Here is a 144,179-nt window from a genome sequence, read left to right as displayed (position 1 = left end):
GGGAAGAGAAGCAGGCAAGAAAGAAGAGGCGCCCGGACGAACGAGTGGAGGTGCTGCTGCTGCTGCGGCGGCGAAGGGACAGACAGGCTTTCTCGAGAGAAAGAGCCCGGCGAATACCTCTCCACACGCCCCCACGCTTCTGCCTGCACAAGGACCTAAAGGGGAAAGAAAAGCGCTTTGGTTTTCCACAAGAGAAAACAAGCCACGTCCCGTCCCCGCCGTCCCCCGCGCCTCTCCAAACACCACATAACTCAAGCAGCAACTTCAGCGTCCTGTTGGTGGCTGGTGGCGTCGCCTTGCTGCCTGGCTTGACAAGTAAAAAGTAAGTCGCGCGGGTGGGGGGAAGGGGGAGGAGGAAAAAGGTGGCGGTGGAGACTCCAGGGAAAGCGACGTGTCTGGTGTGAGGAGTGGGCGGGCTGGGGGGGGGGGGAAGAAGAAGAAGAAGGTAACGGGGACAATTTAGGAATCGCGGCGGCGGGCAAGGGGCCGAGACACATGGGAGAGAAAGTGGCTCCTTTGGACATGGCGAGGGCCAGAGAAGAACTTGCTGAGTGCGTGTGACTCGCGTGGAGGGATTGCTGCACGCATTAACCCCGGGCAAAGTGGCTTTGCCACTTCAGCGAGAACGTTGTCACAGCTGCAAAAGTTGGCTGGGAGGTGGAATCCCTCTCCAGCACCCCGGGGTGGGTCGGTGGGTGGGCAGGGAGGGAGGGAGGGGCAAGGCTTGCTGCTTGGATTACCATATGCCAATTTCATGGCTGAACGGACGCTGCAGCTTTGCGTTCACACGTATCTGCGGGTCTGCAATTGACTTGAGGGTCGTTTGGTTGTTTGTGGGGCGGCATCCTTTGTGTTCCGGCTTTTTTTCTTCTTCTTCTTCTGAAATATGAGCCGTTCATCCTGTCATTTGGAGCTGTGGTGATACGGAATGAGAGGCGTCTAACAAAAGCGTAGGGTGCTACCTCTCTTTTGAGGAGCCTTTAAAAACAAACAAATAAACACCTGGACTACTGGATTTGACAGAATTTGCAGCGAACACCTTGGGATACTTTCAAATGGGAAAGAATATTGCTCCATGTGCGTTTGTGCTCCGTATATTGATTTCAGTCCACTGCATAGGATGTTTCCAGCAGCCTACATCATAACATCCTTGGAGAAGCCCTATTTAAATAATTAAGATGATAGTACAGCTGCTCTGTAGTATGTGGGGTGGAGGCAGGGGGTCCAGTTTTTCTCTACAGGGGGAAAGGAAAAACAGAGTACAAGCTGTGTAGTTTCTACACAAAGATGAGAAGAAGATGATTTGTGTAGCCTTGGGGGGTTGTACCTAGCGTATCCCTATTAAAGTAATACATCTCTTGATGATATTCGTGGTTTTAATTTTTTTCAGAACCATTAATTCTATTATTATTCACCAGTTTAGTTGCTGTTTGGGGAAAGAAGATAGCGTTAAAGAATAAAACTGAATATGAACATAAAGTCAGTTGCTTTGTTTCTCTTAGATTACACATTTGTCTTGAGATGGAGATGTCGTTTGTAGCATTTGTCTGGCCATGTTTTATCCTCATTGGCTAAAGTGTCTTAAACGGGGATCGATGTATTTCCATTTTTAGAAAACATACACTAAATATAAACACACTAAATGTATGACAAAGTCATCTGTATTAAATTGTGTTAGGGAAAAATGGTAGGATGTCTCTCACACATGACTATAAATGTAAATAATTGGAAAGAACATAAGCATTTGTCTGCCTTACTTTTCAAAGTTGCTTTCCTTGTGCTTAAAGACAGTTTAATAGTACTTGAATGTTTGTGAGATGGAGGTTTCATACTTAAATGCCATAGATGTGGAATATAACTATAGTTCTACCTGAGGAAATTGTACTAGAATCATCAAGACAACACACTTCCATTTAGATTAACGTTTAGCTTTCTCCTTAATGCAGAAATTTGTAGATTATAATGATTTATTATATTTCTATATCTCTCTGGGCAGTTTACAAAAGATTAAAACAACAGAAACGATATACAAAATGGGAAACCATAAAGACATACAACAGACAATATACGCAGACAACATGTAAAAACCACTTTGAACTATCAGCCAAACCTAAAAACAGATTCGGGATTGATTAAAATCACATCACATGCTGCGAAATGCCTGGGAGATGAGATGACATTACCTTGCCCCCTTTCATTTTTCTTCTGAGTTACTTGTACACATGCTGCTTAATGAACAGAACCTCTTGCACAGTTGTGTATGGCCTTTTGTAAATACTGGAAGTGCCATGGTTCACAAGGTACCATTTTTTCAGATACTGGGAAAATCTAAACCTTGCATTGATGCTTAGGCCTGGTTTAAATATTCACTATAACTTTTTTTTGCCTCATTAAGTGTTATATCATGGGACTCAAATCTAGATTAGATCAATGTTTTGAATGAGGGATAATGTACATCAACCTAACTTTGCTTTAAAACTTTTATTTTGTAGTACCAATATTTTCAGATTACCTTTTCTCTCTTTTCCCCCTCCCCTACTCATCCCATCACAGCACAGGAGTAGTTTCTTTTTATCCAAGAAAACTTCCAGGTTTAACTTTGACTAAGTATCATACTGGTAAACATAAGATATAAAATAATATTGAGAATAACTGTCAAATAACAATGATTATAAGAGCAGCTTGCTGTTCTGTCTTGTTCTTTGCAATCACCAAAGTAATCTGCCAAATTAAAGTTATCCACTAGTAAATAAGGAAGATGAGTTAGCCATCTCCAACCTGGTGTCACAGAGCTGTTGGGCTTCAACTCCCACCATCCATTGGCCATGCTATCTTGGGAATTATGGGAGTTATAGTCAAACATCTAGAGGGCACTAGATTAGGGAAAGCTAAATGAACCTTCACAGATGTTCAAAAAATATGGACCTATAGGGTGAAATCCTATGCACACGTTTACTTGGTGTAAGCTTCCATTGGTACTGGATTCTGAATAAACATATATAGAATTGCTTACTAAATGAATTTTGTATTTATATTTTGGAATGCTGAAAACGAAGTAAATAAGAGAACTTACACTTGAGTTAGTGGGTTCAGCATAACCTAAAGGCTTGAAGCTGACAAAGAGGTAACTCACTGAGACTAGATTAATATAAGTAAGACTGTACAGCGGCTTTTGAAGATTATTGATTTATAACTATATCAAAATTCCCATAATAAAATTTATACTGTTTGCTGTGATGCTAGCCAATGCAATGTAGCACATCCTTATATTCCTTTCATCCATTAAAGTAGAACTACTGTTACAGCGGACCCGTGTTATTGATTTAGTTCATAATATGTTTTAGTTAAAAATGTATACCATAAAAGCAGTGCAATAGATGGAAGACCATTTTATATCTGGTTTTATTTCTGTCTTTCTGGACAATATTGTAGTCTCTCTATGGGTTAGTTCAGATGTCACAATAAACCATGAGTCATTGGGAAGGGAATAAGCATTGGGAAGTCTTGGGCTTCAGTTGCACTGAGGACATAAAAAGGAGATAAAAACTTTTGCTTCTATTTTCAATTAACTACAGTTTCGTGTGGCATCCAAACCCTAAACTGTGGTTAATCTTAACTATGGTTTGTTTGAAACAAGCCAGATTCATAATGCATGGTTCAAAGTTGGCTTGTTTCAAGCAAACAATAGTTAAGATTAACTGCTGTTTGTCAGGTTTGGACAAAATAACAAGCTGTTATTAAAAACAAACACAGAAGCAAATGTTTCTGAATTCCTCTTCTTTATGGCCAATCTAGAGAACAAGAAGAGAGGTGGTATCATCTAAGCCCGAGGCTTGTTGTTGCTTGTTTGTATTCACAATAAATCATGGTTAATTATGACCCTAAATTTTTGTTTTCAATATACTATTTCTGCATGTAATGTATTATATTCATTAGACACTAAGCTGTAGAGACTTCTCATACTAAGGAGATCTTGTATGGATGGAGGATGCAAGCTAGAAAGTGCTATAAAATAAGGCTCTGATAATGATCTGTTATTTTTTTTCTTTTTGAAAGAATGTACTTATTGGGACCAAAAGTCTACTTTGTGTCTTGATAACAAAAGTTTGAGTTCGTTGTTCATAATTACAGAATATTTTAAAAAGAGGAATGTATAGGGAGTCCAGGGTTAATTATTCTGAGCTGTAATGTAAGAAAAAGAAATTGCATGTTGTGGTTATGTTGTCCAGTATAGATATTAGCCCAGTGTTTGGTAAGGGCAGATCTCCTATATAGGGACAGTAGTTTTTATTCACACCCATTGACCAAACACACCCGCTTTGTTTGTTTGTTTGTTTGTTGTTTTTAAAAACACCAGCTGCGCATGAATATAGAGGTCAGGGAGGGCCACCTAAATGTTTCTCTGTGCTTTCTTTCCAGCCTAGCCAGCAGAGCTGTTTCCTGTTCTTTGTTTCAAGGCTGGGGTTTGCGTCATACATTCCAAGTAGCATATGTGTGCTCTTTCCTGTTTCAGGCTGTTTCTGGTAGATCTGTAGCCCAAACCCGGCCCCTTGTCACTGCCCTACAACTCCCAATCCCCACCCAGTGAATTATCATGTCTCTACACACTCATGATTGCCTAAGCTGCCTGTGTTATGTCACCATAAAAAGCCTATGTTAACCTTTTAACTTGCACAACTCTGTGCTCTGGTATACTTGGGTGATTAAGGATTCTTATTCTGAATTTGTTTTTGGTTTTTTTGAAGAAAAGATAGCTTGGACTGTTCTTCAACAAACAAACATATTGCTTGGAACGGTATGAATTAGAAACAATTCCAGTGAAGTTTACATATCTAAAAGTGAGGGGGGAAATTCCACACTCACTAGTTTATGTTAAAGTATATTCAGCATTGGCTCTGAAGATTTTACAGGAATCACTTCCCAATGTAGTTTTGCTTAGATTTACCTGCCTGTGGAGGTGATGATGTTAATAATAATAGAGTATGTAAAGCATATTTCACTTTATAAAGCACTCCACATTAATTCTTCATCTCAATGGAACAAAACCTTTGTAACACTTACCCAAGGCAGAAATGTTTATACAAAATTGAGAATTAAATTTATTGGAATTGGTAGGTACTCCCCATTTCACTAAATTCAACTTCTGCCTTAAGGCAGTGAGCCAATTCACACATAACAACAATCCATGGGTCAGGGATGAGAGGAAGAGAGCGGGCATGCTGCCTGCAGAGCACCCACCACTTCCACTTTTAATCAACAACCTGTGATCGGCCCATTCGTAGGTTGTTGAGCATGATGTACGAACCTAGAATGCTGGGTTGTTAGGGGCTCAGCCCCCTAAACAAAAGTTGCAGGCCCATGGGAGGCAGCACTCCTGCTCATGTACGACTGCCCATGATTTGTTTAAACCATTGCCTGTTGTTACGTGCGAACCAGGTTAGTGTGTCACATTCCTAAGCCATGTCCATTCTTCTCATTTAAAATCTCTAATAAAGTACCGTCTCTGTACACTTTATCCATTGTGGAATTTTCATTTGGAATAGACAAATGCAATTTCTAAACACTGTGAGAAACATTAAATATTCCTTGTTGAAATAAAATAGCATATCAGATTGGGAAGCAACAACACATTCACAATGAGAGTAGTTAAGCAGACAGTGTTCAAGAGGGAGTTCAGGAAGAACTTGGAACGTCTGCATTATTCTTGGTTTTACTAGTAATTGACCTAAAGAAGCATTTTGCAGATACCAAGTATTGCTGTTGTGACTATGAATGAATGAGATTAAGGACTACATTATGGATTTGAGGCAAAGTCCACTGAAATCAGTTAAAATAATGCTATGAATTTCAACATTTGTTTTTAGATCAGATCCAGGATGAAACCAAATTATATGAAAATGGGATAGACATCCTCTTACATTTTATGCTTAATTATTGTTTGTGCTCCGAAAGTTTACATCTCTCACCTGATACCCCATAACTTTTGCGCTGAACAATGTTGTTAGATTTTTATATGATAGGTTAAAGATTATTACAAACAAATATCTTAAATGTATTTAACTATTCGCTATATTGTCTACATTGATAATTGTTATAGTATACTCTTCCAATCCAGACAAGGAGATTTGGGAATGGAAGCAGGTTTCTACATGACTAACACTTGCTGGAACAGGAGCCACAGCTGTAAATTAGATGCACATCTGGACAAAGATGTCATCTATCTGCACAATTGTACTTTGAGTTGGTTCTTCATTTAGATGTGTGTCTATGTACAATGTGGTGCAACCAGTCATGTGAAATGGCATGTAATAATAATATATTTATTTATTACCCACCTCTCCCTTTGGATGAAGGCGGGAAACAACATTAATACAACAATAAAATATAAATCAAATACATAAAACTAATTAAAAGAGCATATAAAACCAATAACATATCAGGGCATCTTAAAATGCTTAGGTTTAAAATCCATCTGGGTAGGCCTGCCGGAAGAGATTAGTCTTTATAGCTATCTTAAACTCCGAAAGAGTGTTAAGTTGATCAGTCTCCTCCGGCAGGCCATTCTACAGTCTGGGGGCGAAAGAAGAAAAGGTCCCCTGGGTAACAGTTGTCAGCCTAGTTTTGGCTGACTGAAGTAAATTCTCCCCAGAGGACCTGAGTGTGCAGGGCAGATTGTACGGGGGAAGATGATCCCATAGGTAACCTAGACCCAAACCATGTAGGGCTTTAAAGGTAATACTTTGCACTTCGCCCAGAAACTAATTGGCAGCCAGTAGAGTGATTTTAATATTGGTGTAATATGGTCAGTGACCAACCTGGCTGCCATATTTTGAACTAGCTGAAGTTTCCAAACTAGGTACAATGGTAGCCCTATGTAGAGCGTATTGCAGAAGTTGAGTTTAGAGATTACCAGAGCGTGCACTACCATCTTTAGGTCTTCCAACTCTAGGAAAGGGTGCAGCTGGCTTAATAGCTGAAGCTGATAGTAGGCACTCCTGGCTATCTCATCTATCTGGGCTGTCATTTGGAGAGATGGTTCCAGGAGCACCCCCAAGCTTTGAGCACAGTCTTTCAGGGGGAGTGTAAACCTAATCAGAACCAGTTGACACACCTCCAAACCCAGGTTAGGGCCCTTGACAGTAAGCACTGTCTTGTCTGGATTCAGCTTCGGTTTGTTTTTCCTCATCCAGTCCATTACCACCTCCAAGCATTCATTCAGAGGAGACACGCTATCCTTAGCTGACATTGTTATTGAAGGCATAGAGAAATATATTTGGGTGTCATCAGCTTACTGATAGCGCCCCACCCCATGCCTCTGGATGATCTCTCCCAGTGGTTTCATGTAGATGTTAAACAGCAATGAGGATAGAATGGTACGCCATACAACAGCTCCTTTTTTGAGGAGCAACTATCCCCAAGCATCACCATCTGGAACCTACCTTAGAGGTAGGACTGGAACTACTGGAACGCAGTGACCCCGATTCCCAGTCCCCTCAGGCATTCCACAAGGATACCACTTTCGATAATATCGAAAGCTGCTGAAAGGTCCAAATGTACCAGCAAGGACACATTCCCCTGTCAATAGTCACATGAAGATCATCCACTAAGGCGACCATAGCCGTCTCAACTCCATATCCTGCTCTGAAGCCAGTTTGAAATGAGTCTAGAAAATCTGTATCATCCAAGACTGCTTGGAGTTGGATGACAACTGCCTTCTCAATCACCTTCCTCAAAAATGAAAGATTTGCCCCAAAACGGAAGGTTTGTAATTATTAAGGTCTGGGGAGGGCTTTTTTCAGAATATTTATTTATTTTATTACATTTATATACCATCCCATAGCTGAAGCTCTCTGGGCAGTTTACAGAAGTTAAAAACAGTGAACATTAAAAACAGGTACACAAAATTCTAAATCATCAAGAACATAAAAACAACAATATCCGTACCACCACTTCTTTTAAACATGATGGAAAGCTCCCCTCCCTGAGAGATGCATTAATAATGTGTTGTAGTTGTAATCTAACTGCATCTCCTTCCTGGGTGACCAGTCAAGGACAGGAATCGAGAGGATAAGTTGTCTTCCTTACTCATCCAAGCAGCTTGTCCACATCCTCGGTACTCACCAACTGAAATTGATCCAGTGTAATCCTACTCATGGAGTTGCTGGACACCTCATTGTCAGTTTGTGTTATAACAATGGCATCTAAATTAGCTCTTATCTGAGAGATTTTATCTGTGAAATGATTGTTAAACACATCACAACGAGATTCTAAAATCATGATCAGAGGGGTGATGAGGAGTCTAATTCAGAAGCTGAATTAGACCCCTCACCACCCTGAACAGTTCTGCTGGACATGAATTCACAGAAGCAATGCATGCAGAGAAGAAAGCTTTCTTCACTGCACATATTGCAACCCCTTAGGAACGAAGATGTTCTCTATGTCATGTCTTGTTGGAAATAAGTCACGTTTGAGATCTTCTGTGTACCAAGGTGCCTGATTGGAAGCATGTCAGAGAGGATGTTTGGGAGCGATCGTGTCAATAGTCCTAGTTAGGATTCCATCTATTGACCTGGGCTTCAACAGGATCGTCGATGGTACCAACCATAGAACCCTCTAAGGCTGTCTGGAATCCAAAAGGATCCATCAGCCTTTGAGGGCGGACCATCTTAATAGGTCCGCCACCCCTGCAGGGGTGGATGATAGCCATGATACTAACCCTGACCAGAAAATGGTCTGTCCATGACAACGCAGAGGTATTTATCACCTCCGCCCACAGATCCAACTGTTTGGAACTGAAAACAGCATTGAGGGTGTGACATGCTGAATGTGCGGGTCTAGAGACCAGTTGGGATAGGCCCATATTTGTCTTGCCATGAACTCCCGAGCTGCACCTGACAAACTGGTCTCAAATGGGATATTGAAGTCGCCCAGGTGTGGAGCCACCAAAAGCCTGGGTGACTCCAACACCAACTCCGAGACCAGTTCCAGGAGCTCAGCCAGGGAGTCTGATAGGTAGTGGGGTTGCTGGTATGCTAACAAAATCCCCAGTCTATCGCTGGTCTTCAGACTCCGCTACACACACTCGATGTGATTCAGTTCCCAGACAGGAAGTTTGAGCAGGTTAAGATTGTCTTTGCAGACCACAGCTGCTCTGCCCCCCACCCCCTATTTTCCCTTGCCTGCTTGCTAACACAGTACCCATCTGGGAGGGGCTGGGCCCACATCAGACCAATGTCAACTCCCAGAACTGATAAGAACTGGATTGGGGCTTATAGGGCACAATCTAGCCAAAGTTAAACATTTATAAGTCTTACTGATTTCAACCAAGAGCTTACTGCACTCTTTCATTAAAATTGTGACTTAATAGTGTTTAACTTTGGGAAGATTGTTGTGTCTTTTCTGCTTAGAGATATGCTTACAGTGTTTTGCTTTTTTTTCCCTCAGAACAAACTTCAAGAAAATATTTGTGTTCAAAACAGAAGCTACTCTTTTTGGTAAGTTTTATTTTGCCAGCACTTTTACTTCTGTCTTTTGAAGAGTTTTAATTCTCTAAATAGTAGAATTGTGCACAATGTACATAAACATGGTCAAAATTATCAACTATCAATTATCAACCCTATATCATATAAAGCAGTAGTGTGGCTCCTGCCTTTTATATACTGCTTTCATACCACTTTCATAGTTGAATATCTGCTTGGTGTAAATGAGCCCTGAGACATGCAGTCAGCATGCAGCTTGAAAGGCTTGGCATGTTGGAGAATGCTTCTCTGGAGAAAAAACAAATCCAAGTTTATTTAATTATTTAGTCATCTTTATTACTTTTCTTCCCAATGTTTCTTTTTGATATCCACATCTTACTCAGATCCATGAGTACAGGATTCTTACCTTAACTCGCATGGATTTTTTCGCCCATTGTCAGTGCCAGCATCCTCTTAACTTCTATTAAGAGAATGCGAGTAGATCATGGAATTGTGTGCTCCCTCCTCCTCCTGACTTAATGGCAGTCACAGGTACCTATGGTAGCAACAGTTAAGTTAAACTGGAGTTCTGTTTAAATAGGATTTGAAGCTAACTTTAATTCCTGGTTTCAAATACTGGTTTATCTATAATAACAAAAAAGAATGTGCGTCTGTCAATGCCATAGTGCCAGGACCATGGGACCTAGACGCTTGAAATTTGGCATGCATACTAAGGGGATCCTAGGTGTGTGCACCTTGGGATTGTTTGGTTTGTAAAATGCAATAATTAATTTTAAAGGTGTCTGTGTGTTTGACGCTTGCAGTACCAACTTCAGTCACTAGGTCCCTAGCCAGTGTATAATTTTGCAGTCAATACAGTTTGAAGCCAGGGCAGGGGAGTAGTCTGAGGACAGAGTTACACAGTCCTTGTTGTCCCCCGCTGTGGGTCATTGTCCCCTGCAGTTCCCCCACCCAGGAGAATGGAGTGGACAGACCCCTCTCTCATGGGCCTATAAGGTTATGCCATGGCAGACACCATGCCTAGGGGCAACAGGGGTGTCTAGATTGTCAATGGGGAAAAGTTGTCTTCTTCCTAAAATGTCCTCCTGCCTTTCAAGCCTAAGTAGCAGTACAAGGCTCCTGTTCCAGGTTGATTGGAGCCTTAAGTAGATGCACTCTTGTTAGGGACTGGGATTTGTCCCATTGATTTTACTGCGACTGGATTGTGTACACTAAACCAGCTCTTTTCCTTCTTAGAAAGGAAAAATTGCCATACCATTCTGCATACTTCTCTTGTTTTCAGAAGTCTGCTCTTTCTTCTTGCTCAAATTTGTGTCTGTGTTTTACTGTGGAAGCAGTAGCTTGAGACAGGAAGCCAGATAACATTCTGTTCTGATAAGGGCGCACATTGTCTCATGGAGGTAGCTTGAGGTTCTCAGCAAGGTTTAGTAGATATAAAATTGGAAGGTGATAGGAGTTGCACACAGCATCACGTGGCAGCAAAGGACTTTTTTAAGTAGAAACTGTGAAATCAGATTAATGCTACCCATTTAATGTTAGTATCCAGTATATGTACCCATATGTATGGGGATAAACACTCTGTGTATGCCAAGGGGCTACCTAGACAGTCTGAAAGTCTTGTGGTGGGTGCGTGGTGGCGCTGCATCGATTATACAATACGGTAGCCACCTCGCAGCCATCGCAGGCTTTCCTGTGAAGCTGTGACTTTAAAAAGTCGGGGACTTACCCCAACGTTTTCCCCCAGAGCAAGGCGAGAACAGCACATCTGCCGCCTATCCTTCCTCTGGGGTCATGGCGGAAGCATTAATAGGCAGATGGCAACCCCTGATTGGTTGCCATTTTCCTGGGCAGAGGGCGGAGGAGCAGTGTGCCAATGCCTGCTGGGAAGAAGCATTCTATTCATAAGGTTGCTATCCTAGCTCAGGCAAAAAACTATACATCAAGCAGATGTTTGTGATGTGTAAATCAAGCCTTTTCTGTTGCCTAACAAAATCAGAGCAAAGCCCTCTGTCCTAAAACATAATAATAAATTTGTTTCCTGCTTTCCTCTGGTTTCTCATAGCTCTCCTCTAGGCCTGAAATTTATAATCAGTGGTTTAATAAATTAAAGTTTTAGTGATTAATCAGTGAAAGCAAAATTTTATCGGTGGGGACAAGATATTAGGACATACTTATATATTTTGTGATGCTACTCTGGTTCTAGTGAGGGGTGAGGTGAACCATTAATACCTTTTTCTGTTTTTGTTACTTTTGTTTGCTTGTTGTCAGTTGTCTTATGCTTTCTCAGTAGATTACAAAGTTTTATACTTTTAGATTCCGATAACATGCAAATGTTTCTAAATTTCTTCCATCTATTGACCAAAATCATTTAGCTAAAAATACATCTTTGACAACGCTTCTTTTCTTAAAACCACTCTTTGGAGATCCCATTGGCTTAGTTCAGACAGCATGTTTCTGAACAGTCGTTTTAGAATTCCATGGTGGAGTTTTTACACCACCGTAAAAAATGTGTTGTCTGATGGGAAAACTCCATACCACAGATGAGGTTTTTTTAAAAAAACACACCACGCAGAATATCCACTCTGTACAGAGGAGAGTTCCTGCACAACCGTCGTGTTGCGTGTTGTGTGTGGGGTCTGTGGGGTTTTCCGTTACGTTGACTTTTCTCACTGGCTACAGAGTTCCCTGGCAAGGAGTGAGTGCCTCTCTAGGAGAGCCAGCAGAATTGGTTTTTTGCAACAATGGCTGATGGGATACCATTGGGAGGACTGATGGAGGAGAGAGGGCAGAGGAACTGTCAATCAAACATTGCGATGGATTTTATTCAACTCCACAGTAGCCCACAGTCACACAACGGTGGAGTTAGAACCTATTGTGTGGGGAATACCCCCTAAAAACTCCCATCGTTGAATGGAGTGTTCACACTGCATTGACTAACGTGTTGCCTGAACTGCTCCATTTTTCTCTCCATCACCAATGTCACTGCTAGATCTTTTCCCCTTTACTTGTTCTAACTGGTTTTTTTAAACTATTTGGTACAAAAGTGGAGTCTCATTTGGTAAAGTACTCAAGGGGATAATTAAACCCTAGTGAAGACAGTAGAATCATAGATGTTAAAAAAAAGCAAACAAATGTTTTCTGTGTTTTCACTGTTTAACAAATTTCAAGATCCGCTGAAGAATTTTGACCCAAATCCTAAATGTATAGAATTCTTGAGTTACCATATTTAGTTCATAGAGCCTAACAATCTGAGCAGAATAAAATAGTCTGCTGAAGGAACTTGCAGATAGTTTTGTCTCCTGTGGGTGTACAGATTCCTCTTTAATGTTAGGGGACACATAGATTGGTCTTGCAGAGGTAGTAGATGTTCCAGATTTAGAGTTGCAATTTCTCAACTGACTCCATGGTCCTAATATTATTTACCCTATTTCTTAAATTCTAATACACACTTTTTTCCCCATATAAACATCTCTAAAACAGGGTGTGTCTTAGAATCGCTGGTGTGTCTTCGGGGTTTTTTTTTCTGTTGGTGGTACTGAAATTAGTGTGCCTCTTACAATCGATGGCATCTTACAATCAAAGAAATACGGTAATGTATTGATTTGATTTATATCCTCCCTTTCCACCAAATAAAGAAGGCGTTCAAAGTAGTTAATATTCTGAAGTCTTCTAAGACTAGGTGGAATTCATTAGGGTCGTCCCCTTGTCTTTTCTCTTCATCTTATATTCTGTGAAGGCAATCGCTGACTCCCAGTGGGATGGTGAGGAGTAAGTGGGTGCCACCTTTCAGCACAGGAGGACAAATGTAATTGTTTCTGAACACAAAAGACTTTCAGCCTAGTCTTAAAAATGCTTACTCAGCAAATAAGTTCCACTGACTTCAAACTCAACTGAGTTTGCCAAAGTTCACTGCAGAACTGTTACTCCTAGTTTACTCACTTTTAAAATCATTGTGTTTTCCTGCACTGCTCCTGTCCCTTTCGAAACTTCAGAATATCCGCAGGTCATCTTGGCACTACTCACATATCTCTCTTTTTTTGAAGTGGTGTGGTTTTGATATGTGTTGTGACACGTTAGGCAGTTGAGTCTTTTACCATGCTTCTAGACTTCAGCACATCAGTCAAAGTAATTTTAGTAGAGTGGTGTTGTTTTCTTCATCTTCTAATTTGTGTTAAACCATGCAAGCCTGGTTTTTTTTAAAAAAAATGAAATATTTCTGTAATAGAACTTAAATGAAAAAATGTTTTATCACAAATAAAAAATAATAGTTTTAAAGAACACTCTGCTTACGCATTCTGAATTGTGGAAAGTCATTTTTCGTTGCCCCATAAGCTATGTGTAAAATTGCAATGACTGGGGTAGCACTGAAAAACACTCTTAGCTCTTGACACATTTGCTTCATAGTGTAGCCTTAAAGACATAGGAACCTAGTTTATAAATGCCAACTGTATTCGAATAACAAAACATGTTCCTGTTGCTGAAAACTAGACAGAAGACTTATGGCTCATCTACACCAAACAGGATATTCCACTATGAAAGCAGTATGAAAGCAGTATATAAAAGGCAGGAGCCACACTACTGCTTTATAGCGGTATTGAAGTGCACTGACAAATGTTGGAGCCCATGACACATCTACACCAAACAGGATATAACACTATGAAAGTGGTATGAAAGCGGTATGTGTCAATGGGCCCCCAACAGTTGTCAGTGCACTTCAATACCACTATAAAGGTGTAGTGTGGCTCCTGCCTTTTATATAACACTTTCATACCGCTTTCATAGTGGAATATCCTGTTTGGTGTAGATGAGCCCTTAATTCGGACATTTATAAGTGCATAGTTCCTCCAAGAGTAGGTTCAGTAGAAAGTGGGTAGAGGTGGGGAAAATTTATTTTTACTGTAACTACATTGTTTTATATTCAGAGTTTTAGAACAACAAGTTCATTTCATCGCACCAAAGGAAGACATATCCTTCCTTCCTTCCTTCCTTCCTGCTCACAGACAGAAATGCTGATTTAAGAAGGTTTGTTTGGGGTAGGGCCAGTGTGTATTATCTAAGCCACAGTGGGTTGTGGTCCATGCTGGTGGCCATTTTGAATATTCACTGACTGGGTTCAAAGAACACGATAACACCTGATTGGATTTTTTAAATCCATGATGGGTTATATTGCTGAATTTAGTCACGCAATAACCAACCATGTGTAGAGTGCTTTATTTATTTTTCGCATTGTGTGGCGGGCAGCAGAATCCCTCTTTAACTTAGTAGGATGGATCAAATCCTAGACATATTAAAGAATGTATAAAATGTGCTTCACAGACCCTGAAATGTATAGATGCTGCATCTTTCTTCTCTATTCACCCTACAATGCTATTGTAAAAGAGATGTCTTCAGACAACAATGAAACACAGGCAACAGGAAAAACGGCCAAACCTTTAGGAAGAGAGTTTCATATATGGGGTGCTGCCTTAGAAAAAGCCCTCTCATATATTGCAATCAACTGTGCCTCAGAAGGCAGTAGAATATGCAAAAGGTCTTCATCATTAGATTTTAAATAGCTTGCAGATTGGCATGGGAGGAAATGTAGCTTGGTCTCAAGCTATTCTCTGTCATTAGAAACGAAAACCATCTTGATGAGGGAAAGTATCGATAACATCAAGTTCCACTGGATCAAGTCCCCAAATTTAAGCACTTTAAATTCTCCATTGAAACTAATAGAATTTAAATCACGTGTTAACTCTCACCCATTGAAATCAATTGGACCTGTGTGCTGAAAGTCAGAACATAATCCAACCAAAGTTCTTACTTTGGCTGGGTTGTGTTCTCTTTCAGTACAGAAATCTTTCTTTTCATCAAGAGCAGAAATTATATTTTCCTTTCTCCTGTGTCCCTTATGTGCATTCATTCTCATTCTCTCCCTCTCTCTCCCTCCCCATCAGATTACTGTTGCAGAAATGCCTTGGGACTTTGCTTGGACTTTACCTTTGCACCTGTCCTTATTTGCATACAAAAATCAATTGCTTCACTTGCCTTGCTGAAGTATAGGGTGTGAGCAGAATCTTATCAAAGCTGTGTCCTGTTTGGACAAGTTGCATTGCCTTGGCAAAAATCCACAGGGTGGAGTGGATGGGAGGAGGCAGGAAAATAAAACTGTGTGGTGCACACACACACACACACAGAGGGTGGAATGTTTGCTTACTGGATCATAGTTAATTATTTAATTATTTAGTTTCATATTACATATACCCTACATTCTTTTACTATATAAAACATTATCATGCAAAATAGCTTATCTTATTTGTTATAAACACATGGAAAGGTTTATCTCTTCTGAACTGATGGCGCAGATACTTGAATGGGTATTTTTATTTTGTTTTCCAACGAGTTTGTTTAATTAATAATAAAATGAAATGATGGCCAGTAAAATAAGGAATAAGTAAAATAAGGAATTTTCCTGTGTATAGAGGAGCGAATTGATTCACACATTTTAACAGACATACTCAGAATATCCTTACTATAATTTCATAACTTACTTCCTGTATCCCCCCCCCCAAATTCTTTGTTTTTTAAGAGGAGGTTGGGAGACCACACTGATTTATCAGATGACTATTCCTAAAGGGATTTTTCCCTACTTCTTGGTACAATTGTAGTTATTAATATTCTAACTACTGTTCAATTACTTAGATCCCAATCTAGAGGAAAGAACTCTGCAATACTGCACATTCAAGATTTCTTCTGTCATCTATTTCTTGACGCTTCCTAGCTCAACAGCTGCTTCATTTGTTTTTCAAATAAATGAAATTTTCCTTCTAGTAGCTCATTAGAAAATAGATAAGATTCTTCAGACTGTGGTTCAGCTAAATATGATTTTGGAAAGGGAATCAGGTGTGAGCTTCACTCCTTGTCTAGGACTTGGCAAAACTATTATGAGCGTTGATGACTGGCTTGAGATCACCAAAGATACATTTTAAATTATTTTACCATGCTATTCATAATTAGTTACCAGTTGAGTCAGAAGTCTTATTCTATGGTGTATGCAAGAAAATCTACTTAGCCAGAGCAACATTTACTTATCCAGAACAGCATTTCAACTTCCTACCAAAAGCACTTTACTGAGAAATCTGTTCAAACCAAAATATATTCCATGAAAGAATATATCATCTTGCTAATGGCCCTGAGGTATAGGAGGTCACATAGAGTAATGTATGAGCTGATGTTCACTGCTGTTTCCAGAGATGCTTTTTTGAGCTGCCGCAATTGTGGAAATGTCAAAGAGTGAGTATTCATGGAGCACAAGTTCAACCAATATGCTTTCTCAAATAAAGCCTGTACACAGGTAAAGCAAAAAGTAGTCGAAAGGCCCTTTGCTTTTACGAACCAACCCCAAGTCAATACAGTGTGCTGAATTACTAACATGGTAAACTGAAACTGAAGTAAAAGTCACAGTCCTACTCCCTGTATAGAGCAGGTGGTTAAATTTTTAAACAGAGGACGGAAGTGCAAAAGTTCAAGCCTCTCTTAGGGCTGAAAGGCAATTCATTAAAGAATCTCTTTTACCAATCCAAAACCTAAGCTACTGGCAGGCTCACTTTTTGATCAGTACTGGAGATTTGTAGAGCACTTTCACTGCACGTGAGCAAATAAACCTTGATATTTTTCTACATTACATTAATATAGCGGGATGGCTTAGTGCAGCCTTCCTCAACCTGGGGCGCTCCAGATGTGTTGGATTGCATCTCCCAGCTGGGGCATTCTGGGAGTTGTAGTCCAACACATCTGGAACGCCCCAGGTTGAGGAAGGCTGGCTTAGTGGCATAGTACGTGGTTTACATTAAAAGGTCCCAGGTTCAGTCCTTAGCATCTCTAGCTAAAGCATGTGGGGTCTCCAAATACCTCTGCATCAGGCCCTGAATAGCTGCTGTAGTCAGGGCACCCAGCACTAGACTAGATGGATCATTACGGCTTGACTCTGAGCAGTCTGAATATGTCACCAACAGTTGCATGTTGTCTAGGACAGGATTGGCTCTGCTAGGTGTGTACACATGAGGCTTCAAAAATATCATGAACAAGAGTACTGCAGATAGTTTACATACAGAGTTGCATGTAATGATCTCACTTGCATACAGTGTTCATGAGATATCATGTGCCCTTGCAACCTTAAGTAACTTGATCAAGCAAAGAATAAAGTGGTCATGAAAATTCTAACTTCATGTGTCTCCATCCTGACATCTATCTCTGCTATCTGTCATATGAGTGATCTCCCTCTCATTTCATATGAACATGGAAGACATCAAATTTTCTATTTTTTCCTCCAACAAATATGGCAAATGTACACCAGGTAGTTTCGCTGCTGCCCCTTCTCTATCAAATCTTGACAAAGGGTCTTTTGAAGAAGAACTTGGAATAATCCAAGTAAAATTATTGTGACTGGAATTTAAATTAATTCATGTTGTTCTTTTTAATCTTGAGATATTTTTCATTTTTATGACTATTCCATCTTGCTAAGTTTTTTTAAAAACAACAACCTCAAACCCAATCTATTACACATTTCACTTACTATGTTACAAGTGTTACATAATGTAGTATGATTTGTCATTGGAGCAACATTTAGAACTTTCTTTAGCAGTTTCAAAATATTCCCTTTGATTTGTTGGGTGAAATCCAGGAAGGAGTTTAAAAGTAATTTTACTTTACTGTTGAATTTTATGCTTCCTTACAAGTGAAATCTACCTACAGAATGAGATACTCTTTGATATATTTCTAGCGCCACCTATGGATACAAATTGTATCTCTGTCAACGGTTTCACATTGTCTGGGTCAGGATTGGCTTGGTACAGGTATGGGTGTATTATTCAGCACTTGTGGCATCAGCAAAAATACATCATGAGCCAGAATGATGCATGTAATTTTCATTAACAGAGGATGTAGATAGCTTCAGCTGCGTACGTTGCTTCTAGTCTGGGTTATATTCGTTCCAGAAGAACTTACTTTGAGTGTAAAAACCAAACAAACCCCAAACCTCTTGTTTTTGCCTTTCATAATTCAGGATGTGGGTTTCAAGATTATAAACTGTGGGTGTCTTTTAAATTGTTTCTTTACTTCTAAGCTTTTAGTGCTTATTATTGCCAACATGTAATGCAGATGGCTACATAGTCTCTAGATGTAAGAGAGTTTTGGTAATAAGTATTTCCATAACCAAAATAATATTTAAAAGAACGTTGTACTTCTATTAATTTTTGAACAGTGCTCACTAGGCTTCTTAAGGAACACTTTGAGTCTATTGAGTAATCCTTGCTCATAGCCCTGAACACTTGAATGTCTGAGGGCCAATGCCTTACTTTTTCACCAACCCATTGCCCCCAGAGGTCCCTGCTCTTATTCACTTTGCAAAGTCCTTATATTAATGAAGTACTCTATGGCAAGGACTTCTTTTCTCCCTGCCCTAGACATCCTTAGCCAGACATGACTTGGCAACGTCAGGATCAATAAAAATGTAGACCCTTGCAGAGCCTAAGTCCCATGACGTCTCCCCACACTCTCCTCTCTCTCTCTCTTTCTCTCTCTCTCTCTGTGTCTCTCTGTGTTGTTCATTGGTTGATTGGTTTTTCATTTTATACAAATAAGACATTGTCTGCCCCTCAATCTCTTTCCTTCCCACCATCATACCCTCAAGCATAGTCACTATAAAGTCTGTTATTAAAAGTTAATCGTAAACAATACAATCCAGATATAATAGTAATTGAGTTTCATCATAGAAGATGTTTTGGGCAAAATTGTGGTGCCCTTCAAACACCCCACCCTCTCCTGTTCCCCAGTGTTCAGTCGATGCCAGATTGCTAGTTGCTATTGTTACTGCCTGTGAAAACAGAAAATAACCATTGTGTCCAATGGTTACTTTATGGATGGGTGGGGGAAACACTTGTATGCCAGCAACGGTATTTGTCTTTGTGTATCTGAGCTCTTTGTGTACTCAAAGTTAGGACAAGCACACATTTCTGTGTTTGATTCTCATAATGCAGTGCTAGGATAATACCCTTTTACTTCCAAACATGTTTATCAAATGTTGAGAGGATCAAGCTGCCAAACACCTGAAGCAAAGCTGCCAATTTTCATGCTTTATAAGTTTCTTAATAGTCCTATCTGTTTAACAAGACACATGCATTGTGTATTAAAATGCTTATTAGACCCACTGACTGGTGCTTCTAATGTCTTTGTAAAGTAATGTGAATCTTGCAAAATAAATAGGCATATGCTCTATGCTGTTAGAATTTTCCCCTGCGCCTTTCCATAAAAATCACTTCATTCAGAACATCATTCTGTCGCCCCTATTGTTTTTTCCAGTTGACTTTTTCCAATTGGCTTTTCTACATGAGGCTTTTAATCTGTCAGTTTACTGAGACTTCTGCTTCCAGGTTCTTTGTGGTATTAAGAGTGACTCCTTTACACATATTTTTCCCCAGATATTCTTTTAGCTACCTTTCTATGATAACCCTTTCATAGGTTATTGTGTCCTCTGGTGGGAGCTTTTAAACCCATGACGGCTTATTTGGCCAAAGTAACCCACTTCTATAACCCATGGTGGGTTATTTAACCCATGGTGGGTTATTGTGTTGTGTGGCGGTCACAGTGGTTATTTTGGCTGGCTACAGCGCTGTATGGCAAGAGTGGTTAAAAACATCTGTCACTCTGCTCTTCACTGGCTTACTGCTTAGGAACACATTAAAGCGACCAAGTCAGCAATGTAGAGGAGGTAGGGGTATGAGGTTTAGTCCCTATCCTGCAAACACGCAAGGTGTTATAGGCATCTCCCACTTTTTTGGTGCACCTGGGATTTTTGCTGCTTTCAGAGTTAGGGCACTGGGTTTTCATAGTGCATTGAGTGCCTCCTTAGTAGAGGAGCCTGGCTATGGGATTTGTTCCCGATACTGCTCTGATTTTCACCCCTTGAGTTTGATGGTGGATCAGGTGCCTCCTGACTCAGAGGATGTTTGGTCTGATCCTGCAGATGTCCAGCGCTTCAGAGGTGAAACAGCGGCACTGCTCAGGCGAGAAAACTGCAGCAGGACAGGGGGAGGGAGGGAGTCAAATTACACACAGTAGCTTATAAGCTACTCACAGTAGTTTATTAGTCCACTACTGTGGTGGGGGTCTTGGGCTGTTTAAAAAATAAACTACTGTGCATAGCTTATTCACCCATCATGGGCTATTGTGATGGCTGAACACAACATGTTCCGCTCAATTCAGACATGTTTCTTAACGGTGGTTTTAGAACTCCATGGTGAAGTTCTTACACCACCATTGAGAAACATGTTGTCTGGCGGGAAAACTCCACGCCACAGTGGGGTTTTGGGGGGTCAACACTCCATGCAGAATATCCATGCTGCGCAGAGAAGAGTTCCTGCACAACCGCTGTGTTGTGTGGCAGGCTCTGTGGACCTTTACATTGCATTAAATTGACTTTTTCCACTGGCTACAGAGTTCCCTGGCAAGAGTGGTGAAAGGAGTGAGTGCCGCTCTATGAGAGCTGCCAGGATTTTTTTTTTTTGCAGCAATGGCTGATGGGATACTATCAGAAGGACTGGGGGAGAAAAAAGGGTGGAGGAACTGTCAATCAAATGTCGCAGTGTATTTTACTCAACTCCATGGTAGCCCACAGTCACCCAACGGTGGAGTTAGAACTTATTGTGTGGGGAGTACCCCCTAAAAATTCAACCGTTTTCACACTGCATTGGCTAATGTGTTGTCTGAACTGAGCCAGTCAGTTTCCATTTCACAATTGCTAGGTGGCGCGGTAGCATAGCAGAATTGTGCAAATATACCTGGGTTTCAGGCTAGAAAAAGAGCCACTTTAATAATTGCAAGCACAGGAAAGGCCCTGGAGGATGCCGACGTCATGTAAAGCACCCACAAACTACATGAGTGAGGAATTATGAGCGCACAATAAATGCCTTGAGTAGAAAGGCCCTTGGCAGGTGTGGCCACCATTCTGGCATATTTATGCTGCCCTGAGATCCTAGTGATATAGGGCGGGATACGAATGTTTTAAATAAATAAATTTAAGACAGAGACATTTATATTGCAAATAACTTAAACTGGGCAACTTATAGGAGTGGCTTCTTTTTCTTTGAACTAAATTGGACTGCTGAGAGCACAATCTTACAGTTGCTATGACCATAATTGTTGAGTTGTCCTACTTAACTAAACCTTTCTTTTGAGAAATAATTGCAACCTGACTTCTGAAGCCTGATTAGCTCTCTGTTTGCTGATCCTTTCCTAAATTGTTTTCCACCTTTTTAAATAAGAGAATTTCTTCCTTTCTAAGACTAGAAATAATTGTTGCTGGCCATAACTTTGCTTCTATCCTCTCCGGAATATGACTATTTTATTGCCTGTGATTTACATTTACTGTAAATGACACAGTACTTATAACATATATTTACCCAGAATATAAACGATAGGGACTTCTATACTGGAATTGTTTTTTAATGACTCGAAACAGTTCTTAGAAGTATTAATGGGGGTGGGGGCAGGAACAATACACATTTATTCTTACTTTGTACACTGCAATCATAAAGTTAGGCTGCATTCCTCAGACGTCTTTTGAAGTAGGGAGGTGGTCCCAAGGGAATCAAGTGAAACTGTCAAACATAGTATTGAGTGTAGTTTGTTTAGATTTTGTAGCCTGCTTCTCAGGCCAACCAAATTAATGATTCAAGCTTGAGCTCCTTTGAGTAATCTAAGTCTAAAATGCAGGGCAGTATTAATTTCATTCGTCTCACAAGCCTGCCTATGCTCATCTTATCTTTAATAAGTTTCTCCCAGTGAGTTCATGGGTTATCAGCCTTCCCCAATCTAGTGATCTCCAGATTTTTGGACTACAACTTCCAGCATTCTTGACCACTGACCACATTGACTGCAGCTGATGGGATTTGAAGTCTAAAACAGCTGGAGAGCTGGCTTAAGCAGACCTTAAAATTCAAGACCCAGTTCCCAAAAGAAGAGCTACCTAATGTATGGTTTTATCTGGCTCTTATATAATATCCTATATGAATTCATTTCAGACATTGCTGGCTATGGGAAAGGTTTTCCAGCCAATAATGTAGATAACTGGGATGCAGTGTTGCAAGACCATCTGTAGGCATTGAACACATTGGTGGCATGTATATAACATTAATTGGAGGGAAGAGAAGTAAGAGTGATTCTTGCTTCTCGTGCTAATTTATAACATCTAAATTAGCTCTAGATAAAAGCACTGGAGGAGTTTAAGGTCTTTTGGAGGGCAGATTCATTTATTTATTTATTGCATTTCTATACCGCCCAACAGCCGGAGCTCTCTGGGCAGTTTACAAATTTAAAACAATTCAAAACAATAGTATAAAACCATAATATAAAATAAAGTATAAAAGCACAACCAAGATCAAAACAGCAGCAGTGCAAAAATACAGCTTTGAAATACAAATTTAAAACAGCAAAGTCAAAATTAATTTATAGACTGTTAAAATACGGGGAGAATAAAAAGTTCTTCACTGGCATCTAAAAGAATATAATGTAGGTGCCAAGTGAACCTCCTTAAGGAGCTCATTCCACAGCCGGGGTGCCACAGCAGAGAACGCCCTCCTCTGGTAGCCACCTGCCTCACTTCCTTTGGCAGGGGCTCGCAAAGAAGGGCCCCTGAGGATGACCTTAGGCTCCGGGCAGGTACATATGGGAGGAGGCATTCCTTCAGATATAGGTAAATAGGATCTTAATTGTTTCTAACAGCTGATATTTCTTAAAGATTTCTGTATTTTAAGACTGGTAACCAATTTCCTTTTGCTATCGAGGGAGACTGGAGCAGGCAGGCACCATCGGAGCCTGCTTCAGTTGGAACCCCCCACCCCCACAAGGCTAACTGACATCTTCACCCTGTGGGGAAGGAGCTGTTGGTTTGCCCCTCCATTGGGAGATGAGAGGACGGAGCAGGGCCTTCCCACCAGCCTAAACAGTCTCCTTAATTTCTTTTTATTTTCTCCCTCTTCCCTCCCCATCCACTTTTCCTTGTGTGTCACATCTTTTTTTTAGAATGTAAGCCCGAGGGTAGGGACTGTCTTCTTTATTGATACATTGTAAGCCGCTCCGAGAGCCTTTTGGCTGAGGTGCGGGATAAAAATACTCTAAATAAAAAAATAAAAATAAAAAAATAAATATTTTAAAGGTATATATTTACCATTTTTAATTAAAAATAATTATGTTAACATCGCAAGCATAAAGGGGTTTCCTGAAACTATAAACTGATATCATACAAAATAATGTACAGTGTTATAGGCCTAGAGTGTTTGCGACCATAGTTTAAGCATAATATTCACTTACAATCAAGTGAATGCAATATTGTGGTGCACTTCTGAGAGCAGATGTAGTATGGTGTGAGCTGGGAAGTTTCCAATTCAAATTGAACAAGCCCCTTGGGGGGGTCTTAGGCATGTCATTCTTACCTCATCCTGGAGCCATCCCTCTTTTGTGCCCCCTCCCCTAGGAGATGAAATTCATGGCGATAACGTCAGTAAAATGTATAGGTTTGTTCTAAGGATTATTGAGACAATATATGTAGAGTACTTTGAACACTTGAAATATGCTTTGTTAGTACTATTAATAATGCCTTTTTATACTGTTATTTATTTATTTTAAAACTCTCCTTTTTCTCTTGATTTTAGAGTCCGGCATAACAGCACCACAAGTAGAGTTGGTGGAGAAGATGCTGATGTTTGATCCTGTCCCTATCAAACAAGAAGCAATGGAACCAGTTCCAGTGGTCAGTATTTATAAACATTGAATTGTCTATTTTCATGGATTATATTCTAGTCTGGTAAATGCCTAGTACCTATCAACACAACTCCCTAGATTTCATAAGGACCAAGGAGAAATTCCCAGCTCCTCTAAAAAGCACTGCTACTCATAGCTAGAAATATTAGTTAGAGTCACTGGCTAGTAAGGAAATGGCCATCTTTTTCCTGACTGCCTTTAAAGGCTGTCTGCCTTTAATTGCTATTTAATAGGCAGAAATTCAGCCAGTCCAATTTCCCAGCATGGAAAGGAAGGGATAGGAACATCTCTTTTGGATTTCTTCTTATGCTGTTGGCCACATGGAAATTTAATAAATAAACACATAAATAAAGTAAATTCTTCCTGCCGTGCAGCTGTTAAAGGCAGAGAATCGCCGTAAAGCAAAAAAAGAAAAAAGGCAGCCCTGTAATTTGGCACATACCATCTGAGACTGAATATTTCTTTTTCTATATTTGGTGCCATTAGCTTTACTGATTATCCATATTTTCATTTCATGTTGATGTTCGAGAATTTCCTCCAGACCTACTTTGAAGGTATAGGAACGAGCACCTTGGCACAGTTCAAGGAAATAAGCTTACACTAGGATGTTCTAGGGAGAGTCTGGTGCAGTAAGCCTGTTTGCTTTGTTTGCCTCTGTGTACTTGGAAAATAGTTGCAAACAGGAAAAATTGAACAGAGGATCGTATTTGAAGCTTTCTGGTAATGAGAAGCTTATACAATTAGATCATCTCTGTGTTTTTGGCTCTTGATATTCTGCCAGCTGTAGTTATACAAGATGTAAGAGTTACTTTGAAACAAAGTTGTCATGGATATTTGTAATATTTGTTAGAAAGTATCCAAATAGTGTTTGGAGACTTTAAAAAAATTGCCAAGAAATCAATAAGCTTTATCTGAATAGGCTTTATAAAAATTAATTGAATTCTTTTCTAAAGTCAACTTAAACCAAACAAGCACCTCCTTTACTTCACATTATTTTGATCAAGAAAACAAAAAACTGTCCTATGATTAATCAATACAATGTCTCCTTAAATGATCAGTGTGGTTCAAAGTACTACTTGGCTATTATGCCAAAAGGTAACTGCGTTGTTTACCTTGAGGTTGCTTCAGGACTACTTTTACAGAAAGACTAGAGATAATTTGCTAGAAGTAAGTGAGAATCTACCAACCGGTAATTGTTCCTACCTACTTCTACCATAACATGAGAACATAAAGCCTCTGAGGTAAGTTCTGCAGAAATGGAACGTGTGCACAAGTGGGTTTTTTCTAGCTCCTCGTCTGCCCATCTATAGTATTCTTAAATTGTGTTGCCAAATTTCAGTGCCACTTAGGACAGGACTGATGTAAGCTGCATTTCATGAAAGGTTGGAGATGAGCTTGTTTTCCAAATCTAATCTAGTGCTTCATAAATGTTGGGTCAAGAAAACTGAAAAGAGCAATGCTATGAGGAGACTTCCTTTGCAATACTCTACCCTATTGCCATTCCCCAGAATGAACCTGCTTTTCATTACTGAGCATTGCTGATAGCATCACTACCAGGGTGTACCCCTTGCATGTTGGGCTAATTGTGACTAGACAATATATGAATACATTTTGAGGGATAAGAGAGGAATAGAGAAGTAACTTTGTGGCTTCAGATGAAAACAATACTTCTGAAAAGGGATGCATCCTTTTTTGTTTTTAGATGATGTACATGTTTCACAGTAGGTACCATCTCAGAAGAGGTGTTCTCTCCTGTGTGAGGACAGCAAAACTACTTCTTCTAAGCAGCAGCTGCCATCGATGCATTTGCAAGTACTTACATTAAGGGCATCATCGGACCAGCGTTTTATCACGTGCTCGGTACTGCCCACTTACAGATGTTTGCGCGTCCTTTTGACGACAACGTCCACCTCTCGCGTGCCTCACACTCCTGTCGAGTGCTGGAAAAGTGACGTGATAAAAATGCCCCCTGAAAGGGCCACGTGGTCTTTGTTTACTTCCTCTTTCTTCTCCAGGTAGGAAGAGGAAGTATTGTGGGACAGGAGCGGGGGCAGAGAAGCGACAGTAGGGAATGTGATTTTCCCCCTGGCTAATGATGCTCTAAGTGCCCCTGACAGTCAGGCATCAAGGTTGTTGTTGTTGTTTTAAAAAAACACCTGTTAATTATTTTTTATTTGATTTGATATTAATTGATCTGTTGACTAAACATTGCAAATCTAATTCAAATACATTAAAGCCCCAGTTTCTTTTGTTAAAACCTCATATGCATTTGTATTTTTCAAAATGGACTAATCCATGTAGGCAAATTTAATACAATATACAGTACAAAATTCTGCCTTTGGGTGGGTGTGGTGGTAGTTGGATGAAAAGACCACCATTTAGCATGTAAAGTTCTAATCTAGAACATAGTATTTGCTGCAATGTTTGATAAATTGTCAAACATTTTCACCCTCTTAATAGTTGGGTATTACTACATTGTATACGTCATGTGCACATGAGCATCTGTGGGTGAGATGGACAGTGCCATTAGTGCTTAATAAGGTTTGGGGTTAGTTTAGCTATAGCAGCAGCCTCCCCCAACCTGGTGCTCTCCAGCCATTTATTTATTTATTACATTTATATACTGCCCCATAGCCAAAGCACTCTGGGCAGTTTACATGCTGGCTGGGGGTTATGGGAATTGTAGTCAAACACATTTGGAGGGCACCAGGTTGGTGAAAGCTGAGCTCCACCGTAGGGATATGGCTTTAAAGGATGTACCACCCTCACATAATAGGAGAACACACCCAGGGCATTTTCTCATCCCTCTGTCGGACTTGGCAGCTATGGGACTGTGTTACTACACACATGAGTGATAGCTATATAGCACATCTAATTAAAGTGTCACTTGAACTCCACCCTGTCGACTGTGCAATGGCAAACAGTAAATGTTGTACTCTTACATTGGGGTAAACAATTTTTCAATACCACAAAAGTTGCCAGAAAATCAGTTTGCTACCCAAATAGTAATGGCCTAGAGTGCCCACCTTAGAGACCTATCTGTGGTTGAAAGGCATGTTTTAAAACATAGACATATTATATATTAAATAAAAACACAAATCTGCCACAGGTAATTAAGGATTACCTTGATTGTACAGGGCCTACATGAATAGTTCTTATGAATGCAGGTTTGTTACATAGCTACTCCAAAATCCATTAGTTCTTAGTGATTATAAATCTCTTTCATCATCACTGCTGTGTTAATCCAACATAACTCGCTCTATATGTTTTTAAGATATAGAGCAAGTTAGATTGGATTAACACTGGTTCCATTTCTGGGTGGAGTTAAGTTTTGTCCTAGATGTGAGAAGGAGGGAAATGTAGCAACTCTTAATTTGATTCGACTATATTGCTTTCCAATTTACACATCTTTGAAAAGTAGCTTTGATCAGAATAGGCTTGGAAAAATCCATGGCATATGACTGATGCCTAAAAATCATATATTTAAGAGCCTCCATCAAGCACACACCATCTGTATTTCTGTACTATGTTGTTTTCACACACAGGTAGATGGAGCGCGAGAGACTGACTCATGACAAATATTTGCTGTTCCTGGGTTCAGGAAGTAATAATTTGAATTTCTTCCCTTGAAATACTGACCTTTCAGCTGGTCAGTACTTCTGTTGCTGTGTTTAAAATGATGATTTCTTCCCTTTTACAATTGAAAAGCTACACTGCTACCAGCTGAGAATTTAGTGCTACTGATAGCCATAATTGAACTGATGTTCCATGTTGCTCAGCCATTTTGATATCTAATACTACTCTTGCATTATTATTATATCATTAAACAGTTTTTTACCTTAAGCTGCCCCCTCTCACTGAGATAGTTGCAAAATAGAGACCTCGTTGAATTATAAAGCTTGCCAACAGTATAATGGCTAACCCTAACTGCTAGCTCCGTGCATCTCGCTGTACAGGAAAAAAAAGTGGACAAGGCAGTGTCAATGACATCACAAGAAGGGTGAATGGAGGATCCCCACCTGCTTACCATCATCTGGCCTGCTGGGCTTGATTGGGGGAGGGGGCAAGCTGGTTCCTGGACAAAAAACGGTTGTCTGTACCTCCACCCTAGTATAGCTGCATGTTTTCTTTGAATAACAGTTAATGTTTTTGCCATTCCCCCATGCGCTACAGTTAATTTGAAAACAAGTAAATTTGTTACTGAAAATTTAAGACTGTGTTAGAGAGGTGTTGTCTTAGATGTAGCAAAAGACAACAGTAGTGTTTTCTGGTATCTTGAAAGATGATCATGCAAGTTGTTACAATGCTCAGATAGGTACAGAGAAAACAAATGTGGAAACAATGGGGCCAAAACGTTATTGATGATGCCCACGGTAGTTTTATGCTATTTTAAGTTGTGAGATGTGCAGATGTCTCTTTCCTTTAGTTTTATTTTTTCAGTCATATGACTTTTTTTCTTTTTTGCACTTTCCTTTTTTACTTTTTATGGTGTTTGTGATTTTCTTCTAAAAATGTGCAGTTCAGTAGAAATATGAGAAAGAAATCCTGTCAAAATATGCAGCCTCTTCACGCTGGCACAAGAAAAGCTGACTTAGGCCAATTCTGTGCCAGCATAGCTACACACAATGAAAAACTTTTCTTTCAAGCTGTCTGAGAAACTGAAAAAGTTGAATCCCTTGCATATTTAAGAATTCTGTGTGCTTTCCCCTCCCTTAATATTTAGACATTTCCAAATCAGTACTGAGGTTCAGTTAAGGATTCCATAGTTGTCTTAGCATCTGAAATAAATAAGGTTCCTTATTTAGGGCTCCATCACACCTACACGTTTGCCCTCAAATTATCCGCCTTCATTTCCATAGCGTGTGAAAGCCTGATCACTTACACCTTTGCGCTTTTCCGTTTCATTCATCTTTATACCTCTCCTCTCCTGCCAATGAGCGTATCACTGTTGTTCTGTTGAGATGCACTCTCAGATCTCCTTTGTACCTCCCCCTACAGTTCAATGGTTGGTGGTAGTTGGACACCTCGCCTTGGAGAGGATTGCAGGGTTGTGTAAATCCCATTGATTTCAACTGCATTTACATCCAATTCATACTAAAATCCCATGCATGCTTACCTTTGAGTAAACCCCATTGAACAGAGACAGACTTACTAAAATGTAGTTTACATGCATGGGATTTTAGTATGAATTGGATGTAAATGCAGTTGAAATCAGTGGGATTTACTCTTGAGTAAGGGAACCAACAGATCTGTAGTTTATGAACTTGAAGATGCACAGCTTCAAAGAAATGGAAGATTGATCCTTCACTCTTGAGAACTACCAGGAAAGTGGGTTTAAGGGGGAAATTTAAAAATTCATTAAAAAGCAAGGGATAAACCAATATGATTCAAACTTGGCATGCTGAAAGCCCTCCTTAAGAGCTATCACTGTGCCAATCTTGATCTCTATATGTTTAAAAATGAGGGAGCTGCAGGCAAGGAGGGGGGCATCCACATTTCTTTTAAAGTGAGAATGTACCCCTGGTCATGCCTACTCAGGAGTAAGAATATAGAGTTAAATGGGACCTCTCTTCCTCCCACTTCACAGTTGAGTGGAGAACTCATATTTCCCTCCTCTTTTGTTAGCTAGATCGCTCTTAGACACACACACACCCAACAAAGAACGGGGTGATTGATAGAACACAACCACAGAAATACACAGGAGGGAGGATAGCATTTATTTTGCAGGGAGGAAAACTAATGCAGACTTTCTGCACTCCAAAATGAAATGAAACATGGAGGATAATAGCCGAAATGAGTGCAGGACATGGACGAAGTCATACCAAGCCGGGGGGTGGGGTAGTGTACGATAAATCGCTGGTGTGATGGAGCCCTTAGCCTGCAAATCTCATTTGACCTGCAACCTTTACAAAAATGTTATAGTGTGCTAAGTTACAGCTCAGAAATGTATCTGGCTGTAGTCCTGCACATTGTTTTGAACATATAAGACAATGGTTCTAAACATAGTTTCATGTAAGATACATTTTACTGAAATCTGTAGAACTTCTAAGCCAAATAAATCCAGTGGGAGCCAAGATTGCACAGCTCTATATACAGCCTGACCCTTAAGTGTGTTTAATTAGAAGTAACTGCACTGTTTTCAAGGAAATATGCTTAGGATCATAGCCCCAATTAAAATGGGGAAAGGGTCTAACTTTGTAAAAGATACTTTAATGAGGATAGTTTTTCTGCTTGCTCATAATCTGTTTGCTTATAAATCTGCGATGATCTTCGTAGAAGGCATTCTTCAAGTATAATTTTAAACTTTAAATTGGTGGGAAATATCATGGGTGAGATACAGCATCATCACTCTGTTTATGGAAGGAAGGTTGTGCTTACTGGACCTCATCTGTGAGTGCAACTGTTGTTCTGTCAATAGAAATTTCTTCAGTTAATGGAGAAACTACGAGCTCCATCAGACCAGGGGTGGGGGTGGAATCATGCTTCCCTACCGTCACTTCTCCACTCCCGCTTTCATTGCTTGATACTTCCTCTTTCAACATGCACGTGGCCCGTTCAGTGGGCTGTTCTGATTGCACTGCTTCTCCTCCACACAGCAGGAGATAGCAGCAACTTCCATTTTTAAAAATATATCAGACTTTCTGGGTGGTTTTTGTGTTGCGCGAGGAAGGCCAGAAGGGGTGGGAGGCGCACGGGAGACAGATGACATCGTGAGCAGGACCTGCGAAATCCATGAGTGCCCAGCAACGAGCGTGCAACAAAACGCTCGTCTGATGAAGCTCAACTTTGGGCTCCCCCCCCTATTGTTTTCTAAGCTAGTTAGGTACATGAATGTCCTGTATTGTGCTCACTGCTGAAATTGATTGCTTGATGTTTCAATCCTATCGCTATGTGTCCGTAACTAAAACTGGATCTTATGTTTTGCTAGGAGGGCAAGTTTATCTTGCTATATTGCCTTGCAAGTTAAGTTCCATTTTTTAAAAATACAACTCAGTATTAGACATGTAGGGTTGCGTTAATATGATTCCCCTCCCCTTTTCTCCCACCACTTTTGTTTGTTGTTATCCTTTTGTTGCAGAAAGATTTTTAAAAATGGAGGATTGCATTCACATTGCTGGCTCTTGTGACAGTCAAATACCTTTTGGATTATGTTTGTGTTTTCCTGCCCATGATGGCCACACCCCATCTCTACTCAGTACCGAGCCATGTAACAATCTATGTCTCATATAGTGACACTTTGTTTCTGCAACACTGACATTCAGTTGTGCTCATCCTGGGTTAATTTGCCACACTTGTACCATCACGCTGGCCAGATCTACACCAAGCAGGATATGACGCTTTGAAAACAGTTTGAAAACTGTACATGTAGTGTGTCCTGGGCCCCAACAGTTGTCACTACTTTTATAAACTATTTTAATGCAGTAGTGTTTGCTTACTTTTGCAGTAGCTCATGGTATTGGGCCATAAGAAATTACATTGTGTTTTATCTGGGTGAAACAGTATTCTAGGAATCCTACTAAACTTGAACTGAGCTTGGTTAAAGTGATTATATGATTAGACCTATCACAATGCATATGCCTAACTGTGAATACTTCATACTGCATCATTGCAAAGTCTTATGTATCATGTTCTGTGAGGTATTTGGTCCTCATTGCAGCACTTTAACATTGTGTTTGATGCGCACAGCTATGCTTTAATTATCAGAAGTAACAAGTAAGCCAAGCACTTGCTTGGGGCTGCAGAGAACCCCAAGAGGTGGTGTTCTCTGCAATCCAAGAGGTGTGTCCCAGGATGACTGGCAATGTTGTAGAGCAGTGGTTCCCAATTTGCTAAGTACTGCAGACCCCTTGTTTTTCAAATGCCAAGCCGTGTACCCCTTACTTTTGAAAAAATTGTTATCTCTACGGTAGTTACCTATGCGAAGCAATTTTTTGGAGAAAATAAGGGGTAGCCCCTAATAAGCAAACAATTTTAGGTATACTAAAAAACAGACCATACAATTTGTGATATTACCACGCAAAAATGACAATGATTTCGTTAGGAATATAAAGACGAATTTAATTTTACTAATGTCTAGTTTACAATTGAACAAATTATGACATGTCTAGCAGCTACTAAACTTAAATGTGATGGGAGAAATCATGCCTCTTTTTGTCCCAAACAATCCCTTCCACATCCGGTTCAATGTTTCCTACTTTTAATCTCAAATCTGGATCAACATCAAGCCGATTTCTAGGCTTGTTCTTCATATAACGAAATGTCGAAAATGTTTGTTCAAATATATGTGGAACAAAAGGGAACTAGATGTTTCAAAGCTTTTTCACCTAACTTCTTATAATCAGGAAAAGCCTTCACCCAGAATTGATCCAGTCTATATTCTTTAAAAATATATTTCAATGAACCATCACAAGTCACGTCAACAAGTGCATCTTGCTCTTCCGCAGATAGAGCTGTTAGTTGTACATCACCACATTCAAAAGGATTCCTTATCCATGAGTTTTCAGGATTAGGTGCAGGGAAGTAATCTCTGAAGCTAGTCGCTAAATCACGCAGGTGCTCAGTGATGTTATATTTTACTTCTGGTAGGAATTCGTCATCAGTGGACTCCAGAAATGAATGGTGAATATGTGAATGGTGCCACGGACCCCCTGGGTGGGTTACGCATCCCCCCTGGGGTCCACCAATTGGGAACCACTGTTGTAGAGAATTTGAGGGTGCACTTCTTGGATTGCACAACCTCTCGGAGTGGCTTGGGCCAATCTGCTTGGTCCTATTAATTATTCATCTCTCCTTAATCGGTAACTTGATCACTCAGAACCTTTAATAATTATAATTTCCTTGCCCCACAGTTCTTTAGGCTTTGACAGGCACAAGATTACAAATGAAATGAGTTGGAAGAAGAAAAAGTACTGAAATGCTGAGTTCTGGAAATTATTGAATAAAGAGTTGATAGAGTTTACATAAACAACTTTCTTTAGATGTCAAAAGGTATTAATGTCCTAGTGTTAATTTCAATTAAACGTTGCTTCCAAAGAGCTGTTGTGGTTTAGTGTAACATTTATTACTTTAAAAAAAGTTAAGCAATCAAGACCATTTATGATGATTATGAAGGAATTTTGTTTACTACATAGAACAGACCAGAGATTGGCAGTATGAGGGTTGCATCCAGTCAGTTTTTCTCCAGGCTGTTGTCTTTCATTATTGTTCTACAGCAACTTGCTTGTTGGGTTGGTTGTTCCAAGAAAAGATGGAGAAGTTTTCTGAGGGCAAAACTGTATCAGGCTGGGCACAGTGCCGTAGGTCTTAATGTTACCTAACCCCAAATTTTACTGCTTCATATTAGAATTTGAACTGGAGGTTGTTTAATCCAAATCGTTGCAATCATTTGTGAGTTGCAATATTCATCAAAAGGTACTGGTCAAATCCTACCCTTTCAACTTTCATAACCGAAGACTCTGTCTTGTAATAAAATCAAAGCTGTATTAGGGCATAGGCATTAAACATGAGAGAAAAGTCTAACATGATCCCACACAAGTAATCCATATTTTGTAAAACTTAATTTTTTACCTGTTTTATATTACTGGTTTCCATTTCATCTCTTTCTCCTTTCCCTTTCTTGTTTCATGTAGTCATTCAGCTCCAGTTACATGGACCACATGAAGCCCAACAAATACAGTGTCATTTATTCAACACCAAATATAATGGCCAATAAATTCTACCAGATTCCCGAAGGATTGTGTAATGAAATCCAAGTTGAGCCTGTTGATCTCACAGTAAACAAGCAACCTTCAGCTAGAAGTTCACCTTCTCCTCTGAAATTCCAGACAATACATAGGAGACACTCACCTGGATTAAATCTACCCTCTACCAGTCCTCCAATGAAGAAACTGACTCCACCAGGAATACAGCCTTTCACTATGCCATTAACTATTCCTCCAGTAATGGCAGCTCTTTCGCGCCATGGACTTCGAAGCCCAGGGATACTTCCAGTTATACAGCCAGTTGTAGTACAACCTGTCCCTTTTATGTATGCCCCTCACCTTCAGCAGCCTATTATGGTGTCCACGGTTCTTTCAGAAGAGTTGGAGAACCCAAGTAGCATGCCAGGTAAAAGCTTGTTTTTGTTTTCACCTCCCATATCTTACCATTTAAAGATAAATTGAGAGGGACCCAATATTTTTCCACGTAAACCTATCCTAAATTTATCAGGGCAAATTTGGTACCTTTTTATCCTTTTAACAAGGGAATACAGTGGGTAGAGTGTTCAACTTATACTGGGACAAAGCAGGTTGATGCTCACTGAAGAACTTTAGGCTAATCCCTTTCTTTCTGCCTCACACTGTTGTTGTGATAAAAAGAGACGAGGAAAGGAGAAATATGTATGCTGCCCTAAGCCCTTGGAGGAATGGCAGTTTAAAGAAATGTAATAAATGTCAAATAAGTCTATAGAACGTACTTGCCTGTAAAATATATGAATATGTATACTAGTTATGCACGGCATATCAATAACCTGGGGGCAGGCAGGAGCAGAAAACCACCTCCTTCAAACTTATAAAACTTCCCTATTGCCAGGTGAAGGTTTTTAGTTTCCAGAAGAAAGCAATGTGAATGGCTGTTTATGTAGCTCTCGGTAGCATAGCATATTAGTACAGTAGTATAGATTTACACAAATGAAAAAATATAATTCTACTTGCAGATTCTGAATTTTGAAAATGATTGAAATGTGTTCGAAAATGTTTTCGTTTAATATGTGCTTACTCCGTTTGTTTTTCGTTTACAGTATCTGTTATCGAATCTTATGAGAAGCAAGCACTAAAAAAGTCTATTAAGGTAGAACCAGGCATGGAATCACCTAGAAATGACTACTATCCTGAACAAATGTCCCCTCCACTGATGACCTCATTGTCACCCCCTCAAGCAATGTTTCAAGAGTAAGTATCTAAGTGGAATCCTAATATATCTCACTACAACACAAGAATTAATTGTGGTTCCTCATTGAAAACTAGATACAAAACGTTCCGAGTAGCATTATTTAGTTGAATTTATGAAGAAATACAGCCAGGCCAATTGTCAATGTAGATATGATACATTTGTCAGGAGATATCTTTGGGGCACAATCCTATGCTTGTTTAGACAGAAAAAGGCCTACAATTCATGGCATGTCCCAGGCAGCTATGATGACTGCAGCATGCTGGAAGTTGTAGGACTTTTTTCTGTTTAAACATGCATACAGTTGCACACTTAGAGACTTTTAAAGTATCCCTTGGAACCTGAAAGAAGATGACACATGTTATTGATATCGAGGGAATATACTCAACCAACTAAACCTAGGACAATTCTCTTCCCTCCTGTGGTATTGCACTCATGCAATAAAATACCCCAAAAGCATTCAGATACAGCAGCTTCCTTTGGGAGATCTGGGTTGAGTTGTGTTCAATGATTTTATTTCATTGGGGTCTTTTTAAATTAACCGGGAACATTTTGTTCATGACTGCTTGCTATTTTGAAAGTCAAGAAGGAATTTTTTTACTATTTGTCTACAGATCCTGGAACCCTTTTCCCCTTCTCCTGTAGTATGTGGCTTGGTTTTCCTTTTTAACCCGAAGCTACTTGTTTTGATAGGTAGTTCTCCCTTTTGGTAGAGGTTTGCCCTAGGTTGCATTTGGTTCTCTTTTAAGGTTAAACCTGTACTGCTCACATGCTGAGATTAATCTATATTGCTCACATGCTTAGCCCAATTTTCATATTATTTCTCATATTATTATTTCTGTTATTAATTACCAAAAACACTTATTTCTGATTGGGCTCAATATATAGTAGTCACCCGTGGAAGCTCAGATGTGTTGATAGCTCATCTCCACAGTTCCTTTCCTCACTGTGCATGCAGCCGTTCACTGTCCTCTGCTTTACGTTTTTGTCATTTTGCAGAAATTGCACAGACAGTTCCTTTAGTCCTTTATTTTGTTTCCTTTTTTGAAAAAGGACATAAGTTCTAGATGCAGAAAACAGGGGTGGCACGTTTTGCTTACTAATTAGAAGGAGGGGGTTAAATGTCTGCCATTTCCCTAAACAGTTATGGATACAAAGCTACACCACTGTTAATGCCTGGATTTAAGGTTACCCTAAGATTGAAAGCTGTCATCCTGTGGTTTAGTAGGCTCTGCACTTGAATTTGCTTCCCTCTGAAAAGTTCTAAGCAAACATAAATGGGCTATTGAAATCCAATCATATGTAGCACAGATTGAAATATTTCAGTGTTCTTGTTTTACAGGAAACATGGTTTTACACAGGCAACCATCACAGCCTAAGCTTTGAGTGTGGGAGCATGAGAGTGGTTAAACAAACCACAACAAAATGATTTTATGGAAGATAATGTTACATATTTCAGAAATCCTTCCATGTGTTAAAAGAATACTTGTATTCATAAATAGCTGTGTAAACTAGACCAAACTACAATGGATTGCATTTAATAGAATTATGGGCAGTACATCCTTAATCACCTGGCCTATATTTTGTATAATGTGTGGATCTACCCTGATCAATTATATACAGATTGCCAATGTTTCTTGTAAACCAAGATGATTTTTTGCAAGTAAATATACAATTTTTTTTAATATGGGTTCCATTAATTTTAAGTTCTGTCAGTATAAGTGCTTTTAGACGCCAGGTGAAGACCTTTTTATTCTCCCAGCATTTTAACAGTCTATAAATAAATTTTAACTTGGTGTTTTAAATTTGTAATTTTACATTGATGCTGTTTTTATCTGGTTGAGCTTTTATATTGTATTTTATATTATGGTTTTATACTGTTGTTTTATACTTTGAATGTTTTTAATTTATGTGAACCGCCCAGAGAGCTCCTGCTATTGGGCGGCATAGAAATATAACTAATAAATAATAAATAAATAATAAAAGTAGTATAACGGTAACTGTAGCCTTACTATCGTTAAGAGAAGTTATAATTACCATCATTTATTCTTCTGGAAACATAACCAATGGAGAGAAAAGTGTCCCATTTGTAGTATTGACCTTGAGTGATATTTGATCCATGTATATAGAACCTAAGAAATGTGATTGCAAGAGAAATGGGCAGGGAGGTTTGGAACTCTTATGGCTGTTGCCATTTACAGCTGACTCAGCTTTCTCCAGTTTTCCAAGGATCTGAGAGTTTCCAGATTTCAGCTGCCACTCATTTGGTTGAAAGCTTTCTGTTCTAAGCACTTGTGAAAGTCAGACTCAAAATCTATTTATTTCTAAATTGAAAACAGATAAATTTGCACACATGTATTCTAAACATACCTTTAACTGCCATGTCTTTTGAACGTACCCAGTAAATCTAAGGATGTCCACATCAGACACTGAAGTTCACATAACCTACAAAACGTTGTAAAAGTCAATTATGATGTTTGGTGCCAGTTCCTGCATATGAATGGGCTTGGCATTCTATAGTCTGTGTCCTGTCTGTGACACTGTTCTCAGTGTCCTGTTTTAATGTTAAAAACCAATCCATAGTTTGTGTTTAGGACTGTGATCTGTGTGATCTTTATGCTTACTAATTTGTTCATCTCAGCTACATAATACCTTTCAGGATGCAGGCAAGAAAACTTTATTTATGGAAGCCAGAGAGATAATTCCAGACATCCTGCGGATGTGATGAACGCACATGCATTCTAAACTCCAGTTTTAGGAACTGACATCAGTGGTGAAGGGAGGCCATAAACTTTTGCCAGCCCAAAACAGGAAGTTCTTAATTGGTCTCTAAAGGAGTGGATGAACAATAAAGCCTCTTGATCTCAGTTTTGTAAGGCAAAAGAAGTGATGGATTTAATAATTTTAAAAGGCTGTTAACACATTCGTTTTAAAAAATTAAAGAAAAATATTTAAACAAAAGCGACAGAAGTTCAATGGAACCACAAGTGACTGTTTAGAAAATCTAAACTTGTTTCTCTGGGAAACAGGGAGTTCAGTTTTGAAACATAAATGAAAAAACGTAGCATGCTATGAAGAATATTTTCTTTGGTTTCTTCATTCCACAGAATGAATAAAACCCCAACAGGGAAGAGAGCCAAAATATTACCGCTGAAGTCCATGAAATTTGCTAAGCTTGCTTGAATTTTTCCACATGTATGTAATGTTGCTCAAGCTGCCAAAAGATGGAGGGTAGCAAATAAAGGAGCTCTGTGGTGTGCCATAAAGGAAGATTTAGCTCAGAAGATTTTATTTTTGACATGTGACTTAACTTTTTGCAGGAATCACCCTTCAGTTATAGTTCAGCCTGGAAAGAGGCCTTTACCTGTGGAATCTCCTGACACACAAAGGAAACGAAGAATACACCGATGTGATTACGAAGGCTGCAACAAGGTTTACACTAAAAGCTCCCATCTAAAAGCTCACAGGAGAACACATACAGGTATGAAATGTAACAGAATTAGGTTGGAAAATCTTAAATTGATCCATAGGAATATAGTAGACTTGAGGAGTATATATAATTTCATTCGGCTATTCAACCATATAATGTGAATCCATGAAGAAAATCACAAAGCAACCTAATTGTGATCCAGTCTACCTTTTAACTAAACAGTGTTGCTGCAAAAAGCAAAACACCTGTTGCACCGTTGTAACACTTTATATCTTATTGGCAATGTATCATGTAGCTACCCAGCTTATGTGGCTATATACCATGACAACATCACTGGTACCAATGGTGGTGGGAAATTGGTATGGCAAATAACAACTGATGTGCCCAGTGGTTGTATTTCCTTTAGCCACAAGAGTAGTTCAAATTAAGTCAGTATTTGTGCCAAGTTACAGTACCAAGTAAAGTAAAGTAGAACACTTGCTTATATTTTTGTTTCTTTACACTGCAATCCTATCCATGTTTATTTGGAAGTAAGTGTCACTATGTTCAATGCATACTCCCTAGTAGGTATGTGTAGGATTGTAGCCAACTTATTTTCTTCTATGCACACTTTTGCTTCTGTTAATGGTGGTTGGCTTATTTTGCTTGCGTATTGAATGGTGAGCCAATGGAATTTGCACTATGTCATCTTTAAATTTGTCCAGATATACTGCATTGAATCTAAAGATCTCAAATTCTCTCATTAAGGCAGTGCGCCCTGAAAAACAAGTTTAAAATGTTTTAAATAAATAAAAGGACACTTTGAAAAATAGGGAAATTCTAAAGGTTCTACACTGTAAAGACTTCATTTAGATTAAAAATTCACTATGCCCACCTCTGCATTTACCATCTGTCAGGTATGCTTTAGGGTGGATTCCTGCATTGAGCAGGGGGCTGGACTTGATGGCCTTATAGGCCCCTCCCAACTCTACTATTCTATGATTCTATGTGCATACACTCATGCATACAAACCTGCATGGGAGTTGCATGCATTCAACTGTTGGAAGGGTATGGGTCTTCCTTACTAGATTGCCACCTACTAGTTGGAAGGATGCCAGTTGGGTGGGAAAGATGCATACAACCAGCACCACCCAAGTGGTGGGATTGCTCTATAGGGGACGTGGCTCCCACAGGGCTACAGGTGCATGTAAAGGAGTGCTATGTTTGGACATAGAAAGATTTAAGTAACATTTCAGTGAGATCTGTGTCTAATAGCCTATACCAACTCATAAGATTACCTTTACACAAGACCAGAACCAAAGTTTGTATGATTTTCTGGATTAGAGATAGAAGACAGGAGTGGTGGACAAATTAGCAGCAAGCAAATATCAAAAGTTTCTAAAGCATGCTTTAAATCTAGAGGAGCGTTTTTATTGAATTCTCAACATAGCATATGTCTTCTATGTGTAAAAATATCCTATAGGTTGTAAGTGAAGACACTGTTGACAAGAGTGGACTGTGTTTTGTATACGTACATTATATATAATTTAAAAAAGCAGTGTTGCATGCACTCTTAATAAAATAATTGTCTTTTTTTTTTTTTGTTCTCAGGTGAAAAGCCTTACAAATGCACTTGGGAAGGTTGCACATGGAAATTTGCTCGATCTGATGAACTAACGCGGCATTTCCGGAAACATACCGGAGTCAAACCATTCCAGTGCCCAGACTGTGATCGTAGCTTCTCTCGCTCTGACCATCTTGCCCTTCATAGGAAACGCCATATGCTAGTCTGAATCTTTCTTCATTCAATGCTCTTCATATTTCCTTTCTTTTTATTTTTAACCTGTGCATTTTAATTTAGATTCAGCTGGCCTGAATCTCTGGATTTATAGCCTCGAAACCTTCTCTATGGTCAGTAAAAGATGTTTGCTTGACCCTTCTTTGCCCTTGCCACGGGTCAGACCTAAAGAATGTGAACATTTTTTTTCCAGGGGATGCTAAGCAAACCCTATCCACCAGCAAGTAGATTAAATTTCTGTGAGACTAAAATCAAGCTGGTTAAGTTTTGCCATTTAATCAGCCAGTATATGTTGATCATATAGTTACTGTTGTTGGAAATCCAGCCTGCTAGTCCTTGCCAGAGACTCTGTGTGTCCTGTAAAGGATGCATGTCTCCTTTTTATGCTCAGCAATGCAATGAATGGATCCTTTCCAATGTGGTTGGTTATAGAAGCATGTTCCACAAGACACTTTTTGGATGTTAAAAAAAAAAACCATCAACCTGGGAGTGAATGAAAAATTCTTGACTGATGAGTGGCTGTTATCAGAAATATTGTCAATTCATAACGTTGTACATACTGATCGACATTGCCTCTCTTTTGTGTGTTATTGTGTAGAATGTTAGCTTGTGTTTGCCTGGAGGTAATTCCTCAGTAGATTCATTAAGCAAACATATTCATGTGATGCCATTATCTGTGTTTTATGTGCAACTGTATGAATGGAACACACATGGTACTCCTATGATGTGGCATTCAATGATACATGCAATAATCTACCTCACTGAGGAGGTGTGGTAGGTATATTCTTCTCTCATCACTCCTCTGTATTTCCAGTTGTGTAGAAGGCCTCTATCCTTTGCCTGGCATAATTCAGAAACGACAATCATTTTAGTAAAATGAACTCCCCATCAGCTCACTGTTAAAAGTTAATTCCATCAAACACACGACTACGTTCAGAATACAAGATATTCAAAGAAGAAAATACAGCTCAAAATTTGTCAAATGGAGAAGATACACTTCAATTTCTCTTTCATTATGGATTTTGTTGGCCTTACCAGCCAAGTTCTGCAGGAGAGCTTCATGAAGTTCCTTAACTATTTTGTAACACACAGCCTACATTCACAGTATCAGTGATTAAATACACTTACAAAGATGTACTTTTAAAAAAAACTTTGGCATTTGCTTAGTATCCTATAGAGATGCTATTTTTTGTAGAATGGTTTAAGGAAAGAAGACTTTCGATCTTACACTGTCCACTAGCATGCCCTCCTTTGTAGTGTGCAGGCTCTTCTTAGTATTATGGGATATCCAACTTTCATATTAAGAACATAAGAAGAGCTGATCTGAATCAGGTGAAAGGCCTCTCCAGTTCAGCATTCTGTTCCCATCTATAGTGGCAAACCAGATACCTATGAAGTGTACAAGCAGGTCATGAGTGCAATAGCAACCTCCCACTCATATTATCCAGGAATTCGTATTGAGAGGCGTAAGGCCTCTGATATTCGAGATAATATGTAGCCAGCATGATTAGGAGTCATTGATGGCCTTAGCCTTCATGAATTTGTCTTAATTTCCTTCCAAATTGATGTCCGTTACTACTCTTGTGATAACGAATTCCAGTTTAATGTTGTGTGAAGAAGTACTTCCTTTTTTCTGTCCTGAATCTCCCACCACTCGCCTTCTTTGGATGTTCCTGGTTCTAGCATTATGAGAAAGAAAAACTTCTCCCTATCCATTTTCTCTATGAGATGCATAATTTTATACACCACTATCATGTCTCTTTCTCTTCCAATTTTTTTTTTTAAGCTAAAAAGCCCCAAACCTTTACTCATAGGGAAGTTGCTCCAGCCCTTTGAACATTTTGGTTGCCCTTTTCTGCACCTTTTCCAGCTCTACACTTAAAAAGGAAGGGGAAAAGAATGGAGGCCAGCAGCAATAACGGGAATGAACAAGAGAGGGAAAGACCTCAGAATGTGCTAGGAAATACTTTATTGAAATCAACTACTATAATCAAATACATTTCAGGTAAATAACCCTTCAGGGGCAAGTTGGCTTACTCAAGACTGAAAAGTAGTGCTTGTTATACTGTTCCACAGACTGTATTGGTCTTCAATAGTTCATGCTTATAAACTATTTTCTAGCACTTTTTGTAGTCCTGTCTCTTCTTTTCCATATTTTGAAGAAAGTCATTTTATAGCCCAGGTTCTGCTCAGCTCTCTCCCACTGAAATCAAGGTAAAACAGAACTCCTTCACTTTGACTGGATCATACCCATTGTTTTTGCTGCCAAACACTGCTCATGCCTGGTCTAGGCCTTATGCCATTTTTAAAAAATTCAATGTGTTGCATAAATCCCAGGTAGCGTGAAATTGATTGAAATTACTTTCCCTCCAAGAAAGCTCTAACTTTAATACTGAAAGGAAAATATTCACAGAAGACGTCCAAAGACTGCTATGGAAGCCTTGTCACTTAACTGACATAAATGTAAGGCACAGTGGAGTAGACTATTGAGACTCTTAAATCTTTATGTTGCACAGTGCAATGACAGAACACGTTACAGGGATATGTAGAATTCAGCTGATTATGGGTTGCTACTTTAAAGCTCTAGAAATTAAACTGGTATGGTTTAAAGGAGCATGCTGCCTAGTTCAATGTAATCAGTAACCTGAATGTTTACAATCCAAAATCTGGGGCAGAGTTATGGGAATCCAAAATCCTCTATTGGGCAATACCTCTATTAGGACTAACCAAACTGCCTCAAAAGTCTCTGCAATCTTCGTTGCACAATCTTTTGTAGTGTTTTGGTTAGTCCTAATAAAGGTATTGCCCAATAGAGGATTTTGGACCTCTTACTCATGGACCAGCATAGTCTGTCTTTGTTTTTCTGTATATATGTGACTGTTTCACAATCAAACCTTAAGGGGGGGGGGAAGAAATTTTCAAGACCAAACCTGGAAGTCCTAAGAACAATTCCATCAAAATTGTGGCATGGTTTGTCTATTACCAGTTTAAATCAGAAATAATTGTATTGTAGCATCTGCAACTCATTTCATAGTAATGTAAATGGAGCAAAAAGCTGTTTCAAAACCTGCTAAGTGAATCTGGAAAATACATTATTTTATGTTGTGTTTATACACTTAAATGTCTCTGTTCCTAACCTGGAAAATAACGGAATGAAAAAACATCATGAGCTTTCTAAGTGTTAGCAACTCAGGACTGGGAACAGGAGAGTGAAAAGAATCATACCATTACTTAAACCACAACTATACTTTAATTCCTCTAAAAATAAGCAAGATTTTTTTCTTGAAACATTAAAATCTAGTGACTGAGATACAAATTGCCAGCATGCATGAGATAGGATGAGGCCCCAATGAACATAATTTACCAGTTCTAAGTATCCGCTCTGGATTTTACTACATTCCAGATGTTTAGTTGCACTTGGCTCACGGTGCCTTTGATTGTAAATCCACAACACTGAGAGCTACCACTTTATGAGCTCTCTGGATACATGAGTGAAGATACATTTATTTGTGGTGCTGCTACACTTTTATCTTTCGTACAAATATTTTCTGAAGGTTGTTTAATTTTTTTCTCAGTGTACATCTGTGGTTAAATGGCTTAACAGTATAATACCATTTGTATTTATGCCATAAAATATCAGGAGAAAACTTGGCCCCCAAATTCTAAATTGTTAGTAATGCTCCACAATGTCTCTGTCTACTTCTGTTTGTTATTGTTTGTTAATCTGAGCAAAGTAAGAGGGAAAGGGTAAAACTATCACATGATATTTAAACACCCCCTTTCAGATGGCTTATTAATGCCACACCAATATTAATTCTAATTGACCAGGGTAACTAACTTAAGGCAAATGCTGTTACAAGTTTCTATACTGATATAGTCCATGTGTCTTCATAAATATGGTGGTGTGTTTTAAGAGAGCAACATTGTGTTAAGTAATTACATTAGAAGAACTGAGGCTGGAATTTAGAGAGCTACTTTAGCATGGCCAAAGACTGCTACAGGTGTGATGAGTTTGTTTTTTTAATTCTCCCCATGGATTATCACTTCGCTAGCGCTAATTTAAATAATGAATAACTTCCATGACAGCCCAGGCTGCTTTTGTAACCCCCTTCAGTTTCAATTTTTTTAAAATGTAATTGGGGAAGGGAAAGAGCTGCTGTTTAGAAAACCCAAGTCCAAAGCCACTTTGGGCAAATGGAACTAGTGATGTAATTTGAATCTTAGCAACAGAATATGGGTTGAATCCAAGGGTTCCCTTCTGATGAAAGGGATCTTTGTCCAAAGCAGGGAGGCATCCTTTGGATCCAATGCTATATTTACATGATACTAAGAATGTCAGCTGCAGTCCTAAAACCCTTACACTGGTATAGATCTGTCAAAGTGTAGATAATAATTCATACCCTGTGACCACATTAAAAAGTTCAGTCTCCCCCTGGGTTCCATAGAAGGAGTTCTTGGTGATGGCTCCTGACAGTAGGTAGCAGCATTTCCCAACAATGAAGTGAGGCTCTGCTGGCACTTCAATGCTACAGTTCTCAAGGCCAAAGACAGACCTGTTGATGAAGTGTAGCAGACAGCTTAGCAGGTGAAAGCTCTTCCTGAAATTGAGCCTGGATTCTAGCATATGCCTTTGAATATAAACTTAGACAAACAACCCCCGTTGCACCGCTGGTGCTGCGTCAGTGCCTCCATCCCCACCTTAGTGTGGCTTTCAGGATGATATATCTGCCACATTGAAGTTTCTGCTACTACTTGATCTTCACGATTGGAATGTTTTGCCATTGAGGAGAGGAAATGTAATTGCAAGACAGGAGGCTTGGGCTAACTGGAAGGTGAGGGCAGAGTTAGCAAGTGAAGAAAGCTCCCTAAAAAATCACATTAAACAGCATTATGATGGACTGTGCTTTTCAAGTTAGATCATTTAGAGTGAAGATGGTATTTCTGTAATGTGGTTTTAAGTATGCACTATAGTTCTGTCAAAACACACACGAGAAAGAGAGAAAACCAAACCAACCCTTACAATTGCAAAAAAAGTGTTTCTATTTCGCCCTCGAGCTTTGCAAGGTATAGAGATGAATGCAAATCCTTTCCTTTTAAACACAATCGCAAAACTTACTTTACACTTATTATCTGAAAAGGGCTATAATAATCCCCATTATGTTTTACAGATATTAGCACTTTTTGCTATTTATATATTTTAAATGTTATACGGTCAAAATAATCTTCCTGCTTAGCATCTCCTAAAACTTTACCTGCAAATGTAGCAGGGCTATTACATTTACTTTAATACTTGTATAAAACTATGCAGAATTTTTAATAAAATGTAATATATTTTATAAGCTAATAATAATTGGGTAATTAAAGGTTTCTAGCATGCATTCCTATCATTTGCAAATACTGAAACATTTTGATAATCTTTCTCACTAAAGATGTGAATGTTTTAATATGCCTTCACTGTTTCTACTTTTGGTAGTCCAATGGGAATTCAGTAATGACATTTTGTCATGTCAAACTGTGAATATAAATTTGTACTGTACAGTCCTCATATGTTATATATAGTATGCTATATGTATTATACTTGTTAATAAAACAAGACAAATATTAAATGTCAATATGTAGTTAAAACTATCCCTTAAATTGTGATTTTTTTTAAAAAATGAAGATCAATCAATCAATTTATTGAAGATATCCGAATACAATCAAGTACACAAAAGTTATACACAGAATATAAAAGCATGTCATATACAAAAAGATAAAATATTATAAAATGTTAAAACATACATGCACTTACAACTAAAAGCTTACATCTCAAGGCAGGCCACATGAGTTTGTCTAAGCTGAGTGTCCTTAACAGCAAATTTGGCTGTGTTAAACATTACAAACTTGTCTGTACTGGACAGTAGATACTTGACCTTATCCATGTCACTGAGGGTAGGAATCACCCTTACGAGCTTCTTTAAATATTTTTTCCTAGGTGTTTCATACATATAGTGTATGGTGTGCTCTACCCATTGGCTGCCGCAGATGCATAGGCGCTGAACTCTGGGGATTTTCTCGAATCTGCATTCCAAGAAGTTGGATTTCATTGGCAGGGCAGGGCAGTGAATGCCCTGCGAACAGTTGGATTAAGTTCAGACAAGTATTTCTCTATCCTGTGGTGCCATTTTAAAAAAGGGTAAGTATTAGAAAACCTGGATAGACAGATAGCCTCCATATCTTTTTTTGCAAATAGCTCTCAGAGATGCACTTTGATTTTATGTCTGCAAAAATAAATTCCAGATGCAAGAAGGCATCTGGATTGAGCCCATATTTCTGTAGTAAAGAATAACTTTTAGCTATCCAAGTGTTTTGAGATGGTAAGTGTGCCTGCTCTGCTATACACAGTTTAACCAATTCATTTACAGAATATTTCAGTTTTTTTAAATAATAAAAAAATGGCCCTCGAAATAAAATATAAAATTGGCAATACACCCACTTCTGCTCACAGATAGACTGCAGGTGTTCCTGGTGGCAGTCCCAGTAAGATGTGTATAAAGGTATTCTGTACTGACTCCAACTGAGTTGGCTCTAGAATACCCCAAATTTCTGCCCCATAAATCATCTGAGGAATACCCTTGGCAGCAAAAGCTCTTAGAGCTGGCAGAAGAAGGCTCCCGCTCTTCACTCTGGCAAATTTCAACACTGAGTGTGTTGAACATTGGGCTTTTAGTTTACTAGCTTGCCAGTGGCTATTCCATGAACCGTTATGCGCAAAACAGATCCCCAGATAGTCGAATCTACTGGACGGTTCCAGGAGTTGATCGTCTAAGAACCATTTATGTCGAATTACACGCTTACCAAATACCAGAACTTTGGTCTTTGCATAATTCACATTCAACTGTTCCTTACGGCATATTTCCCCAAACAATTTTTAAAGTCTCCTCATGACTATTTGTCAGCATACAGCAATATATTCAGTTTCTGTGAACCAATAGCTACTAGTTGTTCAATGATGTCATTCACATAGATATTAAACAGCAAGGGAGCTATCAAATAGCCTTGTCTAACACCTTTGGTTGAGTCAGTTTCCCCTGACAGTTGGCCTTCTCTGCCTACCCTCACTTGTACCTGTGTACAAATTCTTGATTAAAGTCAACAGGCGCCTGTCCATCCCAAGTCCCCATAGTTTGCTGGTGGTCACTCGCCGGTTGGACTCCCACTATGAAATTCTTTACATAAAGAGCACATTAAAATTTCATAAGTCGTAACCTATGACACTCCCACCCTTGACTCCCACACAGCTAAAGCAAGTGTGGCATCCAGAGCTGATAAGAACCTCAAGAAGGGTGGGGAAATTTGCTCTGCTGTCCTCCAAAGTTCAGTTGTAATGAGATAATAATAAAATACCCAACAGATTGAGAGGCTTGCCAAGGATAAAAGAATTAAAACAAACAAGAGAGCTGAGGTAGAAGACTGCTGCTCACGTCACCATCTTACCAGAAGTCTTAAAATGAAGATAATAAAAGTTATTTTTCTAGAAATCAGTTCTGTTCCAGATAAGAACAACCAAAAAATCAATTGCCTTTAGCTGGAAATCCAATGATTTTTAGGATTGCTGAAAATAGTACATGAGAGACTTGGCTGCTTCTTATTTACTTAATTACTCACCCTAGGAATATAACTAATTGCAAATATCAGGGCAGATAATCTTATTTAGTACCTTACTTTTGTCCTACTCTAGTACACACATCACTCAATGGATCAGGAATCACGGTCAGATTTTCAATAGGGGACACACTCATTATTTCATCATATAAAGAAGGAAAACAATTCCTTTGAAGAGGCTCATTTGGGGTTGGTTGTAGAGCACCAAGTTCTTCAGTATCTCAGAGGTCTTGACCAGATGTGTAACCTGGATGGGAAAGTATAGAGTTGAAACAGGACTGAGTCAGTTCCAAGAATTCGCACTTGTGTGTAGTTTTCCTCTTCTTTTTGTTGCCTTCTAATATGTGTAACATTTTGGAATGCAAGTGGGAAAGAAGTGTCACAAAAGCCAAAGTGATTCACTTCCTGTAGGAATCCCTGAAGCCAATTTTGTACTTTCATAATTCAATGGCATACAGTCAAAAGAGCTGGCTCAGAGCAAGATCCATCCAAATCCCAGATTGCATTAATGTAAGCTCTTATAATTAAACCATTAGTTCTTAACTGGTCACTTCCTTTAAGATAATAGCTGTGAGTTCCTGAGCAGCCATGCAGATAGGTTTGGCGTTCCATGCAGCAAGGTGAATCAATTAACTTTAGGAGATGAATTTTAATTTAATTTAAAATGTTCATATGGTACATTTTTAAAGGTAAAAACCCTTCCAAAATAAAATACAAATAACAATCAACTAAAAATATTAGTAAGTAAATAAAATCCAAAACCATCCAGTCCAGAAAGATACTAAAAACCACAAAATAAGCACGGCTTAACCCAACTGCAGCCCAATAAAAACCCATCTTCTAAAACAGTAGAAAACAAACGAGTCCCTACAGCTTTTCTCAAGTCCTTTAACAATGGTGCCTGACAGATTCCAAATGGCAGTGTCTTACACAGATGTGGGGCCACTATCAAAAATGCCCTCTCACTCATGCCCACCAACCTAGTTCTCATTGGCAGGCACATGAATAGGGCCTCAGTTGATGATCTTAAGGTGCAGTTAGGCTGATACAGGTGAATGTGGTCCTTCAAGTAACTTGATCCCAAACCATTTAAGGCTTTAAACATTTAAACCAGCACTTTAAGTTGGGCTTGATAACCAGTGCCAGTGGTCACATACCAACCACCTGTCCCCTACCAGTACTCGGGCAGCTGCATTTCTGAACTGCCTGTAAAGGCAGCCCCACATAGAGCACCAGGTAATAACAAGCACATGAATAACAGAAGCAAGACCTATCCTCACAAGATAAGGGCTGCAGTTAACAAACCAGCCTGAGCTGGTAAAAAGTACTCCAGCCCACACCTACCAACTGAGCTTCTTCAGTTGCTGCGGAGTCCAGGATAATCTGTAAATGACATGCTTGGTCCTTTAGGGGAAGTTTTACACCTCCATCCTAACTGGCTTTCCTAACCACAGTACCTTCAATAGTAGTAGTAGTAGTAGTAGTAGTAGTAGTAGTAGTAGTAGTAGTAATAATAATAATAATAATAATAGTAATAATAATAATAATAATAATAATATATTTCTTACCCACCTCTCCACTTGGATCGAGGCAGGGAACAACAGTGAATATAAAACACATTAAAAAAACTGATTTAAAACATAGCATACATGATTAAAACATCCTTAAAACATCCTAAAAACATTCTAAAATTTCACTGGATAGGCCTGCTGGAATAGATCAGCCTTTATTGCTTTTTTAAATTCTAAAAGGCTGTCAAGTTGAGTCATGCAACAAGACAATACTGCGAAACATACAAACAGATCAACAAAAGAATGACTTCAGAAGATACATTCTGTGTTTTAGAATGGCCTAGTCAAAGTAGGGACCTAAACGCCATTGAAATGTTATGGCAGGACCTGAAATGAGCTGTTCATGCAAGGAAGTCTTCAAATGTCACTGAGGTGAAGCATTTTTGTAAGGAGAAATGGGCCAAAACTCGTAATGTGATGTGAGGACTGATCAACAGTTACACGAAATGCTTACTTGATGTCATTGCTGCTCAAGCGGGTGCCACCAGGTTCTGAATCTAAATATTCTCACACATATTGAATGTTCTGCATAAATAAATGTTGGGAAAGCATGTTTGTGCATGATTTGTTTAATCAGGTTATCTATTGTTCTTTATCTAGCATTATAGGATTAGATTAAGATTAAATAACATTTTAGGCTGGAAATATATGACACTCCTAAGGGGTTCACAAATGTTTTCACACCACTGTATAGGGCAATGGTCATAGGGTGGGACGGAGGTCCTCCAGCACCACGTTCTGAGACTACACCTCCAGGAAGGACTGCAAGCACCATAAACCCCCCAGAGAAATGATCCTGAAAGATACCATGGTCAATAGTATAAAAACCCACCGATAGCACTAGGAAAACCTATAGGGTTGCATCCCTACTGCCCATTCCTCAGCATACTTCAACTACCAGGGTGACCAAGGCTGTTTCACCCAAAAGCCAAGCCTAAAAGCAGATCAGAGGAGATCTAAATCAGCATCTTCCAACACTGGAGTTCAGAAGCCACCATGTGTTCAAGCACTTGGTCCAAAAATGGCAAATTAGACACTGGGCAGCAGTTGTCCACGATTATTGGAAATAATGTGTGTGTTAACAAAGGCCTTGCTGCCTTCTTTAAAACACCATCCCTCAAGGAAGGATTCATCCAGCCAGAATGACCAAGGAAATAATCCTACAAGCAATTTCATCACATCTTTAGGCTACATGAGCTGAGAAGGTATCCATAATAGCATGACTAAACAGTGCACTAGCACAGGGAATGGCCTGTGCCCATTGGTCTGCGGGAATATTTGGCAATTTGAGAAACTATCCTAGGAACCACCACAAAATGGCTGCCATGGGAGGTCTGGCAAAGGAAAAGTAATTTTGCCAAAAAACTTGAGTTTGAGACAGAGGTGGAGGCTGATACCCACCACATTAAACAACTCCTTTGGGCCCACTTTTTTCAGCAGCATCAGAAATCTATTGCACAGCAATCCCAGCTTCTGGTGAGAAATGTGTTAAGTTTAAAAAAAAAAAAAAAGGTGGAAAGGTAGGATACCTTGGCAGGCACCCAGAAAGACCCACTGGCCTCATCCATCTCTGAGCACAATTTAATCTAAATCAGCATGTATGCAAGCAACTTTATCCTTAAAACATCCAGCAAGTTGGTCACTGCAGCCTTGGAAAGCTGAAGCTGTTGCATCTTGGAACTTACACCAAGGAGACTGTTCACCACCTAAAAGGTTTTGCTGCACAACATTGAGCAAATGCAGGGAGGGTCGGAATTTGTTTCTGAATGGTGTACCAAGACTTTTTGAAGTGTAGACCCTGGGGTGGGGTGGAGTGCTATTTGGACTCAACTTCAAGTAGTAGAATGCTTGCAGCTGGCAGTACGTGCCGACCTACATGTACCTGTCCTGCTCCTCAGCGTAGGATAACACTTCTTATAACAATACATTAGACCTGGATTTAAAGTCCCATCTTCTTTTCTCTAGGTATTGGAAAGTTTGTTTGTTTATTTATTACATTTTTATACTGCCCAATAGCCGAAGCTCTCTGGGCGGTTCACAAAAATTAAAATCACGAAGAGCATAAAAACAACCAACAATCTAAAAACGCAAATTCAAAATACAATATAAAAAGCATAACCAGGATAAAACCACACAGGAAAAATTGATATAGGTTAAAATATGGAATTAAAACAGCACAGTTTAAGTTTAAGTTAAATTAGATGTTAAAATACTGAGAAAATAAAAAGGTCTTCAACTGGCGACAGAAGGTTTACAGTGTAGGCACCAGGCGGACCTCTCTGGGGAGTTCGTTCCACAACCAGGGTGCCACAGCAGAGAAGGCCCTCCTCTTAGTAGCCACCTGCCTCACTTCCTTTGGCAGGGGCTCATGGAGAAGGACTCCTGTGGATGATCCGGGCAGGGGTCCTGTGGAAGGTCCAGGCAGGCACATATGGGAGGAGGCGTTCGTTCAAATAACCTGGCCCCAAACCTGCCTGTGCAAAAGCAAGGAAAACCCCGTGGGGGAGTAAAAAAAGCCAAAGGCAAGGGTAGAACCAAGCAATCTTCAAAAACAAATATTTGTAAAAAGTTTATTTACAGTGCCAAGGTGCCGCCTACGCGTTTCGAACGCAACTGCGCTCTTCCTCAGGGCTGTTATCTAAAAAACAAAGAAGTCCTTTGTATCATAATATTTACAATTAGAGGCATTTTACAAGTTTCTGTACCTTAAAAATATATCTAATATCTAATTAAAAAAACTTTAAAACCCTTATGTATAACCAGACATACAAATTGCAATCAAAAAGGTGTAATGCATCATCATTCAGCTAATTAGAGTATATATAAAAAATATACCTTGTTATACATAAGGTTTTTAAAGTTTTTTTAATTAGATATTAGATATATTTTTAAGGCACAGAAACTTGTAAATGCCTCTAATTGTAAATATTATGATACAAAGGACTTCGTTTTTTAGATAACAGCCCTGAGGAAGAGCGCAGTTGCGTTCGAAACGCGTAGCCGACACCTTGGCACTGTAAATAAACTTTTGCAAATATTTGTTTTTGAAGATTGCTTGGTTCTACCCTTGCCTTTGGATCTTTTTACTCTCCCAAACCTGCCTGGGCAACTTCAGGCAGTCTAGGGGCCAATTTCCTGCCTTCATTCCTCCCCTGCCCCAGGAGGGCTGCAGTTCTGCCATTCCACAGTGGCAAAAATATCAGCAGTTTGCCACCAAAATTCTGCAGCAAAACACTATGAAGATTCAAGAGGGCCACGGAACCACCAGATTATATCAATGCAGGGGCGGCAGAAGAGATGTTAAGGGCCACACTCAAGGCCATGGGGGACCATATGTTGCCTCCCTTGATATAAGTACATAATAATAATAATAATAATAATAATAATAATAATAATAATAATAATAATAATAATAATAATAATATATTTCTTACCCGCCTCTCCATTTTGAACGAGGCGGGGAACAACAGTAAATATAAAATGCATAAAACTGAATTAAGAACATAATATACCTTGTTAAAACATCCTAAAATCCCCCTGGATAGGCCTGCCAGAAGAGATCAGTCTTGATAGCTTTCTGGAATGCTAATAGACTGTCAAGTTGACGAGTCTCCTCCAGCAGGCCATTCCATTTAAACCTATGTTAAATAAATGAATTGCTGCATAACCCACTTATAATCCTGAAGCACGCCTGCCATAGATCTATGGACGAAATTTTAAAACCTTATGAAGAAAATGGTTATGCAACAGCACCCAATAATACACTATTACTTGTGATGTTTACTGAAATCTCCTTAATTCTAGCACCAAAGAATGCTGTTGTACTATGTGCCTAGCAAGGTTATATAAGTCCACAAGGGAGACTGACTATTTAAATTTTTAATCCAACATTTTCCTCAAAAATACCAAAACGTGTTGGGTGCGGACATTATCCTTGCTTAAGAGCAGAGAGGCATTAGATATGCTGTGTATGTTTACCCAACTACATTTTGGAAGTGAAGAACACACTCTTTGTAATATGGTGAATGGGCAATAATGGAGGAATAATAAAAGAATTTTGCTAGTTCCTGGTTCACGTCAAAATACAATTTCATCCTATTTGTAATGCTTGGCTGTATTCCAAATTGAGGACTATTTCCCCAAGAGGTTTGTTCTTTCTTTTTTGGGCTTGGAAGGTAAAATGAGATTCTGCAGCAGCAGCATGCAAAGTGTTGGAAGCCAACTGCCATTGAGGTATAGTGCTTGATTCATTAAGAGTTTCATCACACCAGCGTTATACTGTGCATTCACTGCGAATTACACGCAAAGGACTCCGATGTTTTCAACTTTATAATCTGCTTTTATTGTGAAGTACTCCGATGCATCCTGCTTTGATTGCGCTCCTTCCCCAAAAGAAGCGATATATTTTGGACTCCTTTAAGAGCGAATCTTTTGTTGTACTCCGAGCGGCCACTAGGGGTACAGGAGGATGACAAGAGCAGAGTCGCCCAGCTGAAGCGTTCTGGCACTCAGGAAGGCACTTACTTTCGAGTAAAGATACGTAAAGCTTCATCCCATGTACCTGCTTCCCTCAAATTATCCCCATAGCGCTAAGCTTTCACAGTTGTTGTTTTTGCTACAGCATCCTTTGCATACCAGGAAGTGAGTTTAACGGGGGAAATGTAAAAAATCATTAAAAAATCAACAGATGACCCAATTAAATTCAAATTTGGTATGCTTAAAGTTCTCCCTAATATCTATTACTGTGCCAATTTTGGTGTCTTTATCTTTAAAGCTTATGCAGATGTAAGCATTTGTTTAAAATCCTGCTCCTGCGCCCCAGCGGCGGCTCAGAGGAGACGCTCAAAATGTAGGGGCTAAATACGGTGAATCTTTTTGCTTTATTGCACAATTAAGGCAGGATGCACGGGAGTACTTCACAATCAAAGCAGATTATAAGGTGGAAAACTTCTGAGGGCCTTGCTAGACCCTGCCGGATAAGCCAGCAGGGAGGCGGAGAGACGGCGCGCTAACTTTAGCGCGCGCCGCCCCACCTCCTAGACGGCCGACACGCAGGGACTGCGGAAGCCCTGCAGCGTCGGCCATTTTTTGTTGTTGTTAAAGGGGCCACGTGCGGCCCGAAGACTCCGGAGAAGGTAGGTGGGTTTTTAAAAAAATTAAGCCCCCCACCCGCTGCTGATCCCTCCCCATGGCCCCCTGCCTGCTCGCTCGTCCTCCCCACATCCGCCATCCCCGATCCCATCCCCGATCTTCGCCCCCCCTCCCTTGGCAGCCCCGTCCCGATCTTCGCCCCCCCTCCCTTGGCAGCCCTGTCCCGATCTTTGCCCCCTCCCTTGCCATCGTCAATGTCCGGCTTCCCCCCCTCTCCTGGCGGGTCCGGCCCCATCTTTGCCCCCTCCCTTGCCAGCGTCAATGTCCGGCTTCCCCCCCCCTCTCCTGGCGGGTCCGGCCTTCCCCCTGCCCCTCTCCCCCCCCCGGGATCCCCCCCCGGGCCGATGGCACAGTGCTCATAAGAGCGCTGTGCCCAGTCCGTGGCTTTTCCCGGCTACTCGTGAGTAAGCAAGTAGCCGCAAAAAGCCACAGACCCTGCTAGACGTTCCGCAGCCCCGGTCCTTTCGCTTATGGCGCGTTGGAGGAGGCCTCAGTGCGGCCTGGGCCCGGATTCCCCTGTGCGTCATCTGGACGCACAGCAGGGAAACCGGGCCTCAAAGCACGCTAAGGCCTCATCTAGCAAGGCCCTGAGTCCTTTGCATGCAATTCGCAGTGGTTGCACAGTATAACGCTGGTGTGACACAGCTCTACGAGCTCAATCTTATCCCTGCCAATCACAGAAATAGTAAGCTCTTTTGAAGTTGCTTTTGCTAGTGTGGTGTGTGTGTGTGTGTGTGCTTACTCTTAAGTAAAAACACACAGAGGAAAAGTGGAGGGCCTCCGACGGAATGTCTCTCCCTTGTCACACACACACACACACACACACCCTCCCCGTGAAGTCTCCTTCTCCCTCCCCCGCCGCCCGGGGAAACAGCTGCTCCTGGGGCACACACGGGAGCAGGGCAGAGGTGATGTGATGGGGCTAATAAAAACAACAACGACAGCTTTCATGCACCTATGAGATAATTCGAGGGAAATGGGTAGGTGTGGTGAAGCTTTAAGAGGGCCCTTGGGCAAGACACCCTCAAAGGCTCCCGTCCCTCAGTGGATCTACCTTCTCAACACCATGGTCACTAGCTGCTATCCTCTCTCTTTTTTATTATTATGGCTACCACTTGCTTGCTTGACAGGCAGGTGTAAGTAAGCCATGGCATCTGCTGTTCCTCTTACTAGCACTGCCATCTAAAAAAAGAGCAAGAGGCAGGTGAACAAGCAGGTTGCAATGGCAAAGAGGAGGACCCATTCCATTCAGTGGGGCCCTGTGGACATGTGGTTCTCAGCCTAAGTATGCCTACCCTTGATGCTGGCCTTGTTTAGGTACATGTGCAAAAGCCCTTCCATCATAAGCCCCCTTCTCTCACGGATTACTGTGATCCTTCCTGGATCCAGAGATCTATGCCAACTATCGTCTAGTCACAAATATTCCTTTCCCAAGTAGGTGCTCAGGAGAATGGGTGGTGTTTCACCTACATGCACTCTTAAATGAAATAGATTGTCTGGATGCATTGCAGTCTGGGTTCAGACCTAGTTTGGGGATGGAATCAGCCTTGGTCACCTTGACAGATGAGTTTCTTCAGGAGTTCACACAAATGCAACCCCATTACTTCTTCTTGAACTCTCATTGGCTTTTGATACCATTGACCACCATATCCTCCTGGACCATCTCCATGACTTAGGAGTTGGATGCACTGTTCTGTAGTGGAGAGCGGTCATTAGGATATTTGGGGCATGGTGCCACCAGTATGCTGATGTTTCTCTGTGACACCTGAATCAGGAGAGGGTGTGCACATTCCAAACCAGTACATGGATGCAGTTAATAAATGAAAGCTAATAAACTGAATCTGAATCCTGATAAGACAGAGACCCTGTGTTGGGCAGTTCCCAGGTCCGGGATTTAGGTTGTTCGCCTTTCCTCAGCAGAGCTGCACTCCATCTGAAGGAGCAGGTGCATAGTTTGAGAGTGTTACTGGACCCATCTCTGTCGCTGGAGGTCCAGGTATTCTTGGTGACCCAGAGTGTTCATTACCAGCTTCTGCTGGTGCACCAGCTACACACAGCCTAGCCATGGTGACCCAAGCATTGGTAACCTCATGATTAGGCTACTCCAGTGTGGTCTTGTTTATGATTCAGAAACGGCAGCTAATGCCGAATGCAGCAGCTCCAGTGTTAAAACAACTGCACTGGCTGCACATTAGCTATCGAGTCATGTTCAAGGCGTTATTCTCATACAAACGCCTAAACAATCTTGGGCCAGGATATCGAGCAGACTGACTTTTACCAGCCAACCTTTAAGATCTTCCTAAGAGGCCTTGCTGGTCATCCTCTAAACAAGAAAATGTCCCCATGTAATACCTTGATGGCGGGCCTTCTCAGTAGCGGCTCCCACCCTCTGTTAAACTCTCTCCTGCGCTGTTTGGGAGGCCGAAAGTGTATGTTTGAAATTCCTCCCGAAAACACACTTGTTTCACCAGGCTTTCTCTGCCTTTTAATAAATTGTTACCAGAAATTGTGAGAGCCACAGAAAAATATTTTGTTTGCTCCTTAAACAGTAACTGTGAACAGGGTTTTGTTTGTACTGTATATCCAGCTCTTTAAAAGGCTTCCATTCTAGCTAGTCAGCTCTTCTCAGATTCTGCCATAGCCACTTACTGCTTTCCCAACTAGAGTACATGCACCTTACATCAACCAGAGCAGTAAAAAATTATTTTTTCCAGTAAAAGTGGTACATAGTAGCAGGTTTTGAGTGTGATGTAGTTTAGGTACTGTTTTTACCCTATACAGCCAGTTTCAGTCCTTTCACCATTCCTACTGCCCACCCAATAACTTTAGCGTAATATCCTTAATGGAACTCAAAGATGCAAAGGACTGCTAGAACTCCAGACTGGTGAAATGTCCCTTGCAATTTTGGGCTACTTATGCTAGGAGGAAGCCAAGCTTTGGGTGGAGATCTGGTACTATGCCTTCAGTAGACTGGGCCTAGCTTTGCTTGTCTCTTTCTTTACCTAATTTTACATAAACAGCTGTTCATAGTCAATACGTGTCGCATATTAAACTTAATTTACTTTGGCTTTTCTCATGTCTTTCCTAGGGGGGAAAAGTTGATTTTTGTGTTAGCATCAAGACCAGCACCACTAGATGGCACCAACATTCCATTAAAGGATTCCATGCATTGCAACATACATAGGAATACTGAGGTGTACTCTACCCCACCGAGTTGTGTGATGTATATATTTCTATTGGTATGGCTAATTTAAGTTGTACGTGCATGAAGACAAGTTAGTGTACATATTCTTATCAAGACAAGAAAAATGAGAATGGCGATATAATAGGGTGACCATATGAAAAGGAGGACAGGGCTCCTGTATCTTTAACAGTTGCATAGAAAAGGGAATTTCAGCAGGTGTCATTTGTATATATGGAGAACCTGGTGAAATTCCCTCTTCATCACAACAGTTAAAGCTGCAGGTGCCCTGCCCTCTTTTAAATCTGGTCACTCTAGTATAGCTCCTGCAGCTTTAACTGTTGTGATGAAGAGGGAATTTCACCAGGTTCTCCATGTATACAAATGACACCTGCTGAAATTCCCTTTTCTATGCAACTGTTAAAAGATACAGAAGCCCTGTCCTCCTTTTCATATGGTCACCCTACGATATACAGTCTCCAAGTGAATTGTATGTTAATCAGTTGATATGCCTACTCTTCTCCTGGTGACTTCATTTGTTCAAAGTTCAGGATCAGCTGTAGGCCTGAGTCCTGACTGAGGACCCCATGAGTCAACTTCCTACAGTACTCTTTTAGAATGAGTATATGCATTTTAAGGCAGGGTTTTCAAATATTATTTAAATATACTTAGTTCTCCCAAAATGGTTTCTAATAACTACGAAAGTCCATCTACAATCCCTGTATAACTGAAACTTCTTAATGGTATTAGAGACAGACTTTATTTCTTGTTAATAGAGCTGGAAAACAGTCTGAAAGAGTGGTGGTTGCTTGCAGTGTTTACAAAATGGTGCTGCACATTGTTTTGTATTGTTTCATTTGTTTTTGGATAATGGTGACTGTGGAGACTTCTTTTGTCACTGCAAAAATTATGGGTGTCCGATGGAATTTGTCCAGAGTGGGGGAGGGGACAAAGCTGCACCGCAGTTTGTGGTTGTAATTTGCGCACATAACTCACCTGCTACAACACACCTGTGCACTTTCCTGGTGTGTACTTTTTGATGCTTAGTATCTCATTCCATGACATTTAGAAGCCTACAGAGAGTAGTAGAAGATCCTGGGAATCAAAGCGCAACAGCAGAAGTGTTATATTTAAAAAGCACCATGAACTCTATCAAAACTCTTATTTGGGGTGAGGGATAAAAACAACATCTAGGAAAAAAGAGGAAATGAAATGCACAAACACAGTGCAACTGTCTTGAGAATATCGTATCATATATTTTATGGCATCACAGTCCTTATTATAACATTGTCAACTTGTCATGACTCATCCTAGAATGATTTTTCACCTTGGAAACATTAGTGAACACTCTCTAGAACAGTCTGCCTCAACCTGGTGCCCTCCAGATGTTTTGGACTGCAACCCCAGCATTCTGGACCACTGGCCATGCTTGTTGGGGCTGATTAGAGTTGAAGTCCAAGACATTTGAAGGGCACCAGGTTGAGGATGGCAACTCTAAAAAGTAGAAGTGGAGTCTGTCGGGAGTGTCTTAGAGTGAAAGAAGAAATGAGTATGTTTGATCAGGTTTTAGGGTTCTAGAGGACTTCTCACTTTATTTTCATTTTCATCAGCCACCTTTTACATCAGCTAAAAATGCAACTTTTGCATAGCTTGAATTATGAATTACAGCACTGTTCTTTTGGAATTGTATATTTTACCTTGAACTGTACATTTTATGTATGGTTGAACCTTTTTTTAAAAGAGCCCTGTACAGCTGTTTCAGCTCCAAGGCCAACACAAAGAGGCAGATAGGGAGAGATTTCACAGCAAGAGCTAAAAATGGCAGGTTCCCACAAAGTTATGTATTTTTAATAATTTTATTGTAAATTTCATCAAACCAAAACAATAAGACAAAATAAAAATTCAAGTGTAATTGTATACTTTTAAAGCCTGTTTCAAATATTGCAACATTAAAAAAAGGAAAAAGGAGTAAATTACACATAAACTTCAGTAAAGCCACACCAAATATTCAAATCTAATTCCATTCATGAATAGCACCTATATACCACTCTTTCAAATGTTGCTTGTGTTGTTAGTTCTTAAATCCACTGTATTATAGGTGTCATCCTATAAAGTGCTTTGCAGCCCTTATTACATATATTTTTTCTTAACAAGGAAAGGTGTCATAAAACACTGTTTAATTGCACAATTCTGCTATGCCACAGCACCTTCTAGAGGCTAAAAAGCACATTTAAAAGGAACGTTCTTAATCCCACAAACAATCCAGAAGTAGAAGCTCTGGTAAAGGTGCAGAATAAAAACCTCATATAGAAATGCCCTTTCCCAGCTTTTGTGAGTGAAAGCATAGGGTTTTAATGCATAGGGTTCAATGCACCATGTACATTGATGGTGCTATATAAATAAATAATAATAATAATAATAATTAAGTTGCTGTCACATACCAACATGAACAGCCCAATCCTATGCATGTTTTTTTTTGGGGGGGGGGGGTGTTAAGCCACAGAAAGCCAGTGTGCCTAAGAAGTTCATTTACCCTTGTGATTCTGCAGTTGCCAGGGATTGTCCTTACAAGCAATACTCCCGACCCCCACTTCTCAGATGAGTGACATTCCTGTGTTCTTCCCCACCTCACCTCACCCATGGGCTGGAGAACAATTTATTTATTCACTTCAAATTAAAGTGAACTCAGCCAGGCGCCCATGCCAGGTGGAAGAGGACAGGAAGTCAGTGATTTGCATCCTCACAGCCAGTGTGGAAGCCCATCATACTGCTGCCCATTTGCTTCATGAGGCAGGCACTCCCACAGGCTACCAAACTGAGGACTTAACAGTCCTTGGTGCTGCCTGGCTGGGCCTGCCAGAAAGCCGGTCTCACTGCTCCTTCCAGATCCACATTCTACCATTTGCAGTACAGCTGCACTCAACTAACTCGATGGAATCCCACTACTAATTTAATTTACTGACTTCCCCTGGCTGGGCTTCACTTGCTGCATTAGCCTCCTCCTTAGCTCCAAACTTGGGAAGAAGGAAAGAGATTATGTGGCAGCTGGAGGGCCACTTGTTAAATCACACCTTGGCATTGGTTCTCAATGAAAATGGCTTGTGAATGAGATCATCATTTATTTTTGTAAATAAAATAAGTTATGCGGATGTGCCTGAGAAACAAGGAAGCACTAAAATCATGGTAAATCATGGTAAATAGCAGTCTTATGCAGGCATTATGCCTGAACAGAATAGAGCAGTACTTGTAAAGGGCCCCTTCCCATAACATATCTGGTCCTGCCAACTGAGTGCTCATCCTTCGCACTTTGGGGTCATCATTTACATGCAACGTTGTATCCTGTTTAGATGTAACGTTTTTGAGGAGAAAAGTCTCCACACACCATTTTAGGGATGGCAGAGCCTACTACACAAAGATTATCACTAGCTAGTTTGAATATATTAATCATGATGCCATCCATATTTGTTTTCTAGTGTAATTTAAAAAACATTCTTATGCAGCATAGGTAGTTTTGAATTACCTTGATTAATTACATCATGAATACAATGGCTTCCATTTGATGTACAGGTCTTTCAGCTTCTTTTAATCTTCCTGCATTTAGAAAATACCTGAACAATAGTGAGCACTTTGCACTTAAAAATCTTTGCTATAGATGCTACATTATTCAGCCATAATAGTTGTACTTCACTGATACAATGAAATCCATTATCTGATTTATATGAATATAAATTAATCTCAATGAAAACTGACTTTTGATCTACAACGCCTTCATCTCAGTTTCATTGTTTGGAAGCCTAATCTGAATGGCTGCCCTAAGATTAGTCCAGAAAAGTCCATGCTTGCTTTTCTCTTTTGGCCACTCCAAGTACGTTCGCTTTGCCATGAGAGCTTTTAGTTTGTGGTACCTGGAAGGAATTACATACGATGGGATTGGTTCTAATAAAATCAGGATTAAACTGTCAGCATTTTCACTGAATAACTTGTGATGGGCAAAATAGAGCTCATAATGACACCAGTCACTCTGCACAAAATTAGGAGACAACACAAAGATGGACTTGTAACTTTTCTCAATACAGTCAATTATATTCTCAACAATGCTCTTGCCTGCAACAAAGTTCCTCTCATGCTGGCAGATACGTATGGATGTGTCCTCTTTCTCCAAATTTGGAATTAGGACATTTTTCACCCAATCAGAATCACGCTCACTGTAGGAGATAAAAGCATGGAATTGTATGCTGTCAAGCATGTCTTCAGGCTTGCTCTTCCAAATCCTGTGCTTTGCTTGACTCCAGTGCCACATTGTCTTCAAATACCATGGAATGTCAAAATAAATGCAGACGAAAGAGACAGCAACCAATAAAACCACTGTAATGATTAGAACTACAGTAATCAAAAGCTTCACATTGCAAACAAATTCAGATACATGAAAATCTCTTAAAAGGGTTCCCTTTAAGTGGTGCGGGTATTCACACACATAAAAGTCAGGCCAACCTATCAACTCTATAGATCCTTGTTTTTCAAGATTAATGAACTGTCTTAATTCACAGGAGCACGTGAATGGATTGTGTCCTCCTTTCAAGATGTTGATATTCTGACAGCTTTGGAAAAACTCCGAAGACTGAGAGAGAACTGAATTATGTTCTATGTTCAGTAGTTTGAGACCTCTAAAATGACCACAGCCAGGCAATGCAGTTAGCTTATTAGAAGCCAAATTTAGCTCTTCTAAATAGTTCAGCTCAATGATCTCCATAGGAACACTTGAAATTTGGTTGTCTTGTAAATCCAACATTTGAATATTGACTGGCAAACATCTAAAGACCAGCTCAGACAACGCATTAGATGACAAGTTCAGTTTAACTAGATTTTCTCCCCATTCACACTTATTCCCATTGTACCATAATAAATTCTTGCTCATATCCAAATATTTCAGAGAGTTCATGGGAGTTGTCATTAAACTCAGTGTGGTAAGATCTTTAAGACTATTCCGTTGTAAAATAAGTGTTTCTAGGAGGTTCAAGTTATCACATTTTTTGAAAAGTGTGTCAGTCAATGAATTATTTGAAAAATTTAAGTAGATAAAACCACTACGATTTGAAGGGCAAAGCATGCTCACTATACCTGTATCAATTATTGTCAAGGCTGGAATCTTCATATTTGCAAAGAATGTGTATATGATGGTCTGGTTAAAATCCAATGCTCTCAACTTAACATTTTTAATTGCCAAGGCTTTTAGTGATGTATCAATGTCAAAAGGCCTATAATATTTTACTTCCAAAATGGTTACATAGTAGACATTGAAATATTCAATAGTGGAGGTCCACACATACCAAAACATATCAAATAAGTTTTCCCATGTGAGTTGTACATTACTCAATGTTAGGTTTAGCAATCTTCCATTTTTCTCAAGTCTTGACAAAAATGTTATCAGGTCATTGACTTGCTGTTGTCCTATATTTGAAAGCTCTAAACGTTCTGTAATACTGACTTTTAGATCCAAGAAAATGTGGAATCTTGCCTTTTCAGGGAGTGCAATTTAAAGACTCCTTGCATTGAATACTAGAGGATTTCCAAAGTTATATTCAGAGAGATCTTCTAAGCCCAAGAACAGAGTACCCAGCTGTAAATGAGCAAGAACACCAAAATCCGATCTCTGCATTCTTCTAATGCTGAGGCCAAGATATTCCAGATTCAACATTTTGTCAAACTTGGGACATAATGGTATAGCTGTGTAATTATTATAAGAGAGATCTAAATGCCTAAGACTTGGAATAGGATGACAAGAAAGAGTTTGCAAGTTGTTGTGGGATACATCTAGATGTTCTAAGACTTTATTGTACTGGAAAACACTGAAGTCAAGCTCTCTGATGAGGTTATAAGACAGAATTAGTGTCTGCAGTTTGGAAAGTGAACGAAAATCAGAAATCTGTAGTTCAGAGATACTGTTATATGACAAGTCCAACACTGTTGTTTCTGCTTGTACATTCTTAGGAACACTATCTAGAACTTTCTTTGAGTAGTTTGCCTTAAACCCATTTTCCGCTGAAGTATGGATGGTATTCCACAATGTTGTTGTAAAGATGCAAACACAGAGGAAATTACTGGTGCATGAACCTGTTGTTTCTGCCATAGTATATTAGGATTCTTTTAATGTGCTTATTGGAATTCTTGTATTTCTGGATTGACCACAATTCTGTAAAAAGAATTAACATTAATATAGTAAGCATACTAGTAGAAATATTAGCTGTTAGTCTTCTAAGTTTCCTTATTCTATATTATAGTAATAACAACAGAAGACACTTAGCAAAATTAACTCTCTATTTAGAATATACTTAAGATATTTCTTGTTTGTTCCCAAGACAGGAATCAAGCTATACTGTTCATACTCTACCCTGTGTCTGTTTGGTGCATTCTCTTCCCCTTCTTATTGTTTTATTATGATTTTATTAGAATGTAAGCCTATATGGAAGGGTTTTGCTATTTTATTGTTTTAATCAGTACAGCACCATGTACATTGATGGTGCTATATAAATAATAATAATAATAACAACAACAACAACAACAACAACATAAAAGAATTCATTAATAGAAATCACAATTAGATAAAATCTTTGAGAAATGTCATGTGTCCTATCTAAAATATGGGTGATGTTTTGTATATTTCAGTATATTGATATGGTATTTGTATTATATTTTAATTGTAGTTCCTGATGAAGGATCTGACGATCCGAAACGTTGAGCCTTCTGAACTTTTAAATAAAAACATTATCTTTTGACAAATACCAGCCTATACTTATCATCCTGTATAGCACCAGAGCCAGCCTCTCTTTCCACACCAATATTTCATGATGGCCACATGTGTTGATATGACATCTCCCCCAGTGGTTGAAAAACGATGTAGCACTATGAATCTGGAATGAATTTAGAGCCAGTTTTTGTATATTTTGTTTTTGTGATTCTTTAAGATCCCCTTATTATCTGCTTCTTTCTAATGCACTGCACCCTATAGTATAAAGTACAAATATGTGTTACCCCATGGCCAAATATATGCCTCGGGGTCAATTTAATTTTGGGAAATTGTGTAAGAGGTTCGTTCATCTTTCAAAATCCTTTCTCAGCACTGACCAAGTCCCACAAATACACCTGCTTCTGCCTCTTTAAAAATGGAGTTAATTCAGTCTTGGATTTCCCAGCATCAGATTTGATTTGGCTAGAGTGGCCAGCTGCAAAAGAGGATAGCGCTAATGCACCTTTAATACTTATGTAGAAGAGGAAATTTCTGCAGATGTCATGCAAGCTACATCTGCTAAAATTCCTTCTTTTACACACCTATTGAAGGTGCGAGAGCCCAGTCCTCCGTGGTATCTGGCCAACCTAGATTTGGCACTGATTCAGAACAAAAGGCAGATTAGAACTTGCTTAAATAAGAACCTATTGGACACACTTTACCTACCAAAGTGGTCTGAGCATGGGATAGAAGTGCTCAGGAAACTGATGCTGCTGTGGAGAGAGGGTGAGATGGCGAGAAACCTTTTGATATGGAACATAGCTAGCAACATCGAGATGTGTGTGTGTGTGTGTGTGTGTGTGTGTGTGTGTGTTTGTTTTGTTTGTTTGTATTTTGCAGTTAGTTGGTTGGGGCATGTTTGCTTCGAGAGAAACTGATGCTGCATAAAAGATTGGTACAAGATTGGCACAGAAAAGATTGGCACAATTTCTGTATGATAGCTTCATCCCACATACCTGTTTCCCTCGAATTATCCCCTACAGCACTAAGCTGGTGTTGTTGTTGTTGCTAAATCACACCCCGGGCGGCAGCGCTCCTAAGATCCTTTGCAAAGGGTTTAAGGGGGGAAATGTAAAAAAAAAAATCATAAAAAATCAACGGATGACCCAATCTGATTCAAATTTGGTATGCTTAAAGCTCTCCTTAATATCTATTACGGTGCCAATTTTGATGTCTTTATCTTTAAAGTTTACGCAGGTGTAAGCATTTGTTTAATTTTTCTTTAAACATATCAAATCCTGCTCCTGCAACCCCAGTGGCCGCTCAGAAAGCAACAAATGATTCGCTTGAAAAGTAGTACCAAATTAGCTTGGGTCTTTTGCCTTGAAGCACAATTAAAGCAGGATGCATGGGAGTGCTTCACAGTCAAAGCAGATTACAAACTGGAAAACTTCAGAGTACTTCACAATAAAAGCAGATTATAAGGTGGAAAACTTCGGAGTCCTTTGCACGCAATCTGCAGTGATTGCACAATATAATGCTGATGTGATAAAGCTCTGTGCCTGTTCCCTAGATTCAAATGGTGTATTTGTAAATAATAGCTCTTACATAATCTCCATTAATTTCTAATATCCTCTCTTCAAACATGGTGCCCACTTGATTAAGCCTAGTAATAGAGGGGTTGGTGAAAAAAAGTATTCAAATGGGAATGAAGTGCAGGTTATGTAGATTTGGCTTGTACTCAGGGCCAGCTTTTTATACATAATGATCAGGTTACAGATCACACCAACACCAGAGCATCTACACTTTCTAACTGTTTGACAACCAGGTTCCTAGTCCAGTTCAGCCACAAGGGGAGCAAAAGCATGTGTGGTGTTTTCACAATCAACTAGTCATATTCACTATTAAAGTTTATATGCAAAAGATATGCTCTTGGCAAAATGTATTCAAAACATTCTTATTTCACAACTGATCAACATGTACTTCTGCATATATCTAAAGACCAATTTTAACACCTGCCTTATGCCTCTCAAAGCAACAGTAGAGAAATATGGCTATCTTAACAGTTATGCCAAAAAGAAAGCTAAGTCCCATTCATTTCAATGGGTCTGTTCTAAGTACAACTAACGCTGGATACAATCCAATAAAATCCAACAGCATTTTCAGAAAGTTTTTACTGTCAGACTTAAAAGATAGTAAGAACAAAATATACAGACAATACTTACAGTATTTTCACAGGAGATTGCAAAGTTACATCATGAGCAAATGAATGCAGAACAAGTATTACTACTTTGTCATGAGCTAAAAATAATCTCTCACTTACAGGAAATCAGTGCCACTGACAACACTTCTTCGTTTTGAACTTTTTTAAAAAAAACTTGTTGCAAACCGTAACGGCAATGAAACACAAGGTTTTCTTGTAAAAAGATGGTCCTGTTACTGTGCATACTACTAGCTATTTGAAATATATTTATATTGCATATACGTGTTGAACAAAAGAGCTCTGGTTGTTACTGAAACAATGTGGACAGAACCAAAGGGATGGTGGTTTTAGTGGCATCATGCCATCTTGGCAACATTAACATTATTATTATTATTATTATTATTATTATTATTTATTTATTTATTTATTTATATAGCACCATCAATGTACATGGTGCTGTACAGAGTAAAACAGTAAATAGCAAGGCCCTGCCGCATAGGCTTACAATCTAATAAAATCATAGTAAAACAATAAGGAGGGGAAGAGAATGCCAACAGGCACAGGGTAGGGTAAGCAGGCACAGGGTAGGGTAAAACTAACAGTATAAAGTCCGCACAACATCAAGTTTTAAAAGCTTTAGGAAAAAGAAAAGTTTTTAGTTGAGCTTTAAAAGCTGCGATTGAACTCGTAGTTCTCAAATGTTCTCGAAGAGCATTCCAGGCGTAAGGGGCAGCAGAAGAAAATGGACGAAGCCGAGCAAGGGAAGTAGAGGCCCTTGGGCAGGTGAGAAACATGGCATCAGAGGAGCGAAGAGCACGAGCGGGGCAATAGTGTGAGATGAGAGAGGAGAGATTTTCCAGGAACAGGTGTGGCTGGCAAAGTAAGCCAAGGCTGATTAAAAAAAAGTGTGTGGAACAAAGAGGATACCTGAGCATCCTTCTGTAAAGCCAGATTTTAATAGTGCTCCCACGCAGGTCCTTAGAAGTTTGGCCACAATTTAGAACAAGCTGAATCCCAATTCCTTGGTCAACTATATTATCAACCAACAGTATCTCAGCTTTATTGGTTTGTTAGCCCTCATTCATCTCATTACAACTTCTGGCCATCTGTTCTTTTGCTAGGTTTCTAGAGCCTTCCCCAACCAGATGCCCTCCAGAAGAGTTTGACAAGGGGAAGCTGGGAGTTCTAGTCCAATGCATCTGGAGGGCATCAGGTTGGGGAAGGCTGGTTTAATAGGTCATAACTATGCTGGAAGCAAATTGTTAGAGCTTGCAGAAGATGACACTTCATCTTCTCACACAATGAAGGTTCAGTGTTTGTGAAGAAACAATACAGTCTAGAACAGAGGGGGAAAGGCAGAGCTAAAGGCACCTTGAAGGAGGGTGCAGGGCCTCTCTCATAATTTGGTGCAGCATAACAGATCTGCTCCCTGGTACAAATATCTGCTGTCTGCCTCCACTTATGCTCTACTTGTGGTAAACAAAGATGGTACTACAAACCCCAGTAGCAGCACCTGTGGAACTTCTCACTGCTCCAGGAACTGTGGAGTGCGGAGCAATACAAACTAGGTCTTCTAGATCCCTTCTCCCATGTCCATCTAGAGTAGATCTTAACTCCAAGAAATCATTAGTGTAATGCACTCTATCTAGGGATTTGGAAAAATATTTAAAGCTTTCAATAGTGAAGCAAGAGTGTGCTACTTACCACCCAGCTATGGGTAATGGGACGGCATTACACCCATATCTGTTCTGCTTTTCCTATAACATGAGCTGTGAATATTATGTGCTGAAGAGAAGAAGAAAAAAACACTCCTGCATCATGACAATTCAAATTCTGCACTAATAAAAGTTATATGGAATTCTTTTTTCTTATACTGCATACTTTGTTCTACAACTGTTACAATCCTGTGTAATTTATTCTAGGTTTCCTAGTCATGTCGAGAGGCAAGAAGCTATGCAGAGAACTAAGTCCCCTCCCCTTAAAATGCTATTACCTTTCTGGCTTCTGAGATTTCAACAGGCATTGTCCACATACTTTCAAGAATATATCTGCATCCATAAGTACTACAAAGTTAATTTAGGGTGTAATCCTATCCATGTTTAGACAGAAAAACATCCTACAACTTCCAGCAGTTTGGGACTTTTTTCCTGTCTAAACATGCTTAAGTTTGCACCCTTATTCATTCATTTACTCATTTATTTTAAATGAAAGCTAAGATACTCAGGGATTTGAATTCTGTATCTACTATTGTGCTGTGTTTGTATATTCCTATAAAATTGCAACAATCACACAGTCCTGCCTGTAATGTTTCAGGTTATAATTCAAGGTGCTAGTTTTATCCTCCCAACATTAAAAAAAAAATACATAAGGGGATTATCTTCTGTTGCATTTCATCCTCATTTCTCATCAACCAGGAATACAATTTGGAGTAATCCTATTCAGATAATGCCAATTGTCAGTTTTTAGATGGACCCTTAAGACCTTTTCATTTCAGTCCACTTTTTGTTAATGCAGGTTTTTAGTCTATTTATGCTGAGTTTATTTTTGACAGGCATGCTACAAATTGTGACAGAAAAGGGAGGGCCACCAGAATATAAATGTAGGAAATAAAGACCACATCGATAAAAGGGCTCCATAATGGTGCTGTTGCCACTTTTTAAGCAGGGGCTGTTTTGACAAAGCGCGCAACTCTTGAGAAGTGGTTGGAAAGACTGAGGAGAATTCGTACCCTTCAAGGTATCCTAAAGGAACAATCTTGTGCATGCTGGCTGGGAAATGCTGTGAGATGTAGGACTTTTATCCGTCTCACCATGGATAGGATTGCGCTCTAACTGCCAAATTACGTAGAAAGTTATTCAAACGCCATAGTTAATTAGAAGGTGGGGGCGGGAGAAAGAAGAAAAGCCACAAGGAGCCCGCAGATAGAAAGTTAACAACGATGGAGTGTCTGCCAGTTTCCCGCTTTTTCCTTTTTTTACCTGCTTCGCCGCGAAGGAAGCGCCAGCCTCTTCTGTGTTTAGCCGCAGGAGGAAACGCGCAGGCTTAAAGAGGCCACAACCTTCACCGGCAGAGTTTGTGAAAAGTTACGAGCTCTTCTGAGATGAAAAGAAGAAATAAACCGAAACAGCACTTCTTCAGCCCTTTTTCCACTCTGGGCCGCATAAAACACACCCTCCCAGCGCCCCGCCCTGCAACACTTGACTGTAGTTCCTGTTTCTTTGGCATCACAACATCTTCACTTCTTCCCTTTTCTGCAAACCGCTCTCGCCGCCGTTTCTACTATTTCTGCTTGAGAGGCACTTTAGTCCAGCAAGGCAACGGAAAGAACTTTGAAAAGCGGAACACTGATAGACGGTTGCTGCTCTTTCTCATCTGCTTTGACTTCGATGCAAATTAGGACTGTGCACAAATTGCCTCTCAAAATTCTCCACCCTATTTTGGGGCAGAAAAATTGGGACAATTTCACAAAATTTCTCTGAAAGGAGGAGATATTTGCCAACAATTTCTCACATTGTAGGGCTCATCATTGGCGAGGGAAAGCAGCTACCTCTGACCCCCACCCACCCATCCAATAAATGGAGAAAATTCTGTAGTGCGAGACTTTTTGTGTGAGACATTTTGGGCACGTTATTATTATTATTATTATTTCTACAACAACATGTATATCCCAACTTTTTCCTAACAAGAAACCCAAGGCAGTTTACATAATCCTCCTCTTCTCCATCTCATCCTCACAAACACTCTGTTAGGCAGAGAGACAGTGACTGGCCCAAATTCACCAGGGGAGCTTCATAGCCAAGTCAGGACAAGAATCTAGATCTCCCAAGTCAATGCCCAGCACTCTAACCACTATACCACATTGTTTCTCAGCCCAACCTACCTCATGATGACCCTGAACTGGGATTATTTGCCTGGGAACATCAGTATCACTGTCCCTGAATACACCAGAAGCAGAATGGACTTAGAACCCCCTGTGGGCTTCTAGGGGACTGCCTTCACAGCACTGAGTTGGTGCTGCTCTGCCGCCAAACCCCATGGTATCGCTTCTGTGGGGTGTGGGTGAGCAATCTTGATGGATGGAGGCACCATGGGCTTTCCAGTGGCCATTAGGCTCACCGGGCGTGCCCCTCCCCCAGGTTCTGGCAACAAATCCAAGGTTGCCTTCCACCCAGGAATGCCCCCAGCATAGTGCTGGAACGAGGACAGATGGCAGGAGAACTGTGCTATCCTCACTTTCACAGGAAAAGTCGGGGTAGATCCCCGACTTCTTTCATATACATCTTCACCTCTTTGCCCCGCAGTGGCTCTGAATTGGCAGCTGTGTCATATAAACAACACAGCGCCAATTTGGAGCCACTGTGGGGCAAAAACAACATTTAGACAGTCCCTAGGTCAATGCTGGCTCCTGTCAAGATAAGAGCAGTGAGTAAGTCAGAGGCGAGCAAAGGCAGTGTCCTGGTTCAGATAACACACTAAACCATGCTGCTTAACCACAAAATGGTTAAGGGAATGCATTAACCTTAATGGTTTAGCATGTTGTCTGAACCAGGCCCGTATGTAACAGACACATGAAGCAGCAAGAGCAGAATCCCCTAGTTCAGTAGTTCACAGCCATTGATATTTTATGTCCTACCAATCACTCTCTCATGGGTTCCACCATAATAGAAAAAGCCAAAAAAAAAATTAAAAAAAAAGGAAAAGGGGGAAATATTTACATGCATTCTATTATATTTATCATTTATGGTAAGTTTTAAGAACATAAAAATTGCAGCAGTATTGTTGGGAGTAAATTTTATTGCTATGGCTTTAAAACACAAACAAAAATAATAATTCCACTAGTAGTTGAAAATGGTAATAATACTGTTGATTATAAACTTTACCGCTATAATTCTAAAACACAGAGCTTATATATTAAAAATTCTGTTAGTATTATTAAGAATATTTTTTATTGCCATGACTAAAATACAGACAAAAATAACAATTCCACCAGTAGTTGAATAGTATTTGGAAACATCACAGAAAATTCATGGCAGGCAGTAACAGTAGGAGATGGCACATCACACTTGCTGTTGGATATGGGAATTGAGGGGGAGGGAATTCTTAGTAATTGTTATGAAAACCCCACATCCCACCAAGACTACTCCTGCGTCCCACCAATGGTATGAGATCCACTGTCCAAGTTTCTCAGATGCAGTGGAGGCTGGTGGCTCTAATGTCTGTGGGTGGTGAATCTGTTCCAGGTTTCAGTCAGAACTCTAAAGAGGAAGGCAGACCCAAAACCGTTTGTGGAGTACCACCTGACCTGCTCTGGCCTGTTGTTGTTCTGAGGCCTCCTTGCTGTTTTCCCTTGAGTTCTCTCCTCTAACCAGAGGTCATCTGGGTTCTGGGGCAGTTGTAGAATCCCTACCTGACATGACTTCTCAGTCCCCCAGCTCTTCTGTGGGATCAATTCTGATGATGGAAAAGGAATTGTTAAAAATGGAACTATAGCTCAGGTCTTTCAATGGAGACTGAAACTATCTCCCCACTCACCAACACTGTTCTTTTAGCCAGAGGTCCCCACTGCAAAAGATCAAGGAGCCATTCCATAGTGCCACAGAGCATGGCTTCAAGGGTGAACACCACCACTTTAAATTTCCTGTAGCTTCACTTGAGAAAGGAGTCTCAGGGAATTAAGAAATTGATAGGTCAACTCCTGCTGTACCTGGGAGGACCTGTGTACTCTCTCAGGTACTGGGAAAATGCTGGCAGCTCCCTGAAAACTGCTATTTGTATCCTGCCAGTTTTTTTGAGGGGGAGCTTAGCCCAGATGCTATTAAGTAGGGTGACCATATGAAAAGGAGAACAGCATACTTACCTTTCTTTTGCTTCAGGTTACTGAAGCAAGTTATCATTTTTTGCCTTCATGTTTGTTTTAAAATAGACCATGATATTGTGAAGGACAAATTTGTCTGCTGTCCACAATCTTATATAAAAATCCAGTTGAGTAAAGCTTATTACTTGAGATCTACCTGACCAAGTTTGCTCATTTTTTGTTTTAAACTGAAGCTTGAACAGTGTAGATGCACAGAAAATTGTGAAAGTTCAAAAACACAAAGGCAAGGACAGAGGGAGAGCCTTGGGCTTCGCAAGTCAAACCCAGTCTCAAAGTGGCAGCGAACGCTCTGAGGCAGTGACGGCAGAAGAAAAGAAATAGCCCTAAGAAAAGCTGGGTTTTAAAATGGAGAAGAGGTGGGCTTGAGGCTGAAGGCGAAATAGTGAATGTCATATGCGTGAGGAAGTGTTGGTCAAAAGTCCTCAGTTGCATTGAAGAAAAAGAACCACTATACAGCTTCTAGATGACTGACATAGAGGGAATTAAGGGACAATATCTTTCGCCCTCAGATTGCTAGCGCTCATTACGATGTGGGCTTTACACTAGTTGATAAAGAAAATGAAACAATCCATTCTCATTTTGAAGAAATACAGAAATGAAACCACAAACCAGAATTTTCATTTTACTACATTCTATACTGTTCATATAATGTGTCATTTTAGATGACCCACTGTGTAATGTTGTTGCGTAGAAACATGTTGTGTATAATCTATGTTTAGTTAGTATTACACCCAACTGTATTGTTAAGAAGTACTTTATACATTGTTAAACAGCGACTTTGTGTCGTTGTCTGCATGTACACCATATACATTTATGGAAGTAAATGGCTTCTATTTTAGTGTATACATGCATACACTTTTGTTCTTGTGTATATAACCAATCTTAGGGGCCATTGGTTTTTTTATTATTTGTATCCACATTTAAGAAATCTTTCTTTTGCATTTTTGTTTCATGTCATAAACCAGATAACAAAAACTAATTTATCTACAATTCATTAATTTCATCAGAGAGGGGGAGCTCAATCTGAATGGCTGCCCTAAGATTAGCCCAAAAAAGTCCATGCTTGCTTTTCTCTTTTGGCCACTCCAAGTACGTTCGCTTTGCCATGAGAGCTTTTAGTTTGTGGTACCTGGAAGGAATTACATACGATGGGATTGGTTCTAATAAAATCAGGATTAAACTGTCAGCATTTCCACTGAACAACTTGTGATGGGCAAAATAGAGCTCGTAATGACACCAGTCACTCTGCACAAAATTAGGAGACAACACAAAGATGGACTTGTAACTTTTCTCAATACAGTCAATTATATTCTCTACAATGCTCTTGCCTGCAATGAAGTTTCTCTCATGCTGGCAGATACGTATGGATGTGTCCTCTTTCTCCAAATTTGGAATTAGGACATTTTTCACCCAATCAGAATCATGCTCACTGTAGGAGATAAAAGCATGGAATTGTATGCTGTCAAGCATGTCTTCAGGCTTGCTCTTCCAAATCCTGTGCTTTGCTTGACTCCAGTGCCACATTGTCTTCAAATACCATGGAATGTCAAAATAAATGCAGACAAAGGACACAGCAAGCAAGAAGACCACTGTAATAATTAGAACTACAGTAATCAAAAGCTTCACATTGCAAACAAGTTCAGATACGTGAAAATCTCTTAAAAGGGTTCCCTTTAAGTGGTGTGGGTATTCACACACATAAAAGTCAGGCCAACCTATCAACTCTATAGATCCTTGTTTTTCAAGATTAATGAACCGTCTTAATTCACAGGAGCACATGAATGGATTGTGTCCTCCTTTCAAGATGTTGATATTCTGACAGCTTTGGAAAAACTCCGAAGACTGAGAGAGAACTGAATTATTTTCTATGTTCAGTAGTTTGAGACCTCTAAAATGACCACAGCCAGGCAATGCAGTTAGCTTATTAGAAGCCAAATTTAGCTCTTCTAAATAGTTCAGCTCAATGATCTCCATAGGAACACTTGAAATTTGGTTGTCTTGTAAATCCAACATTTGAATATTGACTGGCAAACATCTAAAGACCGACTCAGACAACACATTAGATGACAAGTTCAGTTTAACTACATTCTCTCCCCATTCACACTTATTCCCATTGTACCATAATAAATTCTTGCTCATATCCAAATATTTCAGAGAGTTCATGAGAGTTGTCATTAAACTCACTTCAGTAAGGTCTTTAAACTGATTACTTTGTAAAATAAGTGTTTCTAGGAGAGTTAAATTGTTGCACTTTTTAAAAACAGTGTCTGTTAAGCTATTATTTGAAAAACATAAGTAAGTGAAATTACTGAATTTGGAAGGACATAGCATGTGTATTAAACCTGCATCAGAAATGGTCAAGGCTGCAATGTTCATATTGGCAAACATTTCATACATATTTGTTGGGGCAGAAAGAAAAGTAGTAAATGGAATCTGCTTAATTGCCAAAGCCTTGATTGAAGTTGCAGTTTGATTAAAATGCATTGTGTTAGGAACTTCCAATGGTGGTACGTTAGAAATAACAAAATATTCAGTAGTTGATTCCCACACACTCTGAAGAATGTCAATGAAGCCATCCCAGTTGCACTGCATATTGTTCAGTGTTAGGTTTCGTAATGTGGAATGTTTGTTAAGGTTTGACAGGAATGTTCTTAAGTCATTGATGTGTTTCTCCTGGATTTTTGAAAGCTGTAATCTTTTTGTTGCACTGAGCTCTAGATCCAACAGCACATGCAAATCAGTGTTTTGAGGAAGTGCAATCTGAAGGCTCTTTGCATTGAATACTGGAAGATTTCCAGAACTATATTCAGAGAGGTCTTCTAAGCCCAAGAATAGAGTATCCAGTTGTAAATGAGCAAGAACACTAAAATCGGATTTCTGCATTCTTCTAATGCTGAGGCCAAGATATTCCAGATTCAACATTTTCCCAAACTTGGTGCATAACAGCATGGCTGCGTAGTTATTGTAAGAGAGGTCTAGATGCCTGAGACTTGAAATAGGATAACAAGAAAGAGTCTGCAAGTTGTTGTGGGATACATCTAGATGTTGTAAGTCTTTATTGTACTGGAAAACACTGAGGTTAAGCACTCTAATGAGGTTATAAGACAGAAGTAGTGTCTGTAGTTTGGAAAGTGACCTAAAATCAGAAATCTGTAGTTCAGAAATATTGTTATGTGACAAATCCAACACTGTTCTGTGTGCTGGTATGTTATTAGGAATGGCAACTAAGTATCTGCCAGAATAATCTGTAGTCAATCCATGTTCCATAGAGGACTGGATATTCGTCCAGAAGGTTATTGTCAAGATGAAGGCACTAAGGAAATTGTTGGTGATTGAGCTTCTTCTCTCTGCCATCGTGCATGTAGGTTGTTTAAATTGGTGACTATTGGTGACTTTCATTTCAGTCCTGTGAAAAGAATATGCATTAGAATATTAATACAATCAATTTAAGGAATTCTAAACAAATGTTAACACCAATTATTCTTAGATGTTGAGCATCCTTTCTTCAAATTTATTTCAGTTGAAGACAACCATAAGTATAAAGATTTTTTTAAAAAAATATATCTTAAATTGATTCTCATTACAATGAGATTCTGTGATTTGGGGTGGGAAGGGGGTTGTTCATGTCTCTTTCCAAAGCATTTATCAGATATGTTAGCAAAGAAAACAAATCATAATTAATAACACTGCTAACAAGTTTTCAACTGAAGCTAGAACGCTTTCATTTATCTAGTTAGTCTCACCAGTGTTGGTGAAGGAGAAAAGATGGCGCCATGATAAGGTGTATTTGTTAGGAGCTCCACAGATGCTGTTAATTAACTATTGGTGCTCTGGCTAAGAAGAATATATTTTTAGAACTTGCATATATTTCCTTTGCCTGTTATCTTCTTTCGACAATGTTTTTTAAAAGTGGCATGAGGACTGTTTCCACCCTCCCCCTCTTTTTCCTTCATAATCATTGGTGGCTATCAGCCTTCTCAATATTTGTTTGTTTATTCCTTATTATACATCCATTTGGAGTTATAACAGAGGAAAGAATGGGAGGAGGAAATCTGGAAAGTTTAATAAATTTAGACAGAAGAGAAAGAGAAGCACAAAGAGATAAGGCTTTTGATAGGAGGGGGAAGACAGTTCTGGGAAAACCTCAAGAGAGATCTGTGAAGCTGTGTGGGCCTGAGGTATTAAGTATAAAGTCACAGAGGCTGGGAGTTCCTTTATAAATTACTCTTTGGATGTCAGTATTTTATTTTTCCAAGGATTATAAATCTGAAATCTTTCTTAACCACTGATATACGTTCAAATGATACAAGGCGTATGAAGACTTTATAGTTTGATAAAGAATGCACAGCACTGAGAAGGAAACTGAAAAGACAGACACAGAGAACAAAGTGTCTCATCACCCTGAAGACCAAAAAATTAGCTGCAGTTAAGAGAAGAAAAGGAAAGGAACCTCTCGTGGGATCGAATCCTGAGCCGACCTTGAATTGGCAGCAACAAGCACAAATTCAGCTTATTTCTAGCATTTAGTTTCTGGAAGACATAGAGAAGTAAAATTCTCACTTGATATTCACATGCCAGCTGCAACGCGGGGAAACCTTTATTTAAATTTATTTAAAGAGGAAAGAGCAACAACTTGTGGGTTGACCTCTGATGTAGAAAATAATCTATCATTTTATGGCCCCCCGTTTCTATATCAGAGATTAAAGCCCTTATACAAACAGTGAAAAATAATAAGGCACCAGGAGAAGACTGGTCTATTAAAGAACAATTTAAACTGGTGGACTTCACTGTTAGCAGATCTATTCACCCATATAAATAACACTGGGCATATACCAAAAGGCTGAAATCTCAACATAATTGTGCCGATATTTAAGAAAGGTAATTGGCAGGATACAAGAAACTACAGACCAATTAGTCTGATTGATATGGTAGCCAAAATCTATGCTAAATTTCTTTCATCAAAACTAGAAGACTGGGCAGAGGAAAATCCCATATTAGTTGAAGAGCAGGCTGGTTTTAGGAAAGGAAGATCTACCATGGATAATTGTTAATCTTACATCAGCTGATAAGTACTCAGCAAAAAGTGGACAACTCTTTATTGCAGCCTTTGATTCAATTAATAGAACTGTCTTTGGACCAAAAAGTTAAATAAAAATATAGTTTTGAGACTCTTTTTTTAATTAAACAGCTATGAAGGTCAGAACAGGATCAAGTCTTAGGCCATAGCTAGACCTAAGGTTTATCCTGGGATCATCCAGGGTTTACCCCTGCCTGAGCACTGGATCCCCTGTGTATCACCTAGATGAACAAGTTTGACCCCTGGATGATCCAGGGATAAACCTTAGGTCTAGCTATGGCCTTACTCTTACAGACCTGATCCAAACACACAAGGGTGTCCGGCAATTTCCTCACTCTTGTGATTGTCAAAACCATACCAGATTATTTACTTAATGTGGCATGACAAATCCCTAGAAATCTAAAGTTATTTAAAAGTTTCTTCCCTAAGGAATTTTTGTATATATGGAGAATATATATATTCTCCATATATACAAATGACACCTGCTAAAATTCTCTTTTCTATGCAACTGTTAAAGATACAGGAGTCCTGTCCTCCTCTTCATATGGTCACTCTACCCAAGGCCACCCAGTTAACTTCCTAGTCGAATCAGGTCTCCCCAGACCTAATCTGACATTCTAACCACTATAGCAACTCTGTGATATGTCTCCTTCCTTCCCTCCAAAGAGTTCAAGGTAGTATATGTTGTTTTCATCAGCTTTTATCCTCTTATTAATCCTATGTGAAAATAACTGGTCCAAGGTCACTCAGTGGGCTTCAGAGCTGAGCAGAGATTTGAACCTGCATCTCTTGGGTTATAGTCCAACACTCTTAACTACTATGCCACAATGGTACTTCCAGAATGGAGGGCTCCTAGCACTACTAATCAAAAGGTATCATGTAGCTATTCTGTCTTTCCCTCCTTAACAGATTTTCTTTCCTGGTCAGATAAAAAGACAGAAGTAGTGGTGGAAAAGCATAGGAGGGTTAAAAATGTAAGACAACATCATCTCTAGACCATCTGCAAAATTCCATGAATGAATGGTCAATGCATAAAAGCCTCACATGGAAGCACCCATTGGCTCTTTTCTTTATAACATTTTAGCAATAATGCTTTTTACATATCTATCTAATTAATGTTAAAGTTAACACAAACAGAGTAAAACAGAGTAACAGTGAGCTAGCCATTATAGATGCAGACATACATTAAAAGTAAGCAATTGGACACTGCTATCCTATGTCTATCTACTCAGAAGTATGTTTCCTTGAGTTTAATGGGCCTGAGTCCCAAGCAATTGCATATAAGATTGCAGCCTAAGGCTACACTCCTAAACACATTTAGGGCACAATCCTATGCATTCTTAGACAGAAAAAAGTCTAAATTTTCCCCCTTTCTAAATATGCAGAGGATTGCACCCTTGGCTGCAATTCTACATCCTGCTACCTGGGAGTAAACCTCACTGAACTCAGTGGGGCTTACTTCTGAATAGACATGCATGGGATTGCTCTGTTAAACTGCAATCCTATATCTGCTTACATGAGAGAAAGCCCAATTGAATTCAATGAGACCTACTTCTGAGTAGGTATAGAGAGGATTGTCCTGAATAGGGTGCAACCCCATGCATGATTAGACAACCCCACCAAAAAAAGCCCTACTGCTTTACAGTGATATTGAAGTGCACTGACAACTGTTGGGGCCCATTGATACATACCATATACCGCTGTCATGCAGCTTTCATAGTGCTATATCCTGCTTGGTGTGGATTAGACCTAAAAAAAATAGCAGTGATTGCAATATCTATCTATCTCACTGATTGCACTGTCAGTGAATTAAAGAAAAAGAATATGGCAAGGCTAAAGCAGCATAAATAAATAAATAAATAAATAAATAAATAAATAAATAATTCCAAAAAGCAGAATTCACATTTTTGTCAGTTTCAAACTCAAAACGATGGGAAGAAAAACTGCAGAAGCAGTAGTGGTGCAGAATGCAGCAGAGAAAACGGAAGTGAAACTGATTTAACAGCACAATCCGATAGCTACCTCCCCAGAAGTAAGCTCCTTTGCGCTCAGTGGGACTCACACCCAGAAAGTGAGCATCTAGTTGCAAACTTCTGAGTAGCAAGTGCAGGGCTGTGCTGTAATGCTGCAATCCTATACTCCCTTATCTTGGCGTAAGTCTCATCGAACTCAATGGGGCTTACTTCTGATGAGGGAGGTACGTGAGGAGGCAGCGCCCACAGGCGGGATTAAAGCGCACGGCACTGAAGAGGACGGAGAAAGCCTTTTGCTTTGTCTACCTGCTTCGTTCGCAGTGAGAAAGGGTAGTCCAAAGAGATTTGTCTTCTGGGCGCCAAGCCAGAACCCAAGCGTCCAGATGTTAGCTACTGTTGCCCGGCATCTATTCTAGCTGTGCGTCAAAAGCCTTTATTGGAGTGGAACAGCCCCCTCCCTTGCTCCACCTCCCTTCCGGCAAAATGCGTAAGAAGGGCGGGGAAGAGGAGGCCCAGAATTGCCCGCGTGTTCTGCGGCCCTTTTTAACCGCACCCTGGTACTTCCGAAAATTGGGGAGTTTGTTAGGTAGGAATCCGAAGTCTGTCGGTCGGTTCCTGAGTCCCACGTCTATATTTATCACCCAGCTTCATGAGGAACTGAACCACACTTCTGCATGTCAAATTAAGATTTGGTTAGCCCAGAAGAAAGGGATCACCATCATCATAACCATCGTAGGCGCCCATGGCGACACTGCTTTTACAGGAGTGGGGAACATGTTGGGACTACAACTCCCATTATCACCGACCATTGACATACTGGCTGGGGCTGATGGGAGTTGGAGTCCTACCCGTTTTACATTATCGATCCCGAGTGCACTTCTAAGCTTGTTTTCAGCAGCTGCTTGCTCATTATTGCCTTAGCCAAACAGCAACACCAGTTAAGCTGTTAATTTTCAATTACTGGAGGTGCGAACTTAACCACCGAAAAGGATGGTTAAGGACGGTTAACCATCCTTTGCAGCCTTAGGCTGCAAAGGATGGTTAAAAGGATGGTCATCTCTAGGGCAATAGTGCAAGGCAGCAAAACACAGTTCCGTGTTTTTTTTTATTAGTGTTAATAATTGATTGCTGTATTTGAAATTAAAATAGTCTTGCCATTAAAGTTCTATGAAACTGTGCTTACTCAAAAGTAAATTCCTCTAAGTTCAGTGGGACTCGGGCTGCAATCCTATTCAAACTTAAATTGAAATAAGTCCCACAGAACTTAATATGATTTAATTCTAAGTAGATATGCATAGGATTACCAGCATGCCTGCAAGAGAGTAACAGCAATTCTATACATGAAATAAGTCCTACTGAGTTGAATGAGACTTATGTGGGTATAGCATTGTGGTGTGAGTCCCACTGAACATAGAGTAAGAAATCACTCAGCAGTGTTTCTAATTAGCATCTGAAATATTTATTTATAATTTATTTAAAATATTTCTAGGCCACTTTTCAAAGCAGGAGCTTCCCAAGGCTGCTTACAACAATAAAATAGACCAATACAATTTGAATTCTGAGAAAGGGAGTGTTTTTCATTATTCAGTAGAAAATGGAATTTATCTCTCATCAACAGCTGATCCGAGAGAAGAGCCAATGGAGGCTGGTGGCTCTGATGTCAGTGGGGCAGTAAATCCAGTCCGGGTTTCAGTCAGAACTGTACAGGAGTGTTCCGTGGTGCTGAACACTTGCCCCCAAATGGGTTTAGCACCTTGAGTATCTTCTTTAGTGTTCTGACTGAAACCTAGAGCAGATTCACCACCTCACTGACATCTGAGCCATCAGCCTCCACTGATAAGAGCAGTTCCCCACTGAGAACAGGAGCCTTTTTTTTTTAGTTCCAGCAGCCAAAACTCCCCCTTTTTGTAAAAAAAAACACTGGGGGAAATGCGGGGAGGGAAGGACAGATCAAAGATAAGGGGGTGGGGGCTGAAAGAGCTTTGCAGGCCAGAGAACTCTGAACTAGGGCTTTATCAAGAGCCACAACCATAGCCACTGAAAAATCTCCAAGAGCCCTCACAAATCCAGAGAGCTACAGATCATTCCAATAGGTTTCCCGGTCTTACAGAGTGCTAAAGTCACTGACCATCTAAAGCTCAATAGGATCTGACCATGGCACGGGAATAGATGTCAGATCCCTATGCTCCTATCCAGTTAAGAAACCTAAGTCTAGATTGTGCCCCAATTTCTCCGCTGGGGTGGTGACATGTTGAGGCTCCCCATAGTTATCACAGTAGCCATGAAGTCCTGAGCCTGCCAGATGACTGTTGTCCTTGGGAGTCTTCAAGTCCAAAGCTACTTCTCTCAGTTTAAGCAGGGAGACTGCTGGACAGTGGGGTGGGTGGTACAGCAGCACCATCCCAAAGTGTACTGTGTGCCCACAAAAGGCATAGAAACTTCAAAAAGGGACTCTCTTGGACCAGAGGTCTAGAGAGGGAGATGGAACTCCTATAGACACAGGGCAATTAGGTAGAGTAAGGCAACTGCCTCAGGTGGCAGATGCTGGGAGGTGGCAGTGTCCCAGCCATGCCCCTCTCTTGGAGGACAGGCTGTCCTGCTAGCCCTGCTGCCTTCAGGAACAATGAAGATGGCTAACTGCCATCTTCACCCTGTGGGGAAGAAGATGCGAGGGAGACTGGAGCAGGCAGGCACCATCAGAGCCTGCTTCAGTTGGACCGCCCCCCCCAGGGCTAACATCTTCACCTTGTGGGGAAGGAGCTGTTGGTTTGCCCCTCCATTGGGAGATGAGAGGACGGAGCAGGGCCTTCCCACCAGCCTAAGCAGTCTCCTTAATTTCTTTTTATTTTCTCCCTCTTCCCTCCCCATACACTTTTCCTTGTGTGTCATGTCTTTTTTTAGAATGTAAGCCTGAGGGTAGGGACTGTCTTCTTTATTGATACATTGTAAGCCCCTCCGAGAGCCTTTTGGCTGAGGTGCGGGATAAAAATACTCTAAATAAATATAAATAAATAAACAATGGTGGATGCTGTCCCAATGTGAAGCAAAGTTCAACTGCCTGTCTAGATGGCAATGGTTTCCTTTGTCTCTGGAAGCAAATTGTCTTGGGCCTGTGATGTATACAGGACACTGCCCTCCCCACCCCACCCCACCCCACCCCTCCAAGCTTTGGTTCCATGTAAATATGCCTAGGTTCGCTCCGAGTCACATATTGAGAATTTGCACGGTGCACGTACATGCATAAAAAGCCGGTTTGATTTTTGCTGGAGAGACTCAAATTGCTTAAAAAGCAGCTCAAAGCTTCAAAAGCCAAAAATACCATTGGGTTGGGGGGAAGTTAGGAAAGGAACTGAAAACTAGTGCGCATGGTTCCAAAGTAAAACACAAAACTGAGCCAGTAGCCTCAGAAGGAAAGTTCAGGAGTGGCAAGGAGCGCCTCTCCTGCGCTTTCTGCCTACTCCGACGCTCGAGTGAGGAGGAAAGTCCAAAGGGCCGCGCGTCTCCCCCTTCAGCCTCCCTCCTCCAACACGCCCTTTCTTCCCCCCTTCCTTGCAGTGAATCATAAGCGTAAGGCAAAGCAGGCCCACTAGCAGGCGCGCTGCTACTCTGGTCCAGAATAAGCCTCAACTCTGCTCTGACGAGAAGGCCAGACCCAAACAGAGAAAGCTCGGCCCTCCGTCGCCGCTTCCCGCCCACCCCGCCTGTGCCGACGTGGCTGGGCCGGCGGAGAGAAGGTGGTGCAGGGCGCGCGGTAAGGCGGCGGTAAGGCGGCAATGCGGCTTCTTGTTGTTGTCTTTTTCTCCTCAACCACTTCTGACCGGGAGAGACTCTTTAAAACTCGGTTTCCTTGTTGTCTCCTAATTCACCCCGTCTTCACACCCGGTCTCCCCACTCCCCAAAGTGTGTGGTAGCGCGTGGTGTGGGTGTGGGTGTCGAATAACTCCCTGTTTCTGCCCAGAAAGAGCCACGGGCGGCAGGTTTGTGGGTCCACAAAAATCTCAGAAGGTTAGAAGTTGGAGACTGTCGCTTAGGGTCTTCTCCCATCTCGATCAGCAAGAATTATAAATTGAATTTTTCAGAAATGCATCATTAATAGGTTTCTGCCATCTCGAGACCACTTTAGACAGTGCATTAAGGGAAAAAAGCGTAGGCGTGGTGCATACGCTAAAACCGGTAACGGGAGAGAGAGATAAAACTAAGGGTCCAGTCCAATACATCTGGAAGTAAGTTGCATTGAATTCAATGGCACTTACTTCTGAGTAGACATCTATAGTGCTGCCAGTGAAGGCTGATGTCTCCGATGTTGGTGGAGTGTGAATCCATTTTGGATTTCAGTCAGAATTAGACAGAACTCTAAAGAAACTATTCAAAGTGCTGAACCCTATCCCCCCAAATAGGTTCAGCACCTTGGGTAGCTCCTTTAGAGTGCTGGCTGGTTCTGAATTAAACCCTGAATGGATTCATAGCCCCACCGAAACCGGAGCCACTAGCCTCCAGTGGGGTGTGCTCTAAATGTGTCTTGCGGAGTGTCTGATGAGCTAAAAGATGTATCTACAGCTGCCAAGAAGCTCATGACTGGTCTGCAATCCCTGCCACGCGTACATGTCTTTAAAACACACTTTTCTTTCCTGTAATGTGTGAACTGCCTGTTGCTTTCCAAGAATGGATAAAAGTTTTGAAGTGCATTGCCTAGAAAGCGAGTGTTCAGCAGATGTCAGTCAAATACAAGGAATTATATAACTAGATTTGTTTAAAGTATATGTTTGAAAGTCTTACACACTAAATAGTGAGGATGGCCACATTTTGTTTATTCAGCTGTCTGTCATAGTCATGGATAATTTAGGGGAGATTCCCAATTTGGGGTTTTATTTGGGTGAGGGAGCTGAACCCTACCCCCTCCTCCACCTTGCCTTACTCCGTTGCTACAGGCACTATTTTCCCAAACTAGCTCACTTCTAGTATTGGAGCCAGGCAAGTCAATGATGAAGCAGATGTATCCATCTTTGGCTGTTAAATGTGTTTTGCATACTCCTTTTTTTATGTGGACATGGCAGACAAATGAATTATTATTTTATTATTATTTCTTACCTGCCTCTCCATTTGATCGAGGCAGGAAACAACAGTAAATATAAAATACATAAAACTGAATTAAGAACATAATATACATTGTTAAAACATCCTAACAACATTCTAAAAACTTCCTAAAATTCCCCTGGATAGGGCTGCCTGAAGAGATCAGTCTTGATAGCTTTCTTGAATGCTACTAGACTGTCAAGTTGAGACTGAAAGAACTGGGACTGAAAGAAGAGAGACTGAAAGAACTGGGCATGTTTAGCCTGGAGAAGAGAAGATTGAGGGGAGACATGATAGCACTCTTCAAATACTTAAAAGGTTGTCACACAGAGGAGGGCCAGGATCTCTTCTCGATTCTCCCAGAGTGCAGGACACGGAATAACGGGCTCAAGTTAAAGGAAGCCAGATTCCGGCTGGACATCAGGAAAAACTTCCTGACTGTTAGAGCAGTGCGACAGTGGAATCAGCTACCTAGGGAGGTTGTGGGCTCTCCCACACTAGAGGCATTCAAGAGGCAGTTGGACAACCATCTGTCAGGGATGCTTTAGGGTGGATTCCTGCATTGAGCAGGGGGTTGGACTCGATGGCCTTGTAGGCCCCTTCCAACTCTGCTATTCTATGATTCTATGATTCTATGAGTCTCCTCTGGTACGCCATTCCACAGTCTGGGAGCAGCAGAAGAGAAGGTCCTCTGGGTAATACCTGTCAACCTAACTTTGATTTGCTGAAGTAGATTCTTCGCAGAGGACCTGAGTATGCAGGTCGAATTGTATGGGAGAAGGTGATCCCACAGTTAGCCTGGACCCAAACCATGTAGGGCTTTAAGGGTGAAAACCCACACTTTATACTTTGCCCAGAAACTAATTGGCAGCCAGTGAAGAGAGTTTAAAAGTGGTGTCATGTGGTCACCCCTAGGTGTACCGGTGACCAGCCTGGCTGCCATATTTTGAACTAGTTGAAGTTTCCAGACTAGGCACAAAGGTAGCCCTATGTAGAGCACGTTGCAGAACAACAAAGAACAAATGGACAACAAAGGTGGTTATCCCTGTCATGTCTAGCTCCATCATCAAAAGTCCAATATATGCAACTGAATGCCTGTAAATATATTTGGTTTATCGTTTTATTATTTGCATTATGACTAGGATGTCTGGATTTGCAAAAGAGGACAATGCTCCTACATGTTTAATAGTTGTGTACAAGAACATGACAAGCTGCACCTGCTGAAATTCCTTCTCTATAACTATTATGGGTGCAGGAGTGCTGTCCTTTTTCATATCTGGTCACCTTATTCCAAGTGGTAGCCATTTTACAGCTGTTGCAGTAAAAATAACACGAGTCTTGTCACACCTTTAAGTCAAAGACATTTATTACAACATAAATGTTCATGGACTAGAGTCTACTTCATGATGAGATATGTAACTTATTAATGCCAAGTCAATATATCTGAGCATGGAGATAACAGTGAGGATTCCCCTGAATGCCACTTTCCTTCTGTTTGGTAAGGAGAATTTCTGCTGTTATTGGCATCTGCTCGGCCATTGGCAAGAGCAGATGCTCTCTGAATTGCTTTGCACGGCACACAGTGTCCAGGGGGTCACTGAGCACCACACACCACTCTTCCCAGCACTGTCCAAGTTGATTTGCACAGTGTCCATGAGGGCACCAGGTGCCAGTGAAGCAGGGGACTCAGCCGATGTTAGAAGGAGGAGCTCCATACTTCTCTCAGCACAGAGAAAAGTTAAAGTGAGAGGGGGCACTGATGATGTCAGTGGGCATTGCTACACCCACTGACTTTATCCTGACCACAGAGGTCATCCCACTTCAACCTACTTTTATGCCCTGGCCTTTAGATGATAAGGAACACAATGACCTGGCTGACACATCACTGTGACAAATCAGGAGTTATTTAACCTATGAGTTATGGGGATGCATCTTACCTGTGAGCCATTTCTGGGTTTTGTAAACAACCTTGAATTGCAGGTTGTCAGTGTGACATGTAAACCCAGGGCCTAAACTACCCAATGGTTACCCTGTGTTTAATTAACCTAAGACATGTCAGTGTGATGTAGAATGAGCCATATCACATTCAACTGTTTCTCAGTTATGAGGGGATGCTGTTGTTCAAATGTTTACTATATAGCCTATTACAAATATGTTGTTTTCTTTCTCTTCCTGCAGAATTAAACAAAAATGTCTGGTGGTGGAAGTGATGTGTTAACTCAAGAGAAAAATGAAGAAATATTGGAACCAAGCAGTATTGTTTCATCTTTTGACACAGAGATGCACAGTGAAAAGACAGAACATGTACCCCCACAAGATGATGGGGGGCTTGTTTCTGAAAGCCCCAACAATGAACAGGAAGGGAACATGATGACTTTAGGGCATCCTTTGAATGAGGAACATTCCAGTGGAGACATCGCTGAGAATGTTCCTACTGAATGCAGCGAGTCCGTGAGCCTTGAACCAGAACCTGGATCTGAAGTGCAGAATGAAGAGAGTGACCCAGTGAGAAATGCTTTTCTCTGTTGGTTATTAATTTTGTCAGTGTAATACACTGAAAGGTGTAGCCCAGTTAAGATAGTTTTGTACCTTCCTTAGTACAGCAGCCCTGTGTCAAGTTCACCTTCTACACAAACATATTCCAGAGAGAGATGGGGGACTTGACACAGGTTTGCCATTTGGAGCAGCAGTCCTATGCAACGTTTATCATAATGTGTAGTTTCACCTTTAATGTACCCTTGGTCCCTTTAAATCGTCTTTGCCTTATGATACAGAAAGCATGTGCGCATGAAACTTGTTGGCACACTTTAGCCTAGCAATATGCTTCACCATTCTTTATCCTTGTTGCTTTTTGAGGGCCATACTCCCATCTCTTTGCATTCAGAGAGGGAATATGTACATATGGTGCATCACAGGAATGTGCATTGCCATCCCTTAGTGAGGGTGACATTGCATTAAAAAAAAAGTCCTCATAGAAACAACACATTGCCTTTGTCCATATAATATGTGTTTGCATAATAGTCTTGCATTCTTCTATGCGTGGGTTATTGTATGCCTTTGGTTTTTGTGAAGATAAAATATTTTGGAATGCACAATAGCTGCTATTTCTGGTTATCAGCATTCAAGTTTTACTTTGGTAATCATCCTTTACCAAAGAGAAAAATGTATCGCAAACTGCCTCCATTTTTGACTTTTGTTGAAGCATGGATGCAAAACTCGAGTTTGTGTAGACTATCCAGGAATGCATTCTGAGACAACCAGAGATACAATATTATGCACCCAAACGCAAACAGGAGCTTTTACGATGTGGTAATATTAATATTATTGCTGCTGGTAATAAATTTGGATATATGTTTAGAATCCATAAACAACAAATCAATCCAGTTAATCACAGTTTTGAAAACTAAGACAAATCACCAGTGTTAACATCATATTTAAGCCAGCAGAGCGCTGACTGGATGGTGGACAGGAAGTAAGGAGATGGTATGTCCTTACTGTAGTCTTCGGTTGTTTAATGTGGAAGGGACGCACCCTCTGCATAACCTGAGCACAGATCTGCACTGACTGTCTACTCCCATTGGGTGGTTCCATATGAGCTTCACCAGAGGAAGAAGGCATCTTTTTCCCTACTGTAGTTTGGCATACTTTTTTTGTGGCTATCTTGTCTCTAGTAGGACAATCCAGGCAAAAGCTAGGCTTTTCTAAGGAAGAGAAAGCATCTATTTTCCCTTCACGGCAGGGTAGACAAATCTGGAGGCTTGCTGCTACATTTGTTAGAAGCCACGCATGTCTATGTGACCAATATTCAGAGAGATATTGCCTACCCATCTTGTGGTCACACACTGCTGTGTGGACATAGCCCCCTGGCTGGGGAATAGGCATGAATGCTACAGTGGCAGCCAGGAGTAGTCCAAAGACGAAAGGTAAATGCTGACTTTTATGTATATGACTAAACTGGCCTTGGTGTTAATGTGAGTTTGGCCAACAGATGGAAGCAAAGGACTAGCAGCAGCAGCAGTGCTCATCCCTAAAATAAATAATAAAACTATAGCAGCAATAGCTGCTTTTTTCTGGTCAACAGGATGTCATCTGTTTTCAGTCATACAGCATTCAGCTAATTCTTCATATTAGAATGCAAGCTGAAAAGATACCTGATTGATTTTAGATGAAAGGGATACAAGCCAAGGACTGCAAGAGGAGATTATTCATTTGCTTCATCTGACAGTGCATGAAGAGAAACATACACATGGATAACTAATATATCAGCTTCTTTTCAGACCAAAGCATTGAGTACCTATTAAAACTGAGTTATATTTAAAATGTGAATGAAGATCTGAAATAAGGCAGCCTTGCCTTATATGCTGTTGCACGATTTTTTTAGCCTCCTTAATACTGTAATGTAGCAGTTTCGAAGCTTCCAAACTTTAGGGTACCCTTTCTGTGTTGACCTGTCTGCTAAGGAACCTCTGTTTATTGCAGAGGATTCTAAAGAGCATTCAATGTAGCACTCTTCGTTGATGAAGGACATGAGCCAGACCTGTTTGTCCTCACCATCAGCCCATATGACTTTAGTGTGTACCCTAATACAGCCTTCTTTAACTCAGTGCTTTCCAGTTTTATTTATTATATTTTTAGTCTTCCCAGTGGCAGATGTTCTCTGGGCAGATTACAAAAGGCTAAAAGAATACAATACAATACAAAAGTTGGACTACATCTCCCGTCAACCCCAGCCAGGATGGGTAGTATGAAGGGAGTTGTAGTCCAACCCATCTAGAGTTTAGCTGGTTGGGGAAGGCTGCCCAAATATATACCTGACATTCTTCTGCAGCCATGCATTGTAAGTACAAAATATTGTGGTAGCAGGCAAGCTGTTCTTTGAGAAAGATTATCCATCATTACTGATTCTGCCTCAAATGAAACCCCAAGATTTCTTCAAATACAATGTGACATTCACTGTTCTAATGTAAGGTTGGCTAGTGCGGTGGTTAAGAGATGAGAATTATAGGCCCATTTCCTGAAGCTGTGGTGTTTTCCCCCCAAGTATTTGTTGCTTTCAAGATATGGTTAAGGCTCCGCTGAAAAGTGAAAAATACAGAACATCGTTCCATGCCTCTCTGTGCATGGAGAAAAGGGAACGGGGTTAAATGACATTTGGGGCAGGGCTTCAGGAGAACACTTCAGGAGGAAGGAGCCACTCCATGGAAGGGGAAGTCATGCGGTAAAGGCAATCTTCAGGGACACCCTTCCCACAATGCCTGACTTTGAAGAAGGACCCCCTGCTTTCTTCCCCTCATTCCTCCCCCTCTTCCCAAAACACCCTCCCTGAAATCTCCTAAAGTTATACTCTCCTCCCTTCCCTTTACTTACCCATCTCAGATCCAGAGCAGCAGTGCTGCACAGTGATTGGAGAGGAAGGAGATCAGTCCCTTTTCTCCACTCCCTCTGTTGCACTACTGCACAGTGTGCCAGAAGGAAAGGCGTGGTGGCCCATTGCAGTAGCCTTCAAGAAGACTACCAGCTCCATGGGCCAGTACGCCAAGCCTCCTGGAATGCTGCAAAAGGATGGGAAGGGGCAGATATCTTTTCCCCTGTGCTCCACCTGTGCTCCTAACTACTGCTTCCCTCACCTGACCGGTAAGTAAAAGAAAGAGTTGTATGTGTTTGGGAGGTGTTTTTCCGGATTCTTTGGAAAGGTTCTAGATAACTTCCAAGTCAATCTGACATAAATGGGGAACAGATAACCCATATCCATATATTTACAGAAGTGCCATGTTTTTAATTATTCTGATTCTCTGAATGTAAGTAACTATATCTGAAAAACGTTAGTGGCTGACAGTGTTCTTAATAGAGGATGTTTTCTGCAGGGCAAGGATTCACCACCTAAAGGGAGTGGATGGACAACGTGGGGATCATGGGGCAAGTCCCTGCTTTCAACAGCATCTGCCACAGTTGTTAAGTATCCAAGCCAATAAAGTTATTATATAAAAATGTTTAAATATAATTGCATTGATTACTGTTCTTGAGGCTGAGTATCTTGACCTAAAAAGGAACTATAATACGCTTCTTCTCTTCCTTGTAGGGCCAAACAAAACGTGGTAACAGAGCTGCCTCTAACCAATGAATGCTGGTGGATCCGATTTCGGTGAAGCTGTGAATCCATTAGTCAGAACCTGCCAGAACTCTAAAGGAGATATCCAAGGTGCCGAACCTATTTTGGGGGTTGGAGTTCAGCACCTTGGACAGCTCCATTAGCATTCTGGTTGGTTGTGTCTAAAACCCAGAATAGATTCACAAAATTGGAGCCACCAGCCTCTACTGCCTGTAACTTGCTTAACCTTTTCTGTGCCAGCTTATTTCCCCTTGAAATTCCCTGGAGGGGAAGTCTTAGATGTGGGGAGAGTGTTAAGGGAAAATGTGTTGAGATGAAAAGGGCTAAGTACCTCTTCCCATTCTTCCTCTGCTGAGAGGAAGAGGAAGCAACAGCCATTGGACTAACACTAGACACGGCTGTGTTGATAAAGTTTAATTTATCCTTAGAACGGTGGGGAGAAGCATAGTACAGCACCTGTTGGATCTGCTATGTTGATTCACATGTGCAATGTCAGTAAACCAATAATGTATCACATCATGTCTGCTCACTTCATGACTCTCAGCTGAAATGTGTGATCCGCCTGCATTATAAATCTTGAAGTTGATGCAAGTAAAATAAAATCTCTGTAGTGCTTGATTTGTGATGGCTGTTTCACTCATGCTGATCACTACTTGATGTTGCTGAACCTTGCTTTATTTGTTAAAATTCCACATGGTAAAATGATTGCATGTGCAGCTCTTTCTGATAAATTAAAATTTAAAGGATGTAACTCTCAAAAAAAAAAGTTTTAGGTCTTTTCTATCATATGCTTGTCATTCCCTTCTCACAGTTGTTTATGGGTTCTTTAGAAGATGTTGTGATCCTCCAGTTTTGCTTTGTGTCTAGTTTAAAGCAGGAAAATGAAGCATTTCAATGTGAAAGCAAAAGAATGTGCAATTTCCTCTTGTGTATTTGTGCCACAGTGCCACTAGAGGTATTGTAGCAGAAAAGCAGGGGAGGAAATGATCCTTGTGTAGAGCTCTGATATCAGTTCTGCAACAAAACCAACAGTAGATACAGCGGTTTAACATCCAATTAACAACTTCAAGTAGAAAAGCTCTTAATTTCATAAAGATAAAACTGAAAAGTGTGCTCAACTGTCAGATTGATCTTGCAATGCTTGGGCTTTCTCTTTCCAACAAAATCTTTTTGTTTAGTTTAGTTGACAACTAGAGAATAATTTCATCAGCAATGTTTTCAAGAAGCAATTCGTATCCTTCTAATTATCTTTTTCTCTTAACTTCCTTTATTATGCACACCAAACAAATTCATCTTTCTTATTTGAAGAACAAGCAGGTTTTCCATGAAATACTGTTTTACAGAGTTAGATACATACTTTTAAAAATGCACAATTGTCAGAAAAATGCATTATCAGCAAAATTATTTGCACATAAACTTTCTTTTAAATGAAAGCATGCCTGCCTTTTTTTATAGACCTCATTTTTTCTGAAAAGTCCTGTGTAAAGAGGGGGCAGAGAAGCTGTGATTTGCAGCATCTTTGTATGTTTTCCCCTTGTTATTGCTGAGGAAAGTTAGAACATGTCTGAGGTTATGATATGTAAAATAAAGAAATATATATCAGGAAAAGAAAGGAACCTCTCGTGCAAGCACTGAGTCATTACTGACTCTTGTAGGGATGCCAGCTTTCGCTGATGTTTTCTTGGCAGGCCTTATAACGGGGTGGTTTGCCGTTGCTTTCCCCGGCCGTTATTACCTTTCCTCCAGCTAACTGGGTACTCATTTTACTGGGAGGATGGAAGGCTGAGTCGACCCGAGCCGGCTGCCTGAAACCAGCTTCCGCTGGGATCGAACTCAGGCCGTAGGGAGAGTTTCAGCTGCAGAAACTGCTGCTTTACCAAATATATAAAATCATATATCTATGATTATATAAAATAATTCTATGAAATCTTAGGATTATATAAAGTCATAAATATATGATTTTATACACACACACACACACACACACACACACACACACTTCATATATGCATACAGACTTCGTATATACAAATACATGTACATGTACATATGCAAATGTGTATGTGTCTTACCAAAAGCACAAATTCTTAATGGATCACTATACTCATCTGTGTATATACAGAGAGAGAGAGAGAGAGAGAGAGAGAGAGAGAGACATATACACACACATTCTTGCAACCACTTACAAATTTGCACTTTTGCTAATTAGATATTGATTTGCTTTTAATAATTTGTCAAAGTGCAACAAATATATTAAGAAAAGGTATATCTCAAAAGAAACTAGTAATTGAAAATGCAATTAGGTTATCTTTTAAAAACATACTCAAAAATATTGGAAAGCTGTGGTGAATATGAAATTAGTTGTTGAGTACAGAATAAACTGTTTCTTAATGAAACTCACAAAGCAGGTCAATGCAAGCAATGATTAAGAATCTCCTGAAGTTAATTGAACACAATTAAATCCCAAGGAGGCTAATCCAAAGGTCCGGAAGAAGTGAACACTGAAGTAACTATGTTTGTAGATGTTCCAAATCAATTTCAAGATGATTAAAATAGATTCTGAGGGAATGCAAAAGACTTGAGACAAGACAAATAGAATGTAATAGGTTGGATCCAGACCAACTTAGTTGAATCTCCCTAGGTCCCATTGAAATCAATGGAACAAGTTAGTCATAGTTTAAATTAAATCCCATTGATTTCAGTGGAAACTGTAACTAATTTAGTTTGGATTCAATCCAATGTCAATCCAATATTTTTGGTTTCTGAATTGGATACTTCTACACAAACAGATAATTTGGATTCTAAGGCAGCTTCTCAGAAGTACCAGTATGCTAAGCAGTTGCAATTTATTAAAAACAAAAAACCACAACACAACAGCGGCAAGGATTACAGTATAGTTATGACTGCAGCTTTAAAAAGATATCATGCAAGTGGAAGTCTACAGAGAAGAGAAATAAATGTGGTGAGAGCCTTCCATTGCCCAGTGTTTAGAAGAACAGCAAAACACAAAAGCATGCAAATCTTTCCTATTTACCCTTGCTGGGGTTTATGTACTATCTAGCAGCAATCTGAAAATCCTCAATATTCATTTGCTGGGACTTATTTACAACAAGTGCTGTGATTGGATGCTCCTGTCCACTGCCATGGCTGGGAGGAGGCACTGTTATCTGGGATTCTCCTTTGATGCCAATGGGAGATTTGCGGTGGGTGGATGTTGTTTTACTTATGCCTCCTCTTTTGATGTAAGAATGTTGCATTGTCATTGGAGATGGGACCAACCTCTAAGTGAACACAGCATGCGAGCGAAACCCCACTCTGCTCTGGCCACCCAGGCAAATCCACCCAGCATTTTGCCTTGCAATGGCTATGTCCCACGGGTGTACACTGCATTGTGCCAGTGATACATACGTCCAACACAACAGTAACATAATGCCAGTGTAGTTCCTCCTCCCACTGGTACAGCAGAACTGGAAAGTTAACCTGTCCCAGCCTGTGGTAAGTCAGGGATAGGTTCTAACTCTCAGAATGGTTACACGTTTCTTCTAGTCAGTCAGAATAATAAACGTCTGTTTCTTAAGGGACTTCTCAGTTTGCCTGCTTTGTGTCCCCACCCCACCCCATGTATTTTTCTGCCCTTGCATATACTTTCCCAACATCATTGCAATATCTTATGCATATATTGCATTGTTGCAATATCTTATGTTGTATAATGGGCTTTGGTAGGTCGTTATTATTGAATTTATTGGGTATCTCATGAGAGCTTCAGCTAGTGATTACAAAACCTTGAAGCATTATTGGAATTTTTCTTCTCATCCATATTCGTAGCCCTTTATTGCATCTTGTTTTAATTGGATATCACTGAGGCATAAAAACATAGTTTGTTCCAAACTAATAATGATATATTTTACCACAGTGGCAGTTTCTCATACAATGTTTATTTATATTTTGATTTATAAACTGCACTCAATTAACCACATGTTGCTGATAACAATAAAGGGAATGAGTGACCCAACAAAGTAAAAATTCTCTCCCATTGAAGATGATGTGAAATGCAACACTATCCTAAGCATATTTGGTTTACTCCCTAGTAAACTTTCTGTTGCTTGAAAAGTGCTGAAATTTAGCTGGATTGTTCCCTAAAACCCCTACTGTATAACTATCAACTCATCCTGGATGGAACTGTGTGCAGTGCCTTTAAAGAAGAGTCTGAAAATTAAATGTTTTAATCTAAATGAATGCATTGTGATTGATAGAGATCTTGGCTTTTGCATCCATACCAATCACCAAACCCAACTAATTAATACTGATATGTGGTGAATTAACTTTTAAGCTTCCGGACAGGAACTGTTTACCACATATAAAACCCAGTTCCTCTGTTTCATCACTTTCTATCAAGGGAGTAGTAACATGGTGCCCATAAGCAGTAATGTGGACATTTTTCTTGTTGCCTGCCAAAGTGCCCTACCCCTCCCACTTAAAAAATATTCTTTTAACATATTTTCTTACCAGCTTCTGGGATTGCTATGAAATAGGTTTCTCTTGATGCTGAAAATTGTGGGTTCAAAAGAACTGTTTAGTGTGTTTGGGAATCATACTCCACCTGTGCCTTATACTCAGTCCTTTGGGCAAATTACTTGTCCTTTGCAATTAGCCATGGCTCCCATGGCAGCCATTTTGAGATGGTGCCTAGGACAGTTTATCAAATTGTCAAATGTACCCACAGACAAAAAAAAGGTTGCGCGCAGTCCTGCTTTAATATAGACAATATTTAACATTGGCATTGCGCATTTGAGTGTTCAAAGCACTTCACATACATTATATTGATGTAATATTTATAACAAACTTGAAAAGTTGGTCAGTAGTAGTATACCCATATTATAGAAGTGGGGAGGGGGGTTGGCTAAGAACAAAAAGCTCTCCACAACATTTTCATTGATTAAACCAGCCCAGTAATGAGCATTTTACCTATTTTGTTTCTTTTAGATTTTCAGTAGCAAATGTACACTGAACAGTTGTATATAAATATATTTGTTTTGCTGCAGGTCATGGATTAACAGCAGTCAAGGAAAAAGCAGCTACCCTCAGAATTCATGGCCCATCTTCTGGATCTTCAGAAGGTGCACATCCTGACACAGCTGAGGGTCCCATCGCAGGTACTAAGTGATGCATTGTCCTTCATAACCTATATTCAATGTTAACATGTATATTGATCTTGGGTCCTGATTCTGGCAGGTCCCAGTCGAAGTAGATTCTTTTATTTACCAAGATGAAATAAAGCCAGTTGTGCAAAAGTTTATTGATAGAAAATGGATGCAGAATAAATATGCAAAGAAAGCTCAGACCTCCCCTTAGCCAATGAAGCTGTCAAAGGCCTTAGCTAGACAATGGGTTAGCCCGGGCTGATACCCGGGATCGCCCCTGTGCGTCCAGATGACGCACAGGGGATCCCGGGCTCAGGCAGGGGTCAACCCTCCCTTGCCCTGGGGTAACGGGCACCACTTTTGGACTGGTATTTCCTGCGGCCTCGGGCTGAGCCCAAGACCGCGAGCTTGTAGACCGTTCCACCTCTTTTCCTGGCTACCGCAATTACTCGCGAGTAGCCGGGAAAAGCGGTGGACAGGGTACAGCACTCCTCAGGAGTGCTGCGGCCATCAGGGCTAGGTGGTGGGAGCGGGGAAAGCCATTAATTTAAAAAAAAAAACACTTACCTGAGCGCACGAGCATTCGTGCGCATGGCCCCTTTAAGACGAAAAATGGCGGACGCAACGGGGTCCTTTCTTGACCTCGTCGTGCCTGAGGTGTAGACTATGGCGAGAACCCATGATAGTTGCATCGCGGGCTCTCCCCTCCTCACCACCGGATTATCAGGTAAGTCCAGCAAAGGCCAAAGCTGACATGTCTTTCTGAGTCCCCAAGGTAGACTAAAGCCATTCCTAGTACCAAAACAGTTTTCCAAGCTGGTAGTGCATACATTGCCCCTTGGAGTGAGAGCAAAACACAAAGTCTGCATATTGAATCTTATAAGCTTCTCTGCTAGATGCCTCCCTCCAGCTCATGAACTGACAAGCAATGCCTATCCCTCTTCTCAGAACCTTACAGGCCAACACACACACACATTCAGGAGGAGGGGGGGGGCTTCTCTTTCCCAAATGTGCTTGAAGCATCGCAGCCTGGGAAATCAACATTCCAGCATGTGAGGGGGAGTTTCTCAGCTCTTCTGTGAGAATCAAGACATGCAAAGTTGGTCAGTAGTATTATACCCATATTATACCCTTATCTCTTTCACTTCATGAAGTAGTTAGGCAAAGGTTTAGCAAAGTACAATTGTAGCTGTACTTCCTTAGAACCAATTAAGGCATGTGAAAGGCCTACGTAATTAACTACAAAGTTGCTGGCTAGACCAAATTACACAGGTCTCTAGGTGGCTGTCCACCAGCATATAGGAACATTGTGAAATCCACCTTTTTATTCACCAACCAACACACTATGACATGAAACTTGTTTTCACATAAGTGCAAATATGACATTTTTGATCACATTCTGATATTATTTGCATCTGGGTTTTGTTCCCCCCTTTAAGATGTGGAAGAGACTGCAGAGCAAAGTCATCTGGAGAGCCCACCTTTACCTTCATCTCCTTCTGGATCACGTGGAATGTTTTCTACCATTACTAGCGCTGTACAGAACACCGTAAGCAATCTAGTCTCACTCTTCAAAAAGTACACCATGGTGGTGAAGTAGTTGTAGAGTTTTGAATTTTAGGAAAAGTCAGTTTTGAACAACTTGCCTAAGATATATGAAATAGAAGCATTTATCCTAAATTAGCTGATATCATTTTAATCTAAGATGGCTTTCTTTATAAGGTTCTATAACACATTTGCTAAGAATTATAGGTAATTTATAACTGAAAAGCTGGCAGAAATATTTCAGTAGAAAATGAGAACTGACTAACTATCATGGTGATAAAGGGCTCGTCTACACCAAGCAGATATTCCAATATCAAAGTGGTATGAATGCAGGATATAAAAGGCAGGAGCCACACTACTGATTTATAGCAATATTGATGTGCACTGCAGGATCTACACTACTGCATTACAGTGGTATTGAAGTGCACTGACAACTGGTGGGGCCCATGACACATCTACACCAAGCAGGATATAACACTATGAAAGCGGTATATGGTATGCGTCATGGGCCCCAACAGTTGTCAGAGCACTTCAATACCACTATAAAGCAGTAGTGTGGCTCCTGCCTTTTATATACTGCTTTCATACCAATTTCATAGTGGAATATCTTGCTTGGTGAAGATGAGCCCATTGATTCTAATGAAAATCCAGTCCATGGATGGTCAGCCCCCATATCTCATTTCCCCGCCCCCCCCCAAAAAGTGTTGTGCACTATAGTGACATTCTGTATTTCTAGTAGTTCCCACCCCTTTTAAAATAATAATAATGGTGAGACCATGGATTTTCATGAGCAGAGACGCTGGGCAGAATTATCGAAAATATCAGATGCTAGAGCTTTGTTATAAATGTGTCAGGCTCACAAAGAGATACATAAACTCCTAAACTATGTGGACACCAATACAAGCTGTCAAATCTGTGAATAATTCAGATGCTATGTTTGTATGCAAGACATAGGAAAGACCATTTCAGCCTTATATTGCGCAAAGTCCTGCCTCCCTGTAGAATCTCCCAAACTGAGGGTGGTTCTTCGTGATTTTTTAGTGCTATGCCAGTCAGCAAAAATCAAAGAGGACACTCAACTACCTCTGTCTTCTTAAATGCAATGGAAGTTTTTTGATTTGTTTTGTTTTTTGCAAATGTTATCTTAAGATAACCTGATTAATGAATCTGCTTTGATTCCACTAAGTATCTTTTAAAAATTAAAAGGTCTTTATTTACTCCCCAAGTTTCTCCTAACACATTTTGTCTCCGGGAAATCTTTCCCACATCAGCTTGTCAGCTGAAGAACTCCACCACATCTACCATTGAATTCCTGCATATTGCAGAAGGTTCTGAAGATGGAGGAGTGTTCTAGGGTTCACATGAGGTTTTGACCAGGCCTCATGAGTCCCACTGCTTCACATGAGCTGAGATGACACCCTAGTACATGGACATCTCTTCTCTGCGTATTGCAGGAGATGATCAGTCATGGAGGCCAACTTCTCTTTCAGAGAAACTTATCCTCCATTGCTGTTCCCCTCATTGAAGAACCAAAGGGACCCCAGTTTGAAAAATCACTACCCTAATAGAGAAATCATCATTTTAATTTGTGAGCTGCTTTTCCACAAAAGCGGTTCACAATACAACAGCAATACTGAAATAATATTAAGATTGTTTTATATCTGTGTTGGCACTCTGTTGTTCTGTGTTCTTCAACAGAAGGTCTTCCTTTTAATTAACTTAAAATGTTTTAACTGTAATATGTTTTTATCTGGCATCCAGTGTGAGAGATGACTTAATGAAACCATAAATCCTACTATTTGCAAAGGTAGAAAAACCTGGGAGGGTTAACTGTTGATTTATTGTTCCTGTATAGCTTTAAAAGGTGCCTGGAATCCAAACCAAAGTTCTTTAGAAGCAAGTGCTATTAAATAAGTAAATGCATTTTGGAGTATTATTCCTTGTTTTGTGCAGGGTAAGAATGTCTTAACTGGTGGCCTGGATGCTTTGGAGTTCATTGGCAAGAAAACCATGAATGTCCTTGCCGAAAGTGATCCTGGGTTTAAGAAAACTAAAACACTGATGGAACGAACAGTTTCCTTATCTCAGGTGAAATATGATAATTTTGTGGGGCTTTGGGAGTTTTGAAGGGCTTCATTAACGTTTAACTTGTGCTTAGGTATTACATAAATTGGTAACTGCCTGTCTGCACTAGATGCTATAGACATGAGGAAGGATTTGTGTGTGGATCACATTCTTTATGTGGTAATCTTCATACTGAAGATTTAATGTGTATTATCACTTGTCATATAGAAACTCCCAGTGTTGTGGAGAATTCCCACACTAGTGATCCAGGAGTATCCAAAAGTGGTGTGAAAACTACGTCATGAGAAGTTTGCATGAGATAAGTGGTATCACGCTATACATTCTCAGCATGGGCAGTCATTGGCCTGGTTCAGACAACACGCTAAACCATGCTGCTTAACCACAAAATGGTTAAGGGATTAACCATTTTGTGGTTAAGCAGCATGGTTTAGCGTGTTGTCTGAACCAGGCCCTTCTCAGCAACTGTGGTATAATGGATTGTAAATAAGCTCTCCTACGTGGTCCTCATTGACATGGATGTGGGAAGCACAAAAGCACATGCTTTTTCTTGTTATAATGAATAGAGAATAGAACAAATCCTTTTATAATTATTGTTGAAAATGGTGATTTTACTTGAACTATTATTTACACCTACTGTTGTGTTTGAAGCCTCTTAATTAAAAACAACAACCCTCAACTATAATGATAACTAATTGGAAAAACTACATAGAGAACCCTGCTTAAAATTCTTTACTAGAATTGCTTTAATAAAACAATAAATCATTTCACATCTGCTATTATTATTATTATTATTATTATTATTATTATTGCCTAGAGAAGCTGAGTCTGAAGGTGGTAAATTCAGTCAAATTTGCTATTCAACCAATAAACCATAAACCATGATCTATGTTTTCACAGCTTTTGCGAGAAGCTAAAGAGAAAGAGAAGCAGAGACTGGCCCAGCAGGTCACATTCGAAAGGACGGCACATTATGGGCTACTTTTTGATGAGTTTCAGGGTCTGTCTCATCTGGAAGCCCTGGAAATTCTGTCTAATGAAAGCGAAGCCAAGGTACAGTAAATGGACTGCATAAATCACAATAACAAGAATGCTTACTGGGACATATTTCTCAAGAATAGCTCCCAGTAAGATTGAAAGCCTTTTTCTACCATAGTAGAAACAACAATTTGTGTTTATTTATTTAGCCATTTGAATTTATACTCTGCCCTAACCTATAGACTCAGAGTGGCTTACAACATTTTATAATTTCTCCACTGTTCTTGGTTCATAGTGCCTAGCGCTCACCACCACTGTAGGACAAACAATCCCTTTCTAACCTCTATACTCATTGCTTCCATGAACTATTTTTTTTAATATTAATTTAATATCCACTGTTCATTGTTTCTTATCTAAAAGAATACCACACACTGTCCAATCCAGGGATGGGGAACCTGTGGCATCAGGCCTGCAGGTGTTCCACAGCCAGCCTGGTAACTTCCCCTGGCCCAACCCTCAGTGCTACAGAGAGAAAAGCTCTTATCTCTGATCAGCAGCTGATTGAACATAAGAGGTGTTTCCTCCAGGGAAGAAAGGTGGGGCAGGAGAGGAAGGTGCTGAGAGATTCAATCCTTCTTCCTTTTGAGCATTGTCCTGCAGAGGCTAGCACTACTTACATCTTAGTAGTCAGTCAGATGCCTGTCCTGCTTACTTGTGAATAGACATACTCAGGGCCGGTGCCAGACTATTTTGCGCCCTAGGCAAGGTGAGCTACTTTCACCCATCCACCCACCCCCCAAAAATGCCAACCTTGATTTTTAAGAACATATGTTTCCTGGAAAAAATATGAAGCACAAGTTATGCAAGTCTGGCCCAGTGTTTTTTGTGGATGTGATCCGTATGTTCACCAATCTGAGTTCATTGAAGGATGAGATGGGTGTAATAAGAAATTAATAAAATAGTTATTAATAAATAAAATAGTTAAAACCTATTCATCTAATACTGTGGTATTAAAGTATTAATATAGGATTGCTGCCAGTGTAAACAGTGAGAGCAGACTTGCTCCAATTTTTTTTTCTCACATGATGCACTGGAGCTACATTGAAATGCTCTGTCCCAGCTCTGCATATCTTGGGCCATAGCTAGACCTAAGGTTTATCCCTGGATCATCCAGGGGTCAAATCTGTTCATCTAGGTGACACACAGGGGATCCAGTGCTCAGGCAGGGGCGAACCCTGGATGATTCCAGGATAAACCTTAGGTCTAGCTGTGGCCTTGGATTAGTTATCATTATTTTCTGTTTCAGATACAATTATATTTGGCATCACTTGAAGGAGAGGAATTGGAAACAGCAAAAAAAGCTTTAATTGCTATTAAGACAGTCTTCCTTCCTCAAGAATCAGATAACGAAGACAATGAAGCAAAGAAAGGTACTTGCAGAATTACTAATATATCACATATGAGATATAGAAAAATCTCCCAAAACAAACAACAACTAGTACTGCATCCAGTTCTTAATTAATATAAACTGGATTCACTACTGTGTTTTTAGAATGCTGTATCATGCACATCACATCGCCTGCATATTGGTTTGTATAGGAAAATCCACATGCTTTTTTCAAAATGGATCATTTTGTCTCTATTAGTTATGAACAGTCTCATCCTCAAAGCGATGTGCCTGAAGACCTTCCCATTGAAGATACTGCTGTCCAACTTAATAGAATCGATACCATGAAAAAGTTGCATGTCACTTTAATATATGTGGCACAAAATCAAAGGGACTTATACATGAATACCTTTATACAAAATTGTACCTACTGTAAGCAGAAAACAGTTGAAATCAAGAGATTGGGTGTGGCACTAGGACAGGCACATTTGGAAATTTGATAAACTGTCTTGGATACAGCCATAAAATGGCTGCTATTGGTGGGGTTGAATAGTCACAAAGGACTACAGGAATCATGGGAAATTAAGATAGCAGCAACTAGAGGCTCCCATTTCACTTTGAAGTAATACCAGCTGCCAAAAAAAAATTAAAATATTTTTTAAAATAAAAATTGGGGGGAGCAGAGTATCTTGGTGGGCACCAAGGGGGGACATTGGTTCCTCCAAGCATCACATTGCCTACCCATGAAGTAGGATAAGAAATCACGAAACTAAATACTATAGATTATATTGGAGAAGGGCAGCTGGTAGCACATAGACCACATCCAGTCCCATTATGATGTTATCCAGCCCCTTCCCTTCCCCCAGTGACAAGTGTGAGGCAGTGCTTCTTCCCTGGCAAACATCCTTCCCACTGCACATACAGTAGAGGGAAAATGAAGAAAGAAAGGCATAGGTGCTAGCTATGTATTTGCAATAATCTCTGCTTTGGTCCTGAAAATGCTTCTAAGCGGAGAACATTATCTATTGAAGAACAGTGACGGATGTGCAATATTGTGCTGAAGAAACTCACTCATTTCTTAAAATTTGAGGGAGGGAGAGACAGACACACACACGCACACACACACACAGAGAGAGAGAGAGAGAGAGAGAGAGAGAGGAATGTCTTTATAAATAATTATAATTTGTGTCTTTGGGGAATTGAAGATAGGGTCAAAATATTTCTTCTCTCTTAACTTTTGCAGCAGATATGGGAGATGAGTTTGTTACCATGCTTACAGAATTGCTATTTGAACTACATGTTGCTGCTACTCCTGATAAACTTAATAAGGTGAGTGACTGTTTACTAACTCACCTACAATACCACCTTTTATGCCTAGCTTAGTGGAATAGTCGAGCGGAATAGTTGAAGGCATATCAGTTTCTGCACACTAGACGGCAGAAAACAGTGGTATAATTACAGTGTTGATAAAATTGTAGCAATATGTACAGAGAGCTGTGCTGAAGAATATAAACTAAACCATATTGGGCAAAGAAGATAGCTGCCTGCACCCTAAAAAAATAAGTCCATATATTGTCTATATCCCCAAAAAAGTGATTTTCTGGAATAATAGATGACATTAATTTTGCTTTTCAAGGGCAGTATCCTATACTACCTGACTGCTAGCAGAACAGCCAGGTTCAAATGCAATGAGAAATTGTAGTTTCAGAAACATCAGGAAACTTGTTTCCAGCGTGGGACAGGTCTTATTTATTTATTTATTTATTTATTTATTGCATTTCTATACCGCCCAATAGCACAACAAGTCAATGTAACTCACAGATAGGACTTCCTGTCTGCATGAGTGGTTGGCTCTAGTTGCAGAAGAGAACCAGCACAGGCACAGCGGCTGTGTAGGATACTGCCTCAAATCCACAGTTTTTGATGGAATCGTTTTCATGGTGACCTCTGCTGCTGATTTTTGGTATCCAGAATGTCTTTCTCAAGGAAAATTCTGTACTCAAATTGTGCAGATCATAATGAATGGTGACTGGGCAAGAACAGAAAGGCATGTGGGAAATGGAAGACATGCAAAGCAATAACTGGGTTCACATGACAGGATAACCCATTTTGGGTGACAAGACATGGTGGGTTTTAGTGTCATCCGAACCCAGACTGATTTCTGCAGGGTAGCTTGTGTGGGGGCAACAAGCCACCCTAACAACCCATGGCTTATTTTAGGGGGTCATGCACTTTCCTATGAAAACCAGTTGCTGCCAACTTGAGAAGGGATGGACTAGGACAAGGGTACCCCCAATGGTCAGGGAAACACTTTACATCCTGGATAATCCTCTTGCTAAATGGATAATGTTCAGCACTTCACAGGTGGGACAAGTGTGAATATTTTGGACAACCGGCAAATTTAAAAAGTGTCTTTTACATACAGTCCCTGGGATGAGGGAAATGAAAAAAATCCACCCCATTTTGTGCACATATATAAATATATATAAGGTTCTGACCACAATCAGAGCAGGGATGGGGGGTTTGGTGGCAGGTAAGAGAGGTTCTGTTGCCAAGTCCCCTGAGATACCAGCAAAAGAGTTTATGAACTACTACAGTAGGTAGGCACCATAGCAGTTTTCATGCTTACATGGGGCATCTTTTGCCTGTGAAGATAATAGGTAGCCTCTTTATGAATTCCACTTTGCATTACATAGGGAAAGAACATGTCATGACATTCTTTCTGTTACCTGTTGTGGTATTACCTTTTGTGGTGTGTATTTCGCAGGCTAGGAAGAAAGCTTATGATTGCTTGGAAGAAGCTAGTCTCCCCACATCTATAGAAATGGACAAGAACCCAGCAGAGAGAACTGAAGAAGATGAAGGAAGGCCTCAAGCAGGAGAATCTGGAAACAGAGAAGAAGGAAAAACCAAAACTGTAGAGGTGAGAGATGTACAGTTTCCATTTGACTGCCCTTTTCCAGGCTAAGATTGTGTGCAGCCACCAACATTTATCTTCCTAAAACTCATTCTGGATATCTTTGTACAAGGGTATGTTTGGGCCTTTGGGTATGTCTGTCTTTAAAAAGGATTTCTTCCTCCTTTTTACCCCTTTTCTGCCTCCACCACTTATTATATCCTGAAAGTTTAGAAAATTGTTTTTAGAAATGTCTAGTCTGGGTTTGTTATAGGCACTTTGCAATGACAAAAGCTAAGACATTGCATCTCTCTTAGGCTCTTCGTAATGACAAAGCTAAGACACATACATTTGAAGATACGTTTCCTGGCTGAAATAATGTCTTTGGAGGGACATTATTTCTAGGCCACTAGACGCTGTCTACAGGGATATAGGATTGTTACATTTCTGGGAACCGAGGCTGGAGCCAGGTCTCCAACCTTTGATCCCAGAAACTGCTCTCCCCTCCCCCTCCCTCTCATAACCAGAATGGTTCACTCTGCCCTGACTACATCTCCATGCTCGGAAACAGAGCACTACAAAGGTGAAAAGGAGGCAGTACGGGAGAGGGGAGGACACCTTGGAAGTTGCTTTACACAGCTTCCTATTGGATCTCCAGGACTGTTCCCTCCCTGAAGCTGTGCATAGATGGGCGAAATCACCCATCTGGGCAAAAATGCAGAATGGCCAGAGTATGGAGGAGAGGATCCCCTCCATATTCCGGCCATCCTGCATTTTTGCCCAGGTGGGTGATTTCGCCCACCTCGCATGGGATAATCAGCAGCCTCTGGTTTTGGAGGCTGACGATTATCTGGATAGGATTGTGCCCTAAATCTGACTTCAGAGTTTGGTGTTGTGTGGCCAGGATTCAGAGCTTAAGCAGTGCAAACTATAAATTTGTCAATAACATTTCCCCCAATTACCTGTGGAGTAAAATACATTTTATGACAAGGAATACTGAGAATTGCTTTTTAATTGTTAAATTACAACAGCATGTTATTTCAAGGTGCATAACCAATTACATTTCCTACATTTTGCATTGATAATACTGTGACACTGCATTATTTATCTTAGAATTCAGTGCATCTGTGTTACTCCATATAGTTCTTTGCACTGAGTATTTTGTATTTCGTTCCAGGAAATCTACATGATGTCTATCGAAAGCCTTGCTGAGGTAACAGCCCGTTGCATTGAGCAGCTCCATAAATTAGCAGAATTAATTCTTCATGGACAAGAAGTTGAAAAGCCTGCCTTGGAACAAGCAAAAGTTCTAACGACGTGATTACATTTTTGTTCTCATCCTTCCATTTCTGTGCATGCTTGTTTAGTGACCCCTTCATGGTTCATTAGTAGAAGAAGGCATTTGATGATTTGCACCTCTCTCATGAACAACTGCACTGTTTTATCCTTTTACAGTGCCACCAAAATGTCTTTGGATATTGGTGTAGGTATTGGCATATTGTGTCTTAAATACAGCTCTTTGAATTACATACCCAAGTCTTAGACCCTGCCTACACTATAAATGTACTTTGGTTCTATTCCTCAAAGAATCCTAGGAATTGCAATTTGTTGAGGTGCCAAAAATTCTATTAGGGACCCCTAGCCTTTTTCACAGAACTACCTTTTCCAGGATCCCTGCTAAAACATTTTAGGTCTATAATATGGGCATTCCCCTAAAATTACACGTGTCTTCCTCCTACACAAACTGCCATTCATTTCAAATTTAAGAACATACAAGGCTAGCATATGCCGAATGGTTCACTTAGCTCAGTACTGTGCTCACTGACTGCTAGCAGCTCTTCGGGGTTTCATGCAGAGTCACATCTACATGAAGGGTTTGCCCCGGGATTGCTTCACAGTAGCTGCACGTCAACTACATGACGCAGCCGCCATTGTGAAGCCATCTGGGGGCAAACCCTGGAAACTCCACTCCAAAAAAGTTGGGCACTTACCTGCGCCTCTAGAAAAGTTTTTTTAAAAAATGGGGGTGGGGGAGAGGAACAGGGCTGTTCGTTCCCCCCTTTTTAAAATTTTATAATCTCTATCTGCGGAGCTCCGCAGATACATATAATAAAAATAAATGGAGGTGAGGAATGGGCAGCCAGAGGAAGGAGACGTGGTTCAGTCCCTCTAGCGTCCTCCTCTGCTGCCTCGTTCCTTTCTCCACATTATTTTTCTTATGTCTATCTGCGGTGCTCCGTAGATATAGCTTACAAAATTTTAAAAGGGGAGGCATGTGCTCTAGCACTGCAGCATGTGCTACTCATCTATGTTTTAGTGAAATGTGCACTAAAAATATGCTATAATATGCTCGCTATATATATATATGATATTCCTGTTGTTTCTTTAATAGTTTAACAAGTACAATGTGTAATGAAGTCTCAACCCTATCGCAACAATTTTCTGACGTCCTAACTTCAGTTGGGGTAAGTTGTTATGTAGTTTTGTTTATTAACATCACTTTTTAACATCTGAGTATCATTCCTTTTCTACACAAGGCTGTTAATCTGCTGCATGTACTTTTGATTTTGTCACAGAATTGAGTTCCAAGCACTACACAAAGAGCATTTTCCTTTCCTGATTTCCCACTACATCACCTTGTCCTTGGCTTGCTTACATAGCTGCTCAGGCAGCTCATTCAATGCGGCAAACCCACTCGATGAGTTGGACATGACAAGGAGCAAATAGCGAGTCAATGGCCTTTTTGTATACTGCCCTAGTATTTGTAAGAATGGATGGTTTGTAAATGTTTTAATACATGTATACATAATACTTTCACTATACAAGTATACATACAATAACATACTCATGAAGCAAAACAGATGAGCTAAAATCCTCCAGTGATGATTGTACCATGTCAAAAACAGGTTATTTAGGACTCATTCATAAGAGTAGATTGTGATAGATATGACAGGACAATGATAGATGCTGAGAAAAAAATGAGCCCAGGAATGGGTTAAGGGAAGGTCCATCCAGAACAAAAAAAACTGAAGAAGTGTAAGCAGCCAACATTGGAACTAAAGAAAGGTAGATCAAATATGGGTTTGTGGCGTCAACAAGATCAGGATTAAACTTGGGCTTCAAATGAACTTAAAATATGGGGTGTTCCCAGAAAACATATGAAGTGAAGCAGTAAAACTGGGGAGGGGGAATAATTCCAATGTAAAAAATTCAATGTGCTTCATTCCTGTTAGATAATGGAATCTTAAAAGGGGGTCTTGTATGCCCATTCCATCTCCCTTAGATCTGTAGGCATCTCTTCAGAGATCCCTTTAAAAGAACATAATTTAATCATGTTGCATTCACTTTGAATAATGTATGCTGGTAGCAAGTTATAGGAATTTGTCTATTTTTGCATTTTCTTAGCATGTTTTATCATATTTCTTGGAGGCAATCTCAATAAATATTTATATCAAGCAAAAAAAATTCAACATGAAATATTAATCTGATCAAGCTTCAGTACTAGGCATTTTATATGACTTTTAGATTTGACCTTGGTACCTTTGCACTTCAGTTTTGCTTGGTACAACTACACAGAATTTAAAAGAGCCTTGCCATATGACTTCATAGCAAACAAGTCCATACACAGCTGAGCTACAAGTGTGGCATTTGGAAGGGAACAGCACAAGCTTTAGCCTTGGATATTGTGCACTTCCATTCTGTGTCTTCAAAGGTGAAATTCTTTGCCATTATGCTATGCAAGCACAGTGGAAATGTTTACTAGCATTCTGAAAGACGTCTAGCAACCTACATTAAACAGATGAACATATATTTTGTACTCAAATATCTGTACCTTAATGTTTGTTTATTTATTGCACTTCTATGCCACCCAATAGCCACAGCTCTCTGGGCGGTTCACAAAAAATTAAAACCCTCAAGTACAATTCAAGGTATAAAACAAACTACAGTATAAAAACACAATATAAAAGAACAATATAAAAGCACAACCAGCAATGCAGAGATTTATACAGATTTAAAATACAGGTTTAAAACAGAAAAGTTAAAAGACTAAGATGGTAAACTGTTAAAATACTGGGAAAGTAAAAAGGTCTTCATCTGGCATCAGAAAGAGTATAACATAGGTGCTAGGTGAACCTCTCTAGGGAGCTTATTCCACAGCCTGGGTGCCACAGCAGAGAAGGCCCTCCTCCTGGTAGTCTGGTAGCTTCAATTCCTTTGGCAGGGGCTCATGGAGAAGGACCCCTGAAGATGATCTTAGGGTCTGGGCAGGTACATATGGGAGGAGGCGTTCCTTCACATAGACTGGCCCCAAGCCATTTAGGGCTTTGAATGTTAATACCAGCGCTTTGAATCTGGCCCAGACCTGGACTGGCAGCCAATGAAGCTGGAGAAAGTAGTGGCATAATGTGATCTCATTGGCCAGTCCCTGTTAACAATTGTGCTGCCCTGTTTTGTACCAGCTGGAGTTTCCGGCCCATTTTCAAAGGCAGCCCCTTGTATAACGCATTGCATTAATCCAGACGTAGCTAGGCTATCTCTGTCCAGATAAAGGCACAGTTGGATATCAGCATAAGCTGATAAAAGGTCCTCCTTCCAACTGAATTCACCTGTGCCTCAAGTGACAGTTCTGGATCCAGGAGCACCCCCAAACTACAAACTCAATCCTCCAACCCCCTCTAGAACAGGTTGGACATCACCTAGCCAAATGAACCACCTGCTAATAGTAGCTCTGTCTTGTCTGGATTGAGTCTCAGTTTGTTAGCCCTCATCCAGCCCAGGATGAGGACCCTCATCCGTGCCCAGGCACTGATTCAGAACAGCCACTTCCTCAACTGGGTTTGATGAAAAGGAAAGGTAGAGCTGGGTGTCATCCGCATATTGATGACACCTCAGCCCACATCTCCAGATAAGCTCTCCCAGAAGTTTCATGTAGATGTTGAACAGCACAGAGGGTAAAATTGAGCCCTGTGGAACCCCATGACCTAGGTGCCATGGCACAGAGCAATAATCCCCTAGAACCACCTTCTAAAATCGGACATACAAGTAGGAGTGGAACCACTGCAAAGCAGTGCCTCCAACTCCCAACCCAGACAACCTATCCAGAAGGATACCATGGTTGATGAGAAGTCCAAAAGAATCCACAGGGTCATGCTTCCCCTGTCTCTCTCCCAGCAAAGATCATCCCACAGGGCGACCAAGGCAGTTTCTGTTCCAAAACCAGGCCTGAAGCCTGATTGAAATGGATCTAACACCTTAGCTAGACCTAAGGTTTATCCCAGGATTGTCCCGGGGTCATCCCCATTCATGTAAATGACACACAGGATATCCCGGGAGCAGGCAGGGACGACCCCGGGACTATCCTGGGATAAACCTTAGGTCTAGCTAAGGCCTAAATCATCCATTTCATTCAAGAGTGCCTGGAGTTGTCCTGCAACCACCTGTGCACTTTGCCCTGGAAGGGGATGTTGGCCACCAGCCTATAATTTTAACATCCTCTAGTTCCAGGTTAAGCTTTTTCAGGAGTGGTCAGACTACTGCCTCTTTTAAAGAGGCCAGCATCACTCTCTCTGTCAGGGAGGAATTGGACCCAGCCGACAATCCCCTCCTTAAGAAAAAGTGTAAAGTGAATAGTGACCCTCAGTTGAAATGATATTCATAATTGGATATATGGTTGAGGCCAAAATTGGTTTTAAAACAAACTTCACAGATATAGCTGGTCGTAATGAACTTATTTTAAGCCTGATAGCAAGGCCAAAGAATAGCTGCAAGAGGATCATATAAACCAGTCGTTATGTAGATTTAGAGCAGATGAGGTTCCCAGATTAATAGCATCTCCACTCAACTGCTAAACAATTCAGACATTGAATAACTACATTGTAATCCTGTCACTACAAGCCAGGAGTTACTGAGAAACAGCAAATATCTTTCCCCCTTATCGCTATAGATTTCCTTCACACCGTTTGCAGTAACCATTGATTATATCAATCAATATTGTTTAACAGGCAATCATTTCTTTATGTTTCAGAAGTTTATATATGCTGAAATAAACAAGGAGATGGTATTGTGGGGTGGTTAATTACTGACCTTGAAGCAGTTCTATTTTTAGTGTCTTTTTACAATCTCTCATCTTCAGGGATGATGATCATGATATCAGGGCGCATGATGCTTTACAGAGGCCTTAGCTAGACCTAAGGTTTATCCTGGGATCATCCCGGGGTCATCCCTGCCTGCTCCCTGTGTGTCATTTACATGAACAGGGATGATCCCGGGATAAACCTTAGGTCTAGCTAAGGCCAGAGTTACAATAAAAAGATAGGTCCTTGTTTCAAGTAGAGATGTGCAATTTCCAGAAATTTTGAAGCCACTGGGGAAAAACCGGTTGTTCCAATTCTACTTCCGGGGCCAAGTTCAGAAAATAACATTGGGTGACCATTCCTCAGCCCCTTGAGCTATGGGTTTCTATAGGATACCATCTTATATCCAATGTTGTTTAACATTGGAGATAAGATGCTGCCATTAGGGGATTTGGAGCCAAGTACCATCAGTATGCTGATGACACACAACTCTATCTCCCCGTGACATCTGAATCAGGAAAAGCTGTGAAAGTCGTGGATCAGTGCTTAATCTCAGTAATGGGCTGGATGGGCGTCAGTGAACTGAAGCTGAATCCTGGCAAGATAGAAGCCCTGTGGGTGAGTGGTTTCCTGGTTTGGGAGATAGGCTTACAGCCTGTTCAGGTTGTGGTTGCACTCTCTCTGAAAGATCAGGTTTGTAGTTTGGGGGTACTCATAAATCCGTCACTGTCACTGGGGGCCCAAGTGGCCATGGTGGGTCGTAGTGCCTTTTACTAGCTTCGGCTGGTTCACCAGCTACAGCCTCTCCTGGACAATGATAGCTTGGCCACAGTGATACAGGCACTAGTAACCTCAAGACTGGATTACTGCAATGTGTTCTATGTGGGGCTGCCCTTAAAGCTCCTCCAGAAGCTGGAGCTAGTGCAGAAAGCAGCAGCTCAGCTGTTGTCAGGAGCTGCCCCTTTTCGGCATGCAGTTCCTTTGCTGAGGGAACTGCACTGGCTGCCTATTTGCTACCAGGCCAGGTTTAAGGTTTTGGTACTAGTATACAAAGCCCTAATCAACCTGGGACCAGGGTATCTGAAAGAACGCCTTCTCCCTTACCAAACGGAGGTCATTCTCCTGGTGGCACCACATGAACTTATGGCCCAATTGGAGTCCATCCAGAGAAGAGCCTTCAGTGTGGTGACCCCCTTCCTTTGGAACTCCCTGTCCACTGTGTTGCTTTCAGTGCCTTCTGACACAGCTCTATTCCATGAGGCATTCCTTAAGAGACAACCTACAGTTTTTATTGACATTCTCTTTTTTAAAAGAATAATTTTATCCTTTTATTATTTTACATCTTATGTTCACCCCTCTGGAATTGTTTTAAATGTGGAGCGGTATACAAATGTTGTAAGTAAGTAAAATAAATAAATTTGGGGGGAAATTCTAAAAAAATGTAATTCTTATTTATTTTAGCACTCTTTGCATATCCAAAGTCACTTTGTTGCTTTAGGACAGTCTTCCCCAACCTAAAGGTTTTATAGATGAAGCAGCATTCCCTAGTTGTGAGGTCTAATTGGAAACTTCATTAAAACTGTGGCACTGAGGTGTTTTGGGTTTTTTTAACAGAGAATCATTGGTGGGATAACACATATGCTATTGCTTTGCATCTAGTGGCAGTGGCAAGATAACCTACAGTGTTTCTTTCATGTGGGTTTTAGATTAGAACTACATTAATTGACTGCTACAGCATCTAACCAAAACAAGCCCAGAAACACAGGACTCTAAACAACAGAAATCAAAACTATCCAGAGTGCACATTTTCTTCCATATTATGATATGATGACTCTGCTCATACGTTGGGAAACTGAGCATGATGTGGAGCGTCTCTAAATGTCTATCAGTAAAAGAAAGATTAGATCAATAATGTTAATGAGGAATGAAAGAAATAACTATGCTGGGAATCATGCAGGATTAAAATAATTCCTCCATGCCTTCATTATTTCAAGAAATGTTAGAACTCTGATCTTTCAATAAATGTTTTATTACATAGTTTTTAGAAATCATTGTGGGGTAGTAAAGGCTGGGAAGCAATATATAAACACCATCTTAAATATTTTATTCATCATGCTAAAAGAAAATATGTCATAACCCAAAGATGTTCAATTTGGGGGAGGGGGGAGGGACGACAAAAAAGCAGCCCTAGGAAAAAATGGTTTCTCCCACAGCCTAAATTTTTCATTTGTTTATAGATCTTCACCTCTCTAGCCCCAAGGAGCTTACAGTTTAAATTTTGACTCCAGGAGGAGGATATAAGAAAAGGCAAAAGGGAAGAATATGCATTCAGTTGTGTCACATGTACTTGAACTTAGTTTCGGGAGGATAGGAGGACTGAGGGTTTGTGCCAAGTCTTCATGGAAAAGGTGGATTTGAAGGGAGAGAGACAAGCAGCATCACGTAACTGTTCCAGGGATAAGGACCAGAAAAGTGTAAGAAAGAATCATTTAAGGCAGGGTTGGGAACCTGTGGTTCTTCAGTTGTCAATGGACTCTATTTCCCATCACACCTAGGCATTGTGCGTAAGGCCATGACCATACTGGGTTATAACCCATTAGAAAGAAGGCTCTGATCTTGGACGCTTCTGAGTACCCAATGTCTACCTGGGTTGCTGCCAGCAAAGGGAAAGTAATAGAAGTGATATTCCCTTTGGTGTTCTCTTTTTTTTAACATTTTTAAAATTTATATTTATTTTCCTTTTTACATTTTTTAAAAAAAATATTTATTTATTATATCCCACCTTTTTTCCTGCAAGGACCCCAAGGCGGCTTATATAATCCTTCTCCTCCTCTCCATTTTATCCTCAGAACAACCCTGTGAAGATAGGTTAGGCTGAGAGTAGGTGACTGGCCCAAAGCCTAGAACCCAGATCTCTCAAGTCCCAGTCCAACATTCTATCCATTACTCCCCACTGGCTCTCCACATTTTCCTCTATATGGGTCTCTGAGTCCATCTAGAGTAGTTGTGTTGTCATTGGTGGGGCTGGGGCTGGAGAGGCCATGGGATTTTGTATATCAGTCTCATTTTGTATCTCCCCTTCCTCCAGAATGCCCCCTTTTGGACCTCTACAAATTCCCCAAGGCTGCTTTTGCAGCCTCTGAAAGTAGGCACCGTGGTTCATTTTACCGTGTCTGTGAAGGGGCGAGGGCAGGGCGAAGGATTGGATCTTGGGAGTCCCCCTCCCAAAGTCGTAGCAGTGTCTATGGCTTCAGGAAGGGAAATCTAGAAAATCCTCCCAGAACCATAGGATTGTGCCCTAACTTGTGTCTAAGCCCTGATGAAATCAATCAATTTCAAATGAATTTAAGCAAGTCTAAATCCTCTGGTGTCTTCAGGAAATCTCTAGCATACTCCTGTCCAATTTAAGAAAACGGTGCTTTCTGTAAGTTCTAGCAATGCCACATCTTCAGTATGAATGAAAATAACATTTTATATTTGATATTGAACATATGTGTGTTTTCTTGATACAATAAGCCAGAACCTTTAAGATGGCAGCATTCAAAAATTAAGGTATTACTAAAGCAAATAAATATTTTATTTTATACATTTTCTCAGTGTTGCCCTGTTATTAAAACTTCTTCATGTTTTCATTTGGGCAGAGTGACAAAAAGGCTGAAGTTCTCAACCCAATGGTCAATAGTGTACTATTAGAGGTAAGCTTACAACTCACTTATATAAGGAACCACTTTGCTGTCATTTTCAAAGGAAGATCCATGTACATTTAGTTCGCCATGAAGAGCCAAAAAATGTAACAGTTTTGTCACTGTAATTCCATTGCCGTTTCATAAGCAACATCATTTCATGTGTTTATCAGTCATTTGCAAATGCTTAGCAGTAGCAATCTTGCTATGTTTTGTACCGTTTCAAAGAAAGAAGTGAAAAGCTTCCTCTTACTTACCATAATATATTGAAAAGAGCTGGGCAATGATATGCAGTTAGTTGCCTTGCTTTCTTGTCAAAAAAAAAGCCTAGAAATAGACCCAGATCTTTAATAATGTTCCCACTACTCATACATTGCCCATATTTTAAATCTGAACAATTATTTAAAGGTTATGTTTGGCTCCACTTATTAATTATACTCGCTTTTCTTTCATTGAGGACATCTCATTAATTTCAATGGAGGTTTTGCATAGGAAAAGTTCCCAGTAGATTGTATGGTGAGAAACGGAGCCTATGCATTTTTATAACACACTGACAGTTCAATCCTATACTCATTTACCTGGTAAGAAGTTTCATTGAAGACAGTGGAACTTACTTCTGAGTAAATATGTATAAGATTGTGCTGCAAGGGCCTTTTCCTGCTTTTTGAAGAATAGCACGTTGCACGTTTCAACCATTAACCCTAAGAGGCTGGGCTACAAATCAGGAAGTCATGGTTTGTACCTTGCTTCTACCATGAAGAGCCAGTGTGGTGTAGTGGCTAAAGTGTTGGACTGGGAGTCGGGAGATCCGAGTTCTAGTCCTCACTCAGCCATGGAAACCCACTGGGTGACTTTGGGCCAGTCACACACTCTCAGCCCAACCCACCTCACGGGGTTGCTGTGAGGACAAAATGGAGAGGAGGAGAAGGATTATGTATGCCGCCTTGGGCTCCTTGGAGGAAAAAAGGTGGGATATAAATGCAATAAATTAAATAAATAAATAAATAAATTCCCTAGATGTTCTTAGGCAAGCCACTCTCACTTAGCCTCAGCCCCTCCCTTCCTGCAATATGGACACAATAAGCACTATACAAATGCTAAGATGATGATGATATTATTCTTATTATTATTATTATTATTATTATTATTATTATTATTATTATTATTATTATTATTATTATTAGGGTTACATTAGCATAGCCAGTCATGTAAACTTGCTGTTACTTTTTGAACATAGTGATCATTAATTATTCAATATGTTGCAGGAAACACCCATGTTTCTCTCAGCAAACATGTAATGTGTGGGTGTCATATACACATGTACATGCATGTTTAAACAACTGTGTGTGTGTGTCTGGCAATCTTGTACCAATCTTGTGCCTCTTTGAATGGCATCAGCTTATTAGATGTTTTCTGAAGTAATCATAATGCATGGTGCTGCCCCTCATTTGGAAGCAGGTTCCATTGATTTCAAGATAAGGAGACTAAAAAGTTATTGAAATACATGACACCATATGTTACTAACACATTTTGTTTCCTCATCAGGGCTGTAACAGCACCACTTACATCCAGGATGCTTTCCAATTATTGCTTCCAGTTCTCCAGGTCTCTCATATCCAGACGAATTGTTTGACAACACAACAGTGACCATCGGCCTATTCTCTTGGTTGTATGTGAAATTCAAAAGTATGTCCGAAGCCATCAGGCTATCAAAGAGCCTTCAAAGGGACATTAAATGCAATTTTGCACATGCAATACTGAGTAACACTTTTAGTTAACTATTTAAACACATTATTCTATTATAGGAGAAACATTCATATTACTTGCATTAATTTAAGGTAAAACATGTCTATTTCACTTTTACTGGTTGAAATTTAATTGGGCATTGCTGTACTAAGTAACTGACATACCATTTTGAAACATTTGCAGTGGCCTATTTGCCTGAAATGCCAGAATGAAATCCCTTGCTGCGAAATCAATGTAATGCCTTAGCCACAAGTTGGTACTCTCCAAATAAGCATTTTCCTTTGGCTTCAAGTGTGAGGAATGGGCAGTAAGGCAAGACCATCAGAAAAAGCAGACTTAAAAGGTGATCTGACTGTTCCCTGTATGTGGAAATATACATGTGCAGGTGTGAGAAAGAAGGGTGTAGCAGGGAACTGAATTAACTCCTCTTAAATTAAGTTCAACAGCACTTTTCTCATTTTTAGAATAGTTCTAAATACTTTCACTTAGCTTAAATATAACAGAGAAACTTCCTTGCACTAACTGTATCATGAACTAATAAAAGTGCTTCTTTCATAGACACAAAGTCATAACCTCATAAGCAGGAAAAATTGTCTAATTTACCTCAGAGACCAGCACAAATCGATGATGGCATCTGTTTGTGCTCATGCATGCCGGGGGCTGTTTGTATGCAAGGAAAGCACCTCAGTGTCTGTGAATCTGCATTGCATCAGTTATATGACACAGCTGCAGCTTTACAGCTACTGCAAGGCTTTCCTGTGAAGCTGCGCATTAAAAAAAGTTGGGGACTTACCCCAACTTTTTCAATGGGAGTGAGATCACTACAGCACTTCCGCCATCTAACATTGCTTCAGAGCCAACCCAGAGGCAGTCCCTGGTGAAAGGCAAGCAGCGATTGGTCGTCTTCCACCAGGAAGAGGGTGAGCGATGGCTCTGGTACCCGGATGGCTGCCGGAAACCCCACGCTCCCTCCTTTGCATCAGGATTACCCAACACCACCACATTATAAGTAAAACTGTGGGGTTTGGGAGGGAGGTGATGACAAATTGGCACTAGGAAGACAGCCCATCTTTGCAAGTCCATCATGATGGTCTGGTGCAGCATCGCTTCTGATGCTGAACCTTAATGGCACTTTCCAATATGCAAGTGCTGTTAGATGGGTAACCATGATAATTTGTTGCTGCAAAAGCAACACATTTATTGTGACATAAGATTTGATGGGCGAGAGTCCACTTCCTCAGATACATGAAGCGTTATCCTTAGTTGGCAGGTATATATACACACATGGTTGCCAGGGTAGGTGGGGAATACACTCTGTGACAATTCAATTATACAAAATAAGCACAGTAACTATTCACAGCAGCAGTGCGGTCCACATATTTTCCACATTCAGTTCTACTGTTGCTGCCTACTTCAGAGTTTTGCTATGGGAAACACAGGTGTAACACCAATTTACGCACAGTATTTCCCGCCTGAAGTATGGTGCTGTTGTCATATGCCTTAAACAAGTATTTTGCCAGACCAATGCATGATTTATGGTAGAAATTATATCTTCAGTTTAAAAGAGGCCATCAAGAAAAAATAAACTTACTTGCAAGCATCATATATTATTTTGCTTCCCATTAATCTGATTGAATAATGAGCTGTCATTTTGTTAAAATGTTGTGCATGAAAGGGTTACAAGCAGGATTTTGCGACAACATTAGTCATATTAACTATATTCTGGGAAATAATCCTCTTTGGTATTTATGAGCTCATCCAGGACAGAATGGAAGTTAATCCTGTGAGGGAATGACTAGAAGGAGTGATGAAAATGGATTGCCTTAATAGAGGTGATCTTTTAACTAAAGGTTGTGCAGGAATATGTTGTAAGCCTTGGGGGGATATTTTAAAGAGATGGTAGGAGAATCATTTAAAACAGTAGAGTGCTTATTTGAAGCAGTCCTTACTGCAGGTTTTGTCAAAAAGCTTAAATTATGCATGTAGTGGGGTAAAGCTTTGTCCTTCAGGGAAATGAGTAAGAAAGAAGCTACTAAATGAAATGCAGAGCAAACTGTTCCCATTTGATGCCTAGTTTCATATTACTCTTTGTGAAGCTATATGTGCTGGCAGTATTTATATATTAAATCAACTAGCTAATTTAAAAGGAGTTTGTCTCTGTATAGCTATCTGGAAAATAACATTCCTGAAACACACCACCTATGCAGTATACTCACTTATTTAGGCTGCAAGCCTATATACACAGAGATGTGGGAATGAACTCAGTGAGACTTACTTCTGAGAGGACATGTATAGGACATAGACCATTAAATTAACACTAGATTTGCCAAACTTCAGAATATCTTCTTCCACATCTGTGATTTAACTTTTAGAATGATGGATCTGACATCAACAATGGTCAGAGATAAAGAGCCAAAGAAAGGCCCATTTCAGATGTAAAAATATCATAGCATCATGTGTTCCTTCCTCAACCCACATTTATACACAAATTCCCTCTGCAATCCCACCACATGCCAGCCAGGTTCAGCATTATCTGTGACCTTTGCCGGTCCAAGTTAAAATGAATATAAGGACGATCCTAAACTCATCAGGATTCTCAGAGTGAGTTTAGGAATATCCTTGGGTTCATTTTAACTGTTATTTGCCCAAGATGGAAGCCAGCGTGACCACAAATATCAGCTTCCCTTCCGAGACAAATAGAAACTCCAGGAGACAAGGACATTTTCCATTGGGAAACCAGTGTGGCAGAAACTGTTTTTAAAAACATATTTAAAACATCTTCCCCTGCGCCACAGTCTCAATTTGTAATTGTTGTTTTGAAGTAAAGATAATGAAAATGTGATCACACAATGCCAGTTTCCAATCAATAACTACTTGATTCCCTAGGGGGTTCATATATACTGTGTATAGTCGGCTCATGTTAGGGTGACCATATGAAAAGGAGGACAGGGCTCCTGTATCTTTAACAGCAATGTAGGAAAGGGAATTTCAGCAGGTGTCAATTGAAGAGGGTGAAATTCCCTCTCCATCACAAAAGTTAAAGCTGCAGAAGCCCTGCCCTCTTTTGTATCTGGCCACTCTACTATAGCTAGTGTAGCTTTAACTGTTGTGATGAAGAGGGAATCTCACTCACTTCAATTGACCCCTGCTGAAATTCCCTTTCCTACATTACTGTTACAGATACAGGAGCCCCGTCCTCCTTTTCATATGGTCACCCTAGCTCATGTATCATCTAACTTGGTCCTGAAGCTAGGACAGGGACAAGTGATCTTCCTCAGTAAAACCAAAAGATAACTTCCTAGCAACGGACAGCTTTTTGTTGCCACAGTAGCTAGAAAGGACTGTTCAGCAGGGGCTGTAGAAAGGACTGGGAGCTTGACACAGTGACCTGGTTCACATGATCAAAATAAGTCAACATCGAAATCACGCCCTGCATGCACCGCAATTTAAATAATCCACTGTGGCCGCAGTAGGTTAGTTAAATTGTGGTGTGTGCTGGACGTGATTTCCATAATCACTGCCCAGCTGTGGCTTGTCATCCAATCTCAGAGGCATGGCTTGTTGTGGGGGAAGACAATCCTCCAATTACTCTACAACAGCCCATGATTTATTAGAGGGCACATCTACACCAAGCAGAATATTCCACTATGAAAGCGGTATATAAAAGGCAGGAGCCACACTACTGCTGTATAGCGGTATTGAAGTGCCCTGACAACTGTTGGGGCCCATTGACACATACCACTTATCGCTTCCACGCCACTATATCCTGCTTGGTGTGGCTCCTGCCTTTTATATACTGCTTTCATAGTGCAATATCCTGCTTAGTGTAGATGAACCCAGAGTTGTTTCCCCCTCTGACAAGCCATGCTTTCTGGGTTCAGACAACGCAGTAAGCATACACCACAATTTAAATAATCCCCTATGGCTGATTTTGATCATGTGAACTGGCCTTATATAGGGGGGCAGGAAGTGTTGAGGGAATAAATGATCCCAGCAAAGGTCCTGACTGGGCCACATCTTAGGTATGAATGAGTTGAACAATGGAAAACTATTAAGTTCAGTATGTGTGAAGAGGGAGCAAGTGAAAGTTCCTATCAGCAATGGGACAGGGGAAAAGAGGTCCACTCAAATTTGCATCAGGCAGGATGGATATAGGAATAAACCACAGAAAATAAACCAGACCAAGGAACTCCAGGATCAAATATAGGTGGGAGGAGGGATAATGTAATACCCTATCTAAGACATTCTTGCTGCTCATTCTAAGTAACCCTATCAATTTCAGGAAGCTATTCGATAAGGCATGCTTGGGTTTAGCTTATGTATATTACAAATTTTGTGAAGATGTGCTTTTCTTTATGTTTTACTTGATCCAGACTATAAAGGCTCCCCATTGTGTCTTAAGCCCATGATGCCTAAGCCACAGGCAGTTTATAAAAAATAATGAAAAAGAAATTTTCATTACTTATCCTGAAGTCATCCACTGAAACTGATGAGCTGCTTTAAACAAATTTGTCAAGCCTTTCTAATTGTAATAAAATGATTGGAAACAATACTATTTGCGATTTCTCCCCTCCCCACCCACCCCTCCCCTTTAACTCATGCTGCTTTCCAAGTGAGGGTTCAATTGAACCTTTACGGAATCTGAACGGCATTAGGATTTTTGGCACCCAGTCCGTGCAATATGTGACAGCAAGACCAACATAACCTAATAGCCTTGTATAACCAGAGCTCAATAACCTCTTATTTTATCAGAAGCTCAATTTAACTGATTTTTTGCTTGTTCCCTTCCTAGGGCTTCAAAAACAGGCTGGCCAGCTGGTTGGCAGGCGACAATGCATGGCGAATAAATGTGTTTGGCTGGGTGGGTCACAAGCTGTGCAGACCTGCTAAATATCATTCATTTTGAAGATTTGTACTCTGCCTTTTGGTCAAAAGATCTTCAAAGCAGCTTACAGTAAATGGTAAAAATACAAAACAAAACTCCACTGTTCCACAAATAACTCGGCATCCCTTAATTTTCTAGCTGATAGATGAAGCCAGAATTTGTTGTCCTTTTGCTTTGTAGTCCCTGGGTAACTAGCATTTGGAGCAAATGTACTTTCTGACAGGGAAACAAGGTTCTCTGCCTAATGGATGACACCAGACTGGTCTTCCCCTTGCTGTGAAGTTCTTCCTGGGAGATGGGTGCAAATACCTGGCGGCCATTAGGCTAAAGTAGAGTCTATACCATCTGCCTAGCCCTGCCCATTTCTACTGATACACACGCAGAACTACCATAATGGAGCACACATGCTCCCACAATGGCACTCCTGTCATTGCGGGAGACTTCACTCGTGTGTGCCCAGTGAGTGCTGATCGCAGAAGCGGGAAAAGTTGCAATCACCCCTTCTCCATTGCGAAAAGGCTGTAGGTGTAGATTAGGCCTAAGGCTAAGAGGAATTAGGCCTCCTTCACAGGACCATTCAGAATATTGGCAACTTTGGAGTGGTTGGGGAACAAGCAAAAATCACAGCACTTTTGGATTTGGGAGTACTTAGGGTTCAATGAGGTGGCTGAAATTGTTGTTGTTTCGTTTCTTTTCCCCACCTTTTGAAAACTTTTGCTCTGAGTAGCAGCCTGGTTGCTGTTCCATTTTAAAATGCAACCAGAAGAAAGCTCCATGGAGGAAGTCATCTTTTATTCCCAAGAATCCCCCTGCCAACGATACTGCATAATCACATAGTGTCATTGCCAGGGACTTAGTGGCCCCATTTTAAAACTGAACGGCAGATGGGTTGCTGAGTGCAGCCAAGCCCTTGCTTAGAGTGGCAGTTTAGCTGCTTTTTTAAAAGTTAAAATCACTCCGCCAATTTGTCAAAAAGTAAATGCACCCAGCATCAGAAAGTGCAGCAACAACCCCCACCCAGTGGAAGCTGGTGGCTCCAATGTCAGTGGAGCGCTGAATCTGCTCTGGGTGTCAGCCAAAACCAGTCAGAACTCTAAAGGAACTGTCCAAGGAGAACTCTAAAGGAGCTATTGGGCCGGTTCAGACGACACTCTGGGTTTTGTGGTTAACGTAACCACGGCCAGCTGTGGTTACGCTAACCACATGCAAAATGGGTGCAGACAACACTTTTAACCCTTTTGTGGTTAAGTTTGCCTTAACCACAAAAGGGTTAAGTGCAGCATCTCAGTCTTCCATGGGCAAATATAGAGCCGGAAGTATAGAGCGGCCAAAATTGCCGCGGCTGCTCTATACTTCGGGCTCGGTGCCCATCAGGGATGTGCTGGGAGGAGGGCGAGGGGTTTTAATTTAAATGCCCATCGGGGTGTGTGGCTGGGCTGGAGGAAGGGCGAGGGGTTTATTTTTTAAAAAAAGCCTCATTTCTGTGAAGGAGAGCTCCTGCACTGCGTTCTGTCCCAAAAATACATTCAAAATGGCGGCTGCGACATGCTCCGGCCTCCAGGCACATCGCGTGCTGCGTGTGTGTAGAATGAGGGGGTGGATCCCCCTGCATTGGGACAGAAGCCTAACCACAATGTGGTTAACGGACCAAAATCTTAGCCACGGATGCAAGCGTACAATCTCAGTGCTGTATTTTGATTCTTTTGAGAACAGAAGGAACAATGTGAAATCTCTCCCTTTCTGATGACATCAGTCTGAACTGGGACATTGTGAAGCACCTTGGCTGACTCCTTTAGAGTTCTGTCTGAAACCCGGAGCAGATTCACCGCCCCACTGACACTGAAGCCACCAGCCTCCACTGCCCTCACCCAAAATGTGCCCAAAATGCTTGGCAAAATATCTTAGACTTCTTAGGCAGCAATCCTATACACATTTACTTGAGAATAAATCCCACTGAATTTATTGGGGCTTAATACTGAGTAGATATGCATTGGATTGCACAGCTAGGCCATTTTTGATGCTTCTGTGACTCTTATTCTTTTTTGCCACACAGTTGCTTGCTAGTAGGATTATCCATGAGACTTTCCACTTTAATTCAGATGGCAGCCCCTGTCTGCTCTTTTGGTCTCAAAGGAATATAAAAGCTAGAAAAGGACTTGAGATTCTACTTAAAAATAATCTCTCAACATGTCTTAATACGACGCTGTCAAAAATTCAGCCTCCTTTGAAGTTACCACTGTCAAGTCGTTTAGATAAATAGTTAGTGAAGGAGGCAGGGACAATGAAGATTCATTTCTGTTACTGAGAACTTGAAAACAATAACTTCATTAGGGAGTTATCTAATTATGGTGTTTGATCCAGAGTAGGTCAAGCTCACTGTACTTCAGTCCAGGGAACTCCCTGCCACCTGCATCAATGGTTAATCCCAGCCTGCCACTACACTGCCACAAACACACAATACAACATGCAAGTTCAAGTCTATGAAAAGCCTAACAGTACCTTTCATGGCATAGTCCTTAGAAATCCAAAGTCCAAATAGAAGAGAGTCCATGTGCAGAGTGCTTTCAAAGTCCCAAACGATGATAGATCCAAACAGGGAGGGATTTCATGCATGAGTCGAAAGATTATCCTAGCAAAGGCTCTTCGCATTTGCTCCAGCTTATAAAGGGAGGTGTAGGCCTGTTCAAAGCAACTTGGCAGACAGGGACTCAGCCCATAAATCATGCCTGTATCCAAACTGGGCAGCACTGCTCAATCCACCAAGATAACCCTACAATCTGAGTGACTCCTTCAACAAGCCCCCCCTTTCTAAACACTCTTCACTTTCCCAGGGAACTCTACGGCTCAAGGCCGGAGGGTGTGTGTGAACTCTTTCCCTGAGAATCCTGACAGAGATAAGCTTGCACAGACATTCCAAACTAGTGCTAAAAAATCTAACTACAACTTGCTGAAACCTATACCTGACAGGTAGTACGAATTAAGTTCAATGGGACTGATTCTCTAGTAAGTGTGCATAGGATTGCAGCCTAAAAGAAATAAAACACAAGGTACAGAGAATTGGTAGGTTTGATTGTCTTGATTAAGTTGATCATTCCCACCTTTTGGCCATATCTACTGAAGAGCTTCCATATCTACTAAAGAGCTTCCATTCCATCTCTACTTAAGAATTTCATTCCACAGCTCTTAAGTAGATAGTGGCCCCAACTTTTAAGTTCAACCTGGCAGCATTTATTTCCACTCTTTAAAATAGCCTTTATAAAGGTTAAATAGAGCTTCATTATACCCAGCTTTAGGAACAGGGCTATGAGCACAAGCCAGATAGCAAAGTTCTGGACAGTGTATAGCAAATCTTTGTGTGCTGTAGAGCGAACCATTTTTGGAATGTACTGGCGGTTCAAAATAAGGCCAACTCTAGAAGTTAGCAAGGCTGGGCATTTGCCAGGACCCCAAGAACAACGGGGTCCACCACTGCCATCTCACTTCTTTCTTTGCATATAGCACGTAACAAGGTCAGAGGCAGCATGACACAGTCCTCAGTTTGCACAACCTGCCTCTTCCAGGTTAGTCACCTCCTAAAAGCACTTTGCCCATGTGCCTCCATAATCTTGGATCCAACATTGATTCAAAAGTAGATCAGGTTATGGCTTTGTAGTCTGCTGTTCCAAGAAAAAGGCTCATCAAAAATCCTAATTTGTGCACATAAAATAACCTTCTAAATTGTGGCCCGTACCAAAACATATGCATGACATCCAAATAAAGAAAAATGCAGGTGACCAGTGATTTCCCTTCACTGCTTTTATAAGAAAATTGGAAATGTGGAAACTACTATTTCAAACTTGCCTCTCTCTATATATTTTTAAAATGTCCATTTACACTAAAACATTTTTAAAAATAAGTGTTCAGAGTTCTGATTAAATTTGAACTGCTGGCCATGACATATAGCAATGAGAGAAGCAATTTCCAAAGCTTGGGGTGGGGGGAGCCATATAAACGGAAGGGATTGACATTATGAAGTATTAACAGGATGCTAAATTGCTGCATATCATATTTGCAATGGGCAGTTTACAATCTGTTCATCCTGATGGATTTAGCACAAGGGAGTCGGAAGCCCTGGCTCGGCAATTTCTGTCTGCTGTTGGTAATTTATGGTGAAATTCTACCCACAAATAATGTGTCAGCACAGAATGAATTTGGGACCCAGCTCTGCCCAAACAGCTCCATTATGTTCTCAGGAGCAGTAATGAATGGGAAGTAAGGAGAAGTTGCAGTGGAGATAATGAGTCTGAATACTAATGGTTTGTGCTTGTGCAAAAATAGGATTGCAATTTATCAAGTATTACCAATCCATTTGGTTTCTCTAATGAGGGTTGTGTGTGTTTTTTAAGATTGCATCGTAAAGGGCCAAATAAGAGCTAGTTCTACATTTCTAAAAACTTGCCTATCTATCTATATTTTAATGACTATGTCCATTTAGATGAACACATTTTTAATAATGAGTGTTTCCCAAAGCTTTGGAAATTCACCCTTTAAGACCCGCATCCCAAATGGAAACATTTCCCATTAACTCTAGTCCAGAGATCTCACATGCAGCAACAAATTTCATGCCTCTGTTCCACAACAGAATCTCAGCACTGATGGGCTAATGGAGCAGAAAGTGGAAGTGCTGTTCTTTCCCGTGGAAGAAAGTATCAGAGCAATGTACAATACAAAACAAAAGCTGTTTCTCTGCATGGACATTCCTTGCTGGATTAGAGTTTATGCCCACAAATGGAACAGAAACATCTTGAGATGCTGAAACAAAGATTTTATTTGCAAAAAAAGCCCAACACATTTTGGCTTATTTTTATTTTAAGGCCTTCTTCAAGGGGTTATAAAAACATCTGCAGAAAGTCCTGAAATAAAGTCTCCTACTAAAATTCACTGGCATCTAGTAGGAGACATTATTTCAGTAATATAACCCTTAATTAGACCATTTGGGCCTGCAATTTTGCAGAAATGGCACTATTTATACCCGCCATTTAGCACAAAATGGTGATTTATGTAAAATGCTTGCCCATGGTTTTTCGCAAAATGGCAGCTCGCAGGTGTACGGGACGTCATGAGCTTTCACTGGGCACTTGCTAGCCTGACCACCAGCTCACCCCACACGCATGCCCAGACTGGATAAGTGGCAGGAGTCCAGCAAGTGGCATGCAAGGCATGTGCAGGTGAGCTCACCTATCCCTACTGTCACCACTTGCCACTCCTGTGTGCCTCTATGTGACTTCAGTCAGTTTGCTTTGCCTTTGACCAATATTGTCATATAGCCAGGGATCGCAGGGCCAAAGTACTGGGACTTTTTGATTAGCAGGGATAATGACCCTCCAAATGTAGCTCCAATCTCACAGAAGCTTGGATTGGGGTGGGGATATCTTTCCCCAGACAATCTATAGTTTTGAGCTCCCTGTTGTAATGCAAAGAATTTTGGGGCGTCCCAGCATTGAATGAACAATTAAGACCCATTAATTTTACAACATATTTGCTCTTATCCAAGCTGAATGCTACTAAAACTAGGAATGTATGAATCCGTAAAATTTGAGCTCACTAAAGTTTTCCAGATCCCATCTCAAAGCTCATTACAATGCAAAACCATATCAGATTGCAATCTTTGTTTGTCTTTTTCACATGAAAATCGGGTGTGTGTGTGTTTTTCAAATATGTGCATCAGTTGTGTGCATCTCTGAAATGTATGCATTCTTCTCCCACTGATTAAAGTATATTTGTGAGCTTTTTGTAAAAAAAAAAACAAAAAACTCATTTTTTTCACTTGCATTTTTCAAATCTACGCATTCTGTCAGTCACATTTTTTTCATCTGAAAATCACATTGCAATCTCGAAAGTGTATGGACTTCGACAGCAGATTGGTCTGTGTTTGGTCCAGCAGGTGCAAACTGGGTAAATCTGGATAAAAAACAAACTGAAATGATTTTCTCATTCATCCCTAGCTAGTACTGGTTTGTTGATATGCAGCTGTCTGTATTTTTGGACTTCCTTTGGGTGTGGCTATGGGGAGTTATCATGATAAACACCCACTGCTACACCATTTGTTTTGACCAGCCTAGACAGAAAACCAAATGCTTCAGAAAAAAAAACATACAAGAAAAAGGGCAACTTTATAAATTACGAAGTAGGAATGCCTTTTATTTATTTTTTTAAAAAACTTTTTTTAACTATTGGCTTTCAGAGATTTTGGAACATTGACCCAGATCTAGTGAAAGTGAATCCTGCTAAAGTCCCATCGAAATCAATACAACAAATTAGTTATGACACATTTGAGTCCCATTCATTTCAATGGGACTTTAGTGTGAGTGATCTGGACCATAGTTTTAAAAGTTGGCCATCTTGTTATTGAACATTTCATGCACCTTTTATCATGCTCTGACCCATGCTTGGTAGCAAGCACCTTGCTCTTGAGGAGCAAGAAAAACAGTGCATCTAAGCAACTCTGGAAACGCATCGATCAACATTGTGTCTTTGTAATTGCGCATCTTTCTCGTAGCTATAAGAATGATTTATGTCTGCTTCTTTGTATATCCCCAGCGATTTGAAAAGGTGATTGTATGCAGCACTTCATAATCCACATACGCAGTATGCTTACCAAAACTCATGTGGAAAGCTGTTTTTGCGTGTGGAAATGGATGCTTATCTAAACTTCCCAAAGAAAGGTCACCATAAATTATTTTGCCTCTTTTCAACAGATGCTGACAGTGGTTATCAAACATTTAGAAGGGCACTTGGCAATCTGTGGCTTTAAAAGGCAAATGGCAATGCTGGGCATAATTTATTGATGACCTACATTTATAATTATATCCCCCATCAGGCTGACAGGGCACAGCATAGCTTTTCTAGCCTGACATTAAGAAAATAGGCATGCAACCCTTTCCCCAGCAATATCATCATTATGGTATGGTATCGCAGAGCCATATGCAAACTTGAATCTGTGCCAAGCATGTTACAGATGGGGGCTTAAGAGCAATGTAGAAGGTTGTGGGTGGAGGGGCTAATGTCTCAAAACTAACTGACTGACACATCCAATTTTACATTGCTTGTAAAAGTAATGCTTCACCGCATACAGCTATGACTCTATATAACGTACAGCACGTTACCAATCTCCCCGGAGTCTGACATTTTATATTTCAGCTTCAAGCTTCCAGCTTCAAAAGCATATTTCTCTCTATGTTTATTCCCCCTTATCATTTGTACCTATTAAATTTAATTTCACTGCAGTACAGGTCACAGCAGGGACCTCGCTGTACTCCCAACTTTTCTCATCTGGCACCTGCTATGATTTGCAAGGGGAAATCCCACAGAGCCAGGGTATGTCGGTTGTGTGGTAATAACTTTCCTGGAGCATGATGGAGGATGGATTTACAGCCCAATCTTGTGCATGTTCACTCAGCAGCAAGTTCCATGGAGTTCAATGGGAGGAAAGGGCAGGATACAAATGTGGTAAAATAAATGATAAAATACATTTTTTAAAAAAAAAGAGGTAAGGATTTTAGCTTAAAGTTGCAATTTTAAGTATACTGATTTGGAAACAGATCACACTGAAATCAATAGGACTTATGTTTGAGTAAATGCCATTGGAATTAAGGGTATAACCTGGCGTTCTGTACTCTTCTCAGTTGCTAGCCAGAAGACAATTGGTTGGATCCAGACTAACTCATACTTAGAGTAGACCCTTTGAAATTAATTGAATTTAAGTTAACTTGTTCTCTTGGTTTCAATGGGTTGATGCTAAGCATGACTTAGGTCGTAGCTAGACCTAAGGTTTATCCCAGGATCATCCCGGGTTCGCCCCTGCCTGAGCGCTGGATGCCCTGTGTGGCACTTAGATGAACAGGTTTGACACCAGGACAATCCTGGGATAAACCTTAGGTCTAGCTACGGCCTTAGTTTGCCTCCAACCCATGGTGAAATGCAATAATCAGGGCGACATGTATATCCCCTGATGTTAGTCCTCAAGCTTTAGTACAGGAATGCAGAACCTAGAGTCTAGTAGGTAGAGATATATTCTCTCTGAGCCTGAAGATGGAGCTTCATAGCTATCATGTCCATCATTCAACAGCACATCTACTCTCCGTGAATTTACCAAACTCTTTTTAAAAACCTGTTTGATCCAAGTGTCCATCATGACATCACCTCACTATGTAGTATGTGAAACACGCACACTTCCTCTAAATGTTTTGAGTCACGATACTTCTAGGATCTCGAAATGTTATCTCTGTGGTGACCTGGACTGACATTTATCCTGTCTATTTGAGGGTAGCTGAAACTATCTACATTCTGTGCTTGTGCCCTTGGATTGTGAGTTGCATTTCCAGATAACCTTCCCCATTTTAGCAAGGAGATAAACTGTAAATGCTGCTATGAATCCCAACCGTGTTATTATAATTTATTTGCATCTCTACCACACCATTCCACTTCAAGGCCTCTGGGGTAGTTCACAATGTGAGAGAATCGTAAAAAGGACACCATGAAAAACATTTAAAATAACATTAGAATTTACAATTAACAATTCACTTTAACAGCAGCTGCTACCTCAGAATTAGTCATTCCTCATGTCCCAAACACCTTCTGGAAGAGGAAGGCCTTAACTAACCTCTTAAATCCTGGAGGGACTGAACTTCAACTGGCTGGCTGAGGGACAAGATGGTGCCTCCTGTTCCACTCAGAGAAACTAATTGGATTGGCAGTTGGATCTTACTAATGATGGGATAGTGTCCTCCATTGCACCTGAGGGGAAGCAGGTTAGGGGACACAGGGCAGGCTGTACACAACAGAGGGGAAGAGGGAGGAGTCAAGAGGAATGACCAAGAGGCTTCTGCCACTGCCCCCCTGCAGCATTTACTGTCTGAAGCAGTTGCCTCACTCTGCTTATTCAACAGCAAGAGAGCTCCATGGGGCAGGGGGGGGGGGTCACCACTGAAAGGGTTTGTTCTTTGTAGATAACCTCTGATGGGAAAGTTATGAGGAACTGGACTTCTCCAGAAGATCTCAGAGTATGGAGAGCCTTCTATGGGACAAAGCACTCTTTCAGGTATACTGAACCTAGATTGCTAACATTTAAACAATCAGAAGCAACATCTTGAGTTGACCCTGGAAACTTAACTGGTAACTAATGAAGCTTCCTCAACACTGGTGTTGCGTTCTCTGGAGTCTGCTTTGGAGCACTATATCCATTGCCTTCTCTACTCTGTCAGGTGGTAAGAGAAGACAGCAGAATGGTGAAATATGCCCTCAAATCAATAGAGGGCATATTGAATTTTCTTTTGTTATCTTCTGGTTTCCCACCCCACCCCCAACACCGGGCCCATGCTTGCTAATAACAACAAAACATGTTTTTAGGAATACAACTGCTTCAACAAATTGGTTACCTCCTGATTAGCAGGTTATAGCCATAGAAGCAGAAGTTTGTTGAAGGTGCAGAGAACCTGAGGGTAATTCTTCTATGATTGTTTTTTTTTTTTAACAAATGCAAACTGTAAGCAGGCTGTGAATACATTTGACAGTTTATATCAGCCTTCCCCAACTTGATGTCCTTCAGATGTGTTGCACAACAACTCACCTCCTCAGCCAGCAATGGCCTTGCTGGTTGGGGACAGTGGGAGTTTTAGAGCTCTATCACACCAGCGTTATAGTCTGCTGTCATGACGAATTGCATGCAAAGGACTCCGATGACACCAACCATGTCCTGCTGTGATTGCAGTTGTTCCCCGCCTCCTCTTAGCAATGTATTTTGGTGCGTGGAAAGTCCAGTTCTTCTGGTAATGCGAAAGCTCATGGAAGGGGGAGTTGAATGGAGGCGGAGTTGTCCAACTTCCAGCAACCAATAAACTGTAGGGGAAGGTACAAAGGAGATCAATGGGCAGAGGTGACGGCGAAAACAAGGTGAACCTCAGTGGGATAACCGCAACACTACAGGAGAGGTGTAGAGGCTTGGGATGTACAAGCGCACAGGTGTAAGTTTGCAAGCTTTCATACGCTATGGAAACGAAGTGGGATAATTCAAGGGAAAACCAGGACAAATGTGTAGGTGTGATGAAGCTTTTAGACTATCACACTTGGATCACACCAAGTTGGTAAAGGCTGGATTATATACTTATTAACTGCTTGATATGTCAGGCAGCAGGAATTTCAAACCTGAAGGTCTGAAGATCAAGCACGGGCTCCCTGCACTACCAGAGCGGCAGTTCAGAGGAGGGAGCTCCAGGTGGCCTTCTACACAGGACCGGCCCTCCCATTAGGCAGAGTGACTGCCTCAGGTTGCAGATGCCTTCCACCACTCCCCCTGAACCGCTTAATTTCATCTGCTCCGCATTCTCTAATCTACGCTGCTGCCCAGAAGTAAAGTGGAGGATATTGTCCCATCACCAGTGTTAAAGTAAGATTCAGCTGCTAATCCAGTCAGATTCTGTACATAGAATATGTGGCGAGGAGGGTCTTGTCTTTTGCCTGTGGCAGCAAAATGTCTTGGGTCAGGCCTGCTCCTACATGAGCTGCAACGTCCTCTGGCCATTAGAGTCAAGTGATGCCAGAGGGACAATCTTACATAAAACTCCCAGATCTGTCGCATTCCCTCAGGTTGACTTTAGTTTGGTCTACCTGGTGCCTGACTAAAACCCGTCTATGGCTGCCCACTTCTGTCTGCCCGAGGCATTTGTTAGAGCGCCTGACATATAGTAATATCATTCCTGCTAAAGAACCCTGCCTATTGGATGTCCTTGCTTTATACATTACACCAGCAAATAAGCATTTTCTCATTTGTGAGATCATTATCTAATCCTACCCAGCCTCGTGTGTCCAGAGAACTCAACTCCTGTCATGCAGGCTGGGCTACTATATTCTAGAGAGGGAAAACAGTGTCATGGATTTGTGCTCCCAGTGTTTCAGGGGTGCAGAAGGTTTAACGGACTCAAAGATTAGTTTATCGATCAGACCTACTGCCCAGGAACAATATGGATTTGTATTTTCTTTTTGTCCAACTGCTCCTGAAACATAGTTCCACATTAATTATCCTCACTGCCTTGGCTAGAAGGCAAATGCAAGATGTTTCAGATACATGACACGCAGGTCTAAATCTGTCCGTTTTAATTATTCAGGAGGAAAGCCATGTCATTGGCGGGGTTAAGGTTTAGTTTACCTGCTTGGGCTGATTTGTTGCAGTGGAAAAGTTCCCGTTCAGGGATCAGAGAAAGGGCCTCTGTTACTTGCCAAAATCTAGAATGGCCTGCAATTGGGCTTCCTAATTAAAAATAGCAACTGATTATACTTTTAAAATAAAGCTCTATGAAATCATTGTGATATCATCCAAGTAGACACAATCTACAACAGCTTTCCCCAACCCGGGAACCTCCAGATATTTTGTACTACAATTCCCATAATCTCTGACTTACAATGTAACATTAATATGTACCCCTAAACCAAGTCTTTGAGCCCCAGTAACTATGCAGTGAAGAAATTGTATAGCATCATGTATTAATAAACATCTACATCTAAGAAATGAAATACAGTATTTTCTAAAGTATTTGTTTTAGCATGTAAAATGTTTTATAATCTTTGCTTAATCATCCTAAATACAATCCACTGCAAGTTAATTATCCTCACTACCTTGGCTAGAAAGCAGATGCAAGATTACAATCCATTAAGGCAGACTAACATCACATCTGCTTTACTGATTGGAAAGAAAACTGAGAGAAAAGGAGTGTTCACACAACTCCCCCACATGTTGAAAGCAGATTGTGGAGTCATGCAGGTTAGCTCCACCCCCAAAGATGGCATGTGCCTCACCTGAGTGCTGGGTGGCTGTATGAAACAGCTCTACCCATGTATGGATGTATTCATGTACAAGTTCTCCATGTCTGGGGAATCCTGATTGGTCCCGGATTCTCCCTTGAGTGGAGTAACCCAAATGTGTACTCCAGTACGAATGTAGAGCTGCTTCACGGATTGCTCACATGACGTCATCTGCCTCTTGCGCATCTTCCACCCATTCTGGCCTTTGTTGCGCCGCAAAAAACCCCAGAAAAAGCCCGGTTGCTGCTCTCTCCTACCGGACTGAATGGGCCTCATTACTTCCTGTTTTCAGGAAGCGACGTTGGAGTGACGAGAGAAGCGACGGGAGCCGCACGTTTCGACCTAGATATGATGGGGGCCTCTGTCTCCCAGGCAGAGGTCAAATCTACATGCTGACTCTGAAATGTATCTTCATTTGGAGGTGAGGCTCTTTCAGGATTTCAACACAGTACATCCCCTATAAAGTGACAGAGGGGGTAGACACAATTTGGGATCCATCACGCCTACTTTTTTTCCCAGGTATGATCTGCGGTTTCCACCTCCATTTCATTAGCACATCAAACGCTGGTCCCTTTCATGTGCCTTCCTGGTATCGCCATTGTATCATTGAAATCTCTTTTCACTTCTTCGCTCTTCCGCTATTGTGCTATTGCACCCACCCCACCTCGTCCCCTTCTCCTTCCTCCTCCAATTCATTGATTCTTGTGGTTGGTGGTCATTGTGATGGGCATGGGCACCTTCCCCCCACCTTTCATTTTGTTGTTTGGCGTTTTAGCAATTTAGCATTTCATTGGCTAGATGCCATTTCTGCCTTTAGAAGTAAGATGATGCTCCGTTCTGCACGGGGTCTTTGCTCGCACTCTCGCCCTCCCTCCCCCTTCCTAGTTGAGTGGTTGAGAAGTTCTATGGACTGGAGGAGAACCGCCCGCCCTCCTCTTTTGTCAGCAGGAACACCCTTCAACACCCCCATCCCCAAGAAGGGATGTTCTGCAACAAAGCGTGAGGACAGCAATATATGAGGACAGAAGGGTGGTTTTATCCCGCGTGGAGAAAAAATACTGCACTTTCCCTGCCCCAGAAAAACATGGAAAATGGAGGGGAAGAGGTGATATGACTGCAGGACAGGGACAACGTCATGTGAGAGTCATAGGGCAAAATGGTAAACAAGAAAGTGCAATAAAACACTGGTGTGATGGAGCTCTTTGTCTCTCTCAAAGTGGGAAGTGGGGCTTCTTAACAGATCCTCTCAGGAGAGGCACAACTCCACTCCTGACACCTCCTGTACTAATGTTACTTGATAGTATACCTATCATACGATATTACCCATACCAAACCTTCCCACATCTAAGGTTAACGGGTATGAGTTTTAGATCAGAGAATGCAATTGACAGTGCGTAGCCCTGCCACTGTATTTTCAGAAATTATCTACTGCTTGAGTCGCATTTCTGTGCCACTTGTCTTTGCATTCAAGGAGCAGACTCAATGGCAGCAGCTGCTCTGATCAGGTGATGATGTTGCTGAAACTGCCCCCCATCAAAAGAGCAAGGGGAAATGGGTTTCTTTTCACCAAAACCTGGGGCCCTGAGTTTGATTCCATGTTGTACTGCTGCAACAACAGGATAACAGAAACAAGATCATTTTTAAAAAAATTGTGGCCGAATTTTTGTGCCGGAGACTTTTATTAGAGTAATTTACCAATTCGAATGCAAATAAGACCAGACATTTATAGGACTAAAGACATACTAAATCATCAGCTCCTTTGTCTTTATAAACTGTACAATCCCAGGAGCATACATATTATAAATTATACCCCAAAACATAAAACAGCTCCATTTTCTCATCTCATCTTGCCTCTGCACTTCATTTCACAGATATGAGATCCTGTTGACTGCCTTCCTAAATGACTGTTTTGAATCAGTCAAGTTAGTTTTCCTCACACAGACTTTAGAGAATGGAAGAAGAATGACTGCATTCGGACGATCATATTTTGGCTTAATAAATCGAGATATGAATGAGCCACTTACCAATGCATGAAGTTCCTTTGACTCAGGGATCTATTTACTTAAAAGATCCAGGGAACAAGCACATAGGATGCAAATTTGCATAAATTGTGCATATTTATGTATAGAGATACAAATTTGCAAATAATTATTAAGGTTCATTTAAATTGCACCAAAGGCAAGGCCAACCAACTAATTTCCCATTGAAATCACCCTGAATAAAATTTGTTTGCAACCCATCCCTAAAATCACCCCAAATCAGTTAGTTGAATTCCACTTTAATTAATTTGTCCCCAATTGTTTCCTCATATATATATGGATCCAGTTCAAAATCATTTTCCCCTTTCAGTTGATAATTAGCCCCATTCATCAGTCATCATTAGCCACTAAATTACGTTCAAAATGAATAAGTCCAGGGCTGGGCAACTTGTGACCCTCCAGATGTTTTGGTCTCTGATCCCTCACCATTAGCTATGCTGACTAGGACTGATGGGAGTTGTAGGCCAAAACATCTGAACATTGCCCACCACTGGTGTATACAATACTTTTTAGATTGGTGAGTTCTTACTATGGGATGAGGGGATTGGACTGGCAGCTGGTGAAACCCACCCCTCTTCCCTGCTTGACTGCCATGCACTGATTAACTTCAGTCCCATTGATTTCAGTGGGTCTGCTCTAAGGGCTTCTCTAAACAAGTGACTTATAGCATGCTTGTGACTGGCCCCTCACAGAGGTGTGCAGAGTGATTATATGACGTCTTCAACAGCCAGGACTTCTCCCACCTTCCCCCACCCCCATCCTGTTTTCAAAAAGATCAGAGGTAAACTGGACTAACCACTTAATGGCTCAAAATCGGCAGTGTGTAAAGCTGATGTTGCGCTCTGAACTTGCCAAGGAAGGACTTTCAGTGTCTGCGATTGGAGGGAGAAGAGGGTAATTTTTAGGATGTTTTAACAATGTATATTATGTTCTTAATTCAGTTTTATGTATTTTATAATTACTGTTGTTCCCCGCCTCGATCAAAATGGAGAGGCGGGTAAGAAATTATTATTATTATTATTATTATTATTATTATTATTATTATTATTATTATTATTATGCCTCCCTGCAAGAAAGGGAGACTGATCTGATCTGTCACCCCATGAGGAGCACCCCTTTAAGTTCAATGGGGCTTACTCCGAATTAAGTGTGCCATGGGGGACATAGAGGGTTCTACAAGACCACAATAAAAAGACCCTTCATTATGCTAGATTATAGTTGTGCTAGGTTTAAATCCAGTATGATTCTTTTTAATTATTTTCTTCTTCTTTCTGTTGGGTTGTGCTAGTAGATCCCCATGTGTCTACTCAGAAGTAAATAAGTGTTCAATGAGGCTTGCCCTCAAGTAAGTGTGCTGAGGCTAGCAGACTTACAGCACAATCTTACATCTACTCAGAAGTAAGTCCTGGTCTTCCTGGGGGCTGTGTGGAAACAGACAAAAACAAGACTCCTCACCCCATCCCACTCCTTTGCGCACATGCTAGGGAGCATGGTGTCGTGTACTGTAGCGGCTCCAGCTTTCTCTGGGAGATGAATGAGGCAAAGTGCTAGGCAATTTACAAAGCTTTATTGCAAGCAATAAACACTTCTGTAACACAAACTAGGCACCTTCTGTGAAACTCCCCCGTAGGCAAAAACTGTGCAAACTAAGCAAGACAATTGTTGGTTCAAAGAAAAGAAAAGGCTTTTCAAATATCTAAAACTTCAAGGTGGTTGATGCGTGGGCGATTTCTCATGGAATCTGTCCGCCTGTCTCTTTGCCACTAACCTCGCTGAACGTTTTAGTTTCCGACGATTCCTAGCATCAAGTAAGGTTTCTGAATGCTCACCACTGGAAGTTGACTCCCTGTCCACTGAAGGCATAGAATTTGGCCTTGAAGAGATAGATTCTGGAGGGGGCAGATTTCCATCTGAAGCCTCTCCTGTGTGAACCTCTTCCCCCACTGGCTCTAACTGCCTGGTGTCTGGCTCAGCGTCTTCTGAGTCTGAATCTGTTTCTGATTGATTACCTGCATCACTTGCTCCCAATACAGGAGCAGTAGGGCTATACATGACACATGGGAGACACTCCCTCGAGTCAGATGTGTCTGTCATTTAAAGGAGCCCATCCTAATACCACAAAGAACCTGAAAGTAGAAAGTCAGGCTAAGGATGTAGGTTTTTACTGAATGCAGAGACACCCTAAGTATGATTAAATGTGGATCCAACCTATAGTTTCATTTATTCTCCTTTTCAACAGGAATGGCTCCATTAAGATCAATAGCACTATGATGTTTCACATTGGTGAAAACAGGCCCATGTTGTCAGAACTAGCCATTTCAATATAGAAAAAGCTTATTAGTCAAATGAAGAAACCAGGGCAGGAGAACCATCAGTGTATAATGAACAGAGTCACACTCTCCTTCTTTTCTTTCCAGCGCTTCCCTGTGATTATCATAAATCTCTACCATCAAAGGAGCCTTCAGACACGCAATAGCAAGCGATGCTATTATGAGCCCAGTGATAAAGCAAGAGCGTTATTAGTTGGGGCTACTGAGACAAAGGATTGCAGCGAGAGACAGATTCCTTCCTGGGGAATGAAAATAATGGTCTCATAAATACATCTTCCAATGTTAGCCCCCACTTTAAAACTTGCAAGTATAAATTGTGTTCCCAGGAGTGCTCAGCCAGACAAGAAGCTATCGACTCTGTCCTCCCCCAGCTAAGATTGAAATGCCACAACTTGCTGGGTTGTAGAAAGGAATTATTGAGAAGCTTGCAACTCCTGAAGAAATTGACAAGACAAGGCTATGGGTAATATACTGAATGAACGGTGACTTGCCTAAGCCTAGACAGGTTAAAAACTGCTTTCCCATTTGCTGACTTTGTAATTGGTTTTTTTCCCCCTTTTCTTTTCTTCCTTTTGCCATTTTCAGCTATTGCTCAGACTTCCTGGCTCACAGTAATCTATCTATCTATAAAAGATAAGGATTCTTCAGTGAAACTACATTACGCAGGATTTATTAAATGGTTTGGCTTTTGCAGTAATATCAATACTGGGCAGAGAGACATGGGGGTATACTTCCCATTAGCACAGAGAAGGCTATTGACTGTCCTGGAAACCCTCTTTGGTTTGATCTTTCGACAGTGCAGGGAGTTAAGGCCAGAAGCAATCAGAGGTCAAAGGCATTGCAGTGGAGTTGAACCAGAAGCCAAGGTGGAGCCAGTGCATTCGAAGGGTCTGTCTTCACGGTGCCGGGTTGGTGCCTCCTCCCTTTCAACCCCCGCGTTTTCCCTCTCCTGGGGTGGCATCAGGTAATCCCAATGCTGAGGAGGGAGTTGGGTTTCTGGGCAGGAGCCACCCACGTCCTCTTCCTGCACTTTCCCCAAAGATGTCAGGGAGTGAAGGGAGTTGAGAGCCACCGTAGAGTGGTTCCTGCCACCCTTATCACCTGCCCGACCCTGGAGAGAGGAAGAAGGAGCGATTTATGAAGGCACTGAGTGCCAGGATGCAAAGGCTGACCCCGTTGCCAGCAGCTCCTCCACCCTCCAGAAAAGAGAAAGAAGGTGGAGAGGGAGGTGCGCGGGCTCTTTACTCTACCAATGAGCTCTCACAGCAGCCTCTCTTTCTTCTGCCCCCTTCCTGGTGGAAGGCAACCAATCTCCGGTCACCTTTCTACCAGGCACCGCCCCTGAGTTGACCGAGGATTGGCTGAGGAGTGACTTTACATGGCAGAAGTGCCGTGTTGACATCGCTCCCTTTGAAAAAGTTGGGGTAAATCCCTGACTTTTTCAAATCGGAGCATCACGTGGAAGCTCTGCAGCTGCATTTGCACCGTCTAACCGAAGGGGCGTAGATCCACAGCCACCATGGGGCTTTGCCCATGTATAGACAGCCCCGAAGTTGACATAAAGAACAAGAGTGTCTACAGGTGTGCCTACGAATAAGAGTGAGTATATTGTAGGATAAGCTTTTGTTCTCATCAAAACACAAACCTGTTGGCTGTAAATCCAACACTGAGTTTTGCCCATCTTCCTTGTCTTTTTGCTCATCTTTTCCCCTGTCCCTCACCTTCAGATGCCTGGTTTATTTTGTTAAATGTTTAGTTAGTGTCTGTCTAGATATTCTGTTTTGTGTGTGTTTAGCTCACTGGATTAATCATGCAAAGTATATATTGTGGCGCAGCCCAGTTCTGCGGGCAGTAAGAAGTTCTAGGGGCATAGTGGTGACCCAGGTTTGGTTTCCTTTGGAACAAGGTCACTTACAAATATTCATGTGGATGCATACAGTTTAAATACCTTAACAGACTACCAACAAGTGCACTGGTCCCACATCAGATCTCCAGGAAAATCACCAGGACAAAATGCTTTTAACTTCCAGAGTCTGAAACATAGCACTCTGTTTCTTAGGCCTCATCTACACCAAGCAGGATATTGCACTATGAAAGCGGTATATAAAAGGCAGGAGCCACACTACTGCTTTATAGCGGCATTGAAGTGCACTGACAACTGTTGGGGCCCATTGACACATACCATATACCACTTTCATACTGGTATATCCTGCTTGGTGTGACTCCTGCCTTTTATATACCATTTTCATAGTGCAATATCCTGCATGGTGTAGATGAGGCCTTAGTTTTCAAGCAGAGACATCTTACTCCCTTCCCTTGTCTAGAGTGAGGAATTCAGATGAGGCATCTCCTCTGACCATCAACTACCCTTCTTGGCCCATCTTAGCTCCCATGGAAATACATTACAGAGCTATTCTTTGTAAAATGCATTTGGTAAATGGAAAGTTCTCCAAACTCAAATGTGCAGTCAAACAAAGTTGTTAGATGTCTTCCATGGTCTTTGGGAACGTATCTTTTCTAAATTTTATGTCCTAAGTGATCAAAAATTTCAATGGGAGAGAGCTAAGCACATGCTTAACTGTGCCATTAGAATCAATTAGACCTAGCTTTGACTGATTCATGACCAAGGCCTAATCTACACCTGCCATTTATCCCAGAATAGTATTGAGGTTGTCCTGATGGGGCCACATCATGTACAGCTAATCCCAGGGTGATACGGGGATGACCACTTCACTTTCCCAGAATATCGGTGACTGGATTTGTTGCAATTTTTTTCCCTGTCTCAGAACAATCCCAAGGTCTGTGGGTCGTGTGGCCCCCCTCCTGTGGTCGTCGCTATTCCTCACCAGTAGCAGGGCTCATCTAACAAGCAAGCAACTGTGAGGGGGAAGCTCATGGGTATCGGGGTTGAAGAGGGAGAGCATTTTCGCCATGTTTTGGATGGGTCTCAGCAACTGCCAGCATCAAGGGTGTTTGTTTGTTTTTTAAAAAAAATCACCACTTCACGCACGATCGCAACTCTGCTTTTGCGCAAGCATCAGGAATAGTAAAAAAAAAAACTTGCCTGGGACAGCTCTCCTATAATCTCAGGACAACTTGCTGACGTGTGGCCCATGAGGGACAATTGTGGGCACAAAAATCTCTGTGATCATCCCTCCCCATTCCCCAAAGTTTAATTCTTAATAGTTAAAAGTCAGCAAGGGTAGGAAATGGGTTTAGCCCCACCTCAATAGTGTCCCCAAGTACAGCTCTTTTACTTTCTCTTATATACATAAAGGGACCCCATTCAAATTTTGGGGAAATTGTCAAATGTTTCAATTGAGGGAAACATCACAGTGGGGGGTGAATCTGCCTTTTACCCTTTACATTGACCTGAATCACACATCACGGTTAGCCACCATGGGTGAATTTACTCATGGGGCTCCAAGAAGACCATTGGTGGCCATTTTGAATATGCAAGCCACAATGGGGGCACGCGGCAGCTTGTCATGTCATGCAAAATAAGATATCATGGGTTATTTGAGGATTAAACAACCCTCAGATAACGTAGAACAACAACCCATGGGTTGTTGAATTAACCAATGGTGGCTTATCATGTCATGTGAACTGGCCCACTGAGTGGGTAGGTTGGCTGCCACTGACACAGATTCAGGGGTGACATGCACTACACTCCCCAGGGGTCTTTGTAATATGCAACTGCCCATTCTTATATACTCCACCCACCATAACGACAAGGATTTTAGAAGTAAGAACGCAAAGAACCCTGCTGAATCAGACCAAAGGCCTATCTAATCCAACATTGTGTTCCCACAGTGGCCAACTTTAGGAAGTCCAGTAACCATTATTATTATTATTATTATTATTATTATTATTATTATTATTATTATTTATTTATTTATATAGCACCATCAATGTACATGGTGCTGTACAGAGTAAAACAGTAAATAGCAAGACCCTGCCGCATAGGCTTACAATCTAATAAAATCATAGTAAAACAATAAGGAGGGGAAGAGAATGCAAACAGGTACAGGGTAGGGTAAGCAGGCACTGGGTAGGGAAAAACTAACAGTAGAAAGTAACAGTAGAAGTCTGCACAACATCAAGTTTTAAAAGCTTTAGGAAAAAGAAAAGTTTTTAGTTGAGCTTTAAAAGCTGTGGTTGAACTTGTAGTTCTCAAATGTTCTGGAAGAGCGTTCCAGGCGTAAGGGGCAGCAGACGAAAATGGACGAAGCCGAGCAAGGGAAGTAGAGGCCCTTGGGCAGGCGAGAAACATGGCATCAGAGGAGCGAAGAGCACGAGCGGGGCAATAGTGTGAGATGAGAGAGGAGAGATAGGAAGGAGCTAGACCGTGAAAAGCTTTGAAGGTTAACAGGAGAAGTTTATATTGGATTCTGAAGTGAATTGGAAGCCAATGAAGAGATTTCAGAAGCGGAGTAACATGGTCGGAGCGGCAGGCCAAGAAGATGATCTTTGCGGCAGAGTGGTGAACAGAAACCAACGGACTGATGTGAGAAGAACCATTGATAGCTTTATCCTCCATGAAATAGCTACACAGGGCTATCCTATATGTGTTTACTGAGAAGTTAGTCCCATGGAGTTCAATGTGACTTATTCCCTTCAGTTAAGTGTGTATAGTAGGGGTGAAGAACCTCTTTCAACCTGAGGGCCAGATTCCATTTGGGAGAAGCTCTTGGGGGCCTCATTCCAGTTGTGGGGCCAAAATGCAAAAATAAAAATAAAAATCCCGCATCTTTTAATTTAAAGCTCTTACTTCCGGTAACTAAGCCTTAGGAGAAGCATTTTTAGGCTGGGGACTGGTGGAACCTACACAAAAGTCAGGAAACCACCAAATAATTGCTGGCTGGGTGAAAAGGGGTGGGACCAGGGGAAGTAGTTGTGGCAGTCTGGGGAACAGTGGAGGGCCAGATTAAGACCCTAGGCATACTGGATTTGGCCCTGGGGCCTGAGTTTCTGCAACCCTGGTGAATAGAATCGCAGCCACACGTTCCTAATAGGCATGTGCTCCGCTCCGATTAGAAGCGCAGAAGCAGGAGCAAATTGGCCTGCTCCGCCTTGCCCAGAGGCGGAGTAGAAGCGGACTGCGGACCCCTAGAAGCAAGGCGAAGAGAAGCGCCCATTTTCAGAGCGCTCCAGTTTCCGCGTTCCGCTTCTATCACCATCTTGAAACATTTCGCCCATAGGATTGCATTGCGGAAAAGAATCGCAGATAACTGTGTTGTTTTTGAAGCTATCTTTCTAAAAATTATTGTGCTTGGAGAGTCGTGGATGGGGGTCATTTTGAGACTACTCTCAGCTCTCTGCGTGGTGCGGGTCGCGCGCTAGAATTTAAAAAAAAAACCGGCGGGAAAAATACCTTTCTGAAGGGCTGAGGGGCAGAGTCAACTCCCGGTCATGATCACATGATCCCAAAGTTGGAGGAGGGGATAGGCAAAACGGGTAACTTGGGATTCTGGGAACTTCTCTTTCTTAGTCTGAACGGACTTTTCCCAGTGTTTTTTAAAACAGTAGCCCCACCAAATGCACAAACACAACCTGAAATCATATACTAAGCCAATAATAAGAGATAGAAACACAGCACTGCTACCCACCCTAACTTTGGGGAACAACTGAAAAGATGTGGTGCAAGGGGATGAGCTCCCCTAGGGCATCCCATGTGGACGTGCCCCCACTCTCTCCTGTACTTGGAAGGCCATCAGAGCCTTCCAAAGAGAGTAACCCGGTGGAGCAATGCCTATCATGAGTTGAAGTGACAGTTCTACTTCTCTTAGTGGTGGAGCGATGCCTATCATGAGTTGAAGTGACAGTTCCACTTTTCTGTTGTGGTGAAGCAATGGCTTTCATGAGTTGAACTGACAGCCTTGCTTCTTAAAAGACTGGTTGACCACCAGTCAAATTGGCAGCTGCTGCTTCCCCCTCCCCTTGGCACGTCCCCCTATTGCTGGTAAAAGACAGATATAGCCTTTTTAAAAAAGTTCTTCTTGTTGTTTATTCAGCAACACTGCTGCTTTTAATTCCACCCCTCCTTTGTTTATTTATTTATTTATTCCATTTTATATGCATTACTGGCTTATCCTTGGCTCACTTCCTTATTATTATTATTATTATTTATTTATATAGCACCATCAATGTACATGGTGCTGTACAGAGTAAAACAGTAAATAGCAAGTCCCTGCCGCATAGGCTTACAATAGGCTTATGCCCCCAGAAATGTCTGCTGCCTGCCTGCCTGCCTGCCTGCCTGCCCTCTCTCCTCCCCTGCCTGCCTCGCAGGGATGTTGTGTGTGTCTGGCTTTGACTCAGGGGAGAAGTCCTTCCTGCGCTCACTTGGAGTTTGGGAAGTTCCAAATCCATTTTTCAAGTGTGGAAGAAGATTCATATAGGTTGATCTCTACTCCCCAAATCATGGCATGTTGGGATTTCCTTTGAAATGGCCCCATTGAGATGTCTGCAGGTTTAAGCCCCGCCAAAAAACAGGGGATGATGGGACTGCCTTGAGTCTGGGCGTGCATGTGTATCCCTGGACAAGCTATCATGGTGGTGAGTTT

At 40.8% G+C, this 144,179-nt stretch overlaps 4 protein-coding genes across 7 annotated transcripts in view; 2 read left to right on the top strand and 2 right to left on the bottom strand.

Annotated features, from left to right (window-relative positions):
- KLF3 (KLF transcription factor 3) overlaps positions 1 to 42,534 on the top strand; it is a 42,620-nt gene extending 86 nt beyond the window's left edge. The window contains exons 1-7 of one of the 2 annotated variants that reach the window (XM_063135872.1): positions 1 to 322; positions 9,445 to 9,494; positions 24,167 to 24,264; positions 33,905 to 34,382; positions 35,056 to 35,206; positions 38,525 to 38,685; positions 40,225 to 42,534. The exon at positions 1 to 322 is cut by the window's left edge and continues 86 nt beyond it. In XM_063135872.1, coding sequence (XP_062991942.1) covers positions 24,208 to 24,264; positions 33,905 to 34,382; positions 35,056 to 35,206; positions 38,525 to 38,685; positions 40,225 to 40,406 — 1,029 coding nt within the window. In that variant the 5' untranslated portion in view covers positions 1 to 322; positions 9,445 to 9,494; positions 24,167 to 24,207 and the 3' untranslated portion in view covers positions 40,407 to 42,534. The remainder of the gene's footprint in view (positions 323 to 9,444; positions 9,495 to 24,166; positions 24,265 to 33,904; positions 34,383 to 35,055; positions 35,207 to 38,524; positions 38,686 to 40,224) is intronic. The other variant, XM_063135873.1, reaches the window with a different exon arrangement.
- A 19,083-nt stretch (positions 42,535 to 61,617) lies between these two features.
- LOC134404545 (toll-like receptor 6) lies at positions 61,618 to 69,959 on the bottom strand. The gene is given in 3 exon segments (XM_063135269.1): positions 61,618 to 64,148; positions 68,590 to 68,670; positions 69,864 to 69,959. A coding segment is annotated over 1 exon segment (2,370 nt). The 5' UTR covers positions 64,086 to 64,148; positions 68,590 to 68,670; positions 69,864 to 69,959; the 3' UTR covers positions 61,618 to 61,715.
- A 3,785-nt stretch (positions 69,960 to 73,744) lies between these two features.
- LOC134404623 (toll-like receptor 1) lies at positions 73,745 to 76,160 on the bottom strand. The gene has a single exon (XM_063135398.1). The coding sequence runs from the start codon at positions 76,157 to 76,159 to the stop codon at positions 73,745 to 73,747; it is 2,415 nt and encodes an 804-aa protein (XP_062991468.1). The 5' UTR covers position 76,160.
- A 10,912-nt stretch (positions 76,161 to 87,072) lies between these two features.
- On the top strand, positions 87,073 to 117,278 carry FAM114A1 (family with sequence similarity 114 member A1). Of its 3 annotated transcripts, none has more exons than XM_063136439.1 (13): positions 87,073 to 87,388; positions 90,748 to 90,835; positions 96,035 to 96,145; positions 97,573 to 97,682; positions 99,632 to 99,766; positions 100,661 to 100,813; positions 102,045 to 102,168; positions 103,372 to 103,454; positions 104,893 to 105,048; positions 106,199 to 106,338; positions 107,414 to 107,486; positions 114,737 to 114,790; positions 116,324 to 117,278. In XM_063136439.1, the coding sequence occupies exons 1-13, from the start codon at positions 87,074 to 87,076 to the stop codon at positions 116,423 to 116,425; spliced, it is 1,644 nt and encodes a 547-aa protein (XP_062992509.1). In that variant the 5' UTR covers position 87,073; the 3' UTR covers positions 116,426 to 117,278. The 3 variants fall into 3 exon arrangements, with proteins under 3 accessions (XP_062992509.1, XP_062992507.1, XP_062992510.1); XM_063136437.1 differs by having other exon boundaries at positions 103,369 to 103,454; positions 116,324 to 117,277; XM_063136440.1 differs by lacking the exon at positions 87,073 to 87,388 and having other exon boundaries at positions 90,777 to 90,831; positions 103,369 to 103,454; positions 116,324 to 117,276.
- The last annotated feature ends 26,901 nt before the right edge of the window (positions 117,279 to 144,179 follow it).

Source organism: Elgaria multicarinata, chromosome 10 (assembly GCF_023053635.1).
Source record: "Elgaria multicarinata webbii isolate HBS135686 ecotype San Diego chromosome 10, rElgMul1.1.pri, whole genome shotgun sequence".
NCBI classification, from domain to species: Eukaryota; Metazoa; Chordata; class Lepidosauria; order Squamata; family Anguidae; genus Elgaria; species Elgaria multicarinata.
The sequence above is the reverse complement of the archived record's forward strand: the minus strand, read 5'-3'. Positions and strand labels throughout refer to the sequence as shown.

Bases quoted from the DNA above. Each gene is read 5' to 3' on its own strand.
- LOC134404623 (XM_063135398.1), bottom strand. From the start codon at position 76,159: ATGAAAGTCACCAATAGTCACCAATTTAAACAACCTACATGCACGATG.
- FAM114A1 (XM_063136437.1), top strand. From the start codon at position 87,074: ATGTCTGGTGGTGGAAGTGATGTGTTAACTCAAGAGAAAAATGAAGAA. The intron at 87,389-90,747 runs GTGAGAAATGCT...TGTTTTCTGCAG, and splicing joins AGAATGAAGAGAGTGACCCA to GGCAAGGATTCACCACCTAA. The intron at 97,683-99,631 runs GTAAGCAATCTA...TGTTTTGTGCAG, and splicing joins CTAGCGCTGTACAGAACACC to GGTAAGAATGTCTTAACTGG.